The sequence below is a fragment of the Lissotriton helveticus genome, chromosome 2_1 (assembly GCF_964261635.1).
Source record: "Lissotriton helveticus chromosome 2_1, aLisHel1.1, whole genome shotgun sequence".
Lineage (NCBI taxonomy): Eukaryota > Metazoa > Chordata > Amphibia > Caudata > Salamandridae > Lissotriton > Lissotriton helveticus.
This window is the reverse complement of record NC_136059.1, coordinates 1,004,822,500-1,004,966,678: the sequence shown is the minus strand read 5'-3', so window position 1 is coordinate 1,004,966,678 and position 144,179 is coordinate 1,004,822,500. Positions and strand designations below refer to the sequence as shown.

General features: G+C 44.1%; 1 protein-coding gene across 1 annotated transcript; it reads right to left on the bottom strand.

Moving 5' to 3' along the window:
- Positions 1-48,981: 48,981 nt before the first annotated feature.
- Positions 48,982-139,603, bottom strand: LOC144818402 (annexin A1-like). Its single transcript, XM_078675776.1, has 13 exons — positions 139,413-139,603; positions 112,690-112,772; positions 103,040-103,124; positions 98,382-98,476; positions 96,445-96,558; positions 94,812-94,902; positions 81,077-81,156; positions 68,260-68,316; positions 61,264-61,357; positions 59,569-59,664; positions 56,321-56,379; positions 50,552-50,674; positions 48,982-49,321 (listed from the first exon to the last, which is right to left on the bottom strand). Exons 2-13 carry the CDS (start codon positions 112,756-112,758, stop codon positions 49,259-49,261), a joined length of 1,026 nt encoding a protein of 341 aa, XP_078531902.1. The 5' UTR covers positions 112,759-112,772; positions 139,413-139,603; the 3' UTR covers positions 48,982-49,258.
- Positions 139,604-144,179: the final 4,576 nt, after the last annotated feature.

Sequence of the window (144,179 nt, the reverse complement as noted above, 5' to 3'; positions counted from 1 at the left end):
TTCATTTTGCCCTAACAGCACGCAGCCTCATCGGAACCACAGCTGTGCAACGCATCTCCGACATCCCAAGCTCCTCATTGATGGGATCCTCAATGACAACATAGGACTCTGTATCACAATTCTTGCAGTTTCTTTGGAACCAGCCAGTGAGTGATGCATCCTTGATGCAGTACTTCGCATCGCAAGCCACTCATCAATGGCCTCTTCTTCAACGAAGTAGGACCTTTCATCGTAGCCTTTTAACTCCTTGGAACCGGTGCAAGTCATCTCCGGCCCACCCCTTGCATGGCCTCAGCTGCGTGAAATGTCCTCGAATCGTTACTTCTCAATCTTTCGCAACCTGAATATAAGGTACTCTTGTTCAGCTGGCCTAACTGAGTCCCTGTAGCAGGGTCTATCGCGGTCAGCCTTAACTGATGGCTTTGTGCTTTTTGGTGCTATTTTCACTGAAATCTTTAAACTTGCATATCTCCAGTTCTAGTGATTGGATTTATAGTCGTTTTTGGTCTTGATTTATTTATTAAAATGTACTTTGTTTTTCTAATTTGGTGTGGAATCATTCTTGTGTTGTGTTTTCATGCTATTACCGTTTGTAGTGCTTGGTAAATACTTTACACATTGCCTCTCAGTTAAGCCTGCCAACTCTGTGCTACGCTACCAGAGGGTTGATCAAAGGTTAATTTGGGGTTTGTTTGTGAATTCACCATAATAAGGAGTGTGGTTGTTGCTTGAGTAGGGTTTTAATTTCATGGTTGTGCCAGATCTAGCACGGCAGCAGGCGGAGAGGTGAGGGGGGAGTCCCCGCCCGCATAAAATGAGACGTAGTGGAAGCGCTGGCTCTTCGAGTTCTAGTTGTTTTTCCCTAGGCCTTTGCTCGTCCGTGTCACCCCTGCTGTTTCTGGGTCGGGCGCGTCGCGTCCACTCAAGCCGTCGTGCCTGGAGAGCTGCTGTGATTCCTCACCTTCCTTCAATCTTCAATCCTGTTAGCGACTTGGGAATCCTCCTTGGCGCATCTCCGCTCGATTTGGCCCCTACTACCGAGTCCTCATTGTCTGGGCGGTAACGCGCTACCGCTAGTTCCAGAGGCTTCCGTGGGGGATGTTCTTTCTGTTGGCTTTGTAGGGGCACATTCTGGGTTTGTGCTTTGAGGCATCAACCTTTTACCTTTGAACTCTCACCATTGTTGGTATGCTTGCACATTGTTGGCATTATTAGAGGTTGAGTGGTATTCCACCACTTAAGGTCAGCTATATCGACTCCTGAGGCAAGGAGCATAGCTGTATTTTCTGAGCACAAAGCTAGCAGGGGAACTCGCTTGCTCCCATCTCCCTCAGCTTTGGCTCTACAGAATAGGTGGATACATATTTTGGTTTTCGCTTTTCACCAGTGGGTTGTGCTGTTAACAACCCACTACTACGTATTTTCCTTATTTGCCGCCTTACACTCAAGTTCCTCATATGCTTGCGGTAAGCTGCTCAATTACGCCACCACATGATTGTACAACACTAAATTAATGAAAGTATATATTAACTGTTATTTTTGTATTTAGGAAGTATCGCATCTGGCTGCACCCTTTATTTTTTGTGGACACAAGTGGAAGAGGGGAGATTATCAGGTAGAATATTATGTAGAGCAACAGCTTTGTACATTGTTGCACCTAGTATAGTCACTTATTGATTCAGCCTTCTGTTTACAGGAATTCCTCCGGATCCCAGTGGCGCTACGGTGGTGTGGGACGTGTGCTTGACCTGCCTCTATCTTCTTCTTCCCTTTGTCTCCCCTCTTCCCCCTATTCACTGGTACTGCTTTGACTTTGTTGGGAGGGCTGGTGGTAGAGGGAAGTTGGGATCTTTTCAACTTTCTCCTGCCTCTCGTCCCTGCGGAGATCTCCGGTGAGCCTGACATTCAACCCCCTCAACTGGTAACCCAATTTCTAACTCCCTCCAAGTCAGTAACCTTTCTTAGAGGCATCTGTTGCATGATTGTGATACTCAGTTGTATTAAGCAGCACCATTGCTATAGAAAGGAATCTTCTATCATCTGGCAAGCGAGGTGAGGTGAGAAAAAAAGCACAACCATTGCATACTTGTCTCAAAATTATGTATAGATGGCTGTGTGTGTCTCTGTGTTACTTTTGTGTGAGATTGTACAAAAACAGCCTTATCACAATCACCTCCTTGGCACCCTAAGGATACTTTACACTGGTATACTAATTTTCTTAGTGGAAAGCATGACAGCTTTATGGGGTCCAGCAATTGCACTATGGTACACATGTGACTATTACAAAATATTTCTGCTAGCAGAGCATATGTTGAGAATTGCAGTAATGCATGAGTGCATTTTGACTGATCACACTAAAAGCATTTAGTAATAGAGAAACCCATAAGGGAGCATCCACTAGAATGTATATGAAATGTGACAGATAGATAAGCAGTTACCTGATATACCACAATGCATGGCATTCCTACACAGATGAGTCTGCATATCCTCTTTGACTGTTTCTCTGATCTCCCTTTACCCCATAACATTACCTTACACATACATGCTTGGAGAATTGTTGGGTGGATTGATGGACTACTGAATTCATACTATGGATGCATGGAGCTCTCTAGGGGCGAGCTACTGAATTCTACTGAGGGGAATATTGTCCTAACATGCATTACTAAACATTGCTCTTTGGTCACTTAATATTTTCAAAAAAAAAATTTGTTTTTAAACAATATACAAAGTAGCTAATGATGGCGTCCATATAAGAGAAGTCGATGTATGGTACTATTAAGTAGTCTCATTGGATTCTGTATTTGATCAGTGAAAATCTAATATTTGTTCCTTCTAGTTCCATTTCTCAGCTTTCTATTCGAAATTCTAAGGCACTTACATTTATAGGTGAAACTTCAAACAGCATGTAGCTCTATACAGTGTTCAGTTTGGTCTGTGCACAGTATTCTGTCTGTATATTTACAACAGCATTTCATAGCAGTTCCAAAACTTGTCAACTCAGACTTATACATAGTACAATATCTAGCCGTAAAGGTTATTGTACATAATCCCATGACTAAAAATAAAGAATGCACCTCTCAGCTGTCTTCAACATGTGGACCAACCCATCCTCATCCACATCTTCAAGTCTTGAATGGGATTCACTGGTGATGTTCTTTACTGGTTCCATTCATACCTATCCAAGTCTCATCAGTCCGTTCACAGGGGCACCTCAGGGTCCCAGAACCACAATTGGGAAATCCCTAGTAGTCCTACTGCCGCCATTATCTTCAAACACTATGTGGAGCCCATTCAGACTCTACGCACAGAAAACAGTATTACATTCACAAATAAGTCACACAACTCCGCTTCTCCTCTGTTGCCGACATTCATCATCTCAAATACTCCCTAACCTCATCTAGACTTGAATATCCAGCCCTTACCTGGAACTCAGTCCCACTGAAGCAGAATTATTGCTATTCACTAAGAACACGGTTAGAATCTGCCCAGTTACACATTGGTGGTGGACCAATGTGTAACTGGACAGATTCTAAACTTAACTTGGGTTCACCCTGGATGACAAATCACAGATATTACTGTCATACCTGACCAAAACCCAACTAGATACATTGAAATTGGTATGGCATGGTCAACGTCTGCGGCAGTGGAAAGAAAACATGTTCCTATACAGCACATGTACATGAAATCCCCCTTAGAATCAATACCAAAGGATTCCAGCTACTTATGCCTGCAGATGCAAAAACACATTTGCATAGTGGGCAATAATTAATGATGACAAGAAATTCGTCAGCATGTGTGGTGAAATTAAGTACCATAATGATACATTTATATGTCTCTCAGCAGGCACCAGTTAAACAGGGCAACAATCCAGACTGTGAGAGATCCACTCAGGCCATGATCGACCCAATGCAACATTGCCAGAGGAGGAAGTTGAAGCTGTGCCACCAAGGAGGTCAAGACAGTTGACCCGCCCAAAAAAGGTCCTACGACAATTACAGAGGAAGAAGTGGGTCTAATATATTTAAAGTTCGATGTAGCACTTCTGCAGGATAACTTTCTTAATTCAGAGGCAGTTGGTAAAAGTAGACTTGTAAAAGTTGCCTAAAGTGCAGAGAAGAGAGTTTAGTCAGCAGGAAGTGCGTTCCGAAAACCAGTTGCTGTTCTTGAGAATGAGCTGTCTTACGTTTGAGTATTTATTTATTTATATTTATACTTATATAGCGCCTATCACCCAACGTCTCTAAGCGCTATTTCTGAATCTTGTTACTTCCCGTTACAGAGGGTTTCTGCTTCAGGGGTCCCTTTGTCTGCCAGAGATTGCATGAAGACTAAAAATACAGGTGTGCGTATTTCATCGCCAGACTTTATAGACAAGATATCATATTTTAAATTTGATCCTTACTTAAATGTGAAGCAGGTGTAAAACATTCAGGATAGGGGTGATGTGATCAAATGTCCTTGTTAAAGATAAGAGCCTGTTCGTGCAATATAATATGAGCTTGGGCAGAGTAAGCGAGTAACGTGGCACCCCACGAGGAAGATTGAAAAGTGTAACCAGAAGGTTACAAAGGTGCAGAATGCCAGTTTTCAGTGATTAAGAAACAGTAAAGACTTCATTTGCTGAGAGAATGCAAATGAAAATGGTGTCTGTCACAACTTTGTCAGGAGCTAGGCAAAGTAAGGAGCCCGGTGTAAAGCCAAGTGCTTTTACTGCTGTGGGGAGCGGAGGAGTTATTCAATTTTAGTTTATTTAGGAGTACTGGGTCAATTGTGTTTTTATGTAAGGTATAATGAGAACAAAATCAGTTTTCTTGGATTCAGCATCAGGAGATTATCCACATACAATCTGGAGTTTTGTGGGTCAAATGCATAAAGTGAGAATCATTCATGCAGGATGTTTTTGCATGGGATTGAGGGTCATCAGCATATCGGTGCATTGAGTCTCCTGACCCTTCAAACATTAAGCTAAATGGTGCCACATACAATACAAATCAAATTGTACATATTCGTTTCTATAATGTTACTTTAGGGTATGTCACATAGGATTGCAGCTCAGTGTGAATGTTTCCAATCTTCACCAAGCATGACCGGCTTCTATGAAATATAATATGCAGCTCAAAACCTTGCCTTGGGGTAATCGAGGATAAGGATTAACCTTCTCTGATCAATGGTGTTGAAAGTCACTGAGAGCTTGAGTAAAATGTCTTTCCTGTCCATGATGCCAAGCATATCATCTAACGGGCACTGTTAGAGGAAGAATATTAGTCAGTGTGCAAACCTGATATCATCTACGGAGGCACCAAACTCACCTCACCCTGCGGCACCTCTGCTGTTCCTCACCTGCCCTCTGCATCAGCCAGGCCCTTGGTCATTGGGAAGCAGCATCTAATCTCCTATTCCCTGGTTGTCGAGGTAAATGAGTAAGGGACTGTATGAGCCGAAGTCCTCTGACTGCACATGAAGCTTCTTCTAGCGTTTACCTTCAAACAAAAAGGGAACCCGTGCATCTCAAACCTTGCTTTCTTCGTACGGTCCTTGCATCTTGCCCTTTGCCAGACCTCTCCGTAGCCCCCTAGTTACTGACACACAGGAAGGGTGAGGGTACACACTTATTTGACCTCTTCACGTTTTGGAGTAGGGAGAAGAAAGCAATGGTAAGGTAGAGAAGATGCATTAATTTGTCTCTGCAGCCTGCACAGAATAACGGAGGACTGCCTGCTGTGTGGTTTCATCACTGACTCCCAACATTTCGGCACAGGGGTGAGGTACATGGCAATGTGAGCTCGTGCTCTTTCCTGGCTGGGGTGGTGGGGGGGTGGAGGGGGGGCGGAGGTTACTTCAGATGTCCAACCACCTTGCACCTCCAAAATACATGGCAGAAGAACCTCGGGTGCTAATACAAACATCCCTTGGAAGAATCAGCCATTCTTGGACCGATGAATGAAGTACCTAATAGGTTTTTTGAGGCGTAACTGTGCACTGGAGGCTAGGCATGGCTATTTGATGTAATACAGTATATCTGGTGCTTGTGCCTGATATTTTGTGTGGATTTGCCTTTGTATTTAAGAGTGAGCCTCGATATTTGTTATTGAACTTATGTATTTAGGACAAATTAGGCAAATTATTTTGTGGTTCGTCAAACAGTGAATGTACATTGATGTCCCAAGTGTTTTTTCAGGTAACTGAAGTAGGTCTTTATCTGTCTTAATAACTGTTTTTTTTAATTGTATATCATACTAATATTTTGTACATGTGGTATCTCTTTCCCTGATGCTGTTAACTTTAAAGATCATTTAACATCACTTCAGTTTATGAGTTTATGGTCTGGGGCCTAAGATCATGTGATGTCACTTCAGGGCATGTCACAACGATGTTTGATGTCCCCTCTGATAATCATAAGGCCTGGGTGGAATTCAAATTACAGCTGGTTGGCTGGTAAAGTAGTTGGTTCTCTGAGTTGGCAAACCCATACAAGTGCATTGGCTGAATTGCTGTTGAGACCCTGCACCCAATGGGAACAGTCCAGCCCGAACTGCCAGGCCAGGTCCTCCCTGGACTGGAAACAAGCATCCTAGGACCGGTTTCGGGCTTTCAGTCCTCATCACCCAGGATAGCTTGACTCCAGTATCATGGAGAGCACGGGACCCACGTCTGGGCATACCCGTCCCACTCAGGGTGAAAAATGCAACAAGCATTTGCAATGCAATAGGTCTCGCAGCATTAAAGTTTGAGTTATTGGCATTGTATATTACAATGTGTTGCATTACATTTTTAGCAAAGTCTCTATTGGTGTATAAAGATGATTTGCAAGATGATAGCTGTTGAAAAATATTAAGCAATGTTGGCAATAATATTATATTATAATAATATTGTAAGTTACTGTTGTAGTTATAAGCATTTTGGTAGCGCATAGTGATGTTGTGGTGCCCCTGAGTGATGCTGTGGTGGTGCTGAGTGATGCTGTGGTGATGCGATAGATAGTGAGGGCGATTGATAGATAGAGGGAGGGCGAAAGATAGATAGAGGGAGGGCGAAAGATAGAGGGAGTGCAAGAGATAGAGGGAGGGCGAGAGATAGATGGAGGGCGAGAGATAGAGGGCGAGAGATAGATAGAGGGCGAGAGATAGATAGAGGGCGAGAGATAGATAGAGGGAGGGCGAGAGATAGATAGAGGGCGAAAGATAGATAGAGGGAGGGCGAGAGATAGAGGGGGGCGAGAGATAGAGGGAGGGCAAGAGGGAGATAGAGGGAGGGCAAGAGAGAGATAGAGGGAGGGCGAGAGAGAGATAGAGGGAGGGCAGGGGATGGATTGTGGGCGAGGGATTGAGTATGGGCGCGGGATGGCCTTTGATTCAATAAACCATACCCTCATTTCATGTATTTTACTAGTGTGAGATCTGTTTTCATCTACGCCTGCAGTGTTTTACACCCTCTGCACATTTTAAAGCTGGCAGCCGCTTGCACAGAAAGTCAGATGTGGAGGTAGAGCTATCCTTGTTTCACACCAAAACAGCTATCTTGAAACACTGTCCTCATATTGCAGCAAAGTAATATTTGACTTTAATCCCCCCCAAAATACACGTGGTTCTATCATAAAAGGGACTCTTCAGAATGCGCTCATGCCATCATAAGACTTGGATTTGTATGTAATCCATATTAAAGTATATAATGAGCGGGCAATTTTCATAAGCTACAAGTGCCTTTCTTCTGTTAGGAAATAAGAGTTAAATGTTGGTGTTTTCCACAACCAAATTCAAAATAGTAGTTTCTTTAAAATAAACATGTAACTCTTTGCTTGGAGTGCAACTCCACCTGTGTTCTGGTTGTTTGTTGCTGAAGCTCCAAAACGGTAAACCAAGACAAATGTACATGCCACATAAATAATAGGTGAAAACATGTAAACCAAAACAAATGTACATGCTACATAAATAATAGGTAAAAATGGTAAACCAAAACAAATGTACATGCCACATAAATATTAGGTGAAAGCAGTAAACCAGAACAAATGTACATGCCACATAAATATTAGGTGCAAGTAATGTAAATGTAAATGTAATGTAAATGTAATTGTAATGTAATGTAAATGTAAATGTAAATTGATACTTGTATAGCGCACTACTCACCCACAAGGGTCTCAAGGCGCTTGTACGAATACCGCTGTGGAACCCATCCTGGCTTTCCCTGTGAGGTGTCCACTCCTGGGCACCCCCAAGGTGGAGGCCAGGCATCCTTAGAGGTGTGGGGGCCGTTGTGGAGATTAAGCAAGCTATTGCCCAGAGTTACAGAGTGGGACTCCATGATTGGAATAGGCACCGAGGCGAGAATTATCAGGTCCGTGGAATTTTTGAGCCCAAGACCCGCCGAGGCGGGGAATTGAACCCTGGTCCCGGGCTAAACCTCTGCATCAGGGTCTGCCGCTCTAACCATTGAGCCACACTTCTCCACAGTAAACCAGAACAAATGTACATGCCACATAAATAATAGGTGAAAACGGTAAACCAAAACAAATGTGCATGCCACATAAATAATAGGTGAAAACGTCCACTTTCGTATTTTTCACACTGTCGATAATGTGGGTCTTCGTCTGAGAATGTCTTCTGTTTTTCACACACGTGTGAGTGCTTATTGCGAACATGCAGAAATAAGTAAAACAAGGTAAAGGTGCCAACTGCATACCAAGATTGTCAGTCACAGAAACGGGAACTCCGGCTGCACAGGTATGAAAAGTTTTATTGATGTTGAGGGAGCGAGAACCTTAATTACAGCTATGAAACGTCATGAGCAAGGCGTTATGTTTTTGTTATCCCAATGAAGCACGTGGTAAAAAAAAAAACGACTTTCCTGTGATGATTTAATGTGCATGTTTAATGTTGATAATGATGAGAATATAGGTCTCGCCTTTGGCTAAAGACTTATAAGGTCCCAAAGGCGAGACCTATTGGCTATGACAATGCTTGTTCCTTTGGCATACAGTTCCCATTGCACTTTTCATGGTTTCACAAAGGTGCGTAACTTTATTAATGCACGCGCGTTCTCGTGATGAGAACCAGTGCGCCAACATGAAATAAAAATTGGATTCTCTTTAACGACCAGAACATTTGATGTTTTTGCTGAGGGAATTTCTCCCATGGGGTGTTCCGGGTTGTCAGAGCCTGCAGACCCTTGCTGTTGGTGGTCTGTCCACCATATCCTCTGTAGCAGCCGCAGAAAGGTGCGGCTTCCGTCAACACACAAACGTCACAAAGGGAAGGGCACCACTGAATGACATGCAGATAAACCGCTCGAGCCTCGCCCGTGCGTCGTGGAAGAAGCATTCGTGTAAGAGGAGGTCGCATATTTGAGCGTTTCTTTGTTGTTCACCATCTCCCTAAAAGTAAAGGAAGGGTCTGCTAAAAGATTTACGAACACAGCGTAGATGTACCTTTGACAAGATAGGTCCAAAGAGCAGAAGTGCGTGTTTCCTGAAGACGCATAAACATGCCAGACGTCACCACTTAAATAGGCGGCTCCGTGAACTGTCTACAGGGATACCTTTCACGACCTGCCAACGCAATGAGAAGTTATGTATCACCCTAGTGGTTTCTAATTCGCGATCACAACACTTGTATAAAGTAATTAAAATGCGTGAATGTTTTTTAAAGACAGTTTAGAAGCACAATGTCCAAAATATGAGAAACAAGCTGAAGGGTGTATACGCACTGTAGTCTTTCACTTGGCCATGAGAGCAACGCGTGCGCAGTAGACAATATTGCCGCACAACCCTCTTCGCCCACCCGCGCATGCATGGCTTACCCCGTACACGAACAGGAAGTACAGACCCACAATCAGCGCCTGCACAGCCAGGTTAAATTCGGAGTCAATGGGTGGAATCATTGTTAACTTTTACAAAACAGCAGCGAGAAAGACCACAAAACGATGCACTTAACCTTCCGCACATGTCTATATTTAATGGGCCGGCTAAAAAGTGCACTTTGTTGCAGTCAAAGGGACGCTTTGCATATTCATGTACAGCGCTGAAATATACGGATTTCTGGCAACAACAAAACAAAAACGAAAGCTGAGAGGGAGAGGGTGGGGGCTGGCCGCGCATGCACACTCCTTGCTGTAGAGAACGAAGTCCGGCAGCTGAAGTCCCGAGTGCCAGGAGGGGGCCGGGTGAAGACCAGCGCTGTGGAGCTCCGCTGACGAGACAGACCCAATGGCTGCCGAGGGAGAGAGGGACACGGATGACGCGGAAAGAGCCCGGTGAGGGGGAGGGGGGGAGGAAATGTGTACGAATGTGTCTGTGTTTGTGTGTGTGTGTGCGTGTGCACGTGAGCCTGTGAGGGGGGGGGTGTTCGTGCGTGGCTGGGTATGTGTGCGCGTGAGCCCGTGGGGGGGGGTGCGTGTGGGTGTGCGTACGTGCGCTTGTATGTGCCTGCGTCTGTGTGTGTGCCTGCCTGCGTGTTTAGGTGGGAATCTGAGGCAGGGGATGTGCACAGCGCCGGGCTGGACGTGCACGCCCACGAGGTGAAGTCGACGCTCGTGCCCGACCCCTGTCTCAGATTCCCAGGAGACGGGCAGCTATAGTTGTCGAGCTAGACGCATGCTTCGCATGCTTTCTCTAGCTCGACCTAAAAACAATAATTGATGGACCGAATGTCATACATTCACTCCAACACAGAGATCTGGGCCTAAATCCATAGTTTTATTGCTCACCATGCCATTCCAGTTTGGACCCAGCCATATGCAAATCAGTTTTAAAAAAAATATCTTTTGATTGATTTATTAACAAGAAAATCAACACTTGGTAAATCACATATAACAGAAAATAAATAATATTTGTGTACGGCAATTCATTTAGGATACAGTGCAGTTGAAGGAAACAACCTGTGGACAGGGGGAAAAATCAGGGAGACACGGTTTCGTCATCATGGGGTGCTGTAGGAGCAACACAGATATCTCCCCTATATGTGTTCCACTTAGCCCACACTCTGAACAATTTCTGAGGGCACCCTCTCGCCACATAAACAGTTTTCTCTCTAAACATGCACCAGTAAATATTTTGCTTCCACGATACCACAGTAGGGGGTATTGCCCACCCCACAATTGAGCAATGTCCCTTTTGGCAACGGTGGCACCCAGGGTGACCCACAACCTCCCCGCCCTCATCAATTCGGTGGGCTCCCATACATGGAGGAGGCATCTCTTAGCCTCGGGGTGGACGGATTTATGTAGGACCTCACTCATAACCGTTTGTATCCCCCACCAGTATATCTGAATTTGCTCACATTCCCAAATGATGTGCATCAAGGTGGCAACCTGCCCACACCCCCTCCTTCCTACAATCCGAGTTGTACCCATGCCCCATACGGACCAGCTGTGGTCCAGTGATATAAACTCTGTGTAGGATTTTCAGCTGCACCAGTCAGAGACACGCACAGATCGCCACCTCCCTGGGGGAGGCAACCTCTTCCCTCCGCTCCTCGTCGTCGAGCAAGAGGCCATCTGCCTCCCATAGCTCACGCAATTTAACCAAGTAATGTGGTGCATTGTTGACAAGCTTTTTGTAGGTCAACGAGATAGCTTTCTGCGGTAGCAGCCCGTCCAGTAACCTATCTTCTAAGGGGGCGGAGTCAGGGAGGGGGGAATCTTATCTGCAGGTAACTCCGAGTCTGCAAGCTCATGCTGTTTTTTGCAACTGGCCAAAACTAAGCATGCTACCCCTCACCCAAAAGTCGCCCACCTGAGAGATACCAATAAGGTCCCACTTGTCGACGCACTTGCAGGACTGCAAACTACCCAGTTGATCCGAATCCCACAAGGGGGTCGCAAGCGTCAATTTATGGTCCCACCCTAAACTCTTGTTGACTGCGTGCCATACTTGGACCGAGAGGGAGTTGGGCCCTGCAAAGTGGAGTTTCTTGAGATTGGCATGAAGGGCTCTGTTGTACATCCCGCCCGGCAGCAGCCACTTGTCCATGGCATAGTCTGGGTCTCCCGGAGCCCGGTACATACTCTGGTTGATGGCGGCTAGATGGGCCGCCCAGTAATATTTTTTAATATCAGGGAGGCTGATGCCGCCGTCATACCAATTGAGGGTGAGACTGTGGAGCACTATTCTTGGCCTCCCATCCCATAGCAACTGCCTCTGTAGGTCTTCGATCTCTTTAAAATATCTTGCAGGGACCGGGACGGGATAGTTCTGCAGGGCATAGAGGAAGCGGGGCAAGGACATCATTTTAAATAGAGCGGCTCAACCGAGCAGCGAGATAGGGAGCCCCCTCCAGCTGGCAACATCCCGTCGCAGGAGTTGCAGAGGTGGGAGCAGATTTCTCTCATAGCGGAGCCCGGGGTCGACGGTGACAAAAATTCCCAAGTATCAGAAACCATCGGAGACCACCTGTATCTGACAATCCCCGGGGAGAGATGGAGTCCCCCCAGACAGGATATACAGGAGAAATTTCTTCCAATTAATAGAGTAGCCCAAAAATCTACCGAAGGGTGTGAAGATGTCTAAAACACATTTGAGGGACTTCTTGGGGGAGGCCAAGTAAAGGAGGATGTCGTCTGCATAGAGCGAGATGCGATCTTCCCATTCTGTCGACCACAGCAGACCCCGTATGGCCAAGTCGTACCGGATCCACGCAGCCAGAGGCTCCAAGGACAGAGCGAAGAGCAGGGGAGACAACGGGCACCCCTGTCTAGTCCCTCGACTGAGAGCAAAGGAGTCGGAGCATTTGTTGTTAACCACTACCTGCGTGAGAGGAGCGGAATAGAGGAGCCTAACCCATGACATGAACTGAGGCCCAAACCCAAATTTGTGAAGTACTGCAAAGAGGTATGGACATTCGATTGTGTCAAAGGCCATGAAGGCATCTAAAGACAGGATTACGGCATCTTCTTGGACTGTGGTGGCCCGCTCTATCACCCCATGGACCCGTCTCAGGTTTAGCGCAGTGTTGCGATGGGGCATAAAGCCTGACTGATCTGGGTGGACTGAGTCACCAATCACTCGCGAGAGACGGGTGGCCAGAAGTTCGGCTAGGATTTTCGGCCCCGCATTCATCAGGGAGATGGGCCAATAAGACGCGCATCTGTCCCTCAGTTTGCCTTCCTTGGGGATGACCACTAGCGACACAAGCCGCTGGTCAGGTGGCAGCTCCCCCACTTTTCTACTTTCCTCAAACATGGCCCGCAGGTGTGGGGCCAACTTGTCTGGATGCAATTTGTAGAGCTCAATGGGCAATCTATTGGGCCCCATTGCTTTACCCGGTTTGAGAGCCCTGATCGCCTGTGCAATCTTGTCGTTAGTTATATCACTATCAAGGTAACCCTGATTGTCCTCGGAGAGGATCGGGAGTTTGATGTCTCTGAGGAGATCAGCAGAGTCTGCCTCGGTTAGGGACGATTGCGTCTGATATACAGTGCTGTAGTGTGAGGCAAACTCATTGGCTATGTGTACTGGGTCTATTGTTGTCGCACCCGAGTCAGTCGTGAGCTGAGGCACAAGGTGTTTGGCTCTTTCCTTCTTGTCCAGCCAAGCAATGAGTTTCCCAGCTTTGTCCCCCCACTCATATACTGAACAACCAAGAATATCAGAGGGTCTAAAAACATCAAAGGAGTGAACCCCTAAAATAAACCAACAGGGGACTATAACACCATGTCTCGTGTATAATATAAATAAGGTCAACCCTATAACTAACCCACATAGTGGTCAGGTAAGTATGCCCATCAGTCACCACACGGAACCGCCCTTCATCATTTGGGTTTCCTTTTAAGACCACCATTCAGGGTGCCACTTGTCCTTCACAAGGAGGGTCCAGAGAGTAAAAAAGCATTCACCTGATCAGACAGATCTTCCGTGGTCTTACTTCTCAATTAAGAGGCTGTTAGAATATCAAGGGGGGGACTGATGTCGCAGTGCAAAAAATGGTGTAAAGAATAAGAAAAGTGTAAGTTAAAATAGGATGAGGGGGCACTGAAAATGATTTTTATTCTGGTGCTGCCCACTCTACCAATGTTAAAAAGTAGTCAGTGACAATCACAATGCTTTTGGATTGCCTAGATGTACTGTGAGGTCGACATGTTTCAGCAATTAACGTCATATTATGTCATTGCTTTCATCAGGACCAAAAAATTAAATAATAGCTACTGCAACCAAGTGACAGTGCAACAAAAATAGTGCTCAAAACCATATCAATCAAAAACTGATACAGAGATCATCTGAATCCAGTAGGTGCTTGCATCGTTTTCTCCACCTTTCCAAGTCATCACAAGTGTCTAGGAATAGTGAAAACATAGGGATTAGAATACAATACCTGTTGGTAAAAATAGCGTTCACAACCTTACAGTGGTATACCAGGTGCTAATTTAACAGTCCTGGTAATCAGTGTCATCAAACATATACACTTATAGCAACATGTTATTCTGTGCTAATATCTCAACAGTGGATCGAATTGTCAAAATTGCCAAAGGAGAGAGCATCTTACCCAACTTGGAAGATGTACAGACCTCACCCCACCTGGCCACGGCTCAGGGAAAGGGGGAGCACCGCTCTACAGAAGAAGAAAGTAAAAACAGAGCAAGCTGAAAATGCCACTCCTTCGTTGATTGTTTAAACAAAAATAAATCAGCGCCACTCATTCACACAAATTGCTTAACTTAAACCAGATAGTTGTTAAATCAAAGGACCGGTAAAGCCGTGGTCCAAGATGTGAAGTCTAACGCGCCTACGGCGTAAAAGTGTACACAAATGTACAAATAGTAGGACGCGGCCTCTAACTAGATGCCTAGCGAGTTGTTACTTCCAGGTGACCGTGCTGCCCAAATTGAGCATCCTACCTGTCCGTCGGTACTCCGCACAACAGCGTCCGAGCCGATCGGGATGGTGCGGAAATCGGCATCGGCTGCAGTATATGACGCATCGAGTCATTCGCCGAATGCCGGTCACGTGATCTCCATGCTATTCTATCGGGGTATCTGATTGGCTAAGCGAAAGGCCAATCAAGAACCATCGTCACTCCCAGTCTGGCAAATTTGTACGTTCACTCTTTTGAACAGGAGCATGTGTTGGCAACCACTAATCCTTTTCTTGAGTGTATCAGAACGTGGAGAAAATACATCGATGACGTTTTGGTGGTCTGGCGAGGCACGAGTATGAGCTGTCATGAATTCTTACAGTGGTTGAATAGCAGGAACGATTTCCTTTGGTTCACGATAGAAATAGGAAGAGACAAACTGGCCTTTCTGGATTTACTGATTACCTCAACTCCAGAGGGCCTACACTCTGAACTCTATAGGAAACCTTTGGCAAAAAATTCTCTTTTATGCTTTGACAGTCACCATCCCAAATCCCTACGGGAAAATTTGCCATTTGGGCAATTTCTCAGGGTTCAGAGGAACTGCTCAAGTGCAGGGGCCTTTAAAAACCACTCTATGGCTCTTAAAGAACAACTGATTTCACGGAAGTACCCAGCCAGATTGGTACAACGTTCCCTTAAGAGGGCCAGCAACAACAACCGCTTGGCTCTTTTGGAACAATCTGCCCCTAAGCCCCCCCTTGAAAGGCTGACTTTTGTTACAACATTTGGGGCACTGTCCAATAAAATACAAAAAGTGGTGAAACGGCATTGGTCTATTTTAAACTCTGATCAAGCAGCAATACAGACCCCTCTCTTCTCCTTTAAGAGGGGACCTAATCTTAGAGACCATTTGGTCCATACTAGACCACGCCCAGTAGAACCCAGGGCCCTGGGTTCCCTCTGGGACCTTCCTCCAGTCAAGGGTCAGCATCCCTGTGGGTCATGCCAGTCCTGTCCACAGACTAAGGAATCGACGGAGATAGACATAGGAACCACGAGACCATGGATTCAGACCAAGTTCACAAACTGTAACAGCAACAACCTTATCTATCTCATTGTATGTCCCTGTGGGCTTAAATACATAGGGATGACTACACGGAAGGTTAGAATTAGGATATCAGAGCATAAGAGCACCATTAGGTGCAAGAGACAAGCCACGAAATTAACTAACCACTTTTTAGAGGAGCGCCATCCGTCCACGGCGTTTCAATGGACAGTGATTGAACAACCTTACATCCCTGCACACATTTCTGACATATCCAAATATCTCCTACTTAAAGAACAGAAGTGGGTTTTTAGAATGGGTACGAATCGTGTGGGGCTGAATGATGACATACCCTGGGCTATTCTATAATATAAAATATTTTGATTATGGTATGGTTCCCTAGCGAAGGCTATGTAGGGGTCCCTCTTCAAGTTCTACTATTGTCAACCATAAGGAGCGGGAATTACCAGGATGAATGGCTCCATGCATCAATTACTTACCTGGTGTGTGTGATCATATTTCCATGCCAATTCAAAGTTTCTTCCTAACTACGAGATGGAATGAAGGAAGCACTATTCCCAGATGACTGGTTCGTTATTAAAATCATCCATGGTATCAGCCTACCACTACTAATAACCACTCATGCAGTGAGTACTTGTTCTTTTGTTCGCTTTAAATATTTGTTAAAGGTTTGTACATCTAGTATTAAAAAAAACCCTCTCCCTTTAAAGATTCCATGCACGAACAGTGTTTACTTTTTATCTGTGAACACGCGACGATGGTTCTTGATTGGCCGTTCGCTTAGCCAATCAGATACCCTGATAGAATAGCATGGTGATCACGTGACCGGCAATCGGTGAATGACGCGATGCGTCATATACTGCAGCCGATGCCGGTTTCCGCACCTCCCCGATCCGCTCGGACGCTGTTGTGCGGAGTATCGACGGACAGGTAGGATGCTCAATTTGGGCAGCACGGTCACCTGGAAGTAACAACTCGCTAGGCATCTAGTTAGAGGCCGCGTCCTACTATTTGTACATTTGTGTACACTTGTACGCCGTAGGCGCTTTAGACTTCACATCTTGAACCACAGCTTTACCGGTCCTTTGATTTATCGACTATCTGGTTTAAGTTAAGCACTTTGTGTGAATGAGTGGCGCTGATTTATTTTTGTTTAAACAATCAACGAAGGAGTGGCATTTTCAGCTTGCTCTGTTTTTACTTTCTCCTTCTGTAGAGCGGTGCTCCCCCTTTCCCTGAGCCGTGGCCAGGTGGGGTGAGGTCTGTACATCTTCCAAGTTGGGTAAGATGCTCTCTCCTTTGGCAATGTTGACAATTCGATCCACTGTTGAGATATTAGCATAGAATAACATGTTGCTATAAGTGTATATGTTTGATGACACTGATTACCAGGACTGTTAAATTAGCACCTGGTATACCACTGTAAGGTTGTGAGCGCTATTTTTACCAACAGGTATTCTATTCTAATCCCTATGTTTTCACTATTCCTAGACACTTGTGATGACTTGGAAAGGTGGAGAAAACGATGCAAGCACCTAGTGGATTCAGGTGATCTCTGTATAAGTTTTTGATTGATATGGTTTTGAGCACTATTTTTGTTGCACTATCACTTGGTTGCAGTAGCTATTATTTAATTTTTTGGTCCTGATGAAAGCAATCACATAATGTGTCGTTAATTGCTGAAACATGTCAACCTCACAGTACATCTAGGCAATCCAAAAGCATTGTGATTGTCACTGACTACTTTTTAACATTGGTAGAGTGGGTAGCACCAGAATAAAAATCATTTTCAGTACCCCCTCATCCAATTTTAACTTACACTTTTCTTATTCTTTACACAATTTATTTGCACTGCGACATCAGCCCCCCCTTGATATTCTAACAGCCTCTTAATTGAGAAGTAAGACCACGGAAGATCTGTCTGATCAGGTGAGGGCTTTTTTACTATCTGGACCCTCCCTGTGAAGGACAAGTGGCACCCTGAATGGTGGTCTTAAAAGGAAACCCAAATGATGAAGGGCGGTTCCGTGTGGTGACTGATGGGCATCCTTACCTGACCACTATGTGGCTTAGTTATAGGGTTGACCTTATTTATATTATACACGAGACATGGTGTTATAGCCCCCTGTTGGTTTATTTTAGGCGTTCACTCCTTTGATGTTTTTAGACCCTCTGATATTCTTGGTTGTTCAGTATATGTATGGGGCATGTCAGAGCTTGGTCTTTAAAATCCCCTGTTGACCCTAAAAGAGTGTTTTGTTGTCCCCCCACTCATAGACTCTACCGTCTCTCTCCCTCTCTCCCTCCCCCAGGACTTGGCACAATCAGTAGCGATGGCTTTATACTTGTCTGTCTTCAGACGCAATAGGTGCACTGCCTCTGGAATGTCCCCCCTCCCAATGTCTGCCTCTAGCTGTAGAACGTCTCGCTCCACTGCCTCAAGCTCCTTGGAGTTCTCCTTCCTAACTCTGGCTATGCAAGAGAGGGCTGCCCCTCGAACAATGGACTTGAAAGCTTCCCAGAGAATCTGAGGGGAGTCTACTGAGCCAAGGTTCTCCTGGAAGTAGCAGTCAGTGTGAATCAGGGGTTCTCGTAAGTACCAGGGGTTAATGGGCGCAATCATATCAGTCCGTTGGCCCCCAGGCACCATTCTCACCCACACAGGGGAGAGGTCGGAAAAACCGCATGCAAGGTGACGGACCTCATGCAAGTGGGACAGTTGAGAGGCCGACAGAAGCAAATAATCAATGCGGGAGGAGCTATGGTGAGCACCCGAGAAAAAGGTGTATTGCAAGTCCCCAGGGTAAAATGCCCTCCACGCGTCTGAGAGGCCAACGTCTCAATGAAGTCTGAGAACCAACTACAAGAGGGCCCGTCATCCGAGGGGGCTGACGGTCTAATGCACCAGAAGACACAGCATTAATGTCGCCTCTCAGTAGCAGAAGGCCCTCCGGGAGGGAGAGGAGAAGAGCACCCAGGTCCATAAATTTTTGAGTTTGCAGTCCAGGCGGAACATACACCAACACCAGGATAAGCGCCCTGCCCTCCTACTACCCAGCGATCGCGATATGCCTCCCACAGTCATCTGCGTGTATAGACTGCACCGAAAAGGGAAAGGCGTTTTAGCCATGATGCCCACTCCTCAGGACCCACTGGTGAAGCCTGAGTGTGCAAGGAGCCTGTATACCCATCTATTTAGGGCTTTACATGTATTACCAACTAGGTGTGAATCCTGAAGGAGGACCACATCTGGGGAATGCTGTTTGATATATTGTAGTACAATGGTGCGTTTTACCTTGTCTCCCAGTCCATTAATGTTCCAACTGATTAGTGTGAAGCTCCTATCCCAGTGTGTTGCTATGATGAGGTGCAAAAAATGGATCCATATCCCAAAGCCATATCAATAGGTGATGCCGAAGAACAACCTTAAACCCCCCAAAACCCCCCAACCCTTGATCCAACCCCCCCCTCCCAGCTCCCCTGCACCCTGGGCATAAGTCCCAAATCAGGAGGTAATAGTACACCCGGATCAATGGAGAGCAATGAAGCCGATATTACAACAAAGAACAATCCCACCCCTCCAATCCCCCTACCAACTCCCCCCTCCTTGCCTCCCTGCACCTCGGGCCAGAACCAGCCCATTTAACTAACTGGGCAGAGTGCCTGTCGCCCCAAATTACAAACACAAATTAAAGGTGGGGATGAAAGGCCCACCCTCCCCAGCCAAACTCCTCCCCCAAAAAGAAGGGAAACAAATGAACATGTTTTACTGGCCAGAAGTAGGAGGCCGCTAGAGTCTGACAGTCCCGGGTAGTGAGCCATCAGTGGCCTCTGGTACAGTTCAACAGTGCGGAGCCCCCCACTGAGTCCGGCATATGAATGATAAAATCTACATTAGTCCCGAAGTCTGTTCAGGAAACCTACAGTCCAACACAAACAGAAGTGGCAAATTTCCTACCAGTTCAACGTGAGTTGTGCTCCCTGGCATCTCTCCATCCCTCCAGCCAGTCCGCCACCGCCTCCGGGCGATCGAAGAACCAAGATTTTCCGTTTGCCTCTATTCGCAGTTTAGCAGGGAAAAGCATAGCATATTTTACCCCTTTGTCTCGCAAGGTCTTTTTGACCGCCTCTGAATTGCCTGCGTGAAGTCGGGGAAGCATGTCACAGTTGAGTTTTCGTACCTGAGAGGTGGAGAGTTCCTGGCGTTCTGCAGTATTACGTCTTGATCTCTAAAGTTTAGAAGTTTCGCCAACATAGGACGCGGCGGGTCTCTCGCCTTCGGGCGCCCCCCTGGGACTCGGTGCGCCCTTTCTACTGTGAAGAACTTTGAGAGGCCCCTCGGCTTGAGATGATTGAGCATTAGGTCTTCAACAAAGAGGTCCGGCACATCGCCTTCTGATTTGTCTGGAACACCAATAATGCATATGTTATTCCTACTGGAGCGTCCCTCATAATCATCCAGTTTTTCTTCAGCAAACTTCTTGAAGGTGTGGAGAGCTTGAACTTCGGTCTGGAGCTGATGTCATCCACAAGGCTATAGGTGATGATCTCCAGTTGTTTGACCTTCTCATGGGTTTTGGCAAGGTCCTCTCTAATCATAGTCACCTCCACCGTGATGGCATCCGTGCATTGTTCCATGGAGGAGCGCACCCCCGCAATCACCTCCATTACGTCCTTAAGCGACAGCTCAGAGGTCTCGCTCCCCAGTCCATCGGTGTGGTCTGTCTGAACTGTGTGCTCCAGCACCAGGCCCTTGGGGCAGGTGTATTTGTCGAGTTTACTTTGTTGCGTCGCTTTTGGCACACTTCCACTCGCCATCGTCGCCACTACAGGGGGTCTCAGCGTTGTCGTCCACTGCTCAAATGCAAGGGTCTCCACAGAGTCACTCTCTGGCTATCCTCCCCAGGGATTAGGCGAACCTCCAGTCTTTCAAATTACCCCACCCGGGTCCACCACCACCGATGGTCAAATGTAGGACCCTTAGGGTGCCAGACACAGCAGGCATGGCTGCAGACACCCCCAAGTCAATCGGTACAATCGCCTTTACCCTCCGGGTCCAAGGGGATACACTTGGTCAGTTGTGGGATGTGGGATAAGTTTGCTCCACAGCAGGAGTGAAACAGAGAGCAGCACCCAGGTCAATAGCTCCCAGCAGCGAGACCATCTCTCAAGGCACCACCAGGAAAGAGGCGCCTCCTGCGACTCGCGGACCGGGCCGCATGCCGCGTCGTCACTTAGCAGCGCTCCTGCCCTCAGGCGCACGCGCGTCGGCCCCAGGAATCACTGTAGCCTGGTATTGCACCATGGGGAGGCCTCGGATTGCCGCCGACCCTTTGCTGCCTATTCGCTCTCAACCGAGCCCGGGAACGAAGCGGGAGGATCGCGTGTGCTTCATGCAGCCCTACCCCACTTCGGGAAGCGGATATGTGTGACGGATGATGGGCTTTTCAGGTTAGGGAGAGCGGAGCTCCCTCAGTACGCGGCCATTAAGCTGCCGCGCGTAACCACGCCCCCCATGCAAATCATTTTTGAACCTGCACCCAATGGGAACAGTCCATCCCGAACTGCCAGGCCAGGTCCTCCCTGGACTGGAAACAAGCATCCTAGGACCGGTTTCCGGCTTTTAGCCTTCATCAGCCAGGATAGCTTGACTCCAGTGGCATGGAGAGCACAGGACCCACATCTGGGTATACCTGTCCCACTCGGGGTGACAAATGCAAAAACAACAATTGATGGACCGAAAGCGGAACAATGTCATTCACTCACTCCAGTAGGGAGATCTGGGCCTAAATCCATTGTTTCTTTCCCACCATGCCATTCCAGTTTGGACCCGACCATTAGCAAATCAGTCTTGACCCTGCGCCCAATGGGAACAGTCCAGCTGAACTGCCAGTCCAGGTCCTCCCTGGAGTGGAAACAAGCATCCTAGGACCAGTTCCGGGCTTTCAGCCCTGACCAGCCAGGATAGCTTGACTCCAGTGGCATGGAGAGCACGGGACCCACGTCTTGGCATACCTATCCCAGGGTGACAAATGCAAAAACAACAATTGATGAACAGAATGCAGAACAATGTCATACATTCACCCCAGTACAGAGATCTGGGCGTAAATCCATCGTTTTTTCTGCTCACCATGCCATTCCATTTTGGACCCAGCCAAATGCAAATCAGTCTTGACCCTGCGCCAATGGGAATGTCCAGCCTGAACTGCCAGGCCAGGTCCTCCCTGGATTGGAAACAAGCATCCTAGGACAGTTTTTCGGGCTTTAAGCCCTCACCAGCCAGGATAGCTTGACTCCAGTAGCTTGGAGAGCACAGGAATCACGTCTGGGCAAACCCGTCCCAGTCGGGGTGAAAAATGCAAAAACAATTGATGGACAGAATGTAGAACAATGTCATGCATTCACACCAGTACAGAGATCTGGGCCTAAATCCATCGTTTTTTTTCTCACCATGCCATTCCAGTTTGGACCCAACCATATGCAAATAAATCTTGACCCTGTGCCCAATGGGAATAGTCCAGCCCGAACTGCTAGTCCAGGTTCTCCGTGGACTGGAAACAAGCAGCCTAGGACCTGTTTCTGGCTTTCAGCCCTCATCAGCCAGGATAGCTTGACTCCAGTGGATGGAGAGCACAGGACCCACGTCTGGCATACCCGTCCCACTCGGGGTGACAAATGCAAAAACAACAATTGATGGACAGAATGCATAACAATGTCATGCATTCACCCCAGTACAGAGATCTGGAGCTAAATCCATCGTTTTTTTCTCACCATGCCATTCCAGTTTGGATCCAACCATATGCAAATAAATCTTGACCCTGCGCCCAATGGGAATAGTCCAGCTCTAACTGCTAGTCCAGGTTCTCCCTGGACTGGAAACAAGCAGCCTAGGACCTGTTTCGGGCTTTCAGCCCTCATCAGCCAGGAAAGCTTGCCTCCAGTGGCATGGAGAGCCCGGGACCCACATCTGGGTAGACCGTCCCACTTGGGGTGACAAATGCAAAAACAACAATTGGTGGACAGCATGCAGAACAATGTCATACATTCACCCCTGTACACAGATCTGCGCGTAAATCCATTGTTTTCTTGCTCACCATGCCATTCCAGTTTGGACACATCCATATGCAAATCTATGTTTGCTAAACCCTTGGAGGTGGGCTGCCACCATGTCCTGCACAGGATAGGATGCTCTGCCTGCTGGCTGGCCTCACCAACCTGAGGGAAACAAGCCTTCCAGGTGAACACCATGGCTTCTCCAGCCTCTTACTGGTGATTACAGAATCCCATAGGAGCCCCAGACTTCTCCCTTGTCTGACACCACCCTGCCCCGGCTACAGAAAGTGTCTCTGCCTGAAGCCTGTAGCCCTGGCCTACAGGTACTGGGTCTCCCAGGTGAAAGCCAGGGCTTTGCCCGCCTCTCATAGGGTATTTCCAGAACTGTTCAGCCTGCAGGAGCCCCTAGACTCCACAACTATCCAATGTCATGTTGCTCTAAGATCTGCTCCACACCCTGGGGGGACACAAGAGTCCTCACCAGCCTACAGCCACCATTCCTGCTTAGACTGTCCTCCCAGTCCGTTGACTCAGGGTGCTTTGGGTCAGTGCTTCCACCTTCCTGCAGTCTAAGAGGGGGGTACAGAAGTCTGAGATAGCCACGCAGGCCGGTCCTCCAGTCATCTTGTTGGCCAGCCACCGACTGGCTTTCTAGTTGGCCAGCCCAGTGACCAGTTGGCCTGGGCTGACCAGGTAACCAGAGTGCCCAGGCCCAGGCCCATGGTAGCCAGCAATGTCCAGAGTTACCAGTGCTTAGAAGGGTCCTTTATAGAGCCAGTCATCAGTTTCTTGCCTTCAGGTGACTCTCACTTTAGTAGTACCCTGTGACCCCTCCTTTAGTTGGCAATGGCATGGGCACCAATTCCATAATTTTTCTAACATTGGGTGAACACGAGTATGGAGCAATGAGAATATGGTGACCATGCAAATGGTGTTTAAGAGTAATAGATATTAATATTACAGAGATGTGTGGCAAACCACTGAATTCAGAAAGGAAGGTAGGCATATGTGTACCTACAGATCTACAAGATATTAACAAATGCTTGTAGGGTAAGTAACAATTTCAATTTGTAGAATGTGTGGCTATAGATATGCAAGCTCTACAAAGACTGTACGCAGTATTTCCCAAACGATTCAGTGTATTATGAAGATGTCTGAAATACATTTGCTAATACTGTTTGGCAACTCTAGCCTGGTGGCATACAAGAAAATCTACACAGTAGTGCTTAGTAAAGATGTGTGGAGTTGACCATGTATTTGCTTTACAGATGTCAGCTATGGGATTGGTCCCTAAAAAGCCCTTCTTGTCCCCTTCTTCTAGGTAGAGTGTTGAATAGGTGGAGAAACATTTAGCTTTAAGGTACTATGTATGAATAAATGTAATGGTCCATCCACCTATGCCAGCTTTTTATATTGAGTGGCATTTCTGAGGTTTAGAGAAAATGACAAAAAGCTGTTGAGTTTTACAAAAATGCTTAGTTCTGTCAGTGTAGGACATTAGGACGCTCTTAACGACTAAGGTGTGAAAGACCCTTTCAGCAGCTGAGTCTGTATGAGTAAAGACACTTTGAGGTAAAGGCTCCTTGGGTGGGACTGCCCCTGTCTCTGTCCTTGTTGGAGTTATTATCCCAGAATGTCCCTTGTGTGTAACTTCTACCTCCTTACTGGTGGTAAGACTGCTGCAGTCGTTGGTATGACTGAGGCTGTTCCTGAGAGGTGGTCTTTGTTTCTCCCTCTATTGCTTCCTAAGAAAGGAGCCCCTAGCGGATTGTGTATTATGGTCTCATACTTTTGGCTATCTTTGTATCTCTGTTAATTTTCTCTAGCATCTTGTCTTCTGGAGGGGCCGTAGAGAAACCTGCAGTGAAAGGGAAAAGTTAATGAGGTGTTGTTGAACATCTGGCTTAAAGCCAGAGATGTAAAGCCATGAATGACAGCACAAAATATTCATCCCTCTAGCCCCTGTATCAGTGGCATTCAATGCACATCATTTACAGGCACTGGAGATCATTACACCTTTTCCTGAACTTCTCCAGGAGGTGCTGTAACAATCCATCCAACTCTTTCCAATGCGTCCTATCATACTTTGAGAGGAGGTCTTTGGATTTAGCAATCTGCCAATGGGTGGCAGCCACCGCTGCAACCTCTTGCCTTCAACATCTATCCTCTTATGCTCCTTAGCCATTGGGGGAAGGGTATCACCGGTACCATGTGCAATAGCCTGTTTGCGAGCAGTGTGCACCACCGGGGAATCTGGATGGATATGAACCTTGGAGTCGGTGGGAGAAGGTTTAAACCTTTTTTTCGCTTTAGGAGTAACCACCTGCGTCATGACAGGCTCTTTGAATGGGTCAGTAGAGGAGCTAAACATAGAAAGGAAGTGCATTGGGCTTTCGGACTTTGATAGTGCCCTGTATGGCACAGCCCTTTGTTTTCCGATGTTCTACAACTGTATCCTCAGAGGGAAGTCACTCTTTGGGATTGGGCTTTATATTTCAATCACCTCGAGGGTGTTACCTCATATAATTTTCCCTTGGGACCTCTGTGGGATGTTAGTAGAATGAGGTCTCACAATGCTCTGTCAGGTTACAAGGACTGAGGCTGTCTGTATCTGGGAAGGCATTGGTAAATCTGCTGATAAAAGCGCAGGTGATGATGATGGAGGCAGGTCGAGAAGAAGTGGTGGAGTAGAAAGAAGAGAAATTTGTGGAGAGGGCTTGTATTTGCATCCTCGAACTGTTTGGATTGCAGGTCAGGCTGTGTGTATGACATTGGCTTCTACTTGAAAGCCAACCTCCTCTTCCTGGGTTGAGGCTCTGAAGTCTTTGGATACTTTAAGGAAATCTTCCCCATTTGAGGATGAATGAAAAACTGCAGTTTTGTCAATCATTATGTTCCCGCTGAAAAATTCCTAGGATTGGCCTCTGGGTCATTGTAGCTGGTGGTAGAGGATGGTCTTAACACTAACAGCGGTTAAGGCACTGACTCGGTCTTCGGTCAAAGTTGGTTTCTGCACTGATGGATCCTTTAACTTCAAAGGATGCTTTGTCTTTTCAGTGCCAGAGGGCAGTGGGAGTTGATGCTCTTGGACAAGCCCTGTTTTGGCTCCGATCCTGTGCCTCGGTGTTAAGTGGAACCAGGAGCGACCACGCGGCCCCCTTCTTGAATTGGAGATTTTAAAAAATTAATTAGGGGGCAGGCCATGTCACTGACCATGTCATGAATGATGTAATATGTGACATCATCAGCAGTAGATTGCAGGCGCCCGAGTTATAGTTAGTGCAACTAACTATAACGGAGGAATTTCAATGGTTTTGTACGAGTGAAATGTCCAGCTAACTAAAACACCCGTAAAACCTATGGGTTTTTTCAGTGAATATATTCTTTTGATGGGGTCTCTGCTTTTAGGTGTGTCATTAGCAAAGACCCTTTTCTTAAAAAAAATATATATATGTACTGTCATGTGTGCACGGGGCGTTGTCAAGCCAGAATAAGATAGGCTGTGTATCTCAAGAACGCGCTATGTGTTCAGTCCGGCCCATGACTTCCTATGGCCTCAACCCATCTCCTTCCCGCTCCACGTACCTGATTGTTCTTTGGCAAAAACAGCGGTGTCGCGATTCCAGTGTCGGATGTCCATCCATCCATTTACAGGTCTCTGCAGTTCAACTCTGAAATCCTTCTGGGTTGCCGATAGGCTCAGCGTTTCACTTGTTGGGCGTTTGTTCCCGAACTTACAGTTCATTCTGATGCCAGTTTCTGCGGTCAACTTTATTTAAATCGGCTCGTGTATCCTGAAAGACAATGAGAGGAACAAATATGCTTTAAAGAATCTGCATAATTCTAAAAAGGCGGTAACATTTATTTTGCAAGTTTTGTGCTCTGTTAAAATTACATATCTGATATGTCCTTTCCTCCATGAGAGGAGATCCTATTTTTGTATTTGCATTATTTGATGGCTTAAAAGACTATATATTAGTTTCCTGAAACCTTAAGGAGCTGATTAGATTTATCTCCTGGCCCTGCACCTTTTTTGTATTATTTTTCTTTCTTATCCAGTATGGAAAAATATGTTTTGGAGGTTTTCCTGATATATGTTGGATATGAATTAGTTGGCTTGCTTGGATTATTTCTTGATATATGTTGAGGTCAGTTACTCTACTTATTTTTACTTACTTAGGGGCCTATTACCATGGCGGTAGGACTTTGTCCACCCGCCATCGTATCGGGTCACGGGACCGGGCCCCCAAAAGCAAAGATTGAATGCCTTTCCATGGCGGCAACGCCGGCATGGAAAGGCTGACCGCCGCCAACATCGTCATATTGATGCCGGTGTCTTGCAGACACCGCCACCATATTAAACATGTTTTCCGCCCTGTTGACGAGTCGACCAGCGGAAAAGCAACAGGCGGTTTTTCCATCCACAGCGGACCCCCCAGCCATTCTAATAGGGCGGGGGTCTTTCTGGTGTGGATGGCGGCGGCTCTCCCCCGCCAGGTGAGCAGTGGCTACGGCCAGCCCAGCGGGGGCAAACCGCCCGCCATCCTCATCGGTCCCTTAGTTTTTTCTATTTCTAGATATACCTGTATCTGTTTTCTGCGTTTCTATACACTGCTCAAAACAGAAAAGGGACTCTAACCAGGTAGTTATAATTAGAGGGAAATAATGTTAGAACTAGGTAAAGGTCTCAACATATGTAAATACATGGTAACTCTTACATCTTGTTTCTACCCAGGAATTGCATACAACCTGCTCCACCAAAATATCTATGCAGGAAGTATGACAATGAGACATCTCCCTTTCACTTTCTTTGCTATGTTTCCCCTCTTCCCCCATCCCCACCGTTTTTGGCTTTGACATTGTTGGGCTTACTCTGTTGTGTGTGGGAAGTTGGGACTCAACATCAAAGCCTGCATCTCGCTCCTTTGGAAACAACAGGTGAGATTTACATGTACCATATACTTTCAGCCAGATTTCTTCATCCAGTGGTCTGTCATTCACATTTTGCTTCTGCCCTCTACAGCATATAGTATGGGGCATAGCATCAGTCCACTTAAGCCAATGGATAACTTTTTTGGGTAAATATCTTTGTTGATTTTAATTATAACAAAAGTCTGTGCACATTGAGATACATATTTAGCAGTTGAGTGGCAGAATCAAATTAAGTGTGGAACACATCAGTGCCAAGGGTCACGAGCAAGAATCCAAATACAAGCAAAGGATACAAACATGTACAGTTTTATGCAGAAGTTATCCCTCTCACACCTAGGGGAATACAATGAGGAATAAGTGTAGCCAGACAGTAAATTAACATATACATAAGAGCCAGGCCTCGCATTACCTCCACTGCTCTTCATCCCACTTCCCCACCCAGCATTGATATATACAAAGCAAGATTTAACAGGAAATCTGTCACCTTCCGCGGTCTTCCATCCAGCCATCCAGGAGTCATCCATCCAGGGCCAGCAGGTCCTTCAACTTGGTCAGATAGTCATCCCATTGCCACATAAGGGTACACCTCTTGTCTCTGGCTCGTGTACCAGCCCGTATTGGGAGCTCTGCCGAGATCCAACAAACCACATATGCCTGCCATGCCGTAGTTGAGGGGGCAGTTACTGCTTTCCAGGACATGGCAATACAGCGCTTCGCAAGAACTAGTGCCAGACCCTGAAAAGCTCATCACTTGTTTTGTCTTTTTCCCTGTGTTAAGGATGCAATGAGTGAGGTCACAGGATAATATGGAATTAGTGGTAACGGAAATACAAAAGGTCACAGATTGCTAGGAATCCAAGCTCACTGGACAAATCCGCACCATATGAATAAAGTCTGCCTCAACCTGATGGTATGTGGGACATTGTGTGGTCATGATCCTGGGTTTATTTTGCATATTCTTTCTGGAGAGAGGTATGTGTCATGCAAATAGTTGAATTGTGTAGAGGAGAACCGAGCGTTCCATGTAATCGATTTGACAGACTCCAAACATTCCTACCAAGCAGCGTCCATTAGTTCTGTTGACAACGTGTCTTCCCACCACCCCATAAGCTTCTGGAAGCAGGGATCAGAAGGATCCTGGTTTAAAGTTCCATAAAAAACGGATATTTCTAGTCTCAAGGTTGTTGTGGTCAACATCAGTACCAGTGGTCCAGTCACTTGTGACCGATCTCTCGCGGGGTCCCACATCTTACTAGCCACTGGATAACTTCACATTGAGTGACAGCATTTTGATCTTTCACAAGGAGCACATCCCACACAAGCTAGTTCCCTTCGTGCCAATATACATATATATATATATATATTTTTATTTTATTTGTTGCTTTGATGTTGCCTTTGTGTTTAGAGTCTGATGTGACAGCAGTACACTTTATACCAGATGTGAGCACAGGCCACATTCCATGCTTTATCAGTGCCTGTCTCCTGCCAATGCTGTTGTAAATTCCTTTTAGAGTGTCCTTTGTGTACAGTTTGAGTGCTGGTATGTCACATCATAACCGATTGCATCCAGTTGAAACTGTTATGTATGAAGTCACCCAAAGTTTCAATGTTATACATGTGAGTTCATAAGTGGACAATTTTTCGTAACACATTTATTCTATACTCAGTTTCACTAATGGTACTTTAATCAACTTAGCCCAGGAAGAAAACCAGCCTTAATTGTGTTTAATTTACAGCATTTGCAACATTTTTGTTGTTGTCTTCTTTCCTTCTTCTTTCTTGGTTTCTAGATTTCCTTCTTGCTTGCTTTTTTTTATTCTTTCATTCCTTCTCACTTCCCTTTACTTTCTTTTTTCTTTCCTTACTTTCATTCTTTTATTCCGTCTTTACTTTTTCATTCCTTCTTTCTTGCTTTCAATTCCTTCCTTATCTCTTGCCTATCATCATGCTTTCTTACTTCATCACTCTTTCACTTCCTGCTTTCAATCCTTCTTTCCTGCTTTGATTTCTTCGTTCATGCTTTGTCTTTCTACGCTTCTTTCCTTCCTTCTTTCTATCATTCTTTTCTTGCCTACCTTCCTTCTTTCTCGCCTTTTTTCCTTCCTTATTTCTTGCCTTCTTTCTTTCCTCCCATCTTACTTGCCTTCCATCCTTTTTTTCTTTCTTTCTCTCTCAAAGGCAAGAGCCTGACAGCAAATGACACAACAATTGGCTGTTTCAAGTCTGTGTTAGCCATGAATTTTTGATGTGATATAAATTATGTGTATGACATAGTTACTTATAGGGGTTTTCAGCCACACTTCATCCATTTGTCTGAGGCGTTGTCATTCACATTTTTCTTCAACACACTAGAGCATGCATCAAAGGGCAACGGGTCAACGGGTCACCACCCTACAGCCACTGGCTGTCTTCACTATGAATTAAGGTTTCTTTCATCAATGGTTTATTTTTTCTTTGGACTCCTGTAGCCAATGCTCTCATTAAGGACCATCATCAAGAACTAGATTATTTACCAATGGGATTACTTTTGTAGCTTGGAGTTTCTGGATTCACATGCAGTGGACTATTGCAGCATCTAGGGGTTGGGACCAGAATTGTTCCTTTTTTCCTGTTTTTCTAAGCAAATGTGCTCTTTTTCTTGAGTCTGGTGCCATCCCTACCACTCTGTAACATTTCTGGATGGTTTTCACTATCCATCATGTTACGGTACCCTTTTTGTCTGATTCTAAGATATTCTGTCTGGCGAACCTTCATTTATTGTGGAAAAGTCAATGAAAAAGTAAGTCGCCCTTCCTAAACTCTTGTTTCCTGCATTAATACATCACTGCTCTCCTGACATCTAGTGTGTACAGGGTGTTTTCTGCTAGTGCTTTTGGTTGTTGAAAAAGGCTAATAATTGTACTGTAAATTATTGTGAAAATGTGATATCACCTTTGGTAAGAAATGTGGATTTGTCCTCATGACCAATCTACCTGTAGGTAAGTTTATTTTGCTGTGAATACTTGCAATTCCCATACTCTGCATGGAATGTAATGGCAATCAAAGCAATCTTCACTGTTAGGAATTTGAGTCTCGCTTTGTGCACGGGCTCAAATGGTGCTGGTATTACCAGATTAAGATTTCACATTGGCATGGGTGCTAACCTTGGCAGTGCAATCCATTTTCCTCCTTCTAAAAAACTTTTGGTGACTGGTGTGATAAGGAAATTCTAAAATTGCCTCTGGTGTATGAAATAATAGTTAACTGGTGTTGCTTGATGGATGTGTATGATAGCGTTTGGTCTCGTGTGTTAGGTATATGTAGTACTATATGCCATAATTAATTATGATTGTGTCATGTTTACTCTTTTACACCAGTGGAGGAATCTCTCATATTTTTCTGTATAACATTTGCATGTTGATGCTCTCCAAACCTCCCTCAGTACTTCCACTTATCTTTGCAGTAGTCTGAGGAGCCCAAATTCTCAACGCAACCCAGCTCAACAATAATTTGCATAGTGCTGTGAGTAACCTCTGAGGATTTCCAGGTGCTGTGTTCTTGCAGATGTCAGTCAAAAAGCCAGGTCTTGAGTCCCTTTCTGAATTCTGGGAGAGAGGATGCTGTTCAGAGGTGCAGGGGGCCATGCTCCCGGACTTGGAGGCAAAGGAAAAGAAGAAAGATACTCTACTGTTGCTTTGGTGGATGTGGAGAGTGTGAGCGAGGGCAAGAAAGGAGGAGCACCGGTGTCTGGAGGCTTGCTGGAAATTCAGGTAGCCATTGATGTATGCAAGTCCTTGGGCATGGAGGGCCTTGTCGGTGTGTGTCAGCATCTTGAATTTGTATCTTTTTTGGAATGGGAGTGAGTGGATGGTCCTAAGGTGGGGGTGATGTAGGTCGGTCGGTTTGGGGAGGCCGAGGATGTCTGGCAGCTGAATTATGTATTGTCTGAAGTCTCTTTTGGAGTTGGGTGGTGAGTTCTGCACAGAGCGTGTTGCCAAAGTTCAGCCTGTTGCTGAATGACTGCTTTCCTGGTGTTGACGGGGAGCCATCTGAAGATCTTTCATAGCTTGCGAAGGGTGATGAAGCAGGCATAGGTGACTGCATTGATCTGTAGTTCCATGGTTAGTTTGCTGTCCAGGATGATGCCAAGGTTGTGGGCATGGTCTGTCTGTATGGATCTGAGTTTGAAGGGACACAAGGTGTCGTTCCAAAGGGGGGTGTTGTTCCCAAAGATCAGCACCTCCGTCTTGTCTATGTTGAGCTTAATGCAGTTAGGTGTCATCCAGTAAGTGATGCTCTTCATGCAGTTGTGGAAGTTGTGCCTAGAAGTGGAGGGATCTTCTGAGAGCGAGGATGAGCTGGGTGTCTTCTGTGTAGGATATGATGTTGAGGTCATGGATTCTTACGATGTTGAAGAAGGAGATAAATTCCCTCCATAACCCAAAAAAATAATTCTTCATGCCATCGTCTCAAATATACCAAAAACCATTCATGACAATCATACAAAAAAATCCATGTACCTATATTTGCAATGCCACAATACACCCACTGACTAATAATGGAATGCCACCTATATTTTATTTAAAAAATGTTGGAACCATTAAAAATGTGTTCATTTTACAGGAGTCATAAACCTTCATATTATATAAAACACATATCATTATACCGTTTTATGTATTACGTAGACAGCATATCAATTAATCAAGAGGGAGATGCAAAAATTCATCAAGTATCAAACAAATAATATATCACATCTATAAATCATACAAATAGTACATACACTATATCCACATATCAAAAACAATTAAAAGTGTATAGTCTAAAAGAAAGATAAAATAAAAGAAGGAGAGAGAGACGGACATCAATTACGACAGTAAGCTTATTAGTGGTTCATGGACTAATCCAGGTAAAAAAAAAAACTCTCAAATGCCAGACATGTATGCAGTACAAGTGTTTTTATCACAATGACTGGCTGGTACACTGGATTTAGTTTATCCCAAGCATCGACGCATTTCAATGGTGTTCAGAGAGTAATGGCCACCATTATCAAGACAAATATAATGTGCCTCTCGTTTCACAATCTTCAAACAAATGTATAAATATACAGTCATTACTAGCTATACACATAATACTAAAGTTATAAGTTCCTTAATTTCTCTCAGTATTAATAACTCCCACAATGAAGATACATAAAGATATTGTGTATTATCACATCGCCAAAGCAATGTGATGTGGCATTAACAAATATAAATGGTGCATACACCAAATCACCAAAATGTGATTGCTCTCATACATATTTGCATGTTCTTGACACCTCACGTAGTCATTGTGTCCCCCACACTGTTCAGTTTTAACCGACCAAATTCTACCTTAAGCCCATTCATTCATATGTATATACCAGCTCACTACCAGTATTTCTTTTTGTATATAGAGATTGCAACTCCCCCAAGTAACTATGGGGGTATCCTACAGGCATGCATGGTCTTGTAGGGAAATGGGTCCATCGTTTACTCTAGGGAAACCATCATTCCAATTAAAAAAAAACGTCATGAGTCTTCTGTAGATTTAAGAAATATAAAAACGATAGGGAAACATATTAAGTCCACCCAACCGTCCGTGTCAGGACTGTTACCTAATTGGTAGATAAACAGTTTGTACTAAATACAAAGTTTACGCGGCTGTGAGCTCACCGAAATATCTTGCTTGACAATTACCCCAAGATACATCACATTGCAATCATTGTTGTTTGCCTACTAAGAAGAAAACTGAGCATGAATCACACTATAACCATAGCTATTCGATTGTGCCACAAGCTCCAAACCATCCAGAACACAGCCAGACTCATCCTTGGAACCCCACGGCATGAACACATGGCCCAACACATAAGAGACCTCCACTGCCTCCCCGTCGAGAAAAGAGTAACCTTCAAACTGCTCACCCACGCTTACAAATCCCTCCACAACATCGCACCCAAATACCTCAACAAGAGGGTCTCCTTCCACGTACCCAAGAGGAACCTTCGCTCCGCAGACCTCACCCTCGCAGAGACCCCCCGCATTCGCAGAACCGGAGCAGGTGGAAGAGCTTTCTCCTACATCGCAGCCAAAGCCTGGAACGAGCTCCCTTTGAACATCAGATGCTCCCCCACCCTCCACATTTCAGGAAGAACATCAAGAACTGGCTCTTCGACTGAACCGGAGCTGCACCACCCAACCTCAGGGCCTTGAGACCCTCACAGGTGAGTAGCGCGCTTTATAAATCTGATTGATTGATTGATTCCAGGTCAATCTGTTTACACTGTCCCTCCTTATGAGTGGATATTCCAGGATCTCAAACCATGGGACCAACAATCTCCTGAAGGCATTTGGATTCTGGATAAACAATATAAGATAAATATTTAGGGTCGCTAGTGTCTGCTGCCAAAGTTTCCTGATAAAAATTTGGTGTAAAGGTCCGGGCATTACTGCATACTCTCAACTATAGTGTTTTCCAGTCCTCTGGCAACTATGCGTCCGATCTGCTAGTGTGGTGGATCACGCACTGGTCGCGTCCTGGATTTAAATATCCCAATAGGGGTGGACAACACCCTGGCTTCCTGTCACATGTTTTGTAAGAAACAAGCCATTTGCCTGTTGTTTTATGGCGGCCATTTTGGAATGGAGTTTCTACTCCTATGTAGATCCAATTAACACTATGTGAGAACACCTACAAAATGTCTACATGTCAATTGATTAAAATTAAATTGACACTTCGTGATATAAAACCAATGTGAGTGTCTACAATCTCAATCATTAGATATATAGGATGACACCCTTAATGTGAAAACTAAAGCTTTACTATATGAAATAGGATGCAGGTATAGTCACATATTGTACGTTTATAAACTGATATAGCATTATTAAAAAAATCGTTTTAGTTATTAGAGAAAACGTTTTAACGAATCACAGGAAGTGTACTATTACAGTTTTAAACTCTTAAAAAGGCCTTAGGGACCGGATACTCTTTACAGAAATGTGTTCCATTCTTCCCTAGTGCTTAACACATTTCTGCCCGTATTGAGATGGGACTATGCCACTGCTCTCTCAGTTTTATGTTTTCTTCTAAATTGCATCCACGTTTGTTACCCACTATTTTTTCCACAATAAACCACCGAAAATCAGATGGCTATGTTTAACCTTGATGAAATGCTCAACTAGTGGTGCATTGATTTTATTAGTAATAGGATATAAATAATGTTGCTGTTGCAACAGTTGTTGAGGCATTCAGATACTATTTGGGCCTCATGATATTCAAACGTTTTGCTAACAATACACTGGTCGCAAATGGCGCGGTTCCCACATTTGTAGTTGCCTACTGTTGAGCTCTTGTAGTTTCTCTGTATGTGTGTATGAGATTATTGCATAAATTCGGATTGGGTCTAAAGGCAAAAATGGGTTTATTTAATTGAGTCTCTTTCCCTTCATTAAGGAGATCCCAATTTTTGTTAATGATGTTCTTAATTTGGTTACTCACATTGGAGAATTGACTCACAAAGACTATTTTTTTTTTCTTTCTTGCCTTTCTCGAACATGCTCGATTGTAAAATCTTGCTCTCTTGAATGAGTGATTAATCAACTTTTTAGGATAGCCCATGTCCTTCAATTTCATTTTCAAGATCTCAGACTGTTTATAGAAGTCATTCAGGGTTGAACAATTCCTGCGGAGTCGCAGGAATTGTCCAAATGGTATATTGTCTTTCTGTGACTTTGGATGAAAATTAGAATAGTGTAATGAGGTGTTTTAGCCATGGGCTTTGTATATAATATTACTTCAAGATGCCACCACTGGTTTTTATCATAATATCTAAGAAGTTTACCATAGTTTTGTTCCACTGCGCTGTAAACTTTAGATTAGGGTCTCCCAGATTTAACCATTCCAAAAACATATTGAGTGTTTCGACAGAACCATCCCAAATAAACAAAATGTCGTCAATACATCGATACCCCTCAATAACGTTATTGATTAAAGGTGCCATATCATTGTAGTTATGTCTGGATTCAAATGCACTAACTTAAAGACATGCCAGACTGGGGGCGCAGGTGGCCCTCATGCTGGTCCCTTTGCTTTGTCTAAAAGTTAATCTTTAAATAGAAAGATATTATTTTTAAGTACCATAGTTATGCATTGAACAATGGATTCCTTATTAACCCCAGTGATATCCTCATTTGCTAAAATCTCCTTGATCATTTCAATTGTATCATCTTGGGGTATGTTGATGTAAAAAGCTTCAATATCAAGGGTAACCAGAATTAGCGGCGGGCAGAGTACTCTGCTCTGCTGGCGGATTTTTGCCTACTCCGCGTTCCACTGAGAACGCGGAGTTTAGGCAAAACTACGACTCCGCAGCGGAGCGGAGTTCTGAGCCTCGGGACCCCCCTTAAACTCCCCCGCCCCACCCCCCTAATAAATATTTAAAAAAATAAAATAAATAACATTTAAAAATAATACACTTACCTTTATATGCGGCGTCTCTGGGCTCTCCTCCTCCTCCGAGCTGTGGTCTCTGCAAACACCTAGGTCATACGGACGGCATGGTAGGACTGCGCGCCCATGGGGAGGGTGGAGGCGGGGAGCGAAGTTCCACAGACTTTTTGGCCAATTCTGTGAAACCCTGCGTAGTGCAACTATGCCAGCTCCACCCGGGTCTAACCAGTACTGGTTACCCTGAATGAAGCTCCTACCCATACAATGTTAGCCAGAGGCATCATGTACATGTTGAACAGGGCGGGGATGAGGGATGAGTTTTGAGGGATGTTGCAGATGATGCTCTTGAATACTAAAGTGAAGGGTGGTAGGCAGATTCTGTGTGTTTGTCCTGTGAGGAAGCATGCAATATATTTGAGGTTGTCTCCCTCGATCCGATTGTGGCGGATTCTCTTGATAAGAGTGTGGTGGGATATGGTGTTGAATGCTTTTGAGAGATCGAGAAGGATCAGCACAGCTGTCTCTCCCTGAGGAGGATCCGGATATTGTCTTTGGCAGTGATTAGGCTGGCCTCTGTGCTGTGGATGTAGTGGAAGCTGGTTTGGGAGGTGTCCAGCAGGTTATTGCTCTCCAGGTGTTCTGCAAGTTGGTGGCTTTCTCAAAGACTTTGGTGGGGAAGGGGTGCTGAAAGATGGACAGTAGTTCTTGAGTTTGCTGGGGTTGGAGGACGTTTTTTTTTACTTCTCCGACTTCTGTGTTTTTCCATTAGTTAGAGAAGGTGGCTGTGGTAATGGATGCATTGAGAAGGGAGACTAGTTTGTAGCAGATTCCCTTCCTCCTGAGGTTGAAGAGGTGGTGGTGGCAGGGGTCTGTGGGTGCTACAGAGTGAATGGAGTTCATGGATGGCTTTGGTGCTCTGTGTGGTAAGCTGTTGCCATGTGTTTAGCAGATGGTTGCAGGTGGCATCCATTGATATGAGGAGGCTGTCAAGGTCGGAGGGTTGGGGTTTGAAGTTTCTGTAGACACAGACCATCTTGTGGAAGTAGTCCTCCAGGGTGTTGGAAAGTTCCTGGGAAGAGGAGATTGTGTTCTCAGTGGCTGATGGGCAGGAGAACTCTGACAATGTTGAAGAGTTCCTTGCTGTGGTTGGAGAAGGCTTTGATGCAGTCTGCCAGGGTGCAGCCTTTTGAGTCTTTCAGGCATTGATGGTATTTGTTGAGAGCTTACTTGAAGGTGGCTCGGTCTTAGAGATCTTTCCTGGTGCACCATCATCTTTATAGGCTTTTGCAGTGGTGTTTCATGGTATGAGGTTTTGGTGCATACCAGCTGGCTTGTTTGTTGGATTTCCTGGTATTGGCGGCCTTGATGGGGGGACGGTAAGTACAATTGGTGGTCCAGTCGGAGAAGTTCTCGACAGTCTGGTTCACGTTGGTTGTGGGGTCAGGATGGGTAGTGTTGAGGCCGTCCAATCATTGGGTCCCTATCATTCGGTTCCAGCTGCACTGGTAGGAGCTGAGAGGTTTTGTGGTGGTGCATGGGGAGCCTGCTATGGTGAAGTGGATGATGGCATCATTAGTCCAAGTGAGTTCAGTGACATGACTGTACTGACTATCGCTGGCAGTTAAGATTGGGCCAACCAGGTGTGTGTGGGGTTTGTGACCAGTTGAGTAAGGCCGATGTTGTTCATGCTTTCCAGGAGATTGACAGTGTTTGTGTCTTTGAAGCCTTTGAGGTGGAAGTTGAAGTCACATAGGAAAATGCAATGCTTGGAGTCAATGGCAAGTGGGGGGGATAATTTCAGGAATGGTGCTGCAGAAGCTGAGACATGGTACAGGGGGTCTTCACGCAAGGTTGCCTCCCGTTCCCATGCTGTTTGCGCTGACTTCCGGGCAGCGCATTGACACCGACGCGCTTTAGACGCGACAAACCCCCGCCACGGCCCGAGGCAGACAGCGAGGTCGTGTGCCTCGGTTCACATAAATTGAACCCTTCGGCATACACGGTGTGATTACTGGCGATCCAGGACACCAAATGGGTAAGTAAGACGATCTGTCACTACGTTTCAGGTACTCTGTAGCATCGCCTCAATAAGAGCACTAACACAATAGACTTTTTCTTTAATTCTCCGCATAGCGTTTGACTACAAGGCTACCCTACCGGGACCGCGACGATGCGCATATTCCCCTCAAATTGGGTAAGGGTAACCGGCAGCAGATCGTCGTGTTTTTTGGCATGCATGGTATATAAATACTCCCATATATTTAAACGTGAGTTTTTACATTACGACTTCCATACTCTACCAAGTATTTTACACTGGTGGAGTTGGCTACCTTCTGAATATGCAGGAGACTTGTTTTTTGAGATCATGCTTGATTTGATGGTCACTATGACATTATACCTTCATGGTTTAGGACGACCACAGTTTGATAATATTTCGAGAGGATGAATGTGGTGCAATTGGAAATGGCGTTTTTCATTAATTTTGAGACATAGAAAATATGTATGATTGGGACATTTCGCATACTGCCACTTTGGCAGGGTTGAATCAATGTATTCATTTCAGCATGGTTGATTGAGCTCCTGTAAGATCATATGAGCATAGATCTTGTGAAATATGGCGAATGCCCCTAAAACACCGTGGGCACTTCACAAATGCTATTGTAGTACAATACGGGTTTTGCCTTTTTCTTCTTTATTATTCTTTTTTTCTCCTCACAGGCGGAATTTCCTGTATCTGGAAAAAGGGAGATAAATATTCTACTGATTGTGATTAATTTTTCACTGTCATTATTTTGATCACGAATGGTTGTGCCTTTCTGCACCTTCAAATAATAATATATAGGTCAACCAACAATAATTTTGATCTTCACCAGGGAGGGTTAAATCATTTTTGCCCTGACAAAAGCCCAGGACCATTTTTGGCCATCCTCCTATGGGCTGAAATATGTTGGCTACCCCTTAGGGTCCTAGGACCATAATCTCCGACATAGACCCTTTTTATACTTTAATATCCACTACACCACGACTAATAAATGGATACCTGGGTGGTGGAGTAGGATTTTTATCTTTAAGTCCCCCTGGTCTACATCTCCTAAGCGCTCCCTGAGATATGGTTGAGCCCTCCCTGACATTTAGGAGTTGGGCTGAACCCAATGATGAAGCATGAAACCAATAGGGTGTGTGAGGGTTAAATAACAAAAGGAATAATTTCCTTCACGCTTCGGCAGTATAGATCTACTGAGGAGTTGAAAAGGTCTCTTTATCGAACCAAATCAGGGTCAGGATACACTTTTGTGAAAAATAGTTGACAAGGCTGTGAGAAGTTGGCCTGGGATATGCTGTCCACTAGTTATAGCGGGCACCTTGCACCAGTCTAAACAGCCCTTATTGATGACATAGGTTTAAGACAACCTTTATTGAAAGCTATCCTAGTGGTAGCTATGGAGCGCAGCCTTCAGGCTAAGTATTGAAGGAGTGTAAAGCAGCTTGGTTTACCAGATTATAACCTCTTGAATGCCTAAATGAAAGGAGAACCACACAAGGTATATAAAAAACATATGTATTTATTACTAAACACTCTCTAGTAATCTCTTTATGAGCTTACAGAGCCAGGTACACAATATAAACACAACAGAACCTAGCACAATATACAATGTGCCCCACGGGAAGACCAAACCATATATTAAGAAAGTGGTATAAGAACCACAACTTGACTAGACACAGTGCCTAGAGCACGTAGAATCGCTGGGACCCCAAGTCCCCACCCGAGGTAGTGACACAGGGGACCCACAGGGCACATGTGCAGTGTGGGAACACAGCCACAAGGGCCGTTAGCTTCTATGGGGAAAGTCGCAGTTGGAATTTTACAGTTTAAGGGCACTTAGAAGAAGACTTTGAGCAAATCCCTTTGGACTTAGGGAGTTCTGGGGCCAACACCCACAGAAGCACCGGAGTACTAGAGTTACCTCACCCATGGAAGCCGGTTGCATAGGTGTCAAATGGGGTCAGGAATCGTCGTCGTTTTCAATGGCGACAAAGCTGCAAAGTGCTGCTGCCGTGAAGGAGAAATGTGTCTGGTGTTATCCAGGCTTGGATCAAAGATGGGAGAAACTTGAAAGCAGAGGGGACAGAGTCTGGGTCAATTGCCATTGACCAGGGGCACGACAGACGAATGCCCACCGATGTCGGGTGGTTCAGGTGCAAAGAAGTGAAGCTTGATTCTCCAGCCACGAGGACCAGGAGGCGTTGATGACCAGGAGCTGGATTCAAGCTGTCCCACAAAGGATGTTGAATGCTGCTGCATCGGTGCTCGGATTGAACACAAGTCTTGGCAACAGCAACCCACGCAGGAAGAGAAAAGATGCTTCGGGGTGGACCAGCAAGGTCCAGGGGACTCCCCCAAGCAATGGCGATTCAGGGCACGTCTGGAGCAACCAGGGAAGCCCAAGGAAAGTTACAGTTGCCTTCTCAGGGACCCACAAGTAGACGGACCAGGGATCGCAAGGGTACCTCAAAAGAAAACACAAAGGGCCAGCTCACGGAACACTCGTGGAGTGTAGGCCAGCAATCTTCAGTGGAATTGCTGCTTGGGGTCTGGGCTACAAGTAACCCAAAGCACAGCTTCAAGGATCGCCAAGAAGCATATGCACTTGCAAATGTGCGCGGTGTCCAGGGATTCCAGTTACACGGTCTCCACAAGGGCTACAGGTCTCAGCTTCGCTGGGAGCTCAGGTCAGCCTCTGGGAAGTCTAGGAACCCACCTCCTGTGTTGCAATTTCTTCAGATTCTGGCAGGAGCTTCGGAGATGAAAACCGGTCAGATGCATCTTTGGTGCCTGCCACGCAGGGGAGTAACTCCTTTACCCCAAGGGAGATTCTTCAGCCATCTAGCGCCTTGTAGATTGTCGAAGTTCCAGGATTCTGTATCAGAGTTTTGTCCAGGTAAATCTAAAGTCCTGTAGTCCGGGGTTCCTACTTCATACCCAAGGAGGGGGTGGGACAAACTGGGGAACCACCTATGGGAAGGTCTGAAAAAGGGGTGGCTACACCCATTTCCTTTGTCCAGTTTCGTGCCAGAGCAGGGGATGGTAGCCCCTGCAACCGGTTTGAACTGGACTATGCACACGGACACCAAATGTGCCCCCAGTGTAGACTTTCAAGCACCCTTGGAGTGCACCCACCCAACCCAAATACACTAAAGCCTGTCTGGGAGGTGGTTACACGTCCCTGTGACAGGAAACCTATTGTCTAGGCCTCCCCTATCGGAGTTTCCTCCAGCAGCAGGCGGCCAGACTCGTGTCTGTGGTTGCAGCATCCATTTTGTGATGCCAGGGTTAAGGAAAGTTAGTATTGGGTAGCCCCACCCTTGTGGTTCTACCATGGAGGAATCATACCTCCCACACCAATAACTGGTGTGGAGGTATGATTCCAAGGTGTTTGACACCAAACGCAATATGGTTTTGTGCAGCCGTTTTAAAGTAAGCATTTAACGCAAGGTTATAATGCACTTAAGAGTATATGGTCTAAGCTGCATCACTAACAACCCTGGAGGAGAGATTCCAAGCTGCAGAGGGGCTCTGCTCATGCATGGGCACCCTCTCACACAAAACCCAGCACCAGGTCTTCAGGATTGATAAGGCCTGCCATAGGGATGACTGATAGGTTCACATGTGTAGTGCTTGGGTAGATATATGAATCCTATAGCTGCGCAAGGGTTGCATACACCACCTGCTATAGCAGACCTGTTGTGTCATTTTGCATAGTCTCCCAGGGGTGTCATAATACATGCTGCAGCCCCTGAGAGGCATCTGGGGTACCTATGCCCTGGGTACATAAGATACCATATACTAGGGACTTATAAGGGTACCCCAGAATCCAATCTGTGGTGTACCTAAAGTACATGCAATCATTTTAGGGAGAAAGCAGATAGGCTGGGGTCCTAAATAGCAGCATCCCAGCCAAACTATGTCGAAAACCAGCAAAACACCAGGAACAAAGTGGGGCTAACCATGCAGTCAGATTCCACCTTCCTACAAAGGTACCTCAACCTTGAAAGAAGACATTCAGAGCCAGAAATGATACCTCAAGATGATGGAAAGGTTTACTCCCTTGATAGCATTATCAGCAGCATCCAAGGCATATCTAATTTTGGCGTTTGAGTTTGCTTTGCCCTCCTGTACAAGCTGTTCCTTTTTCCCCAGTATTTGTCTGGGAGGTGCTGCAGGTGCCTATGTCTTCCCAATGGGCCCTTCGTATATAGATAGGAGTCCTACAGAATTAGCAATACACCAGTGTCTAGCTGCACCTACCGCTACTCGTTTCCATGGAACACCTACGTACTTACCATGTCAGAAAGTGGTGTCTCCTGTAGCATGAGCTGCTGCTAAATTCCTAGCGGTGGTGACCACCAGGGAATCAGTTTATGTATGTATACATACAGAGTGCCGTAGGCATCATTGTGTCAATGGGAATCACACTAAATTAGTGAGTTCCACAATAAATGCGATTACTGGAACAATAGAGAACATTTCTCAATTCAAAACAAAAAACAAGTCTGACAAGGGTTTCGTTGATGTATAGTCTCCAAATTCTCTGCCATGAACGGTATAACATTACAGACAAAACGCAATATATAAATACTTACCGTGGCCCCAGTAGTCTTTAAGGGCTGTCCTTGTAATATATCCCATCACACCAGGGAATCAGGACCACGTATTTACAGTGGGTGAGGGAGCTGGCTGAAGTATTTTTGTTCAAAGCGTGGAGTACCCAAGCAAGATTTTACAGGCTCTTTCAAAATATCAGGTGCAGATCTGACCATTCCCTTGAGCATAGGGATATTTTGCATAGAGAGCTCAGTCTTGAAGAAGAATGGAAATCCATTTCTTCTGAGGTAGTAAATGGTGAGCTAAAGAACGATGAGTTGGAGTGCTACCCTGAGCCATTGCCAGTGGTTAGATAGAATGCAAGCATTCCCCCCATCACCTTTTGTGTGTTTTATGTACCACCCTAAGTGGCATGGGTATGCCCAGATGTGGGTCCCATGCTCACTGTCCCCAAACCGTACTCAGCTGATGAGCCCATAACTAGGGCGAAACCGGTCCTGGGTTGCTAGTGTTCCAGTTCAGGACCTGGACTGGGAGTTCAGGCTGGACTGTACCCATGAGGAACAGGGTCAAGACTGATTTGCATATGGCTGGGTCCAAACTGAGGTGACATGGGAAGCAAAATAAGGATGGGTTGGAGTGCTACCCTGAGCTATTGCCAGTAGACAGACCTACTTAAAGCAGCCCCGATCATCTTCTGTGTAGAGTACAAGAATGATGTTATGGTTTTCCGTAGTGCAGTGATCTCCAACTTTTTCTGAAATAAGAGCTACTTATGTTCAATGAAACACCCCAAGAGCTACTAATATTTTTATTGCAATAGTGACCACATCAGAAAAGATTACATTAGTGTCCACAATATGAAAGAATACAACCAGCAATTCTGCTCGTTTGCCAGCAGCGGTGTAAAAAAATAAAATAAAGACTATCAACACGGAATGCCACTTCAAGGGTAATTCCCAACAGCCACAGCAACAAGAGTATAACATTTGTAAAACGTCTCCCAATGTGACATGATTTATCACTCAAATATCACTTTTAAATATATTCTGGAAATTCAGCCATTTTTTCTCCAAATATCAGTAATGAATTCTGAAAATAAACACATTTTGTTCAAAAATACACACAATTTTGGTATACATTTATTATTTTAATCAAGGAAAAGCTTCTACATTTAGTAGGTTGGGTTGCACAAAGTAGAACTACTTATTGGAGAAGCCTGTGCTCAAAGTCTTATGGGTGGTGGGGAAGGTCACATCGTTGTCCTCCCATGGGTCACTAAAACCACCATGGTACACATGAGCAAAATGTTCAGCCGGTGAATATGGGCTTGGGCTTCCAATGCTGGAATAAGACTGTCTCGGAGTGTATGTACTCTGGGCTGGGCTTGCAGGCAAGGAGCTCTGGTGACTCACTAGTGCCCTCTTCCTGCTCTTTAGCAGCTAGACGGTCAGCCTCTCCAAAGAGGTCAAGTGTCTCCAAAGTGGATTGGGCCATCCTGTTGTGTGCCTACTATTCATCTCAGCGCTGAGTGTGTCTTTATTATGAAACTTTGAGCAGCAGTTGCAGCAGCTCTCGTCCTGGTCCGGCAAGAGGCATAAGCTGCACACGGAGTGGAGGTCGGCCCAGTGATATTTTGAGTGACACTGAGGCCATTGTGTCACAGGAATTCATTCCTTCACCTTGAAAGCATTGTCATTCTCTGAAGGGAGGTAGGAACATGTGATGCCCCAAAGGGACATATGTCTAAGAAACCTACACACAAGTAAAATGATGTGTCAAAGATGCACTCACAACAGGGCGGAAGTCTGCAAAATCGAGACTAGGACGACACTGGATCACATCTGGACTGGACGGTAGAGAAAAATCACCTAACAATTGAGTTGCTGACCATTTGCATTTACAATTAGAAAAAGAGTCACTGAGACCTTGTTACTCAAAAGACATCTTCGATGAAAAATATATTGCAATGTCTGAGCCCAACATTATGTGGCAGGGGTATGCACACCATGTGTGTCTACAGCCACATATGCTACGAACATATAGGTATGCAGATGATACCAAACTTTTGACACCCGCTAACTCCCACAGCAATGGGTTTGCGTTATGTAACAGACTTTCTGTGGTCTGCAAGTGGATGGGACTACTGATTAAAATCAAAACAGACAAGACCGAAATCCTAATCACCATGAAGTTATCTTCTTGCAGGTCACCTTTTGGGCTCCGGATTACTCCTGCCACTAGTATGAAGAGTTTGGGAGTCAAAGTGGAGTTCCTGCTCCAGATCGGCACTTTTGTGCAATTGCATCTTCTTGTGCATTTCATTTCTGCACTCTTCAACCTCTGGTCTCTTCTCTTCCCATGAATGCAGATGGATTTTTACAGCAGCATTCAGATGCTCTCAATTAAGATGATTGGAACAGCTATTATTTCCTATTAAAAATATCTAACAAAATGGGCTCCTTAGCAATTCAAACCAGCACTGGCATAGCCAATAGGCCTCGCCTTTGGGACCTTATTTAGGCAGTACAATATCCTTGGTGCAACAACATCAACTGTTGTCCCAAAGGCAAGACCTATTGGCTATGCCAATGCTTGTTCTTTATATCGCATCACTTCTTCTGGTGAATGCTTGCTTAGCTCCTGGCTAACCCTTCTGTTTGAAAGCATTTGAACTTATGAATTTCATTCACTGGGTGTTCAAATATATTTCTCTGCTATGCATTGTTAAATGAAGTCAGTGACTGGAGTCGCTTGTTGCTTATCAATACCTGCAACAGTGCAGGTTGTGGAGCATGAAATGGTTGCGGGTAGTATCACCATGCCTGGCTTACATAGCAGGCAACTATTTTCTTTTCTCTGTGGCATCTTGCAGACATATACAGCAAAGCACGTACACACCATGAGTAGCAGAGGCGCCAGATGCAGTTCAGGCCAACGTGTGCAGAATGGCTGGGTTACTTCATAAGGATCCACTTAGGGTGGTGAATTTTTTTTTTTTTTTAATAGATAATCTAGTCCTGAGGAAGGAGCACAAACCCAAACCAGTGAGACCGAGTCATATTACAGATCACTTAGACAAACTTGGAGTTGTATAATTGATGGTTTTACTCTGAGAGTGAGGTAAAAGTATAGAACTGTAAGGACAATAGTAAGTATGCTGATGAGCAGAGTGTAATATTCTATTTATTGCCCTAGTAGGGTGTAGGGAGGAGCCATAATTCATGATAGGCGAAGGCCCGAGTCAGTCTTGATGCCTCTCCCCTCCTCAGCAATAGTAAATAGCTTATAATACTCTGCACATCTGCAGATATAGCTTATGCCATAATTTGTCAATGTGTACTTGTTCAAAGAAAAGTTTTTACCCAAAACCAGGATGCAAGCAGTTTAAGTAGATTCCCTGTGTAAAGCAACTGTTGCATGCAATCCGTGAAGCAGTAGAATGGGATTCTCATGTACATTTTGCAGTACTGTGGTAATAATAAACTCAAATTTGACTGTTGCAATATTGTAATAACCCAGTGAATTGCTTTAAATTGCATGCATCTTTGGCTCTCCTTTGTTTTCACATTTCTTCTGTGTTCTGCAGAATGCCCCACTGCTGTCAAACAGCTACCCACAATTAATTCCGTAGTATCCATCACAACAAAAGACATATGTAAGGATACAGGAAAAATTCGACTTGGCGCAGAATTCAGAACAAATGAAGGCATTTTTCTCTGCGCCGCTCTGTGTGCGTACAAACATTTTTACTTACAAGAGCAGAGCCACAATCTTGTGGGAAAAGGACATAGCGCGTGGCAGCTAATTCGGTGAAGCCAGTGTTTTATGCCTAACAATTATTCTTGTCGGTGCTGGAGCAGAAAGATCAACACAGCAAGGAGGAAGGAGGCGGTGCATTGGTGTATCCTTATAAATACAAATGCTGTCCACTCCTGCCAAGGAGACATGTCAATGAAGCCTGGCATCTCGTTTCAATGAATCTCGGTGTCCCATATATCGCAGTCTGCACGTGGCTGTGACAGCGGGAATTTGGAAGGCCCAGAGCTGTGCAGATAAAAAGCTCATGACTTGCAGTACTCTGACAACTCCTTCAACTTTCCACCGACAAACATTTCTCTAGCCCTGGATTTCCAGCCGCAACAGAACATTCTTCTGATTGCAGATTTTCAATCTTGACATTCTCACAGTGCCCACAATTCATGGATAAAACGCTGCGGCCTGTATTTCCACGCAGAGATTGCTTTGGCCTTACGGACTTGTAATAAATGTGTTGCACATCTCTAGGCAGGAAAACAACCTGACCCCATGCCCTCGCCATGCTTCTCCTCTGACCCTGTAAGCTCTGCCGCTCACTGCAGACAAACATTGTGAAAGAGGAAGCAGTGGCTTATTAAAACAAGCATTTGTGCGTGGCACCGCTTCAAGGACACCACGCGCCGTTTTTTTTTTTTTTTTACTTTACCACTTACCACGGTGTTCTTGAAGCGGCACCACGTTCAGTGTCAACGTAAAAAAAATAAACAGCCCATGAGAGCGAGCACCAGGCCATCAGTGTTGAATTATCACGCCAGTGTCTGGGCACGATAATTCAAAACATATGGTGCCCGTGCAGATAACCACAAGCAATAGGCCACACACACGAGCGCTTGGTCAGCTTTTTGAAGCCCCCTTACAATAAGTCAGATGCGCGCTGCTCAGGCGAGACCTAAAAAGTGCAGTTACAGTGGCAATTGACACTCCTTGTCATTGTCAAGCTAAACTGATCTTAAAGGAATTAAACTGGCAACCTGCGAGTAGCCAGTGTTAATGACAATTTGTATATCAACCTCTCCGAAAGGCAAAACACCTGTGTGGATTTCAAGAGGAAACACAACATACACGTCTATTTGGAACTTATGTTCTGTATTATCCATCTCCTTCATTATTACTCATTTTCACACTGATTGGGCGGCAGGACCCGCTCTGCTCAAGCCACTTACATCAGTTTCGTTGCATAATGAAATCCCAACAAATTGTCACAATTTATAAGGTGTGAAGAATAAGCTTAGGGAAAACTCTGGTGAAATATATACTACACTACGGCCAAAATAACAAACTTAGGTAAGTGCATAAGATGGGCATGGTTGGTGAAGCCCTTTAACCTTTTGCAGAATGGACATTCCAGGAACCCAAATCCTGTGTACCCTGCTAAGGTGAAAATGAAGCTTTTCTATGTAATAGAGATACTTGAAACGTGTGGATGAATATGTAGGTGTATTGGATGCTGGCGATAAACACATGAAGAGTACTGGGGTTGCTACAGATATGGACTAGAAAAGGAGAACCTTCAAAAGATGTCAGTAACTGGAGAATTTAGTACTATGATTAACAGTTTGTAATTCTGACCCCAGTATTGTATTGCTTTATTTAAACACTTACTCTACTTCACCTAACGCTTTGTATTAATTTCCCTTCTCCTGTGTTCTTCTCTTTGTGGAGAAAAATATGTTCTCATGTGGTAAATCTTGCTTTTACCTGCGAGTGATAAGAAAAACCTTGCTTTTTTAGATTCAGAGTGCAAGTCAGGTTTTGTTTTTAAGGAGTACAAAAGTGCCTAATATTGGCACCAACAAAAGAGGTGATATGGTTGAGTCCCAAACTTTTCACCTAGAAGTCCGTGATTTCAGGTGCCCTAATCTAGTTAGTTCAAAGGAAATAAAACAAGAGTACAACATCCATAGTGAGTTAGGCCTCATTACAAAAGTGCAGGAATGGAAATGGGTCTACGTAATGACCCGGAGGTAGCTGCTCACCCTAAAAGGCCAGTGCTTTTCCCCCCCCACACTGTACTTCTATTTTTTAAAGATGGAAAATCAAAAGGCAAGTTAAAAATGTGCAAACCAGTTTAGTAATCGGTGGCTGGTATGAGCTGGATTTTATGAAAAATATTTTTTATCGTTGTAGGGGCTCTGCATCAGATGACTGGCATTCACAGTAAAACTTGACTGAAGAAACTAATACAAAAACGGTTTGGGGACAGCATAATCTTTATACAAACCATTGCTTTGACTTGTGAAATTTTTATGAACAAGACTACTTGGAAAAAAGGGAAAGAGACATATTGTAAAAGTTTTTAATGAGGATTTATTATATAAACAGAATACAAACAGGCTTCGTGATGCTGTGATTTTGCCTTGTACAAAGTTTAACTTTGTGGGCGCAAGTTTCAGAATTTCCTACTTCAACTCAGCTTGAAAACATGACTTTCACATCTTGTGTATGGATTATAGATCACATCCAATGAATCACCTCCATCTTTTAATGCAGGACAATTTAGAATATGACACCTATTTCCCTTAATGGTAATATTTGCACCACAGGAAAAGAATGTGTAATCTAGTTATCGGTTCCACAGAGAGCCAGCAGAATGGTTTCATAGTCGCCTTTGCATTTCTCCTCCTGTGTAGGAAAAGAAAAATGTAAAATGTTAAATATCCATAATCTACTATAGACAAGCTAAAAAAATATGCCAGCTTTCTTAAAGATGCTGTTGTAAAGAAAAGTGTAAATATGTGCGTCTTGTAGTCTTTTTTTGTTGAAGAGATTTTTATTAATCATTTTTAAAATAGAAAACAATATACATGTCATAAATATTGGAAGAAAGTACATATTAATAAGGATTACAAAACGTATGTAATAAGAAAGGAGTGAATATTGGGAGGGGGAAAGAGGGAATAGGAAGATATAGGGGCAAAAGAAAAGAAAGAGGAAGGAAGGAAAGAAAGAAAAGAAGAAAAAGAAAGGAGTGCGTCTTGTAGTCTTATACTTTCTAAACGTTTAGGCTGCCATTGTAGTTTGCCTTCTAAAATGCATTTGGTGGTCACGTATTCAATATATAGGGAAGGAGCATGCACATTCCCTTTGTTCCCCGCCCAGCCCCCCCTCCACGACACCCCCTACCCTCCATGACAGAGGGCTGCGGTCACATATGGTCTAGGTGCAAAGTAGGATGGCGGGGAGATGGGGTTGCAAAGCTTGACGGACTACTCTTAAGTGGCTGACTAGCTCTACCTGCAGTGAAACCCAAATGGTGAGAATGGCCGCTCATCATGGATTGCTGGTGCTATGAGGCACATGCAGGATGAAACAATTGTATGCATGTAACGTGGAGCACTGTCCTGGTTGATGCAAGGTACACTTCTTGAGGGGGCAGATCAGACTGGGACTGTGCTCCCACTTTAGAAAAAAATATAAAACATTTAATACCAGGCAGCAGCATGCTTCATCTTTTGCCACACCCGTATTCGAGGCTTACCCCTTGAGGTTCAATGGTGCAATACTTTTGTGAGGTAGAGCTTAACAATAAGTAATTTACAAGTAATGTTGATACTGGACTACATAGTAATGTTAACAGTAAACTTTAGAAGAAGCGTTTTATGGTTCCATGCCAAGTTCATTCTCCAATCACTTCTGTCCCAGACTCTGGTCAGAGATGAATTTCTAAATATTAAAGGGCAAGTGTCTTATCTTGATGTCCTAATGAAGAAGCACTTTGAAGAAATTCTGTAATGGGTGGTTGTAAATGCACTTGTAATCAGGCGGGCAGGAGAACGGTCACGTTTGTGACAGAGTACCCGTCCCCCAAAGTCTAAACCAGGCCCATTAACTTTTGTCTAGTGTGTTACATACCTTAATAGCTTGGTAGAGCGTCTTGCCATACTTTCGCTTGTAATGAACTTTGATCTCGGTTAAGTCAATCTCAGATCGAGAAACAAGGTTTCTAATCAATGCTTTGTGGCGTGTTCCAGAGCCCTGCATGAACAAAAAACACACTATTACAAGAGAACATTGAAGAATGGTGTGCCATGTTTAACCCGTGTTCCATTTGCCTATACACTCCATAACATGCATATGCTCACAAAAACCTAGATTAACACTAAACCCCAAAAAACTCCAGACACAAATGCAGTAATCTCTAGGATATATGGGATTCAATAAAATATTCAGGAACATCATTTAAGAAACTAAGCATTTGCCATTACATTTAAAACATAAGTATATTACATTCTGAGCTCAAATAGCGGTTTTCAATGCTCCCAACTTTTGTATGCCTACATTAGAGGGTTCATTAATACGTAGGCTCGCCTGCTTACCACATTTACGTATCAATGTTGCTGGGATACTTTGTAAAAGCGAACCTTCAATGTTATATCATGAACACCAGAAGACAAATCAAGCAGCTTCAGAGGGCTTACACAGGAAATGTCAGCAATTTCAAATATACATTACATTTTTAGATAATTTCCTGGTATGCAAGCCTGATTATATGCAAAGATGAGCATCTGTGAGGAAGTAGCATTGAAGTTTTGTATAGATAAGAAGCCACAGAACTCTGATAAAAAATGTTTTTTAAATCTCACAAAGCAGCACTCAAACACTGTCCAAAAAATAAATAATCTTGTCTTTCAGTGCCATCTGCCAAACTATACCCGAAGCTGGACTACAAAATAGATGACAAGCACAAAGTTGACATCACATATGCTCACTTGTGCATCATAATGCTAAACCCGTAAATGAAAAATAAATATATTATAGGAAGTACATTACTGCACTTTTTTTTTAAAGTTCGGACCAGTCAAGCAGCAAGTGCTCTTCAAAATAAAAATAAAATTTAGAGAAAATAATAGTGAGTGGCTGCAACAGTGGAGCAGTGACTAGAGTGGGAGGGACGGGGGGGGGGGGGGGGGGGGATTGCGAATTAACAGGCTGGTCCAATATTGGAGCGGTGGAGGGATGCAGTGAAGGGTTGAAGGGATAACAGGAAAAAGGTAGGATGCGAGGTGAAAGCTGTACACTGCAAGAAAAGACACAATGTAGGATCGTGCATTGCATAGGGAGAGGTATTTTCTCCAGAAAGGCAATTCTTCCAAACAGCAGGAACTAGAAGCCATTTGTCTGACTTTGATAGGGGTTATCCTCATCTGGTAAGGAAGACAGTACTCGGAGCAAACGATGACAAAACCCGACAAACAAGGAGTAACATACTAAAATATTCAGTCCGAGATCTCAAGCCAGGTTTTTTTGTTGGATAATGAAGAATGTAATTTTCCTATAAGTGAATCATTTTGAGGGTTTCAGACTTTGAGCAGGAAGTTCCTGTTCTTTCGGGAGCTGTGACAATTTGGAGGTGCTTGCTCATCTCTGCCATATGTTGGGAGTTTCGCCGTTTGATCTTTTTGCAACCCAAATATACGTTTTCTCCAAGGTTCTGATTGAAGGGAAAATGGTGCCTGCAGGACAGATGCTCATTGAAGTCTGTGACCTCTAGGTCTCCCGTTTGCATTTTCCCTGTTCTCTCCAGTTTTTACATTTCTGATTCAAGTGAGAAAGTGTCATTCTGGCTGCTCTGTCACAATCCTGATCTTTGTATCCTCTTCAGGTTTTCATGAAGTCAGGCCGGGAGACCATGCCTCATTCAGTACCTTTTCTGGTCAGCTTACGGTTATTCAGTAAACATTGATCCAGCTCCACTTAGCAAGGGGACTGAACATGTAGGTGTGAGGAGAAAAGGTCTAAGCAGCAGGCTTTTGTGGTTCAGGCTCCCAGATATAGCTCTACTTTGAATTATTTACTCATCATCGCAACATGTTGAGGACTGGACTTGAAAGAAAGGAGGTAGATCCTGTAAGAGAGAGACCATCTCTATTTATATTTTTGGGCAGTAAGGTTTCCATTTCGGTTTTAAAGTTCCCTCAGGCAGGGCTCAGTGGACTAATTAAAGCTTTTAGAGAATCCTCGAGTATTATTCTAAATTGTGAATCTTTGCTAAAATACTTTTACACCGATTTGTTTTCTAAACTTTGTCCAGTGAACAGGAATGATAACCTTCAACCCAGACTATGTGAGTGGGTCAGGTCTTTAATGCCCTTGTACTTAGAATTCAAATAAGATTCACTAGTGAACAGACAGCTCGAATGGAAATTCCCTTTTAGAAACGTGTGGGCAGCTCCCAAGGAGACTATTTTAAACACTTGTGATTCATTATAGACTTGCTCATAATTTTGACTTACCGGGTGGTTTTTAGTTCAAATGTTACCCCTATTATGCTTGAATAAGTAAAATACGATTTGTGAAAGATTGTATTATTACATTTTAGACATTGCTTCGCAAGTCATCCTGTTTTCACTTTGTAACACCTCACAGGTAAGGCCCTAAATGAGTGAGTTGATAAAGCGGTCATTTCAATGAGTCAATCTTCAATGTTCATTATGCTCGCCCTCCATGTTGCGGTTTCAGGCAGACTTGACAAAGATGAAACAATTAGGATTCATCTTTTAGCTTGAACAAAACAAGAAGAGGCGAGGAAGAGACGCTTTTAATTGATTACTTTTGGAGAAGAGGTCTTGGAGAGCAAGTCATGTTTGGGAAGATGCAAACAGGCCTCACATGTAATGAAAGAAATATGAAAATTTGTTTCAGCGTAATAGCATTACAGGAAAATAATTTAAACATTATTGTAGACTGGTGACTGGGAACTACAACCATTTAGAAGACACTTGGTGGGAAGCCCACTGACTTTCCTCAGGTAACAGACACTTTAGACTGTGGGAAGCTGGCTCTTCATGGGATATATACAAAATCTGACATTTTGTAAGAAGTCCAGGGGTTCCTTAAGAGTGGACTGGAGCCTGCTAAGCAATCCCAAAGTGCTCAGTTAGAGGGTAGTGTGGTTGAGAAGCCTTAGGCTTACCATAGAAGAGTGCCGGACATCTGAAAAAACAATCAATCCACGATACACCGGATGCATCTTTATATAGGTTTATGCATCAGAACAAAATCACTAAGGTAAGTACGTTTTTAAATATAAATTATTTTCTCTTCAAAAAGAGAACAGTTTAATTTTTGAGTTCTGCAATGTTAACCTATGGAGGGAAGAAAACATTGTTAACTGGTACAAAACAGAACTTACAGGACCAATTTCAAGGAGTTAAGGCGAGTGGTGGGCAAGGCAGCACCATCATTACACCAACATTGGCACGGGGGCAGCGGTTGCAAAACAGCTTTGAGAACCCAATAGGTTTTTATGGAGATTGGTCACTGCTAAAAGAAGCTGCAGCCTCTGGCTGGAAGGCCAGTCTGGTTGAACCAACAGGGGTTGCTCAGGGCTTGCAATGCTCAGACATAAGGACACCATGGGTCCTCTTCTCCACAATCCAGGGGCAACAGGTGCAGAGTTCTCTTTAGGTGTTATGGGGAGCAGTCGCGGTAGAGGCACTCTAGTGCAGAGGCTGCAGCAAATGATGGAGGGTCCACGAGGGGTGAAGACACAATGGACTTTAGGTCTAGAGGGCTGGGGGACCTTGCTGGCACACTTGGCCCCTTTGACTCTGGCTTGTAGCAACGGGTGCAGTGGCGGCTTCAGGAGTCTGGTTTTGGTGGTTCCAGAAGCCTCCGACTCCTTTCTATTGAGTTGCTGCAAGATGCAGGAAACAGTTCTTCAGTCCCACAGGTTCATTATCGAAGGCAGGTAGTCCTCCCAGATTTCTGGAGTAAACAGCTGCAGGATGAGTCAACTTTGGCAGTTTTCAACAAGGGATGCAGACAGGTCGATGGGCTGGAACCAGGTCAGCTGTTTCTCTCCTCTGCTTGAACGGCTCTTTGGTGTCCTCTCTCTCTCATTAGGTCATCAGGATCTGTTTTACAGTACAGGTGCCAGGGACTCTTAGGGAAGTTTAGGATAGTACCAAGGGGCTACTGCCCCTTGGGTTCACTACGCCCCCTGTATGACCACTTCTTGCGAGAAGTGGGCATAACCCGGTCTCAGAACTCCTAAGTGTGCCATCACAAAGATAATTACTTCACAAAAATTGTGTCCATCTCACAGTAGCCCACCTCAGGAGTGGTACTAGCCTGGAGGTAGCAAGTCCACTTGACTAGCTAATTTGCCTGCCTGCCTAGGGGCCCTTAGACAAAGGGGGCGGTTTCCTCTCCTGTGAGGGGAAGCCAGTGTGCATTTGAAAGGGAGCAGCCCTTTGAGGCTTGTCGCCCAAGAACGCTAATATACAGGTCATTCTGTGGGAGGGGCTATTACACCCTCTTCCTGGGCAGGCTTTTGTTCTGGGTCTCCTGAGCAGAGACTCTGACCCTAGGAGGTCAGAACTGTATCTTGGGTGGCAGGCTAGCAGAAAACTGTCAGCTAGTACACCAGAAACTGGTAGGTTTTTAGGGGTCATCTCCAAGTGCCCTTTGAGGGCATGTACTGGTAAATCGATCCCCTGGAATCAGTGTGAGTTACCAGTACAAGATGTTGGATACCAAACATCCCTATTTCCAATGAAGCCATAATGTAGCTGGGGAACTCCCTTTCACCGGTGCCCAGCACGTTTTTAAAATGGCTTCCCTGGTCACTTGTACTGGCAGGAATAGAACTGACCAGCGCAGGGGCATATCTGCTCATGAAGGTATGCCCTTACATGTAATATCCAGCACCCTGCCTTAGGGCAGTCAGGACTGCTGTAGGGATGGCTTACAAATGTTAAATGCAGTGTTATGACATTTCACACATCCCTGTGTGCCATGTCCCTGTTTCCACTTTTGTCTGCACCAAGACATGCACCCTGTAACAGCATTCTTGGATGTTCTTCATGAGGGGTCCCTTAGGGCAGCACAATTTGTGCTGCAGCCTTTAGGGACCCTCTTTAGTACCTACGGCCCTAAGTACCAGGGGACAAGGGACTTGCAGAGGGTGCTTAAGGTTTTTCCATTTGGGGGAACAATTGCATAGTTTGAGGAAAGATCTCTGGCACTGGGGACTTGGTTAGCAGGAACCCAGTGTACTTCCAGTCGAAATCACATCAGTTACCAGGCAAAAGGTGTGGGTAACCATGTCAAAATGGGCTACTTTCCTACATAGACTATTTGGAGATTCTTCAAGTTCCTGCTTTGGGACATAATTTTTCTGTATACCAGACACCTCATGAATATTTCTTAAGAGACCAAATGACTATTACTTAGCCACAAACTATGGTGGTAATTGAGCAAGTAGTCCGAAGTATGTTCAGATTTGACTGGAGCGGACAAGTGTTTGAGAGGCAAAGCATGTGCATGCTAATTATGTCAAAGAGCTGATGACGGCCAAGCCAACAAATATGCATAATACACTTGAGCGAGGTGAAATGGAGAAAAATAGGTGGCCAACTGTGGTCTATTTCATAACAAAGGTGATGGCACACATTAATGGTGGCAACAGGCACGACATTTTTCACATACAGACTTGCCTCAAATTTCATTTCGACTCTAAAAATCCTTAATTTTGCATAACATTTTGGATAAAAAGACATTTGGTAATGTAAGAAGCAACGAAAACTGTTCTGTTAAAGCCATCAGAAAGAGGCATACAAATGTAGAAAACAATCACTTACTAATAAACACAATTAAATAAAAATGTGAATACAGTACCTTCATAGCCAAAAAGAATCTTTCGGCAAAGTAGGCTGGTTTGCTGGTAGCAACACTCACTGCATGAAAATTCATATAAGATATTATGTGCAATGGTAATTAACATAATACGTGTTAACAAATCTAGGCACAATAGCATTCATTTTCCGATATTTCTTTGTTAAGTGTGGCCGATCACAGAATGCTTGCATGATGGTTATTCTCAAACATTACTGCCTTTCCAAGGCGTAAATCGCACAGAGCAAAATTGACAGTAATTATAGCAAATATTGAGTAATCTCTAGCATGATGGCCTAGTTTCCTAAAAAAGTGTGAACTTCTGGCAAGTTTAAATATACACAGAAGTGGATGAAATGTTCCAGCTGAGGAACTGTACAAGTACTGTGGCAAGTTAATTTTATTTATAAAGCGCGCATACGCACAATCATTTTGGTACTCTGCTTAAACACAACAGCTATGTAGAATACACATAAACGCTGCAGCTGGCCTAGCCAAGCACTTGCTAAAATGAGTAGTTAATTAACTTTTGTAAACTTTTTAAAGATGTGGTGTTTAAGGAGAATTCATGCAGCAACTAAAAAAAGGCTTATATGTGGCCGCTCTGATTTTAGGAGAAGAAAGGAGAACATGGGAGTAGAACATTAATGACTGCTCTTTAAGTTGGCAGCATTTCAGGATCTTATCAGTAAGTGGCCACTGTGGGCAGTGACCACGTCCTCAAAGGGCACAAAGGGAGTGTTGGAATGATAGGGTTATCGTGGTGCTGTCCATATATCCCATTTAACAATGAGGCTGCAGTGTTCTGAACCAGTTCAGGTCAGTTTAGCAGGGGCACTAAAAAGACAGTTTGCACAGTCCAACCTGGGAAGCACATTAATTACTGGTACAAGATGGTGGGGTTGATTAAGAGGCAGCATTCCTTAAAGTGGTTGCAGGTATATAAACCATCTGCTGGAGAGCTTGGTAACCTGGGGCTTGATCCCCCGCATGGAACACATTTCAGGAGGTAAAGAGTCTGTGGGAACAGACCACGTGGATGGGTTCTAGTTCTGTCATTTTTAGTAACCACAAGCTCAGTCTTAATAGGACTCGAGAGCAAAACCAAGGTGGACGTCCACCAGAATGTGATGGTGAGAGTCCGTCAGCTTGACTGATCGAATAAGGACCCCACTAGCTTGTGAATTCTTCAGGAGGTTTAAAACGAACTAACTTTTGTCCTAATCACATATTTGATGGAGCAATTCGGCCAGGGTTCGAATGTAGATGTGGCACCAGGGACATAATGGAACCCAGGGGAAGACTAGCATTTACCTGATCTGGCTCCGAGCTGAAAAGTGGAAGTTCAACTCTCTTTCAATAATAATATTTCCTCCATTCTAAGTTTGCACCAGAAATTTTTATTATCTAGAGATCATAATCATGTGATCAATCATGTTGCAGGCTAACAGGCACAACACCTGACCGGCACAACACTCCTACACCTAAATCCTCGTAAGGTTAGCTAGCACTGCCAGGTCTATTGAGTTATTCCTAGGACCCTGATGAAATTCACCCTGGTACGGGTGCAGCAAACAAACTCCCACCATAAACTGTTAGACTCTAGCAAATGCAAGCCCCTCAGGCACCTTCTGTACTTAAGGAAGAAGGGTTACAGGACAAAAGTCTTTTTTTTTTTTTGCAGAGTTTTATATAGCGTGAACTAGACCGAACCGAATCAGGTATCAGAGCGCTTTACATATTTTTCCAGTTACGTTACATTTTTTTACGTTTTCCAGTTACTTTCATTTTAGGCACGGGGAGATTAAGTGATTTGCCCAGAATCACAGGAGGTTTTGGCGTCATTACCGAGACTCGAACCCAGTTCCTCCAGGTCCGAGGTAGAGCGCCCTAGCCGTTAGGCCAACTCCTCTCCCTCAAGTTGTTGAGGTTGTCAACTTTAAAAGATTACTTAAGTAGTTTAACTGTGGCAAACCTCACTTTCTTCACGTGGTTCTATATTAGATTCTTGATTCATACCTATTTTTGAACAGAGCCAACATGCACCTACCTCTTTCTCTATATGCTTTTGGTATTATCTCCGTTTTAGCATGTGTACACTGATTGATAAAGTTTATTTAGACAATAGTCTATAAACCGTACATAGAACAATGGATCCACATAGCAATAACATAATTAAACCACAATTCATTTTAAACACTGTACAAATTTAAAACCATAAAACAAAATATTGGGATACTCCGTATTTTTAAAATCTTAAACTTTCCCATCCTCCTTAATTGCCTCCATTACAGATTCTCTTGTTGCTTTCAAAAACTATGTACACTGTTGCACCCATTACATGTGCAAACCTATGTCACAAACGAAGAGATTTACCTTTGAGCAATTTGTTCACATTTACAATTTGTATAAATATGTAGAAATAGCTTTGTGGATCATAAACACAAACAATTTGAGAGCTGTACATGTGTGAATTGCATGTTTATTTGCTGATCGATTCACCTGTGAAATATTACTGCTGGGTATGTAAAACTCCTACTAGATGGATAAAAGTCACACACATGGGTATGAACATGTGTGCATATATTTGCATAGGTCGTTCGCTGCTTTTCTAGAAACAAATGGTGTAGTGTTGGAAGCCACTTCGATCTCCCACAATCGGACAGACACAATGGTGCATACAGACATCCTCAAACTTCATGATGGTTCCTTAGGAGTAAAAACTCCATACATGGGTGTACATTTGTGCTTTTGGAAGGCTTTCTACAATTAGTCTTTTTAGATAGGTTGTGAAGATTTTCAGGAGGCTATGCAAGATCAGACTGTTTTAAGTGCCAGAGAACACAAAATGATGGCTTACTGGGTGGATTCAAATATCAAATGCATCTTCAGCTTGCACATGTACATAGTGTAAGACAGTGAAGGTACTGGTGAGACGGTCTTGACATTCGTGCTTGAAGAATGCAGGGTGCCATCTAAATCGATATCTGTATGGCATTAGAAAACTGTTCCTCAAAAACTCCTACACAGAACACAAAACAGGAAGACTGAATACTAAGTGCCGGTTATTACGTTTACTGTGATAAGATGTATGTACTCTAAAAACGGCTAACTTCTGGGAAGTAGGTATACTTTCATTACTAATGTTGAGCAGCGCTGTGCAATGCTTTCCAATGAAAATGTGAATCATGTCAAATCTCCTTGCCAACGTATATAGTGTTTCTTTATCGATTATGAACAAGATTACTTACCAAGAGACATTAGGCATTTTTCAATATCCCCTTTAAGTTCTAGATCTATGGCCTTGTTCATATCATTCTTGCTGTATTTGCAGTATTTCTGAAAAACTAAACAGATAAGAAATATGCTAGAACATGTAAAGTTTGTAAAAAAAAATTGAAATGGGCACCCCAAATAACCCCTTCAGTATCTAGCAAACGGGATACGATTACTGCACCGCAAAGTTTCAGCAACATTGCTAGAACATGTGTTTCATAACAAAAGCAGCTAAATTGAAAACAAAACCTAGGCGGATAAAACAGCACTCTCACTCACCACACACACTTGCTTTGCGTGGATAAGATAGAAAGGCTCCAGAAAAAAAAATCTAACAAAAGATTATTCAGATGAGCAAGTAAAAAATGCATTCGATAAAAGTCACAAACTCTGCGGCTAAAGTTTAAATGTGTGCACTGGAAAAACATACAACTTTAAAAACCAATGAGATCTAAATTACCACCTTTTCACTTTGCTACCTCGGCCCCATTTTTTTTTTTAATGAATCGCTTTAGAACCAGTACGGATGTAGCATTAAATCTGCTAACATGGGTAACACCAACCAAACCTCAAGTAACAGACTACAACACAATAAAGAGTGCAGAGCAGACTTCAGGACAGGTTATTGAAAGGCTTTATGCAACTGGAAAATGCTTTTAGAGCACATTCCTACAATAAACTTTTTTTCAAAGCACTAGGACAATAGGGTTCGTTTCGAAACAATCTGAGGTTGATTTTGCCAAAATGTTTTTCCAACAGGACAGGAGCACTTTCTGCTGGGTGGGCTCCTACGTCATGGAAGCCTGGTCCGCATATACCCACACATCTTTTTTCTTTTCTTTCAAAGCATGTTCAGTTTCATCTTGAAAACATAAGAGCTAAAACGGTGTAGTGAGTGAATCCCAAGGGCGGGGGGGGGGGGGGTTAAGGCAAGTAAAGAAATAAATAAATACAACGAACAACATTGCGTGTGCTGCATTGCCGCGCAGTGCAATTGGTTTTATTTATTTCTGTACTTACCTCGGTTTGGCCGTATGCTGGAGTTTACTACCCCCACCCTGACACACCCCCTTCCCCCCACACACACCATGCACTCGCTCTAGGATCCACTACTGCCACAGGACAAATGTTTCATACAACGTATAGTCAGGAGACAGATCACCGTTCTGCAGATTTTTTAAAGGGGCATAACTATGTTTACCTCGAAGATATGTTGGAATTAAAGATATGTTGAAATCAGAATGGTCACATGAAAGAGTCCAACAATGAACTACAAACACGTGCAACCCAAAGTGTGGGAGGAGAAGAAAAGTCAAAACTGTGTTTCAAATTAATGCATCTCTTTACATGCAGAAATATTTCAGTAAAGATAAGTCATCTGACATATTGTATTCCTAGTTCCAAAAAACTCCTTTCCCAAATGGCTTTGATGTGGAGCTTAGGAGTTGTCCAAAGAAGCATTTACATTGCCAACTTATGTCCTATAACACTGTAATCTAGGTCATGTGGATGGATGTCTACAGGAAAGTTCACTATGGAACTGCAATCACGGACTGATTTCCACAGAAGATAGAAACGTTCTCCATGGAATCAAGCATATGCTTTAAATAACTATCTACTAAAAAAGAACTCACATTTAAGACCTTGGTATCTGCAGATCTACAACCTACCTTTTTGCAGATGTGGGAAACTTCTTGCAGTAAGAATCTCAATGAATACGGACACATCTGTTCCTTTTCTCTTCTCTCCAGCTTCGTACAAGGCCTAATAAAGTAAACAGGAGCAAGAATGAATAGCATGATCTAGGAGCAGCCGTGCGCAATACAAATAGCACTAACATAACATACCCAGAAATTCTTTTAAGCTGCGTAGTTGGACCACCATTACCACACCATATTTTATATAGAATAACACTGACCAAGACAACTTTTGTTTCAGTTCAGACTCGACCCATATCATATGGATTTTAACGAAAGCCTTTCCATTTCCAGAGCCATTTCCTTAACTTTCAGCATCCTGAGTTACTAGAAGAATAGCTTAGTGTGTGTGCTTTCCAAACAAATTCAGTGCCCGGACTTTCCCAGATCATGTGCTTACAGATTCTGTAATTATGATTTTTGGCTCATAATTGTGTAGAAAATGTTTTAACTATCTGCTCGCTCTGTCAAAAACGAAATACAATTCAAAATGTTCCTTGGGTTACGTGAATCTGAAATGCAGTGCTTCACACAAAGACAGCCTTACAACACAATTTACTAATTTGTCAGGATGTATATAACATGATTTCCTGCAAGGTGGCATTTCAGATACTGACAAGGCAATGGGAACAATCTAGAAACGGGAGTAACATGATTTATTCTTGCCACCACACGATCAACAATGCGCTCAATAAAGTTGGGGAACTAGCACCTTATATCAAGGCCAAATTCCATTCCTAGCTCAAGCTCTCATATTTGCAATCTTAATGCACAATTTGTGTGCGTCTTTGAGTAAGCTGGGTCAAATGTTGTCTGCAGTTTGAGGAAAATGGGGAAGTTTGGAAAAGAAGGAGTCAACAGAGGTAATCCAAGTTGGAACGGGACAGCTGTTTACCTGTACTGAGGCACCGTCCGGATACTCTGAGGCTGAAGACCTGAATAGCTTTCATCGTTGATGAAATAGCTTATTTGTTCAAATTTTAAGATTGTTATGGACATTGTAACAAAGCTCTATAATGTTTTAAAGTGTTTTAACTGAACATTTTTGTAGTAGTATCTTTGTACTGTCTGTATAAAACTGCTAAAACAAATCTGTCTTTACTCTGGTGCACCATTCATTCACTGACCCTATTAATTACCATTTCAACACTAACACGAACATTGATGAGAAGAACACAGATGTGTAGAGAGAATATAGACTACCAGGTCTTTGTTAAAGGTGTGGTGTCATGGCCTGCGTGCCCCAAATGTTCTTGTTTGACGGCACAGCCCCGCTCACTGATAGACCATAGACACGAAGTCTTTGTACACAAAGGGGTGTGAAGATGCTGCAATGCAAATTACAGTTGTGTGTAGGGTAGTCTACCAGTGTTTTAGGTTGGCATGGCATCCTTCCAATGATACGTGTCAGGACCTGGGACAGATAGCTTTACTGGTCATCACAGAGTAAGGACTGCACGTGTGGCTATGCTCTAGCTCTTTGTTGGCATTAACCATTGAGAAGGACTTAAAGTGTGGCTTGACTTGCAACTGTGATTATATACAGTGACAGAATGCACATCTAAATGTTCAGTCAGTTTTTTCACAATGATCTAAGGCAAACGTATTTGCGTATAGACAGGAGTTGTGCCCGGCCCTAACGGCACACATTTGGATAACTTCAAAACTTATGGAGCAACAGTCACACAGCCAATGAGGACAAAATCCAATGTACTCCATCATGAATTAATTTACTCCATTTTAATCCATGTTTTTCATAAATTTCTCATTATTCCCTTGTTCTTCCTTCTCATAAAAGGCTGCATGTTTCCCAAAATGGAGTACATTAATTCATGAAGGAGTGAATTAGATTTTGTCTTCATTGGCTGTGCGACTGGTGGTTGGAGTGGAATGTCGCGCCACAAGGTTTGAAGTTAGCTTACAACTGTGTCAGAGGTCCCACCAGTGTGTTTGGGAAATGATAATAGGGTCATGTGACTCCAGGTACTAGGTGTATTTAGGTTTGCAATCTTCTTGGATTTCACTTGAAATACACAGCCTTGCCCTCATGGTTGGATAGATTTCTTGTCCAATGCAAAGTGGCTGGAATTAGGTTTGTGTCAAGTCCCTTTGTTTAATTTCCGTGCTATCAAAACAGACCCACAAGATTGGTCTTTGTATTGCAACAGTGCTTTGGTAGTGGACTGATCACTCTTACAACTGTTTCTTGAGCCTTGGGTTGAATTCTGTTCCCGATTCCCGCCTCTGCCTGATGTTCTCTTTCAGGTTTTCATATTTTTTCTTCTGAGGAAAAAAGTTTTAAATGTCTGCTTCTTCCATAACTTCTAGTTCAGTATGTCGAAACATGCACTCAATGACCACATCGAAGGAAACTCCAACAGCTGCAAGGAGCTCTTCTCTGTCTAATGGACTTCACTACACCTTCTGCATCCGTTGACATCTACCCCACCCAAGAACTTTGCAGTGACCACTTAAACGTTTTGCACAGCAAAATCACTAACATCTATAGCAACTTTGCCCACAATCCTGACCCTGGAGACCTCATTCGCCAAACTACTCACCACCAACCAAGATAACTGCCTGACCAAATGGACACCCCTCACCAGAGAAACGAACACAGCAACGGCTATGGGGACCATCCTTTCAGGGGGTCACCACGGATCCATGCCCCCATCACATCTACAACCTAGGAAAGTCACCAATTAGCACCGCCCGCTCACATATCTACACCCATCACATCTACCACACTCCCGGCCATCAGCCAACCTGTACTATGCAACTTACAACTAATACCCTTGCTCCTGCACCGAGCCAAAGTGATGGAGAAGTTCAATAACAAGCAGCTCTCAACCCACTTTGAGCTTGACAATCTACTACACGACAATCCATCAGGTTCCGCAAAAAAAAAAAAAACCATAGCACTAAAACAGCACTCACTGGAGCCATTGACATCAGGACCATCCTGACCCACAGAGAAAAAAATTCTTCATTCTACTAGACCAGTCCTCAGCCTTTGGCCTGGTCTCTCACTACACTTAGATTAGAGACTCCAAGACTGGCAACCAAGGATCGACACTCAACTGGGTGTGCTTCTTACTCGCAGTAAGAAACCAGAGTTATGTCAGCATTCACAGCACATCAGAGACCAAGAAACTGACCAATGAAGTTCCCAAGGGTTCAACACTCAGGCTCACCTTCTTGAAAGTCCATATGATGCCACTAGCCAACATCATCCGATCCCAAAGCATCTCCATCTCATACAGCGACAACACCCAACTCACCCTCTCCCTGATGGACACTTACTTCTTCGGTTCCACAAGAAGGTGAAGACCTAGTTCTGTGAGTAACTCCACAGAGACTATATGCACATTCACCTGCTCAACGCCTGGATACCCTGATGGGAAACTACTGCGCTCTACCAATCTACATAAGATACCAGTCGGGATTCAGGCATGAAGAAAAGTTAGACGCAGGACCTTGAACAGAACTAACCTTGAACACTACAAAGACCTCCCTGTGACATGTTGCCAATTACACAAGAGATAAATCTCTTTTTAAAATATTTTTATTAGATTTTTAACATAATTTTTTTTACCCCCTAACCCAGGGGTGTGGAGCACATTATTTACAATTGATTTTTCTACACAAAGAAAATACGAACAAAGACCAGATATGCAATACATACAGGAAAATAGAATAATGAATATTGTCCAATATATCGTTATCACCAACCTATCAAAAAACAGAATGATCAGAGAAAAAGAAAAAAAAAAAAAGAGAAAAAAAAATCACTTATATTTAATACAAACCCAAGAGGCCAATCGTCATATATCTCTAATAAATCCACCCACTTATTCCCAAACAAGGACTTATACTTCCTCCCTCCAAATTGATATTGGTTCCCATATTTTCAGTCCCAGTTTCCTCCCCTTTTTTCCTTTTCTAGCATAGATTGCCTTTTCCAGATTATATATATTTAAAATCTTGGCTAACCACTGTTGAAATGTGGGTGGTGACTGATCGAGCCACGCTGAAGCAATACTTGGTCTCAATACAGCCATTGCAACAAAAATAAAATAAGAGATACATCTCAAATTGTGTACGCCACGTAGGATAATATACCAAAGCACACAGTCACTATATCTATAATCCAATTGCAAGGAGCAGAGTAAATTCTATTCCACATGGAAGAAATCCTTTCAACAAACTGCGTGTCTGTCTTACAACAACCATTATTGTCAGTAACAGGAAAAGTTTGGAGCCTTGAAAAAGCCCTTTGGGTGAAAGGCGCGTCAGCTGCTGCGGTTTCTTCGCTTTTTTTTGGGAAATAAAAGTTGAAAAACCTGATTTGGTAGTGTGATTGAAGTACTTCTTGAAGCCTTGTCTAAAGGATACCAGAATAAGGACACATTGGATATATACACAACGAGGGGCAATTTCCTCTGCTTCTTGCGATTGGATTATAGATATAGTGACTGAGTGTGCTTTGGTTTATTGTGATTAAGTATTGCTCCAGACTGTTATAGGTCTAGAGATAAATTTACCCTGGTTGGTGGGTATTAAGATGCCGTTTTTAGCACCTCATACCAATTCAGTTGAAATTTTCTATCTAGACTAAGAATGTCAAATGATGTGCAGACCAAATAGCAACCCCACATTTTGTCTTTGTGTTACCCCACGTAGGAGACATAAATATCTTATCCAACTACATCTGAGGCAAACATTTTAATACATTTAGACAGGAAGCCGATGCAGGACATTTGGTTACATTGTTGTATTGGGGAGTGCATTGTTCAAGGTTCTAACTCCATAATGCATCATTCTTTAGTAATGCACATTTTGACACGTCCCTGTATAGTCATGCATTGTGTGTACTCGAATCCCACGATTCTCGTTAGATGAAAACTATGGCTTTGAATATTTTAACTGTGCTAAACTTGTTGTACGATTACTTATGCCCCTTACATATGCAGTTCATTTATATGTGGTGCCACATCCTTCCAAGATTAAGTAGGGGTTTAATTAGAATAAAACACTTCTTATAGTTGAATATCTAATATTTATCTACCCCTACGATGTGAGTTGGTGCACAAAGATTTTTTTTTTTAGGCTACAGTTTTGCCAAGTTCGTAGTGCTTGCTCTTTGCGTACTTTTCACAGTTTTGTTGACAATTATTTTTTCAGTGGAACTTAAATTTCCATGCTGCTAGAACCAAATCGCCTCGTTCTAGACCCATGGAGCGAGATTTATGCTACCTGCAGGTTTCTCATAATTCATGCTGGAAACCTTTTCTCTGCAAGGTTAACTTTTCCAGAGGGATTCAGTGCACAATGCCCTTGCAGTGGAGAAGAACTAGAACTTTGAAACAGATCTTCAAAGATATATTTTGTTATAGTTAAAATAAGAGGAGTCAAAATGGTGACTTGTGACAGTTTGTTACACATAGGTGCTTGAAGATAATCCCTTTGTAACTACACAATGGTAAAGAATTCCACTGACCTTTGGTAACTATTGTGAACAAGCTTTCAAACTGGCACACTGTCATTACATAGTTTCTTTGTTTGATTTATTTTTGTTTTATATAGCGCTGGCTAGACCCGGAGGTATCAGAGCGCTTTACATGAGCATCAGATCATAGTTACAGGTTACATCGTTACAAAGGTTACATAGTTCTTAGAGCATGGCAACATAGTTACTTGTAAGGTTGAGATAAACAATAAGCACAAATACGTAAGGGGAAAAGAAGGCAAGGTGAGAGATTCAGGGGGGGTTGGAGTAGAGGAAATCGACAGATAATGAAGGTGGGAAAGAGGAGGGGAGGGGGAGAGTCACAGCATGGGGAGAAGAGGGGAAGGGTGACGGGGACACAAACCGGTAGACGAGTCAAGGCAACGTCCAAAGTCCAGTAAGCTGTGATCCCAGGGGAAGTGATATCCCTTTCCTATCTCTATTGCGAGAGGCTCCCTTTACGCAGTGGACTCGCTCAGAGAGGTCTCTGAGACTCCATTGTCTACATACTGGATCCTTCCCAAAAAGGGGAGAGGGAGTGCTTTGGCAAGGGGTGCCATACCATACCTCAAGTGTGAGTGGCTCCCTTAGCGCAGTGGACTCACTCAGCATGCACGCATGCACTGAGCATACACTGAGCATGTACTGAGCATGCACTGAGCATGCACTGAGTGACCAGGGTTGCATATGAAATACATTCCAGGGCAGTCCTCATTTAAATGGATGTGGTGGAATTTGGGAATGGTGCTCCTCACCTTCTCCTACAGTAGTTCTAACCAAGTTCCGGTTTACCTCAGGGGAAGCCAATTGTACCAGGGAACAGATCTATACCTGGCCTGCAATGTATATTCTTTACTCCACTACTCATGAAATACCCAAGTGGTGGAGTGCACATTCCCAGTTCCACCCCCAGGGACACATGTAAATGCAAATTTATGCACGGTCAGATCCTGTAATGCCATTGTTTTTTTGTTTTTTTTGCAGAGTTTTATATAGCGCAAACTAGACCCGAACCGAATCAGGTATCAGAGCGCTTTACATATTTTCCAGTTACGTTATATGAGGACACTTTCATTTTAGGCACGGGGAGATTAAGTGATTTGCCCAGAATCACAGGAGGTTTTGGCGTCGTTACCGAGACTCGAACCCAGAACCCCAGGTCCGAGGTCGAGCGCCCTAGCCGTTAGGCCAACTCCTCTCCCCTGTCAGGTCTTCATTTTCAGATGGCTCAAGAAACCCAATGCACAACACCGCAATGGGCACCAGCTTGCTGCTTTGCTGTGCTTGTAACAGGCTGAAAAGGGCATACTCGTGGTATGACCTTCCTGTACATTTATGAAGCTCACCAGATGTGTACGGTCAGTTCAGAGTGTTGGGAAGAGACATTCTATGCACTTATTTTCAGAGACCAAGGTAATACAAGCATATTCATGAAGTCTGGTAGTTCGGACAAAGCTTACCCTTGCATCATTATCAGCAGCTTCCTCACTGACAGGAGCGGATTCATTCCTTTCACCCTACGGAAGCAAAACATTCACGTTTGTAAAAATCTAGGAAAATCTTGCTGAGGAACACTATTTTCTTGACCAGTGAAAAACTTATTTTACATGGTTATTTTCCACTACTTTTTTTTAATACCATCATACATGCATTAGATAAAGCAGTATTAATAAAAATCCTTCATAATCAACAGAATTTAATCTGCCATTGTGAAAGCATACTAAAGGAGCAAGAAGTCAACCATTCTAAAACATGTACATATTACTCACTGGTTACTAACCAAAATAAATGTAGATTTGGGGACTATATCAGGAAATACAAGCAACCCCACTTCACACCACACAATGATGTTCAAAAATAGTACTTCAAGAGACTTAGCACAGTGCTTATTTTTAACAATTTACAAAGTTAAATATAAATGAGGATTATACAATTATCACAGAATTAAATTTTATACTGTGTGGTTGGATTAACCAGTGTAATTAAACCCATTTGAATAACTATTATACCATTTCCAACTAAAACTAATTCAAACACAATTATAGTACTAACAAGTAGCATTTCAATTTTCAATATATTTTCTTAAAGAAGTCTTTCAAGAAGCAGTTACAACGATTTAATGATTTTTTTTAAAGATTGTGTGCTGAATGTTGTAGGGACTATGCCTTCTGCCTTTAACTCTTGCTTTTTTGTCTGCTCTTGCACCCTATATTTCTGGGGAATTTACAAATCTCTGCACTTTCTTCCTGCTAACCAGTAGTAAGGGTCCATGCTCCTCCTTCAAACACGGTCAAATTAACATATTCCAAATTGGTATATTTAGCGTACCTCTAAGTTCCTAGTACAAGTCCAAAGTGTACCCAAGGCCTGCAAGTTAAGCCACTAGTGGATTGCAGAACCTATTGTGCCATGTACGTATGCGCCGGTGAATAAATATGGCTTCAGGTCTACCACTGTAGCAGTGTAATAACTGCAATCTGACCAGTTAAATTGAATCCATTTCACAAGTCAAAACCATCCTGTTAAATATTTGATCACCCCTATGGAGTCCTGGTCACCCACAAGGCAGAATGAAATGTATTTAAAAGTAGAATATATACATTTAATGTTAACATGTCCTTACAGTGACTAGCACCTAAAATCAGTTTTTCACCGGCACAGACCTAGCTGTCCTATGTATAAAACCAGAGTACAGATTTCGATTCCTAGTACTAGGTCTCAGGAATGTGTCTAGCTAGATAAATAATTAACTATTGTTTATTAGTTATTTAACATAAAATTCAATGGGGAAATTGGATTTTTAATAAATGTTAAGGAAAAGTAACTTTCAGAAAGTTAACTCTGACCTGCCTTTAGCTCCCAGGGGATAACTTTGTATTTGCTCTCCCACTTCTGCAAGCCAGTAACGATAATGTAAGTAGGTGTGATAAAGGTGTGAGATGCCTCCCAGGAGCTAACAGACTGACCTGTATGGGAAGAGACCACACCTCTCAACCTCTCAATTTGCAGAGAGGGGGGCTAAGAGCACCCATTTTGACCTTACAGTGTCAAATCCTGCTTTAATGTCAAAACCCTGCTTGAGAGATCTGCTGGGTTTATATAGAGCACTGGGGGTGCACTTGAAAGAGTATGTCCAATGACTAGTTGGCCCCGCTTTATACTGCTAGATATCTATCCCTTTGTTTAGCAGAAGTACAGCAACTGCCCCAAACTGGATTTTAGGAATGTGTGTGGGAAAAGAGGAGGATTACTCAAGGTATTCTCCCAAAACACACCCCTAGCCCCATAGCACAAGTTTAGAGTGATCAAAAACTTCTGCCATCTAGAAAACATCAGTGGGGAGGGCTGGACAAGGGAACATTTACCAAAATTGGGTAGGGCATTCCCATATACGAGCTCGTGCCAGGCATAAATGTGGCCTCTCCTGGCACCTACTTCAGAACACTCCCAGACCAGAAGAAGATTCCATGAGTACTGCAAATGGTGCCTGCAACATGACAAGAATCCTAAAGTACTAGACCTGCTCTCTTGTACCCAGTACAAAGAAGAGGACTCCACAGTCATAAGATGGACCTCCTGTTAAAGCTACAGAGACACAAAAAGATAAGATGCCTCGTCTCGCAACTGCTCAGCTGACTAGTAGGATCTGGACCTGGACTGGACCTGGTTGCCCAGTCTCTGCCCAAAACCCTTTGCCTCCTCGAGTGTCCAAGGGGGTCTTTAGAAGACTACTCCTGTGTGAATTAAGAAAATCTAAGTACAAAGGTATAATCTTTATCAGGACGAACCGGATTGGTGTATCAGATTCCATCCTCAAAGCAGTCTGTCACATTGCACCTAGATTCTGGTCTACCAAACCACTGACTGGGATTGGCACTTTTTGCTTAGTGCTAGCCAGACTTAAAAAATCATATCTCCAGTTCTCCTTACTTGGTGTAATGTTGTTCAATTAGGAGGCAATTGGGGAGGCAGAAGCTTCGTCCTGGGGGCAGCAACAGCCTGGAATGCTCTACCTTTGGCTCTTAGGCAGATAACTGACTTGATGACCTTCCGTAAAAGTCTGAAAACTTGGCTGTTCATTAATTAAATAGGAGGCTTAGGCTAGGGGAGCTATTATTACAGCGCCAGGACACCGTTTGGTAACAGCGCGCGCTCTACAAATATTATAAAAAAATGACATCTTAATCAGGATTCTAATTCGGTGTGGGATCTGGTTTTAATTTTAATTTTATTACTGCCTATATCTTATAGCTACTACGGGGTTGTGCTCAGGTTCATTTAGCGAGTCTGATGGGTTCACAATGTTAAGGGTTGTGATTATTTTTCCAGGTGGGATGTCACTCACCCCAATTGATAATTCCATTTGGTGTAGATGAAGCTTGATGCCATTCACCAGAATTTTTTGCAGGAAGGTTTATGCTGCCAAATAACCTATGCAAAAACAACAATTGATGGACGGAATGTTGCACAATGGCAAAACATTCACCCCCAGTCACAGATCTGGGTTTAATCCATCGTTATTTTGCTCACCACACCGCCCCAGTTCAGACATATGCAAATCAGTCTTGACCCTGTGTCTCATGGGAACAGTCCAGCCCGAACTGCCAAGCCATGTCTTCCCTGGCAACGTTTTTGGGGCACTGTGCAAATCAATATTTGTGGTGGTAATACTTTCGTTTTTTGGGTAGGAAACGTGTGGTTTTATTGGCTTCTTATGAAGGTTATATGCATATTTGGAAGTTTTAAATAAAATGTTATAGGTCTTTTGGGATTTCCTCACATACAAAGAATTTGCTTTTCTTCCTTAATCATTTTGAAGAGGTTGTTTAAACTCCAATTAGGTATTCCAACTTTATTTTTAAGTTGCATTTTACCTTTATGGCATATGTATTTTTCAAAATGCTACTACTCAAATGCTTCACACCTCTGCCTTTTTGCCCATCACCTACCAACATCAACAGAAAACATTTAACCAATTCTAACATTTAAAATAATAGAATTTTTCTTCCAATTGAAATATTTCTTTAAAAATTTACTTCAAGAAACTCCAATGTTTAGTAATGCCATATTGCCTTAAAAGTTTAAGATAAGGATGTAGGCATTCTCAGTGAACAATTGCACACCTGTGTAGGGGAACGCAAAACATACCAAGGTAATCAGGAATCATCCCAGTATATTGGGTGAGGACTCATCGCACTAACTCTATTGAAAGTTCAGAGTATTACAGAAATTTGGGTAATTAAACTTGGTTTTGTCATTTCGATGGATGATTTAGATCATTATTATAGGTTTTGTTGTCCGCTTATTTATGTGCCCATATTGTACTATGATTTGTTTTGATTTCTCAAATAAGTTGTTTGACCCTGTATTTAATAACGTACCTACACTAATAAAATATATATATATATATATATATATATATATATATATATATATATATATATATATATATATATATTTTGCAAAAGGAATTCATCACACTGGTAAGTATTAGGATTCCACATTCAAGGAATTGCTGGGAATATTAGGAAGAGACACACTCCAGTCTTTCATCAATGTTTAGTCTGTGCTTGAAAGGTATTTTTTTAATATCATTTAGCAATATGAGAATGTTAAAAAGGTCAGGCATGTTGTCTCGCCACGAGGATAAATACAGTGAAGCATCAAACATTAGTATTGTATGTAGCTGCTCACTTTGCGATTGATCGAGTGTGCCTGAGCTGAGCCGTAACTTAACCTGCGCTCTTGGGAGCAAGGAGCGTGGAGTTGCAGTGAGCCCCTTCTCTGGCTTAGACTCAAAGTCCACTGGGGGCCCGCTGGTTCCTTAACACCACGGTTCCCCACAGCTACGTTGTCCCCCTTTGACCCCCACCCACCAGCCTCACTGGCCCCATCGGCTCGCTGATTGGCATTCCTCAGAGGGCGGAGAGGGGGGGGGGGGGGGGGGAGGGAGACCCCAGGCGGAGTCCCTGACCTGCAGCCGCACAGTCTTGTGGCCTCGCTGTCTGTAAGCCGGTCAAGAAGCCGGCACGGGCCAAACCAGAGCAGCAGCTGAGGTGGCAAAGCCCTGCCCAAAATTGAACCGGATCGTGAGCAACAGGGTTCTGCCTCAGCCACCACAACGTTGCAGATCCTGCAAGGCCAGCATGGAGCTGGGTTCAAGTGTGGAGCCGCTCTCCAGAACCTCCAGAATACGGAGTTGAGTGGCGGGTGCCGCCTGGCTGCACCATTCTCCGCAGAGGGTCCCATGAAATACCACAAACTACAGAGTCAAAAATGGGAAAGGCGGTGAAACGTGTGGCATGATGTGGCGAGAGCAAGCAGGCAAGTGTGCAAGGGAGACTGCTAGTTCTGAAGGAGGAGGCTCTAACCAGTAGTTGTGCTGTTGTTGAACCACGAGACGCGTCTGAAGCAATGTGCACCATGTGGAGACGTGGTGAGGAGAGGAGGTAGCGGCGGCGGAAGGGAGCGGCGGCGGCTGGAAGAGGCGGAAGAGGTGAGGGGGTGATAATTAGGGGTGGGCGTAGTTCGCGAAGTAGTGCTACGCGAAGCTACGCGAAGTGCACTTCGCACTACGCGAACTTCACGTAGCACTACGCGAGCTGCGTAGTAGCATGTTCGCACTGTGCAAGATGTGTTTTCAATGATTGCACAGTGCGAACAAGCATCCGGCACTGTGCAAGCATTGAAAACGGCATCTTGCACAGTGCGAGCTGTAGTTTTATGCTGCTCGAGGAGATTATTACTCGAGCGGCAGCTTTCTCAACGCGAACAGGTAGTTTCTCATTGAGAGCGGTCGCGAGCATGCGCAACCACTCACAATGAAAAACCTGACCTCCTCGCGTTGAGCGTTGCTTGCTCGTGGTCGCGAACATGACGTTCAGGACTGCGAACAAGCAAGAATCTCGCCGGGATGTCATTTTGCTTGCTCGTGGTCGCGAACATGACGTTCAGGACCGCGAACAAGCAAAAAATGAGCGCTGCACTACGCTACGCTGCACTACGCATGTTCGCACTGTGCTACGTGCCGCTCGCGTAGTGCGAAGTTGCAAAAACTTCGCAACCTCCGCGAGCGGAGCGTAGTGCTTCGCCCAGGCCTAGTGATAATACGGCCCGGGAGCCGACCACGGAGCTGACCGCAGAGCTTGGAGCCATTCCGTTCCATTGTTGGGGGCGGACCGCGGATCTGTTCCGTGCCGATTAGCTGCCAGCTGTCGCGCCGCATCATTGCTAACGCTAAAAACAACGTAACAATGGAGCTCCTGTACTAAGAAAAAGCAGCAGCATTTCTGAAGTCTGAAAATTGAAGTAAGCACACAGCATAGCGCAGCTCATCGTGAAAATATCAGCACACGGCACCCGGCACCCAACCCATTGCGAGCTCTCTGCGAAACCAAGATGCAGGGACCCAAAGGGGCTAGCGGACAGCAGGGCATGGGTGGACAGGGGCAAAAGTGAGAAAGTGCAGCATCCTTCAGCAATGGCCATATGAGGCTATCAAGTGCGATCTGCTCACTGTCACCGTGCTCTCCCTGCAGCGGACCACGGAAAACCTCTTTATTTTACTTCTGGCAAGGGCAGCGAGCACCGCAAAGGGAAGCGTAGCTGGCCCACATAGGAGTGGCAAGCAGTGGCACCAGTGGTACAAGGAAATCAGGACAAGGAAGTCAGGACATTAGGACACCAGGCCACAAGGCCATAGCCAAGGAAGTCAAAAGAAGGTTTTTGAAGAGGCCCTAGCCTCCTCATTATGGGCAAACCCAGGACAGACCAAGGGAAAAGGAGAAAGTCAAAGGGTTTTGGTCTTCTTTTAAAAGATCAATATCTAAACAAAAACAAAAGCAGTCAAAAACAGACAGAACTAAAGCAGAAGACCCAAAAAGGAAATATAACCCTGAAAAACCATGAGGTCAGGACGTGTGTGTGGAGGCTCCGCATCTACTAAAAACACAAGCAAGCGAAAAAAGACGCTGAAAAAGCTTGGATCAGTGGGGTGACCACAGGCAAAGATCACAGCAGGGCAGCAAGAGGGCTCTATAATTGATATAAAACCAGACACAGACAGACGCGTGATAGAATGCCGGAAAGTAAAATGTCAAAAAACTGTCTTTCAGCCCAAAAGCGACACCAACTATTGATTCCTAAAAAAGGCGGGTGATACCCTGCTCTTAAGTTCTACAGCAACAACTGGCATACAAACCCCCCCTACAGCCCTTTTGCCAATGGGACTGTGAAAAGAAAGGAACAAAGGTGGTGTGGTGGAATCTCCAGAGTCAGTTATCCCAACTGTAGCTCTACATGGCCAATTACACTCCGCTAGCCAAATTTCCCAGTCCCTGGAGAAGACTGGAGGACACAAAGGGATACCACGAGAGATGGCGAAAAAGAAAAATAACGGGAGTTGGGGAATTTTGGAAGTCATCAAGGAAGCATCAAGCAATCTCAACCTTGACACAGCAATTGCGCCAGTAACCGCTCCAAACGCCCAGACTCTTTCAGAGTTAAACATGATGGGGGCAACTGCATTTCAACTGAGCAACTATCTATACTACGTATAAGTGAATTAGATAACCCCAAAGGAAAATCACAGCCGGGGAGAAAACAGATATACAAGTGGACGAATTGGATGATGTAAAGACCAAATTGGAACCAGCTGAAAAACTCAAAGGAAAAACTGAGCTCAGAGCCAAGGCAATCTAAGCCAGAGACCTCACAACTAAGTATTATGGAAGAGCCAAAAGAGCTCGATCAGACGAGTGGGAGGCGCTCCTTGAAACATACCAGCAGGACAAGCACAGGAATGATACCCTATTAAACTCAAAATTAGAGGGGCCTAGGGTAAACGAGGCTGACCCGATAGTGGAGGGGACACAGTCTGTCGAAAAGTACAAAATGGTGAACCTGGAGTTCCTCAAGTAGAAGCACAAAAAACAGATCACGGAATGCCCGGGCAAGTCTGCTAAAAACTGTGCAACTCTTGGTAGAGGCTTTACAATATCAATCGCACAAAATGGACACACAATTAACTTTGAGGAACACCTGGGCAGTCTTTGTAGTAGCAGTTGACGGCAAGTTAGGCACGCTAAATACTTCTCTACAAAGGACACAGGAACTCACGCTAGCCAACAATAGAACCCGTTGATGCAGCACTATTGTTGATAAATTAGCTACTGTCCCATCAATGCTGAGCGACTTCTGCTCAAACTTCAAAAAGGCCTCAAATCATGCCTTCAATCAACATACGGATGATCAGAGTATGTTAAACAAATGGCCATAGCAACTCAACTGAACCAGACCGCCGAGGAACATCACTCACTCAAAACAACCAAACAACAAAAAATTAGAACAGTGACAAGACAACAGAACATAGACACGCACCAGTTACTCACGGAGATGAGAATGGGGAAAAGAAAACTAATGCAAAAGAAAGACGTGCACAAAAAAGAAAATGACGATCTCAAAAACAAAGCCAAAACATGAACAGCTTTTTGTGTCTTTTTGGGGCTATACCAGCATGAAAAGAAATAAAATCGACAAAACACTGAAAACTACTAACATAAGGAGTACAGAAAAATCAGGCTGGAGTCCAAGCCCTCCAAGTGGAATGCAAAAAGCAAGTGGGACTGATCAAGTTTGGGAGACAGTAAACGCAGCGTCAGCACACCCAGACCGAACTGTGAACACAACTGAAAATCATCCTAAAACTGCAGTAAAAACAATGACGAGAATCCAAAAACCAGAGCTAAATCAGGACCAAAGGCTCATTGGAAATATACGTACACTAAAAACAACTGAAAAAAAACCTAGAGGGGAGAAAAGTAAACCTGGGGAGATTGAGAAATGAAAAAATTGGAAGCAACAACATAAGGAATGCAGAAAATATAATTATTAGTCAGCATCTCCAGAAAGGTTTGTCTGACACACAAACAACATAAATAAATACAGAGCATCACCAGGAACAGCTACTTGAAACAACTTGAGAACACAACCAAACCAGCCAGGGATCAAGCCGCCAAGAAAGCACAGAACGGCGAATAGGATCAGAACATTATTCACAACAAGCATACACAGACGGGATCCAAATGGAAACAGGACACTTACGGAAGGAGGATGACCTCCCACCCACAAGCAATGGAAAACACAATCAATGGCTAGGCGGGAGGGAAACAAGTGCCTTATGGTTCATCCCAGAATATACCGCTAAAGGATCGCATGACATCATGAAATGCAGTAACATACTGAGGCTGTTATCCCACATACCATCATTGATAGAGGTAAAAATCGGTGGACCTGGAGTCGATAGAATTTATCAAATGCAGGGATTCCATCGCAGGAGAAAAAACTAGAGCAACATGGACTTCTCCTATAACTGCACACAAAATACTCCTAGAAGGTGACATTAAATTCCTGGGGATAACCATTTCTCCCTACATCAAACCAAGATACCCAGATCTGTTAATCCCGGTAAACAAAAGGGACAACGAGATGACTGCAAATAGACCAACAACGTCCGTGCTGAATGGAGCAGTGGGGCACTGCCAAAGGGACAAGATGCATGCATCAGAGGAACCTAGCAGCCGTTGCGCTCCCCTAACGCTGCAAAACCAGGATTTCGACAAGATGGATCTCCAGAACCATAAATAAAACAAAAAATTGACAACATCGCTACCCGTGACCAATGACAGCAACAGCAAAAGGGCTTGTCCGGATATGCTCTTGGAACGTGAACGGGCTTGCAAACAAGTTAGCAGATCTCGAATTGGTCATCTATATTAGGGCGTTTAACATAGTAGCATTACAAGAAACCTGGCTAATTGATCCTCCCCATCTACAGGGATTTCTACGGTTCTTTACAAGCGCAACTAAGGGGGGCAAACTATGGTCACTTGCAAGGAGGATCGGTCACATATGTTGCCAACACAACTGCTCACACTGCCCGAATTTTTGGTCCAACTAATCTGGCATTATTAGCAGTAAACATATTTGCTTCCTCAACTACAACAAACACAAGGGACATGAACATCATGATAATAAATGCTTACATTCAACCGAAACGGAATACCAAAGACGCCAAGGAAATTTTTGGTGGAAACCTGCATAAGAGAAGGACCCACAACTGACCTCATCCTAACTGGGGACTTACATTTCAACTTAATGGCCTCCTCCTCAGACAAAGAAGTGCTACTCAAAAACACAATCTGGAACATACCAATGCAAGGGATGCCACAATTATGCAACCAAACTACAGCAGGTCAGCTGATCCTGGAGCAACTGGAACATCTCAACCTAAGAGCAACCAATGGCAGAACAGCCAAAGAATCACCCAGTAACAACCCACAGCTCATCTTGAACGAGTGCAATATTGAACTACACCTTTGTCTCTCTAGATCGGCTCCAAGTAACATCATTCCAGCTGGGTGACAAAGGTGAAGGTAACCATCAGCCCCAGGAAAGAGCTCAGAACAGCTGTGCCTACACTTGAACGCTGCCGTACCTCAAGGATCAGAACTCACCGTCAATCTTACAAGAATCAAGTTCGAGGTAGCAGCAGAAAGCAACATGTAGGAAGTTGCAAAACACTTTGACCTGAGGAGCGGACAAGGAGAAGTCAAGAAATGGCAAATCTTTACCACAAAAATGGAAGCATATGCAACTAAGATTAAACCATCAACCCAGCAGAGATTCAGCAGCACGTAGCCCATACTAGAAACTACGAAGCAAGAAATCAAGCTCATTAAAAACTCCATCTATCGCCTACTGAGACAACTCCGCCACCAGCCCAATGACAAAACACAACTGCAACTATTAAAGAGGCAAAAAATGCAACAACAAAAAAAACTGAAAAGGGACGCAATCAGAGATATGGAGAACGACCTTTGGGCAAAATTACACACCAACATTAAGCACAATAGTGCCAGATTCTGGAGCACCATAAAGCAATGTATTCACCCTAACCATGACGGAATCTTGTCGAACATCTCGGAGGACGCCTGTTTAAAATACCCGAGGTCCCACTACCATCAAGACATGGAACAAAGCGCCAATGGTCAAGAACAACAAAACATGCCGGAAATTCAACCCACCATCAAGGCCCGGGCAGCAAACAACCTCTTGGCATCTTGGAAACTAGGAGGAGAAACCAACAGAGGATCTGTACACAAACCATACTAATACTACCAAACGGCAAATAGGAAAGGAAAGGAGAGAAGGTGCCCCCGCCCAAATGGTATACCTCCACGTCTCTATAAACAAGAGCTACATTTTTGGGCAGAAGCACTGGTACCTCTATTTGGAGAAATAAGGGAGCTGAACACCCTGCCATCCTCTTGGAGAGGATCAATCACTTTACCAATTCACAAATCCCCTTTTCCTATGTTTCATCGACTACAAGTCCGCCTTCGCCACGTCAACCTCAACAGACTCTGGCAGCCCCCAGCTTTGCAGTTTGAGCCACAGTCCTTAATAAATTTGCTGATAGATCTGCACACCAACACATGGTTACAGACAAAGCTGGGTAATGGGTCTTTCCTGTCAAATCGCATACCAAAGGAAAAAAGGGCTGAAACAAGGATGCGTACTAGCACCCACACTTTTTAAACTGTGTATAGCTGACCAAGGCCTTCAAATAATTAGATGCAATTCACAAGCCCCAAAAATAGGAGACATATTGCTAACCTGTCTCCTATACGTGGACGATATAGTCCTGATCAGTCAAACACCTTTTAAATGGTACACATGATTTCTCCAAAGACAACCACCAGCTTGGTTCTGGGGAGAGACCAGAATTGAGGACACAAGGGAATACAATTACCTGGGAATGAAGATAGACAAAGGTGGCCAAATTTTGGCTCAGAAGCACAGCATTAGGCATAAAGGCCTAGCGCTGGCTACCTCCTTAAAAACTTTAAACATCAAACTAAACGAACCATCGATTCTGCCCTTGGTACAGGTGGTCTGCGCAAAGCTACTACCAACAATCACCTACGGCAGCAAGGCACAAAGGGAGATATGCCAAAATACTTGATGCCACATTCAAAACTGCATACAGGGACATTTTCGGGCTGCCTAAATACACCTCGCCTGCACAAATCGGACTCTAGTTTGGAATACAGAAACAATTGATTGAAAGACAAGGGGTTTACATCATCACCTGGGACAAAGTGTGGAAAGCGCCCCAGGGAATTCTAAATGAACAGTTATGGAAGGAGAGACAATTCCACACTGCAATCCCTGCCGCGGAGTAACTCAACAGCAGCTTACACAACATGGGGCTAAACCAGCTTTGGGAAACACCTACAACAGCCACCACCTTTAAAAAACTGGTGTGGAAGACAGTGAAACATCTTTCATGTCTGGTGGACAAGGCTTCTTTATCAAAAAAGTCCCATGGATGGATGACTGAACTCCTATGCGAAGTCTACAGCGTGAAACTATTTCAATCTGGGCTATGCAAAAAAACAAAGATCAGCTTCATGAAATATAGGCTTGGCTTGCTACCCTGCATATAGTACTTACCACCTTGGCTAAGAGAGAAAAGTGGGCTCTACGCGCTGCTTGTGCGGATCAGCAACAGAGGAACTGTTACATATACTATGTTCCTGCAAAGAACATTTAAAAGAACGGAAGCAATTGCTAAAACAATTCAATTTTCCAGGGGTTCGCACCAGGAGGCAAGCAGCAATGGCATGCTTTGCATCTACCGATCCACAATTGAACTGTTGTCTAGTAAAATACCTGAGGTTATGAGAGCAGAACATGCCAGTAATGCAGCTATAAAAGAAGCTAGTTGCATGAAAGACAAGCAAGACTGCGAGGAGGAGGTGAGAAGAACTCCTCTATACTCCTTGCTTCCGCGTGCACAGCTGCACTCCGTTTCCGAAGGAAAACCTCTTCTAGCCAGACCAGGGCATAATCCGAGAAAGGAAGAAATAACTGGACCTAGCACTATCCCTTAGCGAAGTTAGAACTGACTTGCGGGACATTACAGACGCCACGGTGAGTGCCACAAGGAGTGGACAGCATATTTAGCCAGAAACTACCAAGATAGAAAGTGAACACATACCCAGTCGCTGTACTCGCTGAAGTACAGCAATGTATTTAGAAATAATTTTATAAATACAAGCAATGTGATGTAAATAGTTTTATGTATGTACACTTCTGTTTTTAACGGAAATTCTTTTTGCACTGCAACGGTTTTAAATAACTATGCAAATAAAATAAAAGGAAAAATTAAACATTGATATTATACACCCACACAAGCATCAAACCCAATCATACCTTAGCAAGGGCAAGTAGGACCTTTTGGAAATCTCCAGAGGTATCTGCTGCAATATCCTTACTCAAATCCTTTTTATATACTGAAATTAAAAGAAAATCATGATTTTTATGTGGAGTACTTTATCAACTAGTAAATGTTTGTAAATACAGGCTTCAAAGTTAATCACTGAGCAGAAGCAATTAAAAACAATGGGCTCTTTCTTGTTTTAAGCCAGAACATTGACCTTACTGGGGATTTTGTGCCTTACACGTGATATAAAATTAAATGTTCCTTAAAGATGATCTGCATGTCCAAGTCAATTGAACCCCTTTCCTCTAACCCCTCTCTATATAGGTATACACTCTATATTAAAATAAAGTGCCCGAATACTCCACCAGTTTAAGAAAAATATAGACATTAACCCCTCCCATGCTGGTGACGGAACCACTCAGTCATCAGCTGCGGTCGCGCTGTGCTGATGACGGAGCGGTTCCGTCACGGCCCGCTTGGCACGCCTGCGCGGCGCGGATTCCGCGCCTGCGCTCAGCGTTCCATTGAGCGGGCGGGGCCGTGATGGAACCGCTCCGTCATGAGCACAGCCGCAACCGCGGCTGGTGACTGAGCGGTTCAGTCACCAGCATGCCCCGCCCCCTTAGCACTGCGGCGGAATAGCCGCCGCAGTGAAGGGGTTAAAGTAATTTGATATTTTTGTAAATGAAGCATAATACCATGGTTTAGACCCTTGGCATCCTTATCCATGTTTGCTGGAAAACTTGCAATAATTCAATGTGTATTAAACTATAGCCATAAAACATTTTTCTTGGTTCAGATGTACAAACTGTTTTCAGAGATTAAGAACTGAATAAATCCATTAGTATGTAACAGTTTTCGTTTTAACACAACAGGCAAGTGTAGAATAAAATAAGGTGTTGATCAGCATTTTCACAAGTTAAACGGGCAATGCTACTTCAGATTAACGGTGCGGTAGTACTTCCTTTCTTCCACCTTTTGTCCTGCACAGTAATCAACAGGCATCCATAGAGCCTGCAGTTGTAATTTTATTCATAGCCTTTAGCCACTATAGAGCTTTAATAAATTCTTTCTTAAACCCCCGACATACATTATACTGATATTGAAAGTAACTGAGGATTTCCATGGCAATTTAGAGGAACAAGTCAGAAGGCAGACTTCCTTTTTAAGGTTATAGAACTCTTAAGTGACTTTCAATATCCTTATGTACTGCAGGGGGTCCTTTATTTCTTATAATACATGGTCACAACACCCCTTTCACCGCAAATCAAGACCTTGGTGTGTAGCTCCTTCATATGAAAGAGCATATTTGCAAACAAAGAATATAAATAGGATCACTAGTGCAAAATTAAACATCAAATAAAAGTTGTTTGCTAGTAAAATAACTAGAAGCAATCTAATAGAAATCAGTTACAAAAAAAACCAATTCAAGTGTAGCAGAAACAAAGATTCTAAATAGTTTAAAATGTCCCAAGTGCAAAAAATAAGCCTGCTACCATAAATATCTCCTCTCTGCTTAACATTGTAGAATTAACTCAACTGTAATAAGTTATTACTGTTGAGTTCAGATTGTCAATTATTTATAATCAGCGACTGTGTGCATCACAAGTCACAGATTATAGAGATAATCGCATTTTTATACAGGGACTGAAGAATCCAACGTATTCAAAGTAGAATTATTAATTACCGCACATAAAATGAAATAAAACGTCATTCACTTGTTTAAATAAAATACTCATTCGCAATTCACCTGCCTGTACTGCAGTGACAGGCGAAACATAAGTCATCTTCAATAATGCTAAGATTCCTTTCATGAACTGTGTTAGATTTGGGGGTCTCTAGTTGGCACAGGTAGGTACTTGTGACAAATAGGAACCCTCTCCTCTAGTCAGGGAAAGGGGATTACACACCTAAAATAACCCCTGCTCACCCTCTAGGTTGTGTGGCGCGAGCAGTCAAGGCTTATTTCAGAGGCGTTGTAAGTTAAACAGTTGTGACCACATACAGTAACCCAGTGACAACACTACAAATGGACACCGCACAGGTTTTATATAAAAAATTAGTAAACTTTATATAGAGTTAACACAAGACCATAAACGACAAAAATACACTAGGATTACTTTAAGATGGTAGATTTAAGCTCAGTTCAGTTCTTAGATGAGACACTCTGCGTCAATGTACCTCAAGTTAAGTTGTGCTTCTACGACAAGCAATGACGCAGCAATGGGAAATGCGGCAAAGTTCAGGTGCAAAGAAATAAAGACGTGAAGATCTTCCAGATGTGGCGCGCCTCTCGGGGATGCGAGAAACTCTCGATTCGATGCGTGGACTGCAGCGGCGACACCCTTACGATGCGACGGCAACAGCTCCAGCGGCGAGGCTCTTCTCCACGATGTGTGAAGCTTCCGCTCGATGCGACAACTACAGCAGCGACATCCAAGATGCGATGGCAGCAGCTCCGACGGCAGCACGCTTCTCGGGGATGCGAGGTGCTCTTGGCCGATGCGGTGCAATGCGACCGTTCCAGCGGCGACACCCTCCGGCTTCGGAGTTGCGACAGCGACGGAGACACGCTCAGACCTTGTTGCGAGATTCTTCTCCTGATGCGGTGTAGTGCGACAGCTCCAGCGGCGACACTCCTTCGGAGTTGCGATGGCAGCAGCCGCGACGGCGACACGCTTCTTCTTTGTTGTGGCACGCTTCTCTCCGATGCATTGCAGTGCGACAGTTCCAGCGGCGACACCCTCCTTTCTCTGGAGTTGAGATGGCAGGCACAGCGACACGCTTCTTCTTGTGGAGTCGCGCTTCCAGCTCCTTGCGACACCCAGTTCCTCAGAAGGCCCAAAACAGCAGCAGGCACTTTCAAAAGAACACTGGGGAGCTGGGGTTGAAGTCTGTGGTCCCGGAGACTTCAGCAGGAGGCAAGCTCTTTTCCAAGCCCTTGGAGATCCTTCACAAGTTAAAAGCAAAGTACACAAAGTTCCTTTCTCCTTCCTTTGGCAGTAAGGCAACCACTGCAGGCCAATCCCCCCAAGCAGCACTTCAGATTGGGAATAGTCTCTCCTCTGTTTCATCAGGTTCCTCTCCTCAGTAAAGGTTTCTTCTTGTAGTCCAAAGTGATCTAATTTTATGGGATCAGGGTCCCAATATTTATACCCATAAATCCTTTGTTCTCTGAGGGGAGAGGGGCCTTTGCCCAGTCCAAACCAGTTCTGAAGCACTCTGTTTACCAGACTTCTCCTTTCCTTTCACAGTGCAGGGCATGCACATCAGACAACCCACAGAAGGTGGAGCCAGCATTGTGGAAGGCAAGTACAGTCCTGGAGCACTTCGACGACAGGACTCCTTCTCTTCTTTCACTGTGCAGGGCTGAGACATCAGACACACCACAGGGGGTGGAGCCAGCACTGTGGGGGGGAGGGCACAGTCCTATTCAGGTCTCAGGTGTAACTCCTCCCTCCCATCTAGATGCAGCTCTCTATTCACCACTGGGTGACTCAGCCTGTCTCCTGGAATTCCCCAGCCCAGTCACTCACAGAAACCAGACATAGGAATACGTAAACTAGAAGAGGCAGGTTTGAATGGTTAGACAAGCAAATACCTACTTTCTAAAAGTGGCATTTGCAAACACAGAATGTTACAATAAACTTCACTAAAAGATGTATTTTATTATTCTGAGTTCAGGCATACTAAACTCGAATTTCTACCATGTTCTCGGAGCCAGTTAGGATTAGAAGGTGTAACAATTCTAACAGCCCATTCTGGCCTATGGAGAACAGGTAGCCTTGCAATAGTGAAAAACGAAAATGGCTGTAATTCACTATTAGGACATGCCACACACATCAGGGCTTGTCCTACCTTATACTTACAATGCACACTGCGCTTGGGCCTACCATAGGGGTGACTAATATGAAGAAAAGGAAAGGTTTAGGGACTGGCAAGTGGGTGCACTTGCCCAGTCAGCATGACAGTACCAGATTGCACGCAGGCTCTGCAATGGCAGACCTTAGACACATTTTACAAGGCTGCTCCTGAGGGTGGCACAACCAGTGCTGCAGGCCCACCAGCAGCATTTGGATTACACGCCCTGGCACACTCAGTGTACTAGACTAGGGTCTGACAAGTAAACCAAATAGCCAAACATGGAGCCACTGATTAGTACATCAATTTACAATAGGGAGCACTTGCTCTGTGGCACTGGATAGCAGTGGCACAGTGGCCAAAGCCTCTAACACCAGCAAAAACACATGAGGCAACAGCAAAAATGGAAGGGAGACCCATGCCAATAGTGCCAAGTCTAACAAACTGCTGAATCAATGGTTCCCGAATCAGGTACTGTTGGGTTCGAAAATGTCACTGCATGGAATGAGATGCGTACCCATGCCCAGAGTGCACAACTGTACTGTCAGGACACCAAATGCTGTGTTTTTTTTTGTCCTAATCGAACACAGATCATGTGAGCCATGACATAAATCAGTCTCTTGAACTGTGGTCTTTCTGGACCGGGGAGGGGGGGCACTCAAAGGGCTCATTTTTACCCTACATCACTGAGTGAGGGCTAAAGGCTCACACACCTTTTTAAAAGGTTCCACAGTTGTGCGTGCTTAAGTCACCTTTGGCCTACATCATGTGGAGTGCTGCATAGTGAAGGAGTACAGACTCTGCCTAGCTGTACATATGGCTGGGAAGGGTACAGTCTAGGGCTTTAGCAGTATATGTGAAATTGGTGCATGTGCAAAGCGTATGTGTGCCTGTGTGGAATACAGGACATGAAAGATTTAGTTCTGTGCATGTGCAAAGAAAGCATGTGCAGGGGGGTACATTTACTTGCATGAGGTACAATACATGAAAGGTAAAATGTTGGGTAGCATGCATATGGCAATTGTGTGTGCTGGTAGCAGCTGTGTTATAAAATAAACACAAGGAGATGGACGGGGCACTATAACTTTTCAGACACTCACCTCCAGTCACAGATCTGGGTGAAATCCATCAAGCTCACTTTGCCACAGGATTCAAGCTAGCCTGTCTGATGAGGGGTGATACCCGAAACAGGTCTCAGGATGCTTCTTTCTGGCTCAGGGAAAACCTGGCTTGGCAGTTTGGGCTGGACTGTTTCCATGAGGCACAGGGTCAAGACTGATTTGCATATTTGCATATAGCTAGGTCTAAACTGAGGTGGCAAAGTGAGCTAAAGAACAAAGATGGATTCAACCTAGATCTGTGACTGGAGGTGAGTGTTTAAAAAGTGTCAGCGCTCTGTCCATCATCTCCTTCTGTTTGCGGTGTTCTAAAAATCGGTCCACCCTGGTTGAATATAGGAAAGCTGCAGTATTGTACACTGTGCAGAGATACTGTGTGCTGAAGGCATGTATACATGCAAGGGTGCCACGTATAAAAGATTTAGTGCAGGTAATTAAGTGTGCTGCGAGTACACACAGAGTAAATGTGCCTGCACAGAAGCATTATATGAAGGACCCTCGGTTCCATTTTGGGATGCCCAGGCCTGCCTGGTTAAGACAGGAGGAGGAGAAGAAACCTCCCAGACAGATTCATGAATTGCTGCATTCCTGTTCGCTGGGAGGGTCACACACTGGAAAGAGGGGAGAGACTTCCTTTGCATGTCAAAAGATTGCTCTTGGATTCAGTGATGGATCACAAGGAAGGGGCCTGGACACTTCTCAGAAAGGGAGATGGGGCTGTTATGGGAAGCCTGGGATTAAACTTTTGATGCACTCATCACTGTGGCTGACATTCAGGTCTCATTTCTGACCGACAATTCATGGGAGTGACCAAATCGCTTCAGAGTCATGCCTGCTGTGATAGACAACTCTCAAGACAAAAGAAGGAGGGAAGTGTCTGCGTCAAAAGAAGCAGAACCCAGACATAAAACTTCAAAGTCTTATCCCCTAAATCATATTTGGTGTCTGGAAAAGTATTATAAGAAAGGTAAGCACTCCAATACTTCTGGCTATTACCAGGACTGCTGGCTATTACCAGGACTGGTGGCCAAGTCCTGCTAGTCTCCTTGCTCACATCACCCAGGGAAACGGACATCACCCGCCTTGGAGGCCGAACACCAGTGCCTGTCTACTTGCCAGGACCAGAGTGCCTTGTAAGGAAGTGGATAATGAGTGATGAACAGGGTGCGAAATTCAGTAGGGAACCTTACCGGGAGGACTCCCTGTGTAAAATGTGAGCATTCGGCTGTGCACCAATTTGGCTGTAGCCAGAGTACAGAACGGTTTTCAGTGATCCCTGTATATGTCAGAAGAGGGGAGCCACTGCTAGCAGCACCACTTCTCCAAGCAGGAGCTGGTCTTGCCAGTGCATGCGCTTAGGGCACCAACTAAGGCTAAATGCTTCTGTTTTATAGATTGAGTACGACCCAATAGTGTGCATTCCCTGGATTAGACCACCAGTGAATGGGGAAAAACCCTGAACACCTTACATGAAAAAAAGGGTGGGACAGGGATTTGCCTGAACACTACTAAAGCTAGAGGGGGGGGTTATGTTTTTGCATTCGAATGTCACATTTCTTTGCATGTGCAGAGTTAGAAATAAAATACAACTTTCTTCTTATAACTGCAAGCATTTGTCTGGACTTTGATTTATTGTTTTGAGTTAATTGTGATCCCAGACCCGGATCTGCATTCCCAAGATGTGTGGAAAGGGGGGTGAACTGTCAAAACTAGAACATGAAGCAACCAGTTGATTATTTCAACACTATATATGTGCGCATTTTGAAATAAAAAAAATACACTTCCCACCGGCAAGATATTTGGAGAAACACCTCGACTTAAACGTCTGTAAATTTTGGCAAGTGTCCCCTTTCTATTCTTACCCTCCAACTCTTCTAAATACATATCTTTCGTCGAGTAAATTTAGAGATATTTCCACGGTGGAAGCTACTGTATAAAACGTATGCTTCATTTCCAACTGCATGGATAAATCACTCAAATTACTAAAACTAACACTCCTTTCCTGTGCAAGCACTGAACTGCTGCCAATTCCAAAGATTGCAGAACCAGCATGAAATTACAACTGTAGATGGCTGTTTGGAACACTCCAATTAAATAGAAGTGAGCAAAAACAGATTGTTAATCCGGAATGTAGAAGATTACTAATATGACCATCAAAAATTGGGTTATGCACAATCAGTGCTTTTACCCCCAAGCATTTTATTTTGTGGAACAAGCAGTGTGGTACAATTCAAAAAGGGTATTATATCTGGTAGTACATTTTTTTTTTTTTTAAAGTAAGGATTTAAGAAAAGACTTAATGCAGAATACAATGAATATTAATAGGACTTGGACAGAATATTTTTCATTTAGCATGTTGGCTCCAACAATGTTATACACCAAATATGTAAAGCGTACAAACAGAAAATCTTATCCACAAATGTGACTTGACCACGCCCAATAAACTATAAAGCTATTCAAATATCAAGTTCAGGTGTTCTACCATATTGTGTCCATCCAGAGCAAGTATAATTTCTAAAATTAAATATGTACAACATACACTGCTACGTTGGCCTTTTAATTATCATACATGTTTGTATTCATAAGGAATATGCTACTTACCAGTATGCATCTGTTCTTGGCATAGAGGGCTGCAGAGTGGTACATTTATGAATAGATCGCCATCTGGTGTTGGGCTCGGATGATTGCACTGGTTTTTCTTCTGGAGAAGTCTTTGTCGTCATCGAGGACTCCTCCTCTTGGTGTTAGTGCGCATGGGCATCGGCTCCATCCTTAGATGGTTTTGCCATAGTAGGGTTAGATGGAGTAGTGTAGTAGAATACATAAAGATATGCCCATGTAAGTGTATCTAAATAAGATAATGTTGGGACAGACACAGGTTTCCGGGGAGGCAGGGAGGACATGTACCACTCTGCAGCCCTCTATGCCAAGAACAGATGCATACTGGTAAGTAGCATATTCCGTTCGAGGCATATGGGCTGCAGATGGTACATTTATGAATAGATTGTACAGCAGTTACCTCCCTAGCGGTGGTCACCAGTGTCTGTCGCAACTGTTTGAAATAGAGTTTTTAATACAGCTTGGCCCACTCTGGCTTGTTGTGTAGCCTGCACATCAACACAGTAGTGCTTTGTGAATGTATGTGGTGTAGACCAAGTTGCTGCTCTACATATGTCATCTAGGGGAATGTTCCCTAAGAATGCCATAGATGCTCCTAGCTTCCGTGTAGAATGAGCTCTAGGAGGAACAGTTAATGTTCTCTTTGCTTTAATGTAACATATTTGTATACATCTTACAATCCATCTAGCGATGCCCGCTTTAGAGATAGGATTGCTCTTATGTGTTGGGGAAAATGCTACAAATAGTTGTTTAGTTTTCCTGAAGTTTTGTGTCCTTTCTATGTAGTACAAAATGGCTCTTTTGACATCTAGTGTATGTAGGGCCCTTTCTGCTACCGTCTGTGGCTTTGGAAAAAAGACTGGTAGTTCCACCGGCTGGTTGATGTGGAATGCTGAAATTACTTTAGGCAAGAACTTTGGGTTTGTTCTAAGAACCACTTTATTCTGGTGTAACTGTAGGAATGGTTCTTGTATTGTCAATGCCTGTAATTCACTTACTCTCCTGAGTGATGTAATGGCTATAAGGAAAGCCACCTTCCATGTAAGGAATTGTATCTCGCACCTATGCATAGGTTCGAAAGGTGGTCCCATTAGTCTGGTGAGTACTACGTTGAGGTTCCAGACCGGGGAAGGTGGTAATCTTGGTGGAATGACTCTTTTAAGGCCTTCCATGAAGGCTTTTATCGCTGGCACTCTGAACAGGGATATATGCTGCCTGTTTTGTAGGTACGCTGCTATAGCTGCTAGATGTACTCTGATAGATGTGTACGCGAGATTTCATTGCTGTAAGTGTAGTAAGTAGCAAATAATCTCCCTTGTCGATACGTCCAGAGGGTTGATATTATTAGTGGTACAGTGTATAGCAAACCTCTTCCATTTAGCTGCATAGCATGCTCTGGTGGTGGGACGTCTCGCTTGTTTAATTATCTCCATGCAATTTGGGGGTAGATCTAAGTACCCAAATTCTAGGATTTCAGGAGCCAGATCGCTAGGTTCAGTTGTGTGGGATCTGGGTGCATTATTTCTCCATGGTTCTGTGTAAAGTGCATGGGTAGAATTCTTAGCTTTTGGTGTGGCACTTTTGAGAGTTGCAGGAGCGTGGTGAACCACGGTTGTCGTGCCCACGTGGGTGCTACTAGTATCATGGTCATTGAGTGTTGTTGCAGCTTTCTGACCACTAATGGGATTAGTGGGAGAGGGGAAAAGCGTATGCAAATTTGTTGGACCAATTTATCCATAACGCATTGCCCTGCGACAGGTGGTGTGGGTACCTGGACGCGAAGCTTTGGCATTTTGCGTTCTGATGAGTGGCAAAGAGGTCTATCTCTGGTTGTCCCCATCTTTGGAAGAATGGCTGCAGTATTTGTTGGTGCAGTTCCCATTCGTGTATTTGTTCCGACTGTCTGCTTAAGATGTCTGCTATCTGGTTTTGGACTCCTGGTAGGTGTTCGGCTAACAGATAGATGTTTTGAGGAATGGCCCATCTCCAAATTTCCTGTGCTAGTCTGGATAGTTGGAGAGTGCGCGTCCCCCCCTGTTTTTGAATATAATACATTGCTGTCATGTTGTCTGTTCTGATCAGGACTGCTTTGTTGGTAACATGTATTTGGAAGGCTTTCAATGCTAGAAACACTGCTAGTAGTTCTAGATGATTGATGTGCAGTCTTCTTTCCTGCACACTCCACCTTCCTTGTACTGTGTATTTCTCCATATGTGCTCCCCATCCCGTGAGCGATGCGTCCGCTGTTATTGTCACCTGTGGAATTGGTTCTAGGAACGACCGCCCCTTGGCAATGTTTGTTGTGTTCCACCACTTCAGAGAGCGGTGTGTGCGGTCGTCTACCAACACCAGATCTGTAATCTGTCCTTGAGCCTGATTCCACTGTGTCGCTAAACATTCTTGTAGCGGACGCATTTGTAGTTTGGCATATGGTATTAGCAGTATGCAGGATGACATCATCCCTAATAGCTGCATGAACACTCTTGCTGTTAGTGAGTGTTGTGGCTGGAATCTCTGAATGATTGTAAGCATTGTTTGGATCCTGACTGGATTGGGGTATACTTTGGCTTTTTCTGTGTCTATAGTAGCCCCCAGATATTGTTGAACCTTGCTTGGTTGCAGGTGTGACTTTGTGTAGTTCACCGTGAACCCTAGCTGGTGTAGCAGCTGAATTGTCTTTTGTGTGTTCTGAAGACATTCCTCTTGTGACTTGGCCTTTATTAGCCAGTCGTCCAAGTAGGGGAAGACATGTATTTGTTGTCTTCTTAGGTGAGCTGCCACCACTGCTAGGCACTTTGTGAACACCCTTGGTGCCGTTGTGACACCAAACGGAAGGACCTTGAACTGATAATGTTGTCCTTCTACCACAAACCTGAGGTATTTCCTGTGGGCTTTGTGAATCGGGATATGAAAGTAAGCGTCTTTTAGATCCAGTGTAGAAAGAAAGTCCCCTTTCTTCAGTAAAGGAAGTACTTGTTGGAGCGTGACCATGTGGAAATGTTCCGAATTTATGTATGCGTTGAGAGGTCTTAGGTCCAGTATTGGCCTTAGAGACCCGTCCTTTTTGGGAATTAGGAAGTATAGGGAGTATACTCCTGTTCCTTGTTGGTGCTGTGGAACCTTCTCTATGGCATGCTTTTCTAGCAGGGATAGTACTTCTTGTTTTAACAGTGTCAGGTGATCTTGTTTCATTGGACGCTGTTTGGGGGGGATGTTTGGTGGGGTAGCTGTGAGTTCTAGGCAATAACCATGTTGTATAATTTGTCTCACCCACCTGTCTGATGTGATGTTTTCCCAGACAGGTAGGAACTGTGATAGGCGTCCCCCGACCGGTGTTATATGGTCTGGGGGGAGCTGTATGAAGTCACTGCTTTGGGGTTGGAGAGTTGCGGTTGTTGTTGTTTCCGCGACCTCTACCCTTGTTGTTGTTACCTCTGTAACTACCTCTAGAATTACCTCTGGGTGATGTAGGTGTAAAAGAGGTTTGTTGCTGGCTTGTACCTGTATTTTTGGATCCTCCTCTATAGGTGGACCTACGAAAGGAACCTCTTTGTGTCGGCTGTTGCAATGCTCCCATTGATTTAGCCGTTTCCGTATCCTTTTTCATCTTCTCTAAGGCCTCATCTGTCCCTGTGCCGAAAAGTGTTTTCTCATCAAAAGGTTGGTTCAGTAATGATGTTTGTACCTCTTGTTTGAACCCTGAAACCCTGAGCCATGCATGTCTCCTTAACATGATGCTTGTGTTTATAGATCTTGCTGCAGTGTCTGCCGCGTCTAGGGCGCACTTGATTGAAGTGTTAGTAATTAACTTCCCTTCCTGTATGAGTTGATCTGCCCTCTTTTGATGTTCTTTAGGGAGATGTGTGATGAGTTTTTCTAATTCATCATAATGCGCTCTGTCATACCTTGCAAGTAGAGCTTGTGTATTAGCTATGCGCCAGCTGTTTGCCGCTTGAGATGCTACTCTCTTGCCAGAGGCATCTATTAGCTTAGACTCGTCAGGAGGTGGAGCTTCTCCTGTAGATAAAGAGTTTGCTCTCTTACGAGCGTTTGTGACCACTAGTGAGTCTAGAGGAATTTGTCCTTTAATGAATATTGGGTCTTTTGGAGCTGCTCTATATTTCTTATCAATTCTTGGGTTCAGTACCCTAGCCCTCACCGGGTCTTTGAATATCTCTGATGTGTGATTGAGAAGGCCCTTAAGCATTGGTAGTGTTCCTGATGTTCTTTGTGCAGCAGGTAGTGTTTCTAATAAGAAATCCTCTATTTGAGGTTCTGCATGTAGCTCTACCTTGTGGTATTTTGCTGCTCTATTAATGAGTTGCGCAAAACCAGTATTATCCTCAGGAGGTGAAGGTTTGGACGGATACAATTCAGGGTCGTTATCGTTATCTGACCCTACATTGTACTGTTCCCATGGGTCTGCCTCCTCTGGGATTGTGTCTTCATCATCCCCAGGATGTTCTCCCTCCCCTGTGTCACTTTCTACATCTGTTGTAGGTGTAGATGGTCGTGTGGGAGGAATAGTTGGCCTATTGTGAGGAAGAGGAGAAGAGGGTGTGTCTCTAGGTTGTGGAGAAGGGAGGGGGGGGGGGGGAGTTGTATTTGTCCCCATTGTTCTCTTCTTCGGAGGAGTTTTGTCGTCCGACTGTTCATTCTTCCTCTTTTTAGGTAGTTCTGTGACTACCTTGCCAGTTTGTGGATCAATAAACAGAGTCTTTTGTTTAGGATCGGTTTTATATTCCTGTGTCGGTACCGCAGTTTTCGGGTCCGAAAGGTGTTTTTTCTTCTGACTGTCCATTTGTATTTTCGGCACCGAGATTTTATTCGGATCCGATGTTTTCGGCGTCGAGGACGTCCTCGGTGTCGAAGGTGTTTGACGTCGAAACGTGTTTCGGTGTCGACATGGACTGTTTTGACTTCGAGCTTTCCTTGACATGGAGCTTCGGTGTCGATGTGGGTTGTTTATCGGAACCACCATGATGGGAGACCGAGTGTTTCGGTTTCGTTGCCGGGCCCGAAGGCGGGGCGTCGGAAACTTTTTTCGGTTGTCTGACCGGGCTCGAGGGCGGGGTCGACACCGTGCGGGGTCTGTTCTTTGGTAAAGGGACGTCGTCACTCACGGTTTGCTGGACGTCGATTTCCTCGACGTCAGACTCGTCCGCTTCTGACCCCGCTTCGTCGACCTCCTCTTCCTCCTCTTCTGGGTGCTGGTCCTCGAACAGCTCCGGGATTGCTTGTGACTGCATTCTCGATACCTCGTGTCTTCGGGCTCGACTGTTTCTAATCGTCGATTTTGAGGAAAATGCTGCACAGGCCTCACAGTCCCTGGATTCGTGTTCAGGGGACAAGCAGAGGTTGCACACCTCGTGTAGGTCCTTGTGTGGGAACTTAGCACCACACGTTGGGACATTTTTTGAATGGAGTCCTTTCCATGGACTCCGGGCTGGACTACGTCGAGCTGGTCTTCTCGTAGTCGTCGTTCTTCGAAACGCGTCGAGATGGAAGTGAAGTCGCGTTCGATAACAATACCGTCGAATTGGAAAGGGTTACGCGCCGAATATAACCTTCTTTATCGAAGTCGGTCCGGAGCGCTTCGATCCTCATCCGAACCCGATGGCGGAAAAAAACAATCTAAGGATGGAGCCGATGCCCATGCGCACTAACACCAAGAGGAGGAGTCATCGATGACGACAAAGACTTCTCCAGAAGAAAAACAAGTGCAATCATCCGAGCCCAACACCAGATGGCGATCTATTCATAAATGTACCATCTGTAGCCCATATGCCTCGAACATTACTTTAAGAATAATAAGATCGGTCACAGCATTACTCGTAGGATGTCAGGGAGGTCTACCATGGAAACAATTTAAGGCAACAGAGGTCTGGTGGGAAAATTACAAAAACAAAAGTGAAATTACTGTCAGCACCGATTAATCCAGACTACTAAAAACGGACAAATTGTTTATGCTCTTTTCCACCCCCTAAAGGAGATCCAACCAGGCTCTAAATTAGACTACTTCTGAAAAATGTATTGTTTAGTCTCAATGACTAGAAGTTTAAAATATGAATTGATTCATAGTTCTTAATGAAGGAAATATAGTGAGATTAAAAAGCATATACTGTACCTTCTTTGTATACTTTGCAGATTTCCCGCATCTCTTTGTTGGTCCTCGTTACCATTATCTCAATTAAGGTATCTTCATCTGTTCCAAGCCCCTTATAAGAAGGTAAGCAGAATGAACTTGAGCATTGAACACAGCACTACACGAAAAACGCAATGCAACAAGTCTTCCGCGATTTGTTATTGGGCTGAGGTGCAGTTCCATTCATTCAATAACGGAATTCAAGTTACAGCAGCATAATCGGCCCTATACCCATATGTGCTATGTGCCTGAACGGGCTTAGTAACTGTAAGATTAGGATTGGTAAATGGTAGAACATTGTCCCATCACCAGAGTCGGCATCATCTGCCACGAGAAGTAATTTTCCTAGTTTTATTTCTAGTCGAGTTATAAAGAAGAAAACAAATAAAGTAGTAAACATTTTGCAGAAAGGAGTCCCAATTCATTTATTATGTCATGATCAAGGTGTGTGAATGGACGGTTTCTAGCTAATTTCAGCTCTAAATAAGTCCTTTGAACTAAAAGGTTTCCAAAAGCACCACCGATCCGGAGGTCGGCAGCACCACAATCCTTTCCTCCCAGCTCTCCTTGCAAGCCGCAGCTCTCTAATGATGGGATAAACCATTATCTTTGAGCCCTGGGGCTAATTTGCCACGTGGTACTAGGATACCTCGGGTCTGAGGAGCTGGGGGTAACACCAGCTGCAGATCTGACTTTTGAAGGCACAGGAGCCCGGCCACTGGCATAAAGCAGGTCACAGGGATCAAATTACGGGGCTCATAGGCTGGGGTCGGAGGGAGCAGACAGGGAGCAGTGGAAGGAATCAGGTGTCAGGGAGGTGTGCACACACAAACAGCTGCCGGATTCAGCCCCCTCTCGTTGGTCGATTCTCCGTTATTGAGCAATTGGACTGGCAGGCTGGGCTTAGCTTGGGTCAGTTTATGAAAAGCAGATTGCAAGCGAGGCTCCTGGCAAAGTGGCAGGTTTAACCAATGCATCCCTGCCCTCATGCGGACTCTCGGAGGCATGAAAGATTGGACCGCAATTTAAGTCACCAACACTTGCATGTCCAGTGCACTTCTGTATAACGCTCTGCTGGGAGCATCTGTGAGAGACCAGAAGACCAGCCCGTCTGTCAGTCTGAGTCGCCTCATTTTCTCTCCTTCCTGCTGAAAGTCTGGTTTGGTACATTTACAAGAACATCTAGGGGAACACCGCAGATGATCATCAACTGAACTGGGTTTTAAGGGAATATCAATCTTGCAATATGAAAAGAGGGACATAGGAAATATACCACCCCTCCAACCACCAACCCTGTAGTTTAAAAACAAAAGAAAATGTGATCACAGAAGGAACGACAGGCATGTTTATCTCCTTACGACATATGATTTACTCCTGCGTCAATAGCCTCCATACCCCTTAAATGGGATCCCCATTTTATTTACTTAACAAATCATTAAACAAATGACAACCGGGTATTAATAAAAAATGAATAATGTGCATTTGAATTCCAAGTACATTATAAATTCAATATGCAAACATTGATTTCGGAATAACTTCTAGACCAAATACCGATTCCCCCTTCCATATGTAAAAGAGCAAATTAAGTAAAGTAGATTTCAAAACATTCATTTACCTTTGTGGAGCTTTTCAGCTCCTCAGCGTCAAAAAGAGCTGGGGGTTTCAACAAAGCCACAACCACCTCTTCAAGATGACTTGAGAGCGCTTTCTTCACAGCAGCATCCAAAGGCTGCAAAAACATACAATGACAAAGGTTTACAAAGAAATATCAAGTGCTTTACTATCGCAACCGTGGCACTGTTGTTGTCCCATACCTTTTTTTTACATTACCTATTAAAGTGTAAAACTCGCCCTAATCAGTTACAGCAACACAGTAAACAGCATATCACAATGGAGGTCTTACGGTCTCATTTCTGATTTTAAAGGAAGCAGCCAAGCAGGGAACGGTTACGTTTTTTGTTCGTTTTTAACGGAGTTTTATATAGAGCAAAACTTGACCCGAAGGTATCTGGTACCAGAGCGCTTTACATGGCACCAGTTGCGTTACAGGAGGACATATTCATTTCTGTTAGGCAAGGGGAGATTAAGCGGTTTGCCCGGAATCACAGCATGTTCAGAGTCATTGCCGAGACTCGAACCCGGTTCCCCAGATAAGAGGTCGACTGCCCTAGCAGTTAGGCCAACTCCTCTCCCAAGTAACCACATTTTAGTTGGGGTACGGAAGCAAGCGCCCCGACTGAAGTATTTTAGACTGAATATCAGTTAACATTTTGGGGCAAGGTAAGAATAATGTTCTGTGGTAGTGTAGCTTAAACACATTGTGTGCAATAACTTACTGAGTAGATAAAACCTTGGAAAAAACCCATAATTCATGCGATTTGATTATTGTGGGTTACTGGATCATTGAGAGCCACCACTATTAGTGCTCTTGGATCTCAGATGCCTTTAACGGTATTGACCATAGGTACGCCCCAATGCCCATTAATCAAATATGGTATTCAAGAGAAGGGTGCCTAACAAAAATGAATTTGTCCTCATGTAATGCAACTGGTGCTATGTAAAGCACTCCGATACCTGATTCGGGTCAAGTTCAAGGTATATAAAACTTTGTAAAAAAAAAATATTTAAAAAAAGGTAACACTAGTTTGGTGTGACGGGTAGAACAGATAAAATATTATTGTGGTTCTGACTATTTAAGGAGTACTTAAAGATCTGGACACCATCATTTAATATTCTTAAGGCGCCACTGTACTCAATCAACAAGAGTGCCCTTGCCAATCCTTCATTAATATATGGCATTAGGTAGATTGACATATGGAATATTAATATTTTATTTAAATCATGTTACTTACATTTTGATGACAGGTGCTTTTGAATCTAGGAGCAGTACAAGAAATTGCTAGCACTATTCCTTTAAAAGGTATGGTTTTAGATATGATTTGATTTCCTTTTCTCCTGTGTCTTGGTGTCATCTTATGCATTAACTTTTTTAATGCATTTCATAATAGGATTAGGCTGGATTGTGGATATTCTGGTTGTTTGTACCCAATATTATAACTGAATACAAACGTAAACTATCTAGTTGTCCTGATGTAGCAACAGAAGTTATTAAATGTTGAAAACATGTTCGCTTGTCTTTCTAATATTAAAAGTATATAATTTGTCCTCATTTCTCTCACTTTCAAATGCTATATTTAACACAACTTATACAATATTTGTTTTGCAGGATTCCATTGACAATTTTTTCCATGACCGACTCCTGCTTTGGGGTTCTGGTGAAGTTACCTCAGACTCATCCATTGTTCGTCTCTCCCCTTCAATTCTCTGGCCTGACCATCTTCAATAATACAAATTCACTTGGAAAGTATATAAAGCCAATCTGGCAAAAGATCAATATTGCACCATTGTAAAACAGTCAAAAGCATCACAAAATTCAGACTCTGGACTTTCATTTCATGAGCCAACTCACAGACTATGTGGTACGTACAGTACCACATAATCATTCTTGGGCAAGATTTAAAAATGTTCTCTGTAAAAGCCATCATCATTTACCTTCCCAGTCAGCGATTGATAGGCAGCTTTGATTTCCTGGCGCTGTGCATTGTTTCTTTTTGTCAGGATATCAATGATGGTTGCTTCATCAACTCCTGAAAGGCAGAAGAAGAATGTTGCAAATGTAGAGAAATTATTTCAGAAAGCAATAATCTTTCCCCATAAACAAGCCTTTGCCATTACAGACAGAGCAAATTCACTTGATAGTACTTCGGGCACTTCATGTATCTGCCCCCCTCCTTAACTGGGCCGAGTCCGGTTGCAAGTGAGACCGAAATGGAAGTTTTTCTGTAAAAGATGAGACTTGGACAGAGGAACCCAAATATGCACAACCCTGCAAGCTATGCCATGTTACAATGTGTGAAATTCCATGCACAGTCAAGAATGGATTATCATCATGTAGCAGAATTCTAAAACAGCACCCCAAATGGCAACTGAACGGTTGTGCAAAAGGCAGGGCAGGCATTAATGTACACTATATTCACCATGAACGTAATTTTCCATTCTTTTTCCCCCCCCCAGAGAAGAGCCAAATGAATATAATGGTCATGCTGGCCAAGCAGCACAAGACAAAAAAATTCCAGACCTAATTTGAAAGAGTAAGAATCGAATACATCTACATAACAAGAAAGGTTCTTAAACTGTTGCGAATACTCATGCAGCATGTGGTAAATAAATAAATAATACCTCTCTTTTTGACTAGACATATATCATAACAGATAGCTCAATAAATAAGAGTCAAGATTCGAGGTAGTAGGAGTTTTGCAGGTTTAATACAGCATAAGGACAGGAACAGGACAACCTGCATAGGAATAGGATGGCAGGGCCCAGCAGCTGCTGGGGCTGGATCTGGGATGAGCGCGCTGGCTTTTAATAACAATACATGAGCATATATACATAACGTAAACACATAGCATTACATTGCAGTAGGCGTAGCAGTGGGTGGAGCAGAAGGCGTGACGCGTAGCAGTCGCGAAAGATAAGGGCGAAAAGAGGTGTAACAGGGCGTATACATAGACATGTGATACAAACGTAACAGAATGTGTCATGAATGGGGCGGAAACCATGGAGGGGGCTACCTAAGGAGCCGGGACCTCTAACCTGATGGTGCGCGCAAACTGGCAATGACGTATCACTAGGAGAAGCTGGGGGCTATGAACTCTGTGCTAGGAGCAGAGACTGAAGTCTGGAGAGTCAGGGCGACATGTACCTAAGCAGTATCTAGTATCTGATGTTTTAGAGAACATGTTGATATAAACTAGAAGTTAGGAGGGGAAAGGCTAACTTGATTCTAAGACTGGACCATGCATTATTCTACATGTAGTGCGTGATGAAGAATATTAAATGACCATTAAATGCAGTATTTCTCTAACGTGGAGACGTGAAGGCTAGACAATGACGGAAACTATTGATGCAGTTCAGTAGCTTAGGAATGCAGAGAAGGAGGACTGAACTGATAACTGGAACTATAACATACTTTTGGCAGACTCAGAGGCTGAGCCAGGCTGGGCCGGGCACTGCGAGGCAGGAAGTAAGTGAAGGGTCGAGGATACAGGTGGGGGCTGTATCGCTCCTCAGCGAGGTTTCAGGAGACAGGAGCTGAATCTGGTGTCCAGGCCCTTTTGAGGCCTAGAAACGGGAACTTTATAATAGAATAACGTGCACACTGAGAAACGTGGCAACGTAGCTTTACATAGGCCTGATTTCGTAGTATTCACGAGAACTGGAAACTGACATATTAGAGGTGGACACAACTGTAATTGCGTCTTGAATCGAACATGGGGAATGCATATGCATATTTAATCATGCACACAACATATGATGGATGACACGTAGGGACACAGAACATGGCAAAATTTACTTTTCCACAAGCATGTGCCACTAGTCATCTGCAAAGGTCTGATAAAGGGGTTGTATCAAACGGTCATGAGCATCCATCGGCAACCTTGGAAAGAACTATTGATAGCATGTTACTGTAGTGCCTAAAGGGTAGGATATGTAAATATGGAGGGGCTGGGTCTCAGTTAAAAAGCAGGTAATAGGCTGATCGTGGCATGTAAAATGACAACTAGTTACATATCTAACTTAACATAGATATGTGTACCTTCGCCAAAAGAGAACATGGTACACACATCTGTGCATAAATACAGGATATAAGCCTTTGTATAAAACATGCAAATTGTTTTGGTCACAACACTTCTAGATAGGATAGAAAGACAACACTTTACATAACAATGAGAGTATTTCTAAGGGCACTGTCGACCCAAAGTAGAGCTATATTCAAGAATATAGGTTTTTCAGTGTTTAGCCCGGTTCCAGATCATATGTTCTTTTAGAATAAGTCCACACAAAAAATGCATTATTAAAGCTTGGTCTATTAAATGGAATAAATATAATGGTCACCTTTGTGTTGAGGTGTTTCAACCCCTAAGGACTGTGTGTGCTGTTGTAAACAGGACTGAAGTCCTGCAATTTTAGAGGTATTTGTGGTTGGGTAGTGTCCCAGGCTAGCTAGAGGGTGTTCAATCAAACTGACAGACCTGGAGACTGAATTAGAGATCTCAGGGAGGGTGGGATGTATTGTAGTAGCTGCCCATGTTGCTCTTGTGTCAAACTGTGTGGAGGTTGAATACAACCCCATACCACCAGCACACTTTGTGTCCTTCACTGTGTTCAGCAGGACTGAACAATCTCCTAGGCACCTGCTTGATTTGGGTACACAGAGACCAATAGCAACAATACAGAACAAACTGGTGTAAGTCAAGGGCAAATTAAGCACACAGCAGCAGAACTTTAAAATGAGTGAGCCTGTAGGTCTTGCTCCATGGCACAGGTTACATAGACCGGTTCACTCCTACGGAACACTACAAAGCTCATGATGCTCAACTCCAGCTGAAGGCTGTTGCCTTCCACCAATATGAGGGTAGTACTTTGCGGAACCCTTCCAGTCCAAGAAAACCGCAGTCCATAAGACAGGCCTCCGTCATGGAGCACAGGCATGATCTGAGTTTGTCTGACAAAATGTAAAAATCTGCATTAGGGGTCCAGACAACAGTACAGTTGGGCACTCGGAGCATGGGTGGGGACGACTTTATGCACGTTTTCTGGAGCATACAAGATCAAAACTATTTGTGAGGTCCCCGGTTCGTACCTGTTCAGCTTTCTTTATAACGGATGCAACTCTACAGTCCAATATTCTTGCCCTCAGCTGGCTTGCTTTATTACCGTCATAATCTTGTTGCTTCATCTGTAAATAATATTTAGCTTTGTGTGCGACTTGCGATTTAACTTGTGACTGGTCAGCTGCGAGTTTGTGCCAAATTTTTTGGGAACCTGTATTTTTGTGTATGCTTAACTGCCTTTAAAGTGTCGCAATTGAAACTCAAGGATGTCTTGCTATGGTCTATTTTATATAATTCTCTATGCTTTCCTAAATCGCTTTTAATTGGTTGCTACATTTTGTCCCAACCAGACCAATGCTCATCAACCCCGCTTTTCTTGCCAGTGTTTTGTATACAGCGAGGTCACTGTAAATGCGAATGATCCAGGTTTTAGAGTCAGTGCTAGGAATCTCCAATCTCCACTTAACCACTGTTGTGTTACTTCCGAACTGAAGTCCTGGCTTAGAAGAATCGCTAGCCCTCCAGTTTTGCCAGGGCAAATGTTAAAGAATAGTCTGGGAAACTATTTACATTTTATTCTAAATCAGCCTTTCTTCATTACATGGGTTTCTGGATGTAGGCACATCACTGCCTTGCATATGGAGCATAATTAATACTGCCATTCTTTTGGTTGGAAAACTTAGCCCCGGTACATTGCAGCTCATTTAATCTCGTCACATTGTTATTTGCTATGTGAATTTGTTCTCGGTGGGTGATTAACTATAAACAATCCCTCCACCTTCAATGTATGTCCTCATAATATTTCCTGTCAATTTCCAAGGATTCTCCCTCCACTGCCTAAGGAAATTATGAACAATGTAAAAAAAATAAAAAAAATAAAAAATAAAAAAGATCATGGAACCCTGGGTAGTTGCCAACTTTTAGATGGAGAGCAGCTCCTTTATATGGCACACTGTTGGAAGAGTACCCCAGGATCCTTGGTCTTTTTTGCATAATTTAAACGATTAACAATCCCCACAACATTAATCATTTCACAACGCTTACCTCTCCCAAAGTCTGAGACAACTAGCTCTTGAAAGGCAAGGTGAGCGATAAGTGCATGCATTCATTCGCAGGCCCTCCAACCCCCAGCCCATCTTCTCCATTAGAGCCATCCTACAGTCCTCCTGTAAATATTAAAGTAATTCAAGGATACCCTCAGCTTTGTATTCGTCTTACTCCAGACTTTAGGGTAAGAGTTTCTGGTTGTCTAGATTCTGGTAATCTTGTTTCAATATAAAACACAACCATCAAATCAACAATCCGTTCTATGCTCACATTTAAAAGAAACCGGTCATGCCATTATATACAACTGTATTGTCTACAGTTATCTTATCAACTGTCTTCTCGCAAGTCTAAAAAGCCCGGCAGTAGAAACAGACTATTCTATAGATTTCACAATATTATAATTCTGAACGTAAGAAACATAAGCAAATGGCCACCAATCAAAACATGCCCTTAATCATCATAAATCCGATATGCATTCAAAATTCTTACCTTTAACTTTGATGGCTTTGTCAAGTTCCGCTGCATCTGAAGAAGGATTGAAGCCACTGTGTGCCTGCAAAGTTGGCCCCTGCCCCTAGTGAATCAGAATTAATTAAAATTCAGGCTTAGAAAAAACTAGGACAGTATGAAGGTTTGCAAAATAATTTCTGCCAGAAGCATAAAAAGGAAACATATCATTGTTGCTTCCAGGAACTAACTACAAAGTCACATTTTCCGAAGTATTATCAAATCTACTGCAAGCATACGAAGTATAAAAGCTAAAGTGTGCAAAACCCGTCATTTATTCAATGACATCAGAAAGCCATTTTGTAATGTTTCCCTTAGACCACAGGAGGTGATGTTATACATAATGGTCACCAGTAGCACAAACAAATTAAAAGCTCACTCTTGTTCTTAAAGCAAACCCCATGTCAATACTGGCTAACCAATAAAAGTAGTTTTCTTTACTATGACTTAATACCTTTTCTGGTCTACATTGCCCTCTTAAGCACGACCATGCTGATTTTCCCTCTGCATTTTCCAGAACTAGTGGCCTGGGTCTTTGTAGAGAGTGGGCAACTTAACCATTTAAGGTGGCCTTTTTCTGTGTGGGGGGGGCTGTAATTACTGAGTCAGGGCACCTCCCACAGGCTAATTTGCATTTTTGACTACAAATGGAATTGTTTGAGAGAAGAATGTATTTATTCTACCCGACCAAAGTTTTGCAAGGCCCTCGAATTCTCCTGCTCTTATGAATTACTAAAATAATGTTCTGGAAAAAGTCCAATCTGTAAGAATCAGACAGGTGGTGTTTATTTTGGATGAAAGAAACTTCCGCTGAATTACTGCAAAAGTTCCAATACAAAACACACTCTAGACCAGAGGTCTTTAAACGTTTCCAGGTTGAGCCCCTCAGCTGAATTCCCCCAGATGTTGGGCCCCCCCCACCACCCGACAGAAACCTCGGGAATCCGGCACACCACATGATCGACTGCCACGCGGACACCACGGGCCATATCCGGCAAACAATGCTCAAGACAACAAGAGTGCCTAGCAAACTTCAGGCCTGTGAGTGGGTGTGGCGAAATGAGAGGCGTACCACACAGCTCAAAACACAATCCTCCAAGACAAAATGTGTGCAAATTCTCCCAACTAGGATGCCCTGCCTTACACAGGACACACATCAACAACAACACCACCACCAACATGAATGTGACGGGTGTGCCGGTGCCCACCCACACCTAGACTCTCAATCTGTGGGTGGATCCCTGCCACTGCCATCCTCAGGCTGTGCTCCACATACAGTCCTGAACGGTACCTAGTCTTCAACACCGCAAGTGCTGAGAACCCAATCTCACAAACTCCCCAACAAATAAACAAATACATTGTAGGATGTAAAGCACCATGCACAAGTGAACCAAAGGGAGAACCGCCATGATGAACCCACTATAGGGAACACACCACGGGTGCTTCACCAAGCAGAACCCAAAACATGGAACCCGACCTTGCCCATGGGGGCCCCGCATTCAAGTAGCAGCTGGACGTCACGCAAAATGTCACACGCATGATGCGTAGATCCCACACATGAGCACACATAGAATACAGAACAGTAACACATAGGCAAGGGAGCAGCCAAACAATTCAAATACCTTCCACTCTGAACCACAGCTCCCATGGCACCAAGAAAGCAAAGGAAGTCATCACAACCCTCCCCATCCATCATGTACACCTTGTCATCCACCAACTCCCCCACCATTCATTCCGTCCCTCCATCTGAGCCCCATCCAAACCCCTTCAACCACTTGCAAACCCATCCACCATCCATCCATCCATCCCTCCATCCACCCCCTCACCCATCCATCCATCCATCCACCCCCTCACCCATCCATCCATCCCTCCATCCATCCACCCCCTCACCCATCCATCCATCCCTCCATCCATCCACCCCCTCACCCATCCATCCCTCATCCACCCCCTCACCCATCCATCCCTCATCCACCCCCTCACCCATCCATCCCTCATCCACCCCCTCACCCCTCCATCCACCCCTCCATCCACCCCTCCATCCACCCCTCCATCCCTCCATCCCTCCATCCCTCCATCCACCCCCTCACCCATCCATCCATCCATCCCTCCATCCACCCCCTCACCCACCCATCCATCCCTCCATCCATCCATCCCTCCATCCCTCCATCCCATCCCTCCATCCCATCCCTCCATCCACCCATCCATCCACCCATCCATCCACCCATCCATCCACTCATCCATCCACCCACCCATCCATCCATCCACCCCTCCATCCACCCCTCCATCCACCCCCTCACTCACCCCTCACCCATCCATCCATCCATCCATCCACCCCCCTCACCCATCCATCCATCCCTCCATCCATCCACCCCCTCACCCATCCATCCCTCATCCACCCCCTCACCCATCCATCCCTCATCCACCCCCTCACCCATCCATCCCTCATCCACCCCCTCACCCATCCATCCACCCCTCCATCCACCCCTCCATCCACCCCTCCATCCACCCCTCCATCCACCCCTCCATCCACCCCCTCACCCATCCATCCATCCATCCCTCCATCCACCCCCTCACCCACCCATCCATCCCTCCATCCACCCATCCCTCCATCCCATCCCTCCATCCCATCCCTCCATCCCATCCCTCCATCCACCCATCCATCCACCCATCCATCCACCCATCCATCCACTCATCCATCCACCCACCCATCCATCCATCCACCCCTCCATCCACCCCTCCATCCACCCCCTCACCCACCCCTCACCCATCCATCCATCCATCCATCCACCCCCCTCACCCATCCATCCATCCATCCATCCCCTCACCCATCCACCCCCTCACCCACCCATCCATCCATCCACCCCCTCATCCATCCATCCACCCCCTCACCCATCCATCCACCCACCCACCCATCCATCCATCCATCCACCCACCCCTCACCCATCCATCCATCCATCCATCCATCCATCCATCCACCCCCTCACCCATCCATCCATCCATCCTCACCCATCCATCCATCCATCCATCCATCCATCCACCCCCTCACCCATCCATCCACCCCCTCACCCATCCATCCACCCCCTCACCCATCCATCCATCCATCCATCCATCCACCCCCTCACCCATCCATCCATCCACCCCCTCACCCATCCATCCATCCATCCATCCACCCCCTCACCCATCCATCCATCCATCCATCCATCCATCCATCCACCCCCTCACCCATCCATCCATCCCTCCACCCCTCCATCCACCCCTCCATCCACCCCTCCATCCACCCCTCCATCCACCCCCTCACCCACCCCCTCACCCATCCATCCATCCATCCACCCCCCCCTCCATCCATCCATCCATCCATCCATCCATCCATCCCCTCACCCATCCATCCATCCATCCACCCTCTCACCCATCCATCCACCCTCTCACCCATCCATCCACCCCCTCACCCATCCATCCACCCCCTCACCCATCCATCCACCCCCTCACCCATCCATCCACCCCCTCACCCATCCATCCACCCCCTCACCCATCCATCCATCCACCCCCTCACCCATCCATCCATCCACCCCCTCACCCATCCATCCACCCACCCCCTCACCCATCCATCCACCCCCTCACCCATCCATCCATCCATCCATCCATCCACCCCCTCACCCATCCATCCATCCACCCCCTCACTTATCCATCCATCCATCCATCCATCCATCCATCCATCCATCCATCCATCCATCCATCCACCCCCTCACCCATCCATCCATCCATCCCTCCCTCCATCCATCCATCCCTCCATCCATCCCTCCATCCCTCCATCCCTCCATCCCTCCATCCCTCCATCCATCCACCCCCCCACCCATCCCTCCATCATCCATCCCTTCACCCAATCCATCCACTCTTCCACCCATCCATCCATCCACCCCCTCACCCATCCATCCATCCTCACCCATCCATCCATCCATCCATCCATCCATCCATCCCCTCACCCATCCATCCCTCCATCCATCCATCCACCCCCTCACCCCTCCATCCATCCATCCACCCCCTCACCCATCCACCCATCCATCCATCCATCCCTCCACCCCTCCATCCACCCCTCCATCCATCCATCCATCCACCCCCTCACCCACCCCATCCATCCATCCATCCCCTCATCCATCCACCCCCTCATCCATCCATCCCCTCACCCATCCATCCATCCATCCACCCCCTCATCCATCCATCCATCCCCTCACCCATCCATCCATCCCCTCACCCATCCATCCATCCATCCATCCACCCCCTCATCCATCCATCCCCTCACCCATCCATCCATCCATCCATCCATCCATCCATCCATCCATCCATCCATCCACCCACCCACCCACCCATCCATCCACCCCCTCACCCATCCATCCACCCCCTCACCCATCCATCCATCCATCCACCCCTCACCCATCCATCCATCCATCCATCCATCCACCCACCCCCTCACCCATCCATCCATCCACCCCCTCATCCATCCATCCATCCACCCATCCATCCATCCACCCCCTCATCCACCCCCTCATCCATCCATCCATCCATCCATCCATCCATCCCTCCATCCATCCCTCCATCCCTCCACCCCCCCACCCATCCCTCCATCATCCATCCCTTCACCCAATCCATCCACTCTTCCACCCATCCATCCACCCACTCATCCATCCAACCATTCACCCAAGCTATCCTCCCACTCATCCATCCACTCCTCCCCTCATCCATCCACTCCTCCCCTCATCCATCCACTCCTCCCCTCATCCATCCACTCCTCCCCTCATCCATCCACTCCTCCCCTCATCCATCCACTCCTCCCCTCATCCATCCATCCAACCACCCACCCTCTCACCCATCCAGCCATCCCCCCACTCATCCATCCACCCAGTCAACCCCCCACTCATCCATCCACCCATCCCGCTCTCCACCCTCCCCCCCACTCATGCATGCACTCTGACCCATCCATCTCCATGTTCCTCTCCTCACCCATCCATCCATCCATCCATCCACCTGCCCATCCACTCTGCCAATCATTCATCCATGTCCTCATTCATCCATGTCCTCACTCATCCATCCATCCTCCCCCTCTCTCTCCATTCCCCCCTCACCCAGCCACCCATCCCTCCATCCACCCTTCACCCATCCATCCATCCATCCATCCACTCATGAATCCATCCATCCATTGACCACTCATCCACCCCTTCACTCCTCCATCCATCCCCCCGTCCATCCACCCTACTCAATCACCAATCCATCCCCACATCCACCCCTTCACTCATCCATCCATTCACCCCTCCAGCCATCAATACATCAATCCATCCATCGCCTCTCTCATCCATCCACCCACCGACTCGTCCACCATCCACCCCCCATCGATCCATCCACCATTTCACTGATCCATCCACCCATCCACCCTTCCAACCATACACACATCCATCCACTCCCATCCATCCCTCCACTCATGCATCCATCCTCTCACACCATCCATTCACCCCTTCACTCACCATCCATCCCCTCACTCATCCATCCACCCCCCACACATCCACCATGTCACCCACACATCCACCATGTCACCCATCACCCCACCCATAAATCCACCAAATATGTTGCACAATGGGAGCATGTATTCAGAGTGGAATGCATGCCCGCATTGTGAAATGGAGGGGTGCAGTTCATCCCTGTGGCCGGAAAGACTGTCACGAATAGGAAGAGGAAAACTGCAATCTTACTGCCTCAGTCGTAAAGAGGCTGCAAGGGGAGTAATGAAGGATTTTCGGATGGCGGACTGGCTCTCTGATCCAGTGTGAAGCCGTCAGGAAATCTGAGACGGATTCCTTTCCAACCGAGCCCATTGGAATGGCTAGGTCAGAAAGGAATTTGAACGGCACCTTCCAATGCAGACAGAAGGGCTCTGACCTTTGGCCGAAGACCTTCCGTCCAACATCGGAATCGGCCCCTGTTCTAGGTTTAGTATGGCTTAATGCGTACGCATCCGAGTTGCTCATCCCAGCTGCACAAGCTGACATCCTTGAGCGGCAGACAGTGGGTTTTCACGGTTTAACACCCCTTATAAAATGTACACACACCAGGAATTACCAACTGTAACTGATTGGGACATTCTGGTAGAAAGAAGAGAGACAAGAACTGCTACAGCCACTTTCTAATTAATGCATGAAAACATGGTACTGAAAACCATCAAGTCCATTTTTCCTCCATAGCCAATATTTTAGCGTGTCCAGCATACAAAGAGCGCAATGCTACACTGGGAAAGAGTTAGCTCCCCAACCAGTAAATGAAGAATGTAGCACTGCCCTACCATGTAAGGTGCTAGGCATCAGGGTGATGCTGATGCATCAGAAAATTCCAGTTCAAGGTGGGGGTGGTGAAAGGTGGATGGAGCAGATTAGATGTATCAGGTAGAGGAAGAAGCAGGAAGGTTCAGTTTTGGTAAAAGTGGAGAATATGGGACATTGTAGGAGCATGTAATGATTATTAGATGGAGAAGGGGCACAGGAGCAATGCACAGTCTAAAACTTCTTGCTCTCGCTATGCACATCTAATCTCTACTTCAGTGCCGCTGCAAATTCCTTGAAAATCACACACATCTAGGTTGGATTTGGCGATTGAGGCGTCAATTACAATAGAAGGGCAAGCTCATAGGAATACAAGTCAATTTTAAACATAATGGGTTAAATTCACAGAGGAAAGTTTGCTTGTGTAGATGTACTCACACACAGAGCTACTCCAACACCTAGGTGTAAATCTTAACTTCTTTGCTATTCATGAAGTGTAGATGTACATGAAGTAGTAGTAACTCCTAGGAGTGTAAAGTTACTATTTATAATTTTCAACCTTTGTGGAGATCTCCATCACCAGGGCGGAGCTCACAATAAGGTAAAAAAGTGAATTGTAAACAAATGAATTATTTAAGAAAAATAAACAAGTCAAAAACCTTTAAACAAATACCAACCTAGGACTACTTAAAGAAAAATAAACTGCACATTACCTAATAAATTTTACTTTGCATTAAATTGTAAATTCATTTTCATATATATTTAATATTTTCTAACAAGACATTAAAAGTAATATCACATATCTGGTTATTGGTTAGGTTCTAGTTAATTAAAATATTCTTGGGACATTTGAAACCACCTTAAAATTTTAATACAACTATTGTGTGTATGCGGATTGGTGCCCCGTTTTGAAAACCATACATAAAGGTCTAAAAAAAAAAAAAAATGTTTTTAAATGTAGGTATTATTACGGTTAAAAAATGTTTACATTACTTATGCTTATGGATTTTTACTTTAATATATTGATGTAATAATTCAGTTAAATTATTTCCTATCGTTGTCAGGTGCTATAGCCTGCCGTCATTAAGCTATGAGTGTGTTGCAGTATCAGTGGCTGGCCATGTGTGGGGCTCTACTTACTCAAGGGCTGGGTTGGAGTACATCAAAGCCTTTTTCATAACCATTAGGATGTAGTAGAATTAAAAGTATATTTTTTGAACGACAATTGTCTTACTCTTATGGGGATGTGTTTAGTATTAGCATGCCCCTCTTACATTTACTACTAAATCCAAAACTTGTTAGCACAAATCCCCACCACAAAGACCGGGTGCTCTGTATAAAACAGACAGGAGAGGTGTATATCTCTGGTTATTGATGATGTTGCATTTTGTCATACGTGAAGTAGTACTACTGGAATACTACTTGGCATACTCCAAAAAGCATTTTGTGAATCTAGCCTTATGTTTCTGCAGTAGCTCAAACAAACATAATATACCAAAGGTTTACTTCATGTATTTAAGAACTGTGTGATCAAAAACAGATTAACTAAATGTCTTGACAGAAAGGACAACCATGCCAATACCCTAAATGTTAATCTTTTGCACTTTAACATTAGGCTATGCACCAATTCACTCTTTTTTCAGTGCAGCACTTACGAATTAAACCAAAGTGTTTTTCATTAAGCATGAAGGATTTCTGTGCCAGTTTCAACAACTTACTTAAGGACCTTTGAGATTGTAGACAACTGAACTTACCACCATCATGTGCTGGGTAGCATGCAATTGACAAGATCAATCATGGCCATGTTAGGTGTGGAGAATTAAAGCTTTATCATGTGGTAGGAGGTGGAGGCTCTATCACACAATAGTACTAAACTGTTTTACCTGTAAGTAATACAATCCCATCGGAGACTCAGAAACGCTGACTTGCACAGGCAGGTATTTAGAAAATATGAATGCCTCCAGCACCTCATGGATTAATTAAAAGGAGCTATGTTGGAATTGTATAAGTTTTTGATATAAAGGTACCACAATAGACCTCAAATTGAATAATGTAAAGTTGTCTATACATTTTTATTTTATTTAGTGTTTACTAAATATTCAGGTATATTTCAAAATGTGTATTGAATATGATTGGGCCAGTCCAAAACCAAGTGTTGGGGTGCATTGGAGTCGAGGAAGCACTGTCCACGATTATCTTTTTGTTCACATCCTTCATGGCTCGATGCCTTTGACTCTGGTGCCCCAACTCCATGACTTCCAATTAAGCTGGTGAGGTTAGACACTGGAAATGGAGATCAACCTCAAAGAGATAATGGAACATTAAAGGTGGTAATTGAGTTTCGAGACAATCGGATCAGTTTGAGCATTTCTGATTTAATGAGGTGAGTTCATTCTAATTAACTAGCTTCACTTAGGGGTTGTGGTGGGCATGTTCTTCATGTTGAACAGTCAATGGGGCAGCAGGGTTGAACGGTATGCTTGGGTCTCGGTCTCATGCCATCCACCGTCTATTCCAACACATGACCACAAATGAGCAAGAGAGAATTTGTGCAACAACTTTACCAATGAAATAGCTTTTATCTTCAATGTCAGTTACCATCCATAACTGGCTGATGTAAGCTGATTAGGCCTAGGCGTGAAATTCCGCTCCCGTAGTTGTGCCCACTCCGTGTAGTAAGTGGAGTTCTGAAAAACTAAGCAGAGAAGTTTCTTCCTCGCTCCTTCTCATTGTGGGCGGTCGCAGATGGTCTCCATCGCTTATGATTAGAAACCTTCTGTTCGCGTTGAGGAAGCTGCCGCTTGAGTAGATCATCTATTAGAGTGGAATAAAGAAGCAACGCCCTCTAGCGCTGTATGTGGCTCAGCTCGTGCCGATTCTATAGCACAGGACAAACATCTGGTGCCATAAATCCATGCAAATCGCACCAACATGATGCACTCCACCGCTTGCAGAACGCCACATAGTGGAGTTTTTTTGGTACTAAGCAGAATTCCACTTAGCAGAACTGCGCCCAGGCCTAGAGCTAATTGAAACTGAAAAATTACACAACAAGCAATGGCTGACAGACTAATACCTTTGCTACCCCCACAGAATATTATTGGCACAACGTGTTGGTACAGTTTTTTTAGTCCGAAGCAGAACGCGCAAAGGATGGCAGCAACCATGAAATAAGCAAGTCATCATAAAATATGTAGATCGTTGAACAGACAAGGATAACTTTTACCAAGTTTGTGATGTGGTAATTGTGTGGAAAATGGAACGATCTTTAAATTTTACTTTCTATTTCAAAAGCATTCATTACTTTCACGCTCAAGAATAAAAACTCACAGTGCACTTTTGGTGCTCTTCGTCGTCTTCCTCGAACCTAGCATTACTGAGAAATGCGCGCATCATCATGATGGAAACGGTTCCTGAAAACAAAAACGTTGCAAAGACGGTTTTAAGATACAACTTAAATAATGCGAGTGATGCACACAAACACAGTTGAAACACAAACACAGTTGAAACAGACATTTTTAGGATGTAGGAACATGTGTGTTTCTTTGTTTCTACACGAAACGCCATCTCCACTCCCACAACTCAAGATTACTTTGTTCCTTTTAGCTGAAGTGTGCCAAGAAAGAGAAGGCTACCCTGGTTACAAATATCAACCAACCAGTCACAAAAATACCATTGATGCCCGGCACTTTGGGTGAGAAGTGGGGAGCCCTGACCCAGAACAACCTTCCAGAAGATTTTAGAAGACTAGACTGAAAATGCCAAACTAGTGGATCCTGAACCACATCACAGGGAATGGATTAAAGGATCCTATGTGGGAACACACACTGGCACTTTGAATGGCTCCATGTCATCATGTACAAAAGAGGAATCGGGCCTTGGCCTCGCATTGCACCAACTGCCAGTAATTGCAGACTATGCAGATCTGCTGTTGAGAAAGATAGATTGGAGGCAAATCTCAGAAGGTATAGCCCAGAGATAAAGAAGGATGGTATTGTAGTGAGGAAGTCCAGAACGTAGAATAAGTGAGAAAACTGCAAAATGGGGGTTTGGGAGAAGTGATGGGGCAAAGCTTAAAATGCACCTATAAAAAAAAATCCCCCAAAAAAAAAAAAAAAAAATCGGCGTTTCAGTCGGGGTAGGGTGTGTATGTAAATCCACAATTCACCTTAGTAACCAGTACAAATGGCATGAACTAAGTAAGCTCTGCTTCTGGCAAGATGACAACCAGCCTTTTGTCAGTTTTTTGTAAGGTGGGCTAGAGTCCAAAAGACAGCTTGCGGTTACAAAGCTGATGGACTGGTAAACGAGAGAAGAGATGCTTGAGCAGCCCAATAAAGCTATTTTAGTACACGCTAGATTGCTTAGGATTGGTAGGTGTGTGAAGGAATTTGCAATATGGAATGGGACACAGTTTAGTATATCAAATAATGAGCAACTGATTTAGAATCTATCACAACAGTGACTGTGGTGGAGCAGGAGTGTGGCTAATTTTTTGTGCAGTAATAGTGGGCAGAGCCATGACACTAGTCATTCTATCAAAAGCAGTTACCCGATTAAGCACTACAAAACCAGCATGAGAATAGGATGGAGTCTGCCCAACACAAGTGAAAGAAGTCAACAGGTCTAACAGGCTTATCAGGAACCCCCATGTTAGAGCACAGGTCCCAGGTCTAAACTGTTTTTCCATGGAACCGGTCACACAACCTTTTCTGAACATGAAAGTGTGCTCCCAATAGCCACTCAAAGAAACACTTTTCAGCTGAACGGTCCCCTAAGAAATTGCTACTCCAGAGGCGTTTTGTAGATCAAACTTCCCACCATTTATCTCATGTATTAAGATAGCAACAGGAAAGGTGGGATGCCAGCAGTGCCTCCTATCATCAGGGAACCAGGAAGGTCATCAAAAACCTGAAGGCATGGGGAGATCTACTGTAGGACCCCATGGATGCTAATATTTTAGAAGGTGCTGGTCCCCTCCAGTGAACTGTAGATCAAAACCTCGCCTTACAGTAAAACAAACCAGGCAAAAGCCATTTAAACAAAAAAAATAAAAAAATAAATAAAAAAAAGATAGTAAATAATAAAGGAAAAGATAATAAAGCAAATAAATCACACGCAGAGGAGTAAAAGGTAGAGCTTCACCTTAAGTGTTAGATAACAGGACACTTAATTCATATATTTGTTAGTAGATGCTCCACAAATTGTTAGCACTGTATGCACAGTTTGACCTACTGATTGGAAGAATTTTTGATGACTAGCTTCCATACATACAAAGCTGAAAACAAAGACAAGCGAGCAAATGATTTAAAGAAATTAGCAACCAGAACAAATACCAGCAGTACGAGATTAACATGTTACAACTGGAGTAGGTATTTACCATTGTAACATTCCTATAATTATTTTAAAGCATTAAAAAGCACTTGCAAAGTAGTGGATCTCATCCAGAAAGGACTTTAAATACTGCTTGTCTATCAACCAGCAGAACCTCCCTTCTTGGCTCCAGACTTCAGAAATGGAGAAGTCACAAACAGTTTACGCAGGGTGCAAACATCTTGGCAGCTCTGGGTGCAGGTAAGGGGCGAGTTTGGCTCTTCAGCCCACACAGTGCGTGTCCCATGCTTTCATCCATGAAGTCTAATTTGTGAGTGAAACTAACTACTGCAATATGTAGGACCAGACCGCTAAAGACCGAGAGTCTGCAAGTCTGAAGCACCTTGCCCACTCTTTATCCCGCAGAAAAAAAAAAGTCAAGTCTGAGGCACATCCCCACAACTTCCCCACCAACCTCACTCCTTCCAGGTTTCCAGTCTGCAACTTCCCCGTGAACTAAATCACCCCATACTGACACTTAAGTGTGGACCATCAGAGTCCTCTCACCAATGCTGGACCAACGCTTGCACTCTAATCTGCATTGCCGTCAAGGCCCTGAACTCCTACCGTGTAGGTGCTGAAATGAAAGCAACAGCATATTGATAAAGCTTGCTTTTTACTGCCACGATGTGTGAACTAGTTTTTCTTCACCATTGACGTTCACCTGCACTACAGTGGCCATCTTTACCATAGTCAACTTTGGTAGCCATCTTGATGCATCATAAGTGGTCATAACATCTCGGAACCAAAGATTCACTTCCAACACCTCATCTTCAGCAAGACGAATCCGTGGTACAAACAACTCGTTCGATTTTACTCACGCTTAGGAACTGTTAATATCCTTGCATGATTCCATTGCTGGCTTATTGAATGAAGGAGCCTTCACCAAAATCCCAACTACATTCTCTATTAGGGGCGTCTTAACCTGGCACACAGTTCATCACTAAAATAGCAGGCAACCATCATAATTTGCATACATAAATCACAATGGTGCATCACAAGAAGAAATTGTTACTTTACACTCCTCCAAGCAATCGCAATCAAACACTTTTCTAATCTGCATGCTGCACAAAGTCAGATCAGAAAAAGCTTATGCAGAGACCTTCAGTTGCATCACTCACAATCCAGATGTAATACGCATTATTAAACTCAAATCTAATCCATAACGGACTCATGCATATCTCACGGTTAATCTGGCCTCTGCGAAGATAGTTTGCTAAAACAATGAGAAACTATCATCTCTGGCGATTCTTTGCTGCAAAAATATACCAATCAAAAATCAGTCTATGTGTATGGTAGTACATCTACAAACGTGGCCCTACGAACTTCATCCCAACCACAACAAGGGTAAAAATGTATTACAGTGCACAGATTCCTGCTACACTTTGGATAAAATTAGAGCTCTGTTGTGGTACTCTTCTTGAGTTGTACTAGGCTCACCAATTAAGAGAATATGGACTTGATAAACGTGCCGTGAGGAAGTCTGTTATAAGACTAAACACGTGTTGGCTAGTACAGTGAAGCTATGAAAGAAACAAGCATCTATACCAGCAATGAACTTGGACTATTGTTTTATGGCACTCGAGGGTTTCTATTTTCATGTTTGGACCAAATCCGGCTTTAGGGTGTGTTATGGGGAGCCCCGCCCCTCTAGGAGCACACAAGTACCTTTTGAGGACTTAACAACATCTTGTAAATTTATAAAGGAGCATGTGATGCCTGCAGAGGAGTTTCCTAGCCATCAGATTTGAATAGCTGGCTAACTGGTACTGGTTCACGCTGGATTCTGTCCTCATTTTGTGGCTCAGCCTCTACTCCTGGTTTGTTCAAAATAACCTACATTTTGTGCCCACCTCCACGCAGGACACTCACATTTCGAGACCACCACTGTACAGACAGTAAAAGGTATTCGACAATTGCAGATATAATCATGGGCGCAGCAAGGTATCTGTTATACCTGCGTCGGCAGCGTTTGTCAGGGGCAGTACCTAATTTGTAAAAGAAAAAGTGCTGAGGCCCAATGTTGTGCTCCGAAGCCCACAGCCGGCACTTTTGAAGGTCAGCTTGCCGAATACAAAGTCTGCATATTCTTGATTCCACTTCATGCCTCTTTAATCCACCAGAGGACGCTCCATGTTCCTTTAGCTCACTGTTCTAGGTTCCCGCTTTGTAAGAGTTTTTCGGTCGTTCACTCCTTTCCCGCTTGTGTTTTTCCTTCTCTAGTTGTCCTGGTTCAAAACCTAATGAGGACAAGTAAGTGCCAGTACCCAAAAATGAGCACTGGTGGACCCCCACCCGCAACCATTGGCTCATATTAAGCACTGCTCAGACAACAAATTCAGCAGCTCTTATTGCCCATTTTTAACGTTGATCTGGGACAGCAGGCCACAAACAGAAACAGAAGCTAAAATACAGCAAGTGCTGTGGTCGAACAAAACATGATTAAAGAACTAGACGTTCAAAAGCGTAAAGAAAAAAATAAGCGAGGGGCAAATGGAATGGGAATCTGAAAACATAACGCAAATAAAGATGCAAAGAAGAAATGAAGGAAGAATTGAAGCAAGATTTCCAGCGAGCATCCTTAAAAGGGTCAGGACTGCACATTTCACACACTCAAGAAGCACCGTATGGTTTAAAGTGGGGGCATTTTCTTTTTTCCGGGTATTCCCTCGGATATGAAGGCCTAACCCGTCGGATAACACCGTGGAAACATACATGGTTAGGTATGCACAGGACATCTACGATAATATGAATATGGGGTTACCTTTGAATTTCACAGCGTTTTAATCCCACGTCCATAGTCTGTCTGGTATTTGTAGTTTTCTGTTCTACTTTGGTCTATGTCTGCCTCCGGACATGGAATGATGAAGCTTGGTCTGGGTTATACATTTTAACTAATAACAGTTGTAATGAGCCTAAATAATTAAAGTTCCAAATATTTGCGTTTTCACGATTCTAACTCCGTGTATTGAAGGCAAGGAACATCCAAAGCATTTTGGAGTACGAACATTTTTCGGCAAAATAAAAAGTGAAGTGACCCCTCCCCATTCGAAGCTCAATGGTAACATTGGAAATACTAAGAGCGGGGCTGTAACTCGTGATTTGGTATGCACCCTCGTCAAGGTTTAAAGAAATATCAACAGGGGGGTGGGGGGAGGGACGTCTACAGTAAATGTGTAAAACGTGCGTCACCACAGACTGACACGTCTAGCATAAAGTAGTCGAGAATGATCTGCAGACAGAATACAAAGCGCGCGCTCTACCATGACGACTGGCCTAGGAATCAATTATTGATGAATTGCTGTAGAAAAAAAAAAAAGATTTATTGCGTGCGCTTAGCACACTGCAGATCCGTTTCTCTTGGGAGGAACAAGGAGCATATTTTCTGACACGGGTTAGTGCGAGAAAGGTCTTTTCAACAACGACAGACTCGGGGATGGGTTTTCGAAAGAGACAGATATACGAACAGCTAATATCGGGGGGATGGGTTTTCGAAAGAGACATAGATATACGAACAGCTAATACTGGGCAGAAACATAGTTTAATAGCATTCCAAGCCAACAAATCTTCCGGTTCTGACCTGTTGCAATGAGATTTGAAACTCTCAATTTTCGTATTTAAAGATGTGCCCTAAGTATGGATTTTGTACAGAGTTTTACAAATAGGGTTTAAAAAAACAAAACGTTTTTAGAGTTCTACTTTGGAGTGTTCTGGGTCTGACACGGCATGGGTAGATATGGTTTATCTGCAGCAACAAATAATGTAAGTGTTTATAGAAAGACTGGGTGCTACTTTCTTGAAGGATGGTCTGCGGTTCACTCAGTCCTATTGAATCCAAGGAAATTAAATATTGGTTTTATTGGCATTATTGTAGACTCCTCCCTTTCCATGACCTGACAGATCATCACCGTTGCCTCCAAACATTTCAACACTCTCCGCATCCTTCGGAGGACCTTCAAATGGATCCCCCAAATCAAGAAAGAATGTCACCCACGCACTCATAACCAGCAGACTGGACTATAGAAACGCCCTCTACGACGGGATCAACAAGTCTCTGCTCCGCAAGCTCCAGACCATACAGAAAAACGCAGCAAGACTGGTCTACGGCATCCCTCAACACGAACACCACCCAACACCTGCAAAATCTCCACTGGATCCCAGTCGAGAAGAGTAACTTTCAAGGCACTCACCATGCCAACAAAGGCCTCCACAACACCGGATCCCAATATCTAAACAAAAGAGTCTCCTTCCACATAGCCAAGAGAAACCTCCGCTCCGCCGACTTCACCCCGCACATTGCAGAGCAAGAACGTGTGAAAGAACCTTATCCTACATCGCGGCCAAGACTTGGAACGAGCTCCAGGTAGACATCAGACAGGCCCCTACTCTGTACATCTTCAGGAAGACCTTCAAGACCTGGCTCTTTGACTGACCGGAGCTGCACACCCAGCACCTGGAGAACCTCCCGGGTGAGTAGGACACTTCAAAATTCCCCAATTGATTGCGAGATGATTTATTAGACCTCTATAGTATCCACGCAGAACAGCACTGTGTACATCTCAAATTCATGCAGATGTGCTATGGAGGCATTCATGAGCATATAGTCATAAAAAAAGGGCTCTTTAGAGACCACCCAGAAGCAAAAGTGAAGGGGCCTGCAGGAACGCACTGGTCCCAGGCATACAGTACAGCTCTTTAGGGTCAGCACTGACAGGGAGAGTGGGCCACATGACAGCACTGGTTACAGGCAAAAATGCCTTACAAATGGTCTACAAATAGGATCATCTCTCTGCTTGCATTGTAAGCAGGCAGCCCCCATAGCTGATCTATGCAGCATGCTCAAAAGGTTTGAAAGTTACTGCATGTATGGAGATGTTCAGCCACAGAGATGGCCTTTATAACAAATGCCATAAAGGGACAGTCATTAGCGTCTACCCTGGAGTTGCAAGAGGCAAGGAACAGGCATACACTGGCTACAGAGGGCCCGGGGCCAAGGTCATAGTTGGTGTAAAAACAGTGTAGAAAATAAACAAATTGGTGCAGTCAAAGCAAATAGGATTTGGCCTGATACTCTGCTCATCCAGAAGACATCTACCCCTTTGCCAGTGAGCATTTGCTCATTACAGGCAGTCTTTGCTTGCCATGGTATAGCAGGGAGTCATATATGCCTAGCTCAGGACGCATTTACTTAGAATGTAGATCTAATTGTATCATAATTTGGCTGACTAGGTTTCTTCTACCTCTGACAAGGTATTGAAGAGCTTTGCAGCAGCAAGTAGCATGTTATTTCAAATCCCAAGGTTGGGGGTTATTCCAATGGATATTGGGATTTGGTCTTATGCTCAAGGAAACAATATCAGCAGTTACTCCAGGTTTTTGTGGCACAATAAATAAATATGAGTTAGATGTGTATATTAGAAGGGAGTATGAGAGCATAGTGGAGGAAGGCTGTTTGAGCTAGAATGCTATCTGTGAATGTAAAACTGTAGAAAAAAATTACACTACATGTATTGTAGCATTTGTATTGAATTTACTACGACCATGTGGACTGCTGAAACGTGTATCCACACTGAGCATGCTACACCATATGGAGGGTTTTGGCTCTGTCCGGTGTCCGTCCCGAGTAACTTGGCCCCATTATCAGGAGCCAGATAACGTAACAGAAATTGCAAATTATCACTTTCAACTGGAGCCATGAAGAATTAATGTAAAGGGGCCATCCCCCATTAAAATAAGCTAAAGCTGCACAGGAGGATACTTGTAAAGCTACCGTCTTATAACACCCCTCCAGGAAAAACTAGTAGAGTGACAACTGTCTTCCACGCATTACTGGATAAACGCAAATGACCAATCTCTAATGGTTTTACATCTAAAGCGAGGAATGGAAAGGTCTCCCTCAGATAGGAGTCATCGATGAGCACCAGAAGATAACCAGAGCAGTGGAGCCTGCCACAACACAGTGGACTACTCTACCTTGATCAAGAGACTGAATGGGATCGTGTTACCTGAGCTGGTAGTCAACTGGTTAATCTCTTCTCTGTAAATATGCTCACAAGTAGTGGCATTTTTTTGATCCAAGAAATAATTATCAAATATGGTGTCCCGCAGGTCTCAACACTATTGCCGTGCTGTTCGACATCAATGTGGCCACACCATTGAAGCTCATTAAAAACATTGCGGCCTGCCAGGCAGTGTTCTAGGGCAATGATGCTTAGATTGTGTTTGAGCTAGGCAAAGACACCTCACTAACTTCATAGCATGAGCCCATCTAGGCTCCATGGATATACAAGCGTAAATGAGTTGCTTCTAAAAACAGAGAAAAAATCCGAGCCACAGTTAATTGATAATGATAAAAGCACTGGAAAGTCTCAATTAGTCGGTTTCCCTTGGATCTGAATTGAGGGCTCGCTATCCCTCACGGAGCGCAAATACCATCCCTTCGGCAGTTTCTCCATCTTGTTATCCTAAAAAGAAACAAACGCCTTTATGAACAATTTCAAGCTCTTGCATCAACAAGAAATAACTGCTTGTATTGTTCCAGGACGTGATTATTGCAATGGTTTATTTCAAGGCCTATCAGGTAAAGCACTTGGCAAGCCACAATGTGTTCAACACACAGCAGTCAGGCCAAGAAAGCATTCAGGTGCTCAGGCAGAACACTGTACTGTGGAAGAAGCAAGTGACAAAACCTTTTAGGACCTTAACTGGGTCTTTTAAGTTGGCCTCGTCAAAAAAGCGCCCAGTTCTCTCCAAGGTTGTGCATTCAGCTGTTCCTTCAGATGCCTAAAATAAATGCATGGTCCGAGAGAACATTTTTTTCTGCTTGATTCTTGGAATTTCATCCACTACTGCCTCAGTCACCAGGAAGCCATCCCTTGTTTAATAAGGCCCTCCAATCTTTTCAGTTTTGCTTCCATCTTTCTGATTTCGTATTTTTAGCGGAATTATTTATTTATTTTTTGAGACCTTGGCACTGTGATGCTCTTTGGAGTGACTGTGACCTTCTTAAATAAATCCTAAAAATAAAAAATAGATAAATATGTTGAAAAAGAACTATCAGCATCTATGCTGCTTTTGCACCTGCCAACATCTTCGCGACCACCACTGTGACAGTATTCTTTGGCATGTTTTCCTGCAACAGCAAGTTAACAGCTGGCCATATGGGGCGGTTCAGTTTAATCCACGTAGGACTTGCTCAATTAGCTCTCCTGAACTTCATTCATCAACTTCACCAGTCAGGTCAGCAATGTGCTTGCCATAATTTGCAACATTGTATTCATTATGCAAGGGTAAACATCAGGAATTTGGGCAATTCCCCACACCTTCTACTCTCCCCCCTCTTAAACTTAGGATACTAAAGACAAGATATTCTCCATCAGCCTTTTCGCCAACAATAGCAAGAAGTTCTCCTTTCATACCAAATACACCTTTTCATTCTTGGTGGACAATACTTCACACAGCCAAGTATAGAATGAGTTACTGAATTTTCCTAGAGAGGCCAAAATATGTCATTCAACTAAATGGTCATGCATTGGCCACTGATCAGATGTGCAGAAACTGTTTGAACAGGAATTCCAGGTTAGCCATGGTCAGTTTACACCTTATTGTAATTCGTGGATAAAATGGATGTCGAAATACCTAATCCCTAGTAGTTGACTCTCGAATATTTTGTGACATACTCGGCAGCTCAAAAAATCCCTCAGACTAAACCTCTGACATGCTAGCTGGGTCAAACATAATAACCACTCGGTTAATAAGCATTGTAGCACAATCAGAATGTGCCATTGTTCTGAAACTATTATATTGGTTGATGTTTTGCCAAGCGCAGCATGCACAAAGTGTTTATTTGTACAAAGTTTCTATTTTTCCTTGGACGCTGGAGCGGTTCTGAATCAATCATGAAGTAACAATGAAAATTAAATAGTCTTTACTTGCCCCACCTGTTTTAAATGTAGGTTTCTGCTGCATTGAAACACATGCCAAATTGTAGTTTTTTTGTTTTTAAAGTACGAGTACCCCTACTACAGAGTCTTCCTAATACGGTGCTGAACTTAAAATAAAACCCAATGAACAGGAGTATCAAGAGTTTTTTGTCATAAGACATGGGGAGAAAAGGAACCAGCCCTTTTAAATATGGCAAACATGAATGAAATGATCCTCCACTAACATGGCAATTTTATCATTCCATGGATGTTCCGAGTTGAAATTTGTTTAATGCCTCAGAATGTGTCAAGTGCTGCGGTGTGTGGCAGGGCTTTCCTAGTATTACACGTTACATACAAACCAGGCCTATTTGTATGTAAAAATGAAAAGCACTCTTTAGAGTGCATTCGTATGTGTGTCTTGGGGCCTACATAGCCATAAACTGGTCTCAAATTGTGTGATCCTAGACAAATATTCCATGTTGCCGAGTCATAGGAGTATCTTTAAATATTTGACTTCAGCATATTTGCTGTATAAAACATTTGTTTGGTTTACAGAAAAAGCTTATGCTCCATGTGTAATGAAAATCTAACCCCCATACATTGTACCCAACCCCTGACTTGCCTTAGTTCACTAATATCATTGTCATCCAGGATGGTGTGGTAGAGGACTGTCATTAACAGACATTTTCCATTAAAATGGCCACAGGCTTTTCCCACTGACGCGCAGTTTTACTGATAAAACTATATAGTGCACACACGAGAACATGAGGAAATCAGGTTTCAGCACATATTCATCCAATGGGCATCACCAAGTAAATTACTTGGATTAGTTTAAACGCTATTTAAATCTTTGTTTCCATTTCACTTCAGAATTATATAAAAGTGCTTTCCTAAGTATGGATACACGTTTCAAAATGTTTGTACTGTTCATGTGCATGCAAGGATTATCAGACAGCTCGCTTTACTTTCTTTGACTACAAAGTTAGAGAATTTTGTAAACGCCAATCTCCAGGATAAAATATGCAGCCGTTTTAAAGAAAACATAACCTAACATTTGACCCCTGTTGTGAGAAAATAAAAACAAGATTTGAAGAGCCCTCTTTATTGCTAATTCACTTTCTGAATTATTAGAACACCTATTTGTCTGCTCAAGCTCCTCACCAAGCAGAGCGAGTAGGCCCTAAAAATAGTTCACCCTGATCAAAACTGACTCACCATGGCAAGTGTGCAAGTCAATTTCGAGGCCCGCGTGCCTGGTCATTTGTCTCTTCTTGTCTGGCATTTGGAACATGTTTGTTTTGCAGCGGTCTTACATTTACAATACTTGAGTAAATATGTGCAAATGTTTTTATTGCCCCGCTTGTAATAACATTGCAATGCATTATGAAAACACAACTTTCTGTATCCTGTTTATACATGTAAGAAGCGGCTAGACAGGTCGGCTGACTTCTAGTAGGTGAATAGTTCCCACACTTTGAAAGTAGATCTGGATGGCACTTTGCCCTGGCACCAGACAACAAGATGCACACAAGCAGTCCCATCTACAGGTTTCAAAGAGACTGCCCTAACCTTACTACCATCTTTTATGGCATCCAGGGAGCAGATCTACTGGGATAATCTCAAATCAGGAAACTTCTGTCTCCTGTGTGGAGTACCACAAGGATCGGCTTTGTCACAAACGTTCTTCAATATATGTCACCCCTTTGGCTAGATTAATCAAAGATCACAGTTTTACGCTGATCTCATATGCGGACGATACCCAGATAGTTTTATCCGTCATGCAGAGCGTGGACGTCACAGCTGCCAGGTTTCATAATTGTCTAAACTTCATATGGCCTGAATGAATTTAAACTCTCTCAAGCTTAACATTGAAAAGACTGAGGTCATTGAGTTTGGGCAGGGTCCTTCTGTACGGAGCCAATTGTGGTGACCATCTGTGGCAGGTAACTGCCCCGTTCCTTCTTCCAAGGCAAGAAACCTCGGAATTATATTTGACGACGAATTAAAGTTTACCAAAAAAAAATATTTAACCTCCTGTTTCTTTACATTAACAATGTTGTGAAAAATCTTGTTGTTTATTCCATTGAACCTCAGGAAAACGGTAATAGGAGCTCCTGTCCTCTCAAAAAATGACTATGATAATGCGCTATTCCTGGGTATTGACAAAGACCAGTCAGACAAACTGCACGCTTTGCAGAATGCGGCAGCACAAGTACTACTTGATATTCCCAAATACCATCCCATGTCCACCAGTATAAGGCAGCTTCACTGATTCCCAGCCCAACAGAGAGTAGAATTCAAAGCCCTCGGTCTTGTGCATAAGACATTATATTGTGGGGGAGCCATGGACATTCAGAAACTATTCTCCTGGTACTCCCAGCGACGGAGTCTTAGGTCAGCCAACACAGGGCTAGTACATTTTCCTAAAATACTAAAAGCCAGATGGGGAGGCAAAAGCCTCTCCCACTGAGCAGCCAAATTATGGAACACGCTACCTACTACCATTAGACTACAGTCAAACAGACCTCTTTTTAGGAAATTGGTCAAGACCTGGCTTTTCCCTCAGCACTAAATCTCGGCGAGCCTGTGCAACAGAAACAAGTCACTCCTAGCGCCAAGACGCCTCGGCAATCAATTGCTTTATAAGTAGGTCCGTCAGTCCAGCCTTGAATTACTTAATTTTCATGTAATATAGGTTGATGTGGTCTCTCCTCAAGCTTAAAAAAACTGCATAATACTGAGTGACTTATTGATGGCTCCACCTACATACCAACATCCTCTTCTAGGAAAATATGTTGCAGACAGGTGTACTTAGGACAATTTGTAATCTTGCTAGATACTAATTGCCTTTATCCACTTTCAAACTCTGGAAAGAGGTAATCTAGTAGAACTATTAACATCACTTCCAAACACATCTAGAGATGCTGAATCTTTGGTTGTAATTTGTCTGTTATTCATAACTGTGCACTTTTCACAGACCACAACCAATGGTTACAGACAGGACTAGGACATCATGTTTCCACCAAAAGTACCAAATGTTTCTGCTGCTTTCACATACTCCAAGGAATTCATAAGACTCCAAAGTGTGTGTGTATCTCATGTGATAGCCTAATACCCTTATGCAGCACTGTCACCTGCTTTCCTAGGGCATAATTGCGGCTGTTCACAACACAGGGGATAGTGAGCAGAGCAGCGGCGGTATTAACATCAGCCATTTTGGATGCACCAGCAGTAGATCTTTCTACTACAAATAACTCACAAACAACTGCAGCTGAACCAGCCCTTGATATGTGGTAACAGATTTCCAGATACACTGCCACTGATGCACCCAATGGCGTCGACCCATTTAAGCAATATTGGAAGTGGTTTTCCTTCATTAAATATGATCGCTACCCTACCAGGGAATACCCAGATTGTACAGCATGAACAGCAACTTCTACAGTAACTGAAGGTGTGGCTGGTTTTTCCAAACTTAAATCTCAAAATGCAGCACACAAGAAGAATATTTTTCCTCTTACAATGTCTCAGACTATCACCAGAGATAAGCTTCTGCCCCAGATATATAGCTGTTCGGAAATCCTTTGCCAAGTATGGTCTCTTTGGCATAAATTTGTCCCTCGGGGGCAAAATGGTCAATGGGAGCTTCAATTTTGAATTTGTAAGTGGACACTCATAAGGAGGTCTTAATACGTGGTCCCACTAGAACATATTTGAAAGGGAATGCGCAGAGTACCATTATATATTTATTTTCTTTACAAATAGTGATGCTTGCACTTCAAGAGCGGACTGGTCCGAGTGAGGTATAGGGGGTCCCTTAATCCTACATCAGACAACCCAACACCAACTTGCTGTGAAAATATCAGTCTCTACTATGGATTTTCGTGCACACACATCCAATTGCCCAAAGCAGAGCTATCTTCATAATTGGACACAATCTATTTACTGAAGTTCCACAATGCTGCTAGCACTATTATCTCTGCAGCAAATTCCAAGCACAAAGCATCCTTTTAAAAAGCAAGGCAGTAGTCATTAAAACCGTCATTACATCTGCCATTAGGGCTCCAGCAGGATAATAGACACAGATTACAGCCTTCATGATACCAAACGCAATTCACCAACATGCAATTTGCAACCCCATGTATGGGCACGCAAACATGGTTTTCAGGTGCCCACATCCCCACTTAGCCATCTATTGCGGCAGCATGTCTATGTGACTTATTAAGCTGATAATGCATTTCCTGAAGAAAGGATATACTGTCCTTTACACAAAGCTTTTAAATATACACTCAGGAATGCCAACCAGACCATGACAAACTAATTGAACCTATTTCGCTGTATGAGGGTAAACTAATGAGCAAATATATATGTTTCCCCTAAACTAATCAGAAAACGCTAGCAAGTGTTTTCCTGAGCAGCCAATATTTGAAATGAAATGCATCTTTCAATAAATACGACCAGGAAAATAGCAAATTTGCTTAAAGTACCTCCCTAGAAGGTACAAGAGCAAAATGAGGACTCTTTCACTGTACCCAGTGTTAAACTAGAAAACAAAATCTATAGTTGTAACATGAGTACCACAGAAGCATCAGAAGAAACCAGAGTTTGCATAGAGGATTAATTTATATGTAAGTTATGAAGTTCTACAACGCCACTAGGCACTATCAAACTACCAAACATGAGAATAACTGCAAGCCAGTCGAGTTCATTCCAGCTCTTCCTAGTGTTGTGTACTTCAAGCAATTCCCCCTATGTTTAGTGAACCAGACTTCAATGAGTTTTGTGTGATAGCCTTTTCCTACCCCACCTCCTTGTCCTGCTCTCCTCAGTTCTGACATTTTGGACGGCATCTCTCATCGGCCAATTTTATTGAATGTTGCAGCTGGTTTAAATCCCTGCATCTGTTTGTTCCCCGGTCTCACTGCCTCTCGGAGTTCACAGCTCTGAGTGGAAAGTTAAGGCTTCAGAATATTTATCTTTATATATTACCTGCCTTGACCAAGATAAATTTGATTGATTGGGTCTCCTAAGGGCTGTAAGAACCCACCAAGTCTTAGATCCTAAATCCGTTTATAATGTTGTTGCCTAGTAGGATAAGCAACTTTGCTGCAGTTGTCTCAAATTGGTCTTTGTATAAGAGTTAAGTAAACCTTAGGTATTTTGAAGACTTAGAAGCAAAGCCTTAAATGATTAGAAAGATTGTGGAAGATCTTATCCAAGACTTCCCAAGTGGATTATCTGGAGTCAGCTGGCAGTTGCAACGGATTCGAGGTCTAGCCTTAAAGTGCTGGTTGGAAATCACCACTAATGGAGGAATACAGGCAAACAAGTGACTATAGTAAAGCTGACTTGAAGAATGAAAGTTTGTTCATAACACCATGCTGAATCCCATTAACAAGTGTTAAATTATGTATACGAGTTACTCTATGCAATATAGGGATAAGACTCTGAACATCAAGGATCATTAACTTAATTTAACATAAGTCATGTTATGTTGCATGACTATTAGGCTCATGAGGATTTACAACAAAACCACTGAGGTGGAAGGCTTTCAGAGCGACAGTGAATGAAGGCACACAGTTATCTTAGAATCAACCCATTCCCAAATAACCATAGTGGGCACACATTCACGAGCATGTACAGAAACTATGCACGGGTATGCAATATGATTTTGTACCACTTTACAGTGATCTGTCCTCATCCTTCAGCCGATAGAACATACTTCACAAGGACCAATCACAAAAGAGGAGTAGGTGCCGGTTTACCATCTGAACAGACAACCAATCAAAGCAGTGGGCATCTCTGTACCCCTGTAGAACAAAAATGAGCAAACTACTGCCATACCTTCTGTATGTAGATCGCGCTGGCTGCTATACAATAGAATATAAAGCTAAACAACATTAGACCATTCAATAGTTGCCACCTATAAAAGATTACTAAACAAAACCAAATAAGATATCCACTGACTTTAGTCACCAAGAATCCCAGAACTGCAAGGCATGCCCAGATTCCAAAGCATTCTGGGACCATACCAAGGGAGAACTTACCTATATAAAACCTTTTAATATAATATAATATTAACCTGGCCATGCATCGCCTAAAAAGATCTGCGAACCATCTCCAACCAGGAACTGCTCACCAGATGAAAGCAAGAAAGTAATGTGAACTTTATTAAGAGAAAATAAGGCATATACGAATAGGACACACCCCATCAGAAGATAAATAGACTCCATTGCAAGAACAGCTTTACGCTGGACTCCTGAAGGAAAACGTAAGAGGCAGGCCAAATAATATCTGGAGAGAAACTACGGAAACAGAAATGAAGGCCCTGAACCAAAATGGAGGCATTGTACAGAAACTTGTCCAAGACAGAAGCAGAGGTCCTTTGTAGGCATGGGCCGAATTATTAATTCCGCCAGCAGAATTAGAGGAATTGTGTCATTCCACGTTATACTTGTGCTCTTTATGTACAGTTCATTGAAGACCGAATTTAAATCCATTTCAGGGTTTTGGTCTGCAGGATGTTCACCACAAGATAAAAATGCATACAACAGTTACTTTGGTTTAGTTTTTCTAAGCAGGTCTCTAAAACTATCCTTTAAAGTTGGAACGGAGGCTATATTTTCTGTGTGCTTCATAAAAGAACAGGCAATACCTGATAAAGTTAAGGGCGTCTCCACCTTTTGTTCAAGACAAATAGGTATAATGCATGTGAAGAACCCTACATGTGACCGGTCATTCTTACCCAATGACTGTTAAACTTAATGATTGGGGGGGAACCCACAATATTTTAAGGTCTCGCGCTAGACAGGGTTACTAAATATAAACAATGTAATTACTTATAGGGGCTTTCAATTAGCTATCTTCATCCAGTGGGCTTTTATTGTGTCATTCACATTTTTCTTCCACCCACTAGCAGAATGCTGCATAAGGCAATCGGTCAGCCCACTTCAAACGCTGGCTAACTTCCCTGGGAGTAATGGCATTCTGCAGTTTCCCAAGAAGAACGGCCATTAAGTGCCAGTTTCTGGTATGCGAATGTGTGCTTTTTGAGATCACAATGTAGCTTTGTTTTAAAGATCTCCCAAACTGTAAAGCTTTTTAGAAATCATGCCAAACATTGGCAAAGCCAAAGGGTCGGTGTTGGGAAGGAAGAGTCCTCGGCATGGTAAAAGACACGTACCCATGCCCGAGCACCCAAAAGGTACCCTTGCTGTGTGCTTAACACACACTTGGCCTACATCAGGTACATGTAGAGTGCTGTGCAAAGCAGGAGTAGTGACTGCGTTGGGTGTATGTTGCCTTGGAAGGGTACAGTACTGGGATAGTGCTGTGCAGTACAAGCATGGTTGGTGCATTGTACTGTACACTTATGCGTGTGGGGAATACATTACACGAGAGATGTAAGGTTGTGAAGTATATTCACAATGAAAGCATGTGCGGGGCATATGTGTGCTTGCTAGAAAGATAATACATGAAGGGTGAAGTGTTGTGCAGTGCGCGCATGGCGAGTGCGTGCACTGGCAGAGTGTGTATTTGCAAATTGTATACCATAGCACAATACAGAAAGGGTACAGAACTGGATAGTGCACAGTGACTGTTGGAAATGGCCCTTTTTGCAGTGTTCTCCCCAAACCTTTTTCTTCTTCCTCCTTTGTTTTTCCTGACCTGTGGTTATTGGCTATAGGACCCTGGGCACTTTGCCACTGCTGATCAGTACTAAAGTGCTCTCCCTGTAAATGGTTATTGATTATCCCGGATTGGCATATTTGTTTTACCAATAGGTCCCTAGTAAAGTGCACTGAGTGTGCCAGGGCTGGTAATTAGAATATAAGGTCAAAGAACAATCCCTGGAGAAGTCAATGTATAGGGATACCTTAATTCAAGAAGACAGTGTGAGTGCCTAAATTAAGTATTTAAATATTGAACAATCTGGTCACGGACTAATTTGTGATATTCACAGTTTTGTTATTTAAAAAGAGAATGCATCAGTTAAAATTTCAGTAGAAATTCAATTATACTGAAAGCATACAGTAAAATGACATACAATCAAAATGACAAATTTCAAAAATTAAAAAACAATTAAAATTCAAGCTGTGCGAATTCAACTGAACAACACAGTAAAAAGGAGATACACAATTTCTAAATCATTAACATGCTATCATTATAAAGCAGAGGATAGGAAAAGGAAAGAAAAAAGAGACCCCTCTGTAGAAAAAGATAGAGTATAATCACAGGTAAAGTATGATTCAACAGCCTGTCCAGTCATTTACTAGAAACCATGGTATTGCAGTGTGCACAGTATCCACAGTTCTAGAGGCTTGAATTCATGGAGAAGAAAGCGTCGACGCGTTTCGGTGTATGTGCCTATGAATGTGGCTACACCTTCCTCAGGACGGTATCGATAGGGGTCGTCTGATTCAATTGGTGGAAGTCAGTGCTGTGTGGGACAGAAATATGTCAATCAATATCAGTTATCACCTATCTTTATTAAATAGTGATATCCAGTTAAACATTTTTGTATTGTCATAAAGTGTCACTTTATGACAATACAAAAAGTGACTAATAGATGTTCAAAAAAATTTTTTATCAATAGATTGGAATTGTCCAAAAATAACTCTTGGAATTGTGTGAAAATTTACCAACACCACTACGGGTGCCCGGCACCTGATATAAAGGTCAGTAGTCCCTAGAAACTGTAGAACCAAGTGCAATAGAACTGGTCATTGACTATATTGTAATGTCACAGAAGGAAGTAATTTAATCTTGCACAACGAGATATGTTTTGAATGTTTAACTGGATATATATATACATATTGACTGAACCAAATGGTGCCAGTGGCATAAGAGGTCTCGAATTAATAGAGCATGCCTAGAGGGTAAAGCGATATACAATTTGGTATAGAACAGTAATTAAAAGCCACTATTTATTATAGGGCGGATTGCAGAAATATCACTATTTAATAAAGATAGGTGATAACTGATATTGATTGACATATTTCTGTCCCACACAGCACTGGCTTCCACCAATTGAATCAGACGACCCCTATCGATACCGTCCTGAGGAAGGTGTAGCCACATTCATAGGCACATACACCGAAACGCGTCGACGCTTTCTTCTCCATGAATTCAAGCCTCTAGAACTGTGGATACTGTGCACACTGCAATACCATGGTTTCTAGTAAATGACTGGACAGGCTGTTGAATCATACTTTACCTGTGATTATACTCTATCTTTTTCTACAGAGGGGTCTCTTTTTTCTTTCCTTTTCCTATCCTCTGCTTTATAATGATAGCATGTTAATGATTTAGAAATTGTGTATCTCCTTTTTACTGTGTTGTTCAGTTGAATTCGCACAGCTTGAATTTTAATTGTTTTTTAATTTTTGAAATTTGTCATTTTGATTGTATGTCATTTTACTGTATGCTTTCAGTATAATTGAATTTCTACTGAAATTTTAACTATGATGCATTCTCTTTTTAAATAAAAAAACTGTGAATATCACAAATTAGTCCGTGACCAGATTGTTCAATATTTAAATACTTAATTTAGGCACTCACACTGTCTTCTTGAATTAAGGTATCCCTATACATTGACTTCTCCAGGGATTGTTCTTTGACCTTATATTGTCACTTAGTACCCTGTTCCCTGGAACGTGTGGGGTCTTCTCTCAATTTATTAGCTGGTAATTAGAATGACACTAGTAGGCCTGCAGCACTGATTGTGCAACCCACATGAATAGCCCTAAAATGGTGTTTCAGGCCTGCCACCGCAGTGCCCGTGGGCAGTTGCCAACTACCATGTTGTCCTGACCAGTGTACACACTTGCCAGGCCTGACCCTTCCCTTGTCTAACACATTGGACACCCCTATGGTAGGCCCAAGGTACCCCCCTGGGCAGGGTGCAGTGTATGTGAAAGGTAGGACATGTTCTAATGTGGGTAACATGTCCTGATTGTGAAATACTACAAATTTCGTTTTTCACTATTGAAAGGCCATCTTGCCCATTGGATAGAATAGGGAATGCTGCGTACCTGCATATCTCCCCATAGGCGCAAGATGGGAAGCTGAAGTCTGGTATCCCTGAACTCATAATTTGATAACGCATCTTTTAGGAAAGATGGTTTTAAATTCCGGGTTTGCTATTTTTCTGTTCAACCTTTCTGTGTGCCTCGGCCTGTTTTTGTACGGACTGTCTGGTTTGTGATTGACAGGGGCTGGGGGTGGCTCCAGGAGACTGGGTGAGTTAGCACTAGGCTGAATAGACCCATCTGCATGTAGAGTGGTGGGGAGAAGTAGCACTTGGGTCGGAATAGGGCTGTGCCTGCCTCCCACAAGGCTGGCTCCACCTCCTGCGGTGCATCAGATGGCCCTGGCCCACACTCACAAAGGAAGAAGACATGCCCTGGCAAAGGGCACCTAGAACTGGTTTGGACTTGATCCTTGACCCCTCACACATGCAAGAACAAAGACTTGTGGGGTATAAAATTAAGTGCTGAAACCCCAGTAAAATTAGACTACTTCTGCAAACAAGAGGAATCTATGCCCAAGAAGATCATCAGCTGAAGAGACTGAGAAAGACTGCCCTTGCTGTGTGTTCTGGGGCTGACCTGCAGTTTGATGTTTCCACTGAGGAAGAGGACAAAGGGACTTTGCTGTGTGCTGTGTCCCCCCCACCAGCTTGAAGAAGGGACTTTGCTGTGTGCGGTGTTCAAAAGACTCCAAGGACCGGAGTAGAGCTGGCCTCCTGTTTCTGAAACCCAGGGATAAAAGGTTTCAAAAGATCATCTGTACCCTGTGACCAGCGTGTGCCCATCGTGAAGCCTGCACGTCTGAAAACTGCCCGATCTCCCCAGGGCGGCCCTGCAACGTTGCGTGGTTTACCGTGAGCTTTGCTGGTGTCTAACTTACCCTACCGACTGCCTCTATGGCTCTATGGCTCAGTGCGCGTGTCGGAGCACAATTGGTGTTTAGTGTGAAGACTACCTTGCCAGCAGAGGACAGAATACAAGGGGCGCTGTGCTGAGTCAATTCACCGCTGCCGGCCTGGTACAGAAAAGGAGTGAAGCACTGTCTCAAGGAAGCCTCGCCAGCACCATTCCCAACCATTGCCGACGTCAGGGGAAAGCCACGCCGAGATTGGACTCAGCGCAGCGCGGCACGTCACCTAGCAACAAATGGGGCTCATCAGGCCGAAGCTGCGCTAGGATAGGAAGAAGCACGCAGGCCGTCTCCTCGCTCAACAAAGACGCTGAAATCAAAGCCTGGGACCCGCACGGACTGCCAAGCCCCTTCACATCAGAAAGGTAACTGGCCCTGCTCGGGGACCGATACCGGCGCTGGGGGAGTTGTGTGAACGGACGCGTTGTTGCCGGCTGCATCTTTGAGGAGAGGGTAATTTCTAGAGCAAGCACATCCCGTGCTATGGCGCGGACAATAGATAAGGAAGTGTCCTTCATGGTGCTCTCCGGGTACCGCGGGGGCATTGTAAAGGAGCACCCTTTTTGGGTAAGGAAATCTTGTGTGCAACACGGCATTGAGTAGTAATCGAGTACCTTGGTGAATGGGACTTGCCATATGTGGACGACCAGAGTTTGGCATTCAAGAGAATTTGCCAGTTTATTTTTCTTTTATATACAAAGAGCATTCAAGGAGAACTTTGAGCATACAAATGTTGTTTTAGCTGAGAAAACTGAATAAGAAACATCACAAGAGAGCCAGGGATTTTTGAAGTACCTTTATTACCTTTATTCATATGTATGTGCATCCTTCTGCCGTTTCGGTCTGACCCAAGCTATATAAAGATATTTATATTTTTATAATAACTGGTGTAGTGTCCATGTGTGGTATGTCACTGTGAGTGTTAATGCAAATACTTTACACATTGCCTTGGGGAGAAGCCTGCCTGCTCTTGCCAAGCTACCAAGGGTGTGAGCAGGGGTTACCTACAGTGCGTTTCCCCCTTACCCTGACTAGAGTGGTGGTTTCTGCCAGGCTTTGGCGCAAGCCTCAGCCAACCAGAAATCCCATTTCTAACAGTGACTATGTACTGGATGAGTGTGCACCTTGGGTGGCACAGTACATGAAGTTAACCGTACTGGACAGTGTGCGTGCTGTGCATGTACAGCGAGTGCAGGTGTGCCTGCAAGAGTACATTACATGGAATACAATGGGTTCTGTTTTGGGAAACCCAGGCTGGTCTGGTGAAGACACGAGGAGGAGAGAAATCCCCCACCAGACAGAAATGTGGATTCCTGCATTCCTGAGAGAAGGGAGGAACACACACTGGAGAGAAGGGCAAGACTTCCACTGTACACTTCATAAGGGTGTTCTTTGATTCACAGAGCTCACAATGAAGAGGCCTGGACACATCAAAGGAACAAAATAGGGATAAGGGAACCATACAGAGTAGGGGTGAGAGCCCAGGATTGACATTTTGATTAACATATCACTGTGGCTGACACAGGTGTTAACTATAGTCACTCCCAAGGCCTGTGTTGTGGGACTATAAACTATGGAGTCTCTCCTGCTGGGGCAGACAGCCTTTCAAGAGCAGAGAAAAGTGTACACTTCAAAAGAAGCAGCACCCCAACATAAAACTTCAAAGACCTAGGCCCAAAATCACATTTGTTATCTGCCAGGCAGCCAGATGTGTGGTAAGTGAAGAGAAAGCAATGCAAGATGTCTGCCTGTGACCAGGATTGGGGCCAAGGCCTGCTAGTCTCCCTGCTAGGTGAGGGAACATAACCCACAGAAATCAAGACCAGTGCCTGTTTGCTTGCCAAGATCAGTGTAACCTGTCAGAAAGAGTAAAGCATTGGAGGGCGCAAGGTCCAGTGAGGAGCTCTACTTAGAGAACTCTGTGCAAGGTGTGAGGATATGGCAGTGCATTGATCGGGTAGAAGCCTGTGTGTAGGAGTGATTCAGGGCCTTCATAAGTCAGAAGAGGGCCGCTGTGGATAGAGTTGTGCATCAAGCGACAAGTCCGTTCCGCTTCGTTGCAGTGACCCTGTATGCTAGAGGGGGCCGATGTTGAAGGACTGTGCCAACAAGCATGCCACGACCCGTGCCTTAGCTCCTACCCCCTGTGCCAAGAGGGGACACCGTGTTGAGGGTGACTGCAGTGGAACAATCTGGGATTTGCCCGCAAGAACTGCTACAACCCTATATTACAGGAGGGGCTGCTGGTACTGTGTTGGCCAAAGATCAAGCTGTTGCTAGGGAAAAACAGAAGCTGTGACCGGTGGGTCAAGCCTGTGCATCAGGTTCTGCCCCTGACAGACCAGGAGGACTTTGAGAGGATGCTGAAGGCCTCTGTGCTGCAGTAGCAGGTAGGCCTAAATAGGGCTTGTTGGACCCTGGGGATTCATTGCTTAAGGTGCTGTGGCACCATAGACACTTGACTGATTCCTATGAGTCAAAGGGAAAGTCTTGACTAAGGCCTACTAGTAAGCATTCTTTGTATGCGGTCAACAGTGAATGGGGAATAATCCAGAAACACTAGAGCCCAGATATCAAGCACATTGCGTTGTTCCTTAGAAATATTATTTCTTTGAATGTGTAGAGTAAGAGATAAAAAAACTTCTTCCATACAAAAGTAAGTATCTGATTGGACACCGATTTGCTGACTGCACTCTGAGTGGAGTCATGTTCACAAACCTTTATCTACACTTCATCCCTCCCCCGCTAAAGGAACCTTGGACTGCGAGCCCACAGCAACCACAGAGTCAAGCGTAGAAGGGGTACTTGACCCAGTTGCTATTGATCCATAGTAAGTTGTGCCCTGGGAAATCAGGAGTAAAAGGCCTCAACCATCACCATTGGGCCCATAGATCCCATGTGTCCTGTGGCCCTCAGTAAGGGGCTCAGGCAACTGGCTGCCAAAGCTAGAACAACTGGAGTTGCTTAGTTTTGTTTTCTATGGCATATGTTCTCTTTGACCAGAACACACAGTTTTACTTCCAACGCGTGCCAGCCTAATGACAGACTAACTGCCATATCACTCCAGGCCATCAGATCTCAATCCTGGCAGTTTATTAAACCATAGCATACATTCAAGGAGTCACATGCATTCACTCAGGTGATCCAAGTTACTTTAAGCTTCATTTTAATCAAACCGACCAGTTACTAACAAAACTTCTCTTTTCTTCACAAGGAAGATAGCATATGCTACCATGACTTGAGGTACACTGAACTTACACGTCCCCTTTACTTACAAATATTAGAGAAACAACTGAGTAGAATTCTAATCTACACAAGTTTATTATGAAATACAAAAAAACACAGGATTATCGTTGCTCGTATGGAAAAATATGGATAGCAGAAGCAAATACATGTCGCAAAAACTGAAACGTTATGAAGTATGTGGAACTATAGAAGTATTTTTGTGTCTATTATGGGGCATAGTCACAAATACATTTTGGAGTACGTAGGGGCAAATTTATGAGGCCCTTGCGCCTCTTTGCGCCGCAATTGCGTCACTTTATTTGACACAACGGCGGCGCAAACAATGCGCCCTATTTACAACGTGACGCATCTAGGAGATGCGTCACGTTGTAAAGCCCTGCGCCATAAGGAGGCGTTCCTGCGCAGGGGGGGGGGGGGCGTTCCTGCACAGGAACGCCTCCTAAAAGGGGCTGAGTGAAATCTATAAGATTTCACTCAGTCACTTTCAGGCCAATGCTGCGTCAAAACCCTGCGCCTGCTTGAAGCAGGCGTAGGTCTTGACGCAGCATTGTGAAGATGGGGCCCCCCCCCGAGCCTTGCTGGAGCTGCGTCGCGCTTGCGACGCAACTCCAGCAATGCGCCATCTTTACGGCACAGATGCGTCACGCATCTGTGCCGTTTTTGCCCCATGGTGCGCCGCATTGTAAATGCGGCGCACCATGGGTGGCGTAGCTGTGGCGCACATTAACTGGCACATCCCTGAGGATGCGCCAGTTAACATAAATCTGCCCCGTAGTATTTCTAGTTCTTGCATGCCTTTCCAAATTAGAGCCATATTAATTTTTTTTAAAGCCTTCATCAAATAAGTAGATATAGCAAGGTCTGTGCCCGCTTTGAACTAAGCGCGTTGTGTTGGGACATTCAGTGTTTCGTTTTTTTTCCAACTTCAGGCAAGTGCTTAGTCGCCAAGTTTGTAAAGTCAGGCGCATCACCACATATAAACGCCAAATTCAATATGAAAATGGTATAACCCAATGACGAAGCGCCATCCTTATGCGGGCTGCTTGAGACCAAGGTTGCAAACATTTCCAAAGCAGTTTTATGATTACTACATCACTTGCCACACCCAATGTACGGGGTCTCCACCTTAACAGAACAACTCCCCCGCCCAGACCGCCTGAAAAACCGGTTCCCAGGAGAAACGGCAGCCAGGTTGAAAGGTGTGGCCTTTTTCCATCTTCACGGTGGCCCCAAACTGGTCGAAACGTGAGACAGAGGACCAAGGGAGTAACTCTAAAAAATGAACTCTGTAGTAAATAGTTGGGTGCAAGTGCTTTCAGTCGGGCAATGTAAAGTGTTTATTAAATTTCACATAGGATTTGTATATGCTCACACTGACAAAAACACACCTGTCCTGCTCTAGTATGCTTTAGAGGCCTTAAAACATGCTGATTCGTTTGAAAAATATGGCGTTTTCTGTACTCCGAAGTATCCGCACTCCTCTCTTTCCACTGCCCATAAAGCACCCCCCACCCCTGCTTCTCATCTAATGTATTTTAACGAGATGTACCCGCGTTATTGTTGGGAAATCTGAAGCCCACACCCCCCCTCAATTCATACCGACCAGGCTACGCCCCTGCAGAGGGCCGGTAAAGTTTCCCTTCCGGCTAATACATTAAAGTGCAGATTAATAACCCCCGCATTTCGGCCACACCTAACGTACGGTGTCTCCGCCTTCACAGAACACTCCCCAGCCCAGGCTGCCTGGAAAACCGGTTCCCAGGAGAAACGCCAGCCAGGTTGATACGAGTGGCTTTTTTCATCGTCAACGGTGACTCCAAACTGGTCTAAACGTGATGCAGAGGACGGTTGATGGTTCCCTTCCAGATAATACCTTGAAGTCCATTTTAAATCAGGCTGCATTGCCTACTCTGAAAGCTAACGTCACAACTATCGAATGCAATAGAACAATAGCACTTCCGCCTTTCAGATGACGCACCCCCTCCCTAGAAACAGTTAACCAAACATTGGCACAGACCCCAAACCGCAAGAATGTCTCATTTCCAAATAAGGAACGTCGACTGCAATCCGGAGTTAAGCAAGCTGGAGGCAGCCCGCCCCCTACCAGCACAGACGGCGGCGTGTTCGTGCAGGAACTTCTGAACCCCACTGTGGCTCGGACCTGTTCTGCCATCGCCTGTCCCCTGCAATAACCCCTTAACCGTGAATATTTTCTTTTAGCCCTCTATCTGGCAAACCGCCCGTCCACTTGTTTCAAAGTGCAAGTAATTAAGTGCGTCAGCACCCCACGTACGGGTGGGTGGTAAGCACTCCATAAATACAATACCTTGGAAATAAAACATGAAATAGTTTTCGTACTAGTTAAACAACTTTCGTCTAAAATAACGAATTACCGGAGGTAAAACAGCGCAGGTACAATATATGTTTGCTGATGGCGGTTTGAAGGCAAGAACGCCTTCCAAGCCGATATAAACCAACAAGTGAGGAAAAAAGAAGAAACGACTGCAAAGTCTAATGTATCACACACTAAAGGAGCTCACTAGTCGACAATAAAACTTTACCGACACTTACCAATTGTCTTTGCAAGCCGCAAGAAGTTACTGCCCAGGAGGTAGAACGCAAAAAGAGCGGCGCTACAGTCTTGTGATTTTAGTCTAAGAAGCGGAGGGGAAACCACACCTAGTAACTAAAGTCTACTTTTCTCGCTCCAGTGATTGGCTGCAGTTGGCGAGAGGTTAATGAGGAAATGACTCACCCAGCCCAGCCCACGCAGGAGGAATGCTTCGGGGCTGTGCTGCTCAGCCCTCTTTCGTAAAGCAACCGTTCTGGTAACTTCTTTGTAAAACAATGTTTATGGAGCGAGAACTTTGTGACAGTCTAAAGGCATCTTATCGCTGTTTTAGCAACATATGTGACTATGCAAGACTGTATCAAATTCGTTCTGCAACAAACAGCAGTGTGTGAACATGCGGAAGAGGAATGTTGAAAGCCAGGGGCGTAGCTGTCGAAGTTGCAGAAGGCACAGTGACACCGGGCCCCTTGGTACGCAGGGCCCCCCTGCATCCATATAATTTGTGCTTTATACATGTGTTTAACTAAAAGCCAAAAGCCAGGGTGAAGGGCCCCAATTTGATTGCTTGTATTAGGACCCAAAGCCCCTTTGCCACACCCCAGCCAATACCCACTAAACGAGTAAATCATCACTTTTAATTAGGTTTCGCATTTGTGATCAGAGAACCTGTACGTTTATGACGAGAACAGGTTGCAAGAACATATGTGTGGCATTGAAGTCATTGAAAATATAAAAAGCGAGGTGTTAAGTGACCGATTATAAGTAGCCTAATTTGGGAGTTACACCTTGTCACTTATAGAATATTAACCAACATGGTGACTTTATCCCACAGTACATGCCTAAACTTACTACTTAAACATTACAGTAAAAAATAAATAAAAAGTGGATGAATGCAAAGAGCTGCTTGATAAAAATCATAACTGGGTGATGTTACGCTTGCAGTGAAGACATTTAGAATGTAAGCAGAAAGACAAAGGCAACACAATAACGGAGTCTTCTAGATTGACATGTTATGTTATCTGGCTTTTCCATAGCATGTAGTTGCCATTAGTGTGGAACTTTTAACTCTCCAGATGGATTAGAGGAGTACCTATTTTATCGGTTAGAGAGGAGTGTTAGTGTTTCTATGGCTTATTTAGGAAGAGTTGTGTGTAGTACTGACTAGAGGTCTAGTTATATAACAGCAAATTTGGCCATGTTATGTTATGTTATGTTAAATTCGTTTTATATAGCGCCAAATCACCGACAGGTCTCTTAGCGCTTGGAACCAAGGGAGAGAAAGTGGCTGCTGAGGGGTTGGAAAGTGCGCGTATCATCCAAGGTTACTCTAAACTTAGTGCTTCTTTAAACAGAAGAGTTTTAAGTGATTTCCGAAAGAAAAACAGGTTGAATTCTTTGCGGAGGTGCTCCGGTAGTTTATTCCAGAGCTGTGGGACCAGCACTGAGAAAGATCTACCGCCTTTCGAGGAAAGTTTGGGGGCAGGACAGCAGTTGTGCCTCGGAAGACCTTAGCGAGTGTCCAGGATTGTAGACCTCCAGGCGTTCAGTGCTAGTCTGCATGCTCATATTTAAAGGGTGTATGAGACTCATGTTTAAAGGGTATGTGAGAAATATAATAGGTCATACTTCAGGCAGCTTTATTATACTTAAAATTATTGAGGTGTTTCCTGGGAGATGCATTTCCCTGTTGGTGGTATTTTCAGTTGAATTAATATTTGCTTTGTAAAATTAACATTTTGCACTTGAAATGACAATGCTGTGAAGTACATAACTATGTTTTCTTGACATAGGCGAATTAGGCCTCAATTCGGCCCTGACTCCATCTTGGATTTGGAAATAGCCATCCTTTTATTTCTCATTGACCCCCACACAAAGCAAAATGTACCCTGTTGTTTTGTGTTGACACACTGCTCTTTAGTTGGATTGCCGCTTTTTTCTGCACACTCGCTGTAGTCCTGTCCATTCCTAAGGCTGATATTGTTTATGTAGCCAGATTTGTGCTAAAACAGCTTATGACTTTAGGTCAAACTGTAGGGGTGTATCAGAAACGAGCCAAGATGGCGGCCGTCTGATGTGGCCGTAACACAGCTCTGGGACTGGTCGCCGGGTAAATTGCTGTAACTCATGGAGGAGAATGAAGTCTCCAACCAGGTGACACGTTCCATCAACAAACACTGGGGGATTCTCCAGACGGGCAACCTACACTGGGAAAAACCGTTATTCTCCTTCAGAAAAGCAAGGAGTCTGACAGACACACTGGTTAACACCCGCCCTAGAAAAACAGAACAGGCCAATATACCCACTGTACTAAACGCATGGGGCCTACCTAACATCACAGACCACTTTCCCTGTGGCAACTGCAGTGTGTGCCATCTAACAACTGCAACAAAATTGCTAAACCTGGAACCTGGGAAAGTCTGGACGCAACAAGCACACATAAATTCCAACAGTATGAACATTGTTTCCCTTTGTTCCCTACTAGTTGACAAACTAGTAGGGAAATGCTTTGGGGTAATGAAGACCCTAAACCGCACTCTGGACCTTCTGCCTCTAGAGGCTAGACGCATCATGACCCAAGCGTTAGTTACATCCCGCATTGACTACGCTAACGTGTTGTTACTAGGGACAACTGAGAAGAACATAAGAAGGCTCCAGGTGCTTCAAAACACGGCAGCACGGTTAGTTCTTAGACTCCCCAAAAGAACGGCATCCAAGCCCACTTTGGCTGCCCTCCACTGGCTTCCTATAAAAAAAAGGATCCTATTTAAGGCACTTTTAATTTGCTATAGGATAACATCTACGAAAGCCCCTGAATACTTGAAGGATCTAGCCATCCCTTATCAGCCCCACAGAGCACTTCGCTCTATGGGTATGGGGCTTCTTAAAGTTCCTCGTATAAAAAAGGCCAGAATGGGAGGTCGCTCCTTTCGTGTGTTGGCAGCCAACCAATGGAACACCCTCCCAATTGAAATTAGGTTAGCCAGGTCTGAAACAATCTTCAGGAAACTCTTAAAAACACATTTGTTTACCCTTTAGGTCGGCTGCTCCTGTTTTCTGCTACTCTCTCCACAGCGCGGGGACACGCCGGGATGGCGTCACCAGGCGCTTTACAAACCCCTTTATTATTATTATTATTATTATTATCTTAAAACATGCCCATGCAGCCTGCAATAGTGGGCATGACTGGAAGGAAGATCAAACAATGGATATGTGAACATCACAGCACCATTGGGTGCAAAAAAGTGACAACAAAACTCACTGAAAACTTCCTCCAGGTCACTCACACTACAAATGACATGAAATAGACAATAATAGAACAAATAAAACTAGAGAACAGACCCAACAACGCCTTTTTGAAAAGGAGCAACGGTGGGTATAAAGATTATCTATACACAAGAATGGGCTAAATGACAACATTCCGTGGAATTCTGTGCAACGGAGATACATTCGAATTGACTTCAGATTCTACGAGTTACTAAACATGAATTCACTGATGTTGCAACCATTACTGCATTCACTTAGTTTTCCTCCCAATTGTGCACCTTAAATACTTGGGCAGGGAACACATGCAAAGGGTCTCCCAGTTGGAGCTCCTTCCAACCAAAATAATAATATTTATTATTTTTTACCTTTCGTTTTTATAAACGTAGTGCTATTTGTTCTTACAATCCACACTGACACACCTAGTCATTCGTTATTAGGTGTATTTCAAATAGCTTGCTCCCTACAAAATGCATAATAAGCTTGAATACACCAAATATTTTAGCAACATTTCTCGGTCCAATTTCTATTTGCAGAGTATCTACATTGACTGACCCCTAACCATGCCCCTTCGTCGTCATTACATGATGAAGTGATCATGTGACCGCGTCACGCGCCATGTGTCACGTATCAGGAAGTACAGCGTCCCTGTTCCTGGTTAAATACTGTGGGAATGCATACACGGAGATCCTCGGGTCTCCGTGCAGGGCGTTCATCTAGGTTGAAGTGCGGGCGGCATAGTTTAACAAAGTGAGTATAGACTTCCCACGGGTGGGCTCCGCTTTACAAAGACCTCACTTAACGAAGATAAGGTAAGCACTGGAAACTACCTTTGAATCACAAGAAGCAACGCAGAGTGTAGCACGCTCACAGGAGCTATCACAAGCTAATTTTAAACAATCCCGTTTTTTGTATTTTTAGTTGAAGTTATTTGCTGTCTTTACCTCGTTTTTAAAAGCGCCCACTTACTTGCATTATAATTGTGAATTTCACCGTGTTTGGTGCGGGTCCCTTTTCCTCCCGAGGCAGCACTGCGGCGGACATCTTGGGTTGGGGGTGAAGCGCTGAGAAGCTTCGCACGGTCTAGTCGTCACAAGGACGCTAGACCGGTATTTAAACTGGGCAAATCAGGCGGCCTGTCACTGGAAACTACCTTTGAATCACAAGAAGCAACGCAGAGCGTAGCGCGCTCACAGGAGCTATCACAAGCTAATTTTAAACAATCCCGTTTTTTGTATTTTAGTTGAAGTTATTTGCTGTCTTTACCACGTTTTTAAAAGCGCCCACTTACTTGCATTATAATTGTGAATTTCACCGTGTTTGGTGCCGGTCCCTTTTCCTCCCGAGGCAGCACTGCGGCGGACATCTTGGGTTGGGGGTGAAGCGCCGAGAAGCTTCGCACGGTCTAGTCGTCACAAGGACGCTAGACCGGTATTTAAACTGGGCAAATCAGGCGGCCTGTCACTGGAAACTACCTTTGAATCACAAGAAGCAACGCAGAGCGT

What these genes read in the sequence shown, in the direction of transcription:
- LOC144818402 (XM_078675776.1), bottom strand. Translation starts at nt 112,758, where the DNA reads ATGATGATGCGCGCATTTCTCAGTAATGCTAGGTTCGAGGAAGACGAC. An exon ending in AAAATGCCTAATGTCTCTTG is followed by an intron (nt 56,380 to 59,568) that starts GTAAGTAATCTT and finishes ATTTTCATGCAG; the next exon opens with TGAGTGTTGCTACCAGCAAA. An exon ending in CGCTCTACCAAGCTATTAAG is followed by an intron (nt 49,322 to 50,551) that starts GTATGTAACACA and finishes TTTCCTACACAG; the next exon opens with GAGGAGAAATGCAAAGGCGA.